Here is a 131550-nt window from a genome sequence, read left to right on the forward strand (position 1 = left end):
TTCATTGGTGTAGAGTATACTTGTGGTATATATGGTATACATCTTCATATATATATGTATGTTGTGTGTGTAGATATATGATATGTGATATACTTACATGCAACTTATATGACAAATGTTAAGTTGAAAATAAAAATATTTTACTTGGAAGATACAAGCATGTAGGAAAGTTTTTGGGACATATGTATTTGACATAGAGGATGAAGGAGGGCCTTGAGAAAATAAGGGGAGGAAGAATTGGGTAACAGTTAATCGGAAGACAGACCATTTTTTTTTTTAACATTATTTTATTTGACAGCTTATACATGTAGGCAATGTATTTTGATCAGGAACACTCTTATCTCCCAGTCCCTCTAGAAGACTCTCCCAGCATCCCCTTCCTACCTTCATGCCTTAAAAAACAACAAACAAAAAACCCTGAGTTTAATTAGGGTTGCTTGTATGTGCATATGTGAGGGATTATTTACTGAATCATGGGTAGTTTACTAGTGGAAACATCATTGAAAAAGAATAACTCCGTTTCCTAACAGGCATTAATTGCAAATAGCTAGTTAGCTAGGAGTGGAGTCTCATGTGCCCCCTCTCCACCCATGCTGGAATATGGACAGGCTTCATCTTGTGCAGTTTTATGCAAGTTACCAAAGCTACTGGTTAATTCATGAGAGTAACAGCCATGCCATGTCCAGAAGACAGCATTTCAAAGAACTCTACCCCATCATCCAGTTTTTAAGTTCTTTCTGCCTCTTCTGTCATGTTCTCTAAGCCATGGGTGTGGGGAGTGAAACAGATGTCCTTTTCAAAGCCGAGTTCTTGATGGTCCCTTATTTTTAGGCCCTTGACTAGTTATAAGTTTCTGTATTCACCTTTGTTCACTGCAAAAAAAAGCATCACTAATCAGTGAGTATGCACATATTTAGAAAGCAATGTGAAAATATGTCCATTCAGCAGAACAACAGTAAGAAGTTCCTGCTTAGTGTCTACAACCTTCCCAACTAAGGGCTTTTGGACAGACTTGCCAGATATGAATTCCCTTTTCTAGAGCATGCCTTAAATCCAACCAGAAAGGAGTTGGTAACCCCTCCGCGAAACGTTCATTCCATTATTGTGTGGCAGGCTAATATTGTAGAATGCAGCGTCCACTGTGGGCTAAGACCAATGATAACTTTTCTGTCCCAGCAGCCAAATCATATGTCTAGCATTATGAAGCTAAATGGTTTTGAGGTCAGTCCCAATTTCAGTTCTCCATGTCTTGTAATGAAAGTGTAATGATCTACAATATGGTTTTACCATCTAGTTCTGGTGGACAACCAAGAGCAATTAGAGTAGCTTCTATCTTCTGGGTTGCTGGGCCCTTCTTGACTAATAACTCATAGGGAGATATCACATACTAGCACTGGCAATTTATTGAATAACCCATGGGTATGGAAACAGCATTATCCACCCATGTAAAGTACCTCAGCTCGAACTACATTTTAGAAACTTGTTTTATTTTAAAACTAGCTTAGAAAGTAGTAGGTTTCTGTAAGGCTTCCCATAAATCCCTAGTTTTTGTTAGCTGTCCTCTTAACCTTTCCTAACATCTCCAGTCCCATACCCTTTCCACTCAGACTCTTCTGCACTATTCTCCACGTGCATCTCTAACCTTGAACCTAAAGCTTTCCCATCCCCAATATTCCTTCTCTACCTTAATATTGCATGTGTGCTGCAAGATAAAACTTTTCCACCCTCAACTTTTCCTTGTTATACTTTTAATTGGGTAAATGATCATTCTTTTTAAAATAGGTATTATCACTGTGTGAGTATGGTTTGCATATATGACTTCCATGGCACATGTAGGGGTCAGAGGACAACTTTAGTTTGTCTCTTTCCTTTCGCCTTCACATAGATTCCGGGGTTGGTTCAAACTTGGATCATCACGTTTGTATGGGAAAAGGTTTACCTATGAAACCATTTCATGGGCCCATCTCAGTGTCACTTTCCCAAGAGATGCCTGAGTGGTGCAGACTTCTGTAGCTTCAGCACAATATCCAAATATCTTTGCATAAAATGCAATTTTATATAGACAACACGCTTTTTGCCTATAGGTTCATATCACCCTTGTCAGTTATCTCAGTCAGTCCACAAATGATGCTCAATTCTCTTTACTCTCATTTTCTGTGTCCATTCCTTACTTACTTGCTTTTGAGAGTGACACAGAGACAGCCTGACTCACTCAGCAGGTCTGGCTGGCCTGGAATGGCCATGTATAGACCAAACTGGTCTCAAACTCAGAGATCTGCCTGCCTCTGTCTCCCAAGTGTTGGGATTAAAGGCTTGTTGGGGTTAAAGTAATATGCCACCATATCTGGATCATTCCTAAATTACCTTTTACTCTCTCAACCTCTCAGAGCCAATGTGCTGCTTTTGTTGTTTTGCATTTTAAATCATCGCTAGTACACTGATTTTTTAAGGGACCTTTAAAGAGCTCAGCTCAGCTCCAGTCTCTCCATATTTCCCTTGTGTTCACTGCAATTTTTTTTTTTTTGTAAATAATCAGTTTAGACCACCCAAGATAAGGTGGGGCCACACCCACTAGATAATTTTCTAACATCTTCTGTAAGGAGATATAATTATTGCTTCAAGGGACATTGAGTGCCCTCCTGCATACTGTTCTGGGAGCTGGAGATACAACTGATATCAAATGAGACAAAAATCTCATGATGTCTAATAACTAATAAACTAATGATAAATCAAATAGTTACATTAGGTGGCAAAAGATATAGTAAATGTAGGATCTACAATTTTAAATGAGCAGTTCGGAGGCGCCTTACTGAGCTACTATTTCAGCCTTAAAAAGTTATGTGGCCATTAGGATGAAATTACAAATAGAGTGTGGGCTCAATGCTTGGTGTACCATGAGGTTCAATAATCCATATTAACATTCTTTTGAAGACTGTCTGAATCATTAGGGTTTCTGCCCTACTCCAACCCCCACCCCGACCCCCATCCCTTAGGTAGTCTATGTCTCTTGTTGGAGCTCCTCACTGACTCATCACAGAGCCTGAGCCCTTAAATCTCAGTTTGCATATCCCAGCTGCAGGGCCACTTCCTAAGGGGCACTTTCCAACTCTTCACTACAAGTCTCTTACAGTCACATACTGAGTGATACCTTGTGACGGCAGGTTGTAGTCTAAATTGCTTTAAAAAAAAAAGTTACTAAATTGCTGTTTGTCTTTGGCTAGCCATATCTCTGGTTCTGATTTCCTTCTTCTTCTTTTCTTTTTTCTTTTTCATCACAACGTTAAAATGCCGTACTAAAACAAATTTCAGGCTCTCCCACAGGTTAGTTCTCACACATATCCCAATACAAGCAGCTAGTGCCCCAAGTGCAAAATCTCCTCAGAAATCCAGGCTACAGTCGCTAACAGGAGCAGCGCTAAGTGAAAAACTAGGGAAAACCGGAACTTCCAATCCATACAGCAAACAGCTGATCTTTGTAGCGTACCCACCCTCTCAGCGTTCCCAGGCCTTCTTGGATCTTCTTCCGGGTCACACCCCACCATCTGATTCCGCCCTGCTACTTCTTCTTAGACTCCATTGGCTCCGTGTTGGAGGAAGTGGATGCTTGAGGAAATTTGGTTGGTTTCTGTCCTTGTTGACGTGGTTAGTTACAAACAAGGCGTGCCTGGTCTCCATGGTAACGCCCGGTGCGCCGCTCCGATAGGTCGACGCCTCGATCCCGTCTTCCGTCCCACTGCGAGTGGTTGGAGTCCCAGGGGTGCGTCCGTAGTGGCGCCGCGCTAGGGATACCCGAGCTGACGTGGCTTAGGCTGGGCGTGGGGGCGGCCGGAGTTGTCGGCGACGGCCACCTGCAGGTGAGTGGAGTCGGCGGGCTCCGCGGGCAGCTCCCCAACCGCCCTGCCGCGGGACACGGGCCAAGGGACACGGGGACGCGGCGCTCGGCCGGCCGCCCCGCCCCCTCACCTGCCCGGGCCTTGGCGGTCGCCCGGTGCCCGCCGGCGTACACGGCCTCCCGGGCGGGCGCTAGACACACAGTCAGACTGTGGGCGGGCAGGGTCGTTTCTGTCCCCGGGAGCCCAGGAGGCAGGCGAGCTGGTCAGCCCTGCGTGCACGGCCCTGTGTCCGAGCGGCCTGTGGAAGCCAGCCTGGGCACGCCGCCCAGGACGCGGGAGGCAGCCTGCCCCTGCCCTGCTGGACAAACTTAGTGTCCCGCGGGGAGGCGGGACCCGAGCCTAGGCAAAGGGCAACGCTGTTACCGCAATCGGAGGCCCACGCGTGACCCTGGTGATGGGTTGGGAAAATGATGAGAGAGACAAAGACAGACAGAGACAGAAAGATGATCCAGGAGTCAGAGGGTGTTTGGAGGAAAGGGGGGTGGGGGTGGGGGAACCCTGGGTTTGGTTGTGTGGCATGTGTTGATGCGCAGCAGGAATGCGAATAGGAGGGTGAGTCCCATGGCGATTGGAGAAAATATTTGCCAGGTTTATTTAAAGCCCTGCAGTTGGTCTGTGGGGAGAGGACAGTTTTGAGAGTGGGAGAGATATTTAAAACCATACATCAACGCGTTGCATTTTGGAGATAGTTGGCAGCTCTCCAAGCACTTAAGGGTCGAATTTCCAGATATGAGCAAGATGACAATGGAAGCGTTCGTAACAAGGTGCGGAAGCCTTTCTAGAAACGCGAGTTGACAAGGTTTGGGTGGTCCGCATGACTGAAGAGGGTCAGATTCAGGAACTGTTCTGTTAGAAAAATGAGACGATTTGGAGTAGACACGGGCGACAAAACTGAAGATAAACTGAACATTTTCAGGAGTTGAAAGTATAGCCAAGTGGCAGAGTGCTTGCCTTCAGGAGGCTCTGGCTTGGAGCGTTGTGTTGACTACACTGCGTTTACTTCCTTGATCCTGGAAGGACCGTTGGATGCTTCCTTCTTCGCTACATTTGTTTGACTACATTAGTAGGTTCTGAACATTTTCAATCGCATAACAGTTTGAGCCAATTCCTCCTAAGTGTATTTATTTTGTTTTATGTTTATGAAGTATATTTTGTGTTAATTTGGGTAGTATACGGATACTTCTGAAAATACACCACATTATAAAATATACAACAATACAAGTTAAGAGAATTAAATGAAAAGAGGTCTGGCCCACAAGGTAAGACAGTCCACAGAATTTGAAGATGGCATACAAGGTGCTTCCTTGGTTTCTCAAGACTATTGTGGACATCTCTGAGGATTCCCATGCTTTGGGGAAGTGGGGTTGCCATTCCACTGCCACAGAGCCCTTCCTAAAAGCAATCATCTTCAAAAGGTTTTCTTTTTAACCTTCTGATTGACGTTTAAAGTTCACCTCTCTTTCCCCACCACTGCAACCCACTTAGATTAAAGAGATGCTGATACCACGCTTGTTTATAAACTATATCCTTAACTTCTCTTGTTACCTATTAGGAATAAGTTATTTGAGAGACATCTCACCAATGCTCATTACATACGACCTGTTATTCACACCCCGTGTAAAGCAAACTGGGCTGCATGGTACCCACCACCCACTCCTCTTCCTCCCCCCTCCCCTGCCCTCCCCCAGGGCTGGGAATCAAACCCAGAACCTAATTCATGCTAGGCAAGCACTCCATTACTAAGCTATGACCCCCCCCTCCCCCAGCTCTATAACACTCTTTCTTATTTTGGGTATTTTCGGATCAGTTATATGTGCTTTGTTGTTTGGTTGTTTTTTATTTGACTTGTTTGGTTTTGGTTTTTTTTTTTTTTGAGACAGGGTTTCTCTGTAGCCCTGGCTTTCCTGGAACTTGCTCTGTAGACCAGGCTGGCCTCAAACTCCCAGAGATCCTCCTGCCTCGGCCTCCCTGAGCGATGGAAATAAAGGCGTGTGTGCAGCACCACCACCCTGCTCAGGTATCTGTGCTTTTGATCAAAGGAAACCCAGAGCTAAAGGGCATAACGTAAAGCACAGATCTGCCTTGCCCTGCCTCCATTCCCCTCTCCAGAAATAAGCACTGTAAATAATTTGCCCCTAAGAAGCATTCTGCCTGCCAGAGCACATGTGTACTGCATACTGCCCCCACGGGAGTCACGACACATCTCTTTGCCAATTAATATTATACAGCGTCTCTGATCTTAATGTCTGAAACATGAAGACTCAAAAATAAAGCTTTGTGAGTGTTTAAATATTAACAGTAGAAAGCTCAATGTCATGAAACTTCACTTTGTGAACAAATTATTGAAATTCTATGTAAAATTGCCTTTAGTCTGTGTCTAAAATATATATGGAATATAAATGATTTTTGTGTTTAAACTTAGTTCCTGTTCCCAAGATGGCTCTTTATATGTGCACAAATATTTCAAAACCCAATATATTTCAAAATATGCAACCATGAATTTTGACACAGCACATTGAGTTTACATTAAGCATTTTCAGTCAACATGAGTGTAAGTCCCTACCCTGCGTTTTCAGGTAGCGATGCAGCATTCCCTTGTAGGAACACAAGCGTACAGTTGGCAGTCTTCCCGTGGTGGGCATTTAGGTTGTTTCCAGTCAGGAGCAATCAAACAGTGCTGTGATAACATCGTTGTGTCTGAGTGCGCTTATGTCTGTGTGAGCCCCTATGGAAAAATAATAAATTACTTGAGGGCATAATACTATGAATCATCATTTTAGCTTATGCACTAAGAAAAGTATGGTCACCTACATCACTGTTAACATGGTGCCCTCCCCCACACGCATCCCTGTTTTCATCCCGGATGAAGAGTGTGGCATGAGGAAGTCGTTCAGAAAACAGGACGCCTTTTGTGTGTCTCCACCAGCCAAGAAGCTTTGTAGAATCGTGTCACTGGACAAATTACCTAAATTCCCCGTGTCTTAGTTTATTCATCTTACAATTAGAGCTATTGAGTGTTTTTGGAGAAAAGGAATTAAATTTAATGAGGACAAATAGGTTCTATGTAAAGGCCTAGTGCTTTCCTTGATAGGCAGTGCTGCATATATATACTGCAGTTCCATTTATTTCTAAATTAACAAAAATTCTTTTGTATTATAAAATGTTATTTTTACCTTTCTAATTGAAAATGTTATTTTTACCTTCCTAATTGAAAAGGTATAGCAAATATGATTTTTCTAGCTATTGTAGCAATACTGTCCTATTAACTCTTCAGCCTGGTTGTGGATCATTTTGAAAATTAAGAAATTAGCTGGGCAGTGGTGGCGCATGCCTTTAATCCCAACACTTGGGAGGCGGAGGCAGGCGGATCTCCATGAGCTCAGTCCTGGACAGCCAAGGCTACACAGAGAAACTTTGTCTTGAAAAACCAAATAAATAAATAAATAAAACCACTGAGATGCAATAAAAAATGCATGACATGAACTTGAGGAGTGGCTCAGTGATGTTCTGTAGTGATGTGATTCAGATTTCAAAGCAAGCGATGTGAGAATATGTACGCAGGGGCACACACATCTGCTCTCCGATTATTTTGCTTCTATTCCTGCGGATGTTGTACTATGTTCTCTATGGTTCGGGATGCACCATCTATTTATTCTTATAATTCCTAGTGAAACACTACACACCAAATGCATTATTTTAAAAAATCCATAAATAGTAAAGGCCTTGAGAAAATAAGCCTTTTTATTTTTTGTTTCTATTTTATTTTAAATTTTATTTTATTTTTGTATGGATTTTATTACCAATATGTATGTCTGTGCCTGGTGCCTCTGGAGTCTAAAAGAGGGTGGAGTTAAAGATGGTTGTGAGCCCCTTTGTGGGTGCTAGGAATCAAAATTAACCACTGAGCCATCTCAGGTCTCATGGCAGGCAAGGTGTGGCGCGCATGGACTTTGAGAGTCTGTTTGTATTCGCCTGTTTTATAGAAGCCTGCCCTTCACAAGGAACTCTGATGTAGTTTTCTATCCAGTTGCTGTTTATGATTCTGGCTTTACAAGGAGACTGCAATCACATTTTCCTTGCGTGAATTTATTCCCACAATGTTCTACTGATTGCTGGTCTTACAAGCATATTTGCCAGTTGTTTTGCAATGAGCCTTATAGCGAGGGATGGCCATCTCGCTCCACTTAGCTTTCGAGGCCTTGCATTCCTGGCCTCTGCGCTATACAAAGCTCTCAGCTCAGATACAGAACCCACTCTCAGGTTCTTGGGTCATGGAATCACATTGGCTGTCTTTAGCTTGTCCTTGTTATTTTTCCTCCTAAGGTGAGGGAACGGACGAGGTGAGATGACTTAGGAGCCTAATGTGATACCGCTGCTGCTTGCTGAGCCAGAAAGCTTTACTCAGCTCTGGATTGGTGCTTTCTCTGCCATGCCGTCCCCTTCAAATCAACCTCTAGATTTTTTTTTTAATGGCAATGTGTAAAGTATTTAAAGTATAGTGCTTGCACTATTCTTACAGTTCTCTAAAGACGTTACAACGTAAAAACCATTGAGCCTGAGACTTCACCATTTTTCTCCTTGAGCTGAAAAGTAGTACCACCATAATTCAGGCTGCGTAGAATTAAGTACAGGTGGAGACAAGCAGGGCTGCGGCACAGAAGGCGTTGGGGAATCCGAGCTAAAAGTGATGGGAAGCAGCTCCCTAGTTAAGTGTTTATATATAGGGTGTGTAACAAAGCCTGGCTTTACATCTAGAGACTCCCCTATGAATATGCCAATTACCCTGAGTTGATTACTACCATTGTATGCCTTAATCCCACCATCATGCACTGTGGATTGTATAAATATCAATAAAAACTTCTTTATAGATGTCTCTAAACATAATTGTTTAACAATTTCCATTAAGTTTTCTTTTTTAAAATACCCACTTATAAAACAAACCACAGATAAAGAAAACCATACTATAAAATATAGTTTCATAAGTTAATGAAACAAATATAAGTTGGTTGATCATTCTAGAAGCCTTCCATGTGTCCTGTGCCATTCCCAGCCCTCTCTTTCTGTCTAAAACAACCACTTCCTTGCGGTTTCCATCAAGTGTTATAATCCAGATGGGAATTTTGCCCTTTTAAAACTTGATACCAAAAAAACAAACAAACAAACAAACAAAAAAACCCACAAACACCAAAAAAACAAAAAACTTGATACATCTCCTGTCTTTTTCCTTACAATTATCTACCGAGAAACATGGGGCCTGTGGCCTGTGGGGTTGGATACGGTTGGGCCATCTAGTGTGTTCTCTGTTCCCTGCCCTCTGCAGCTGGTAGCAGGATGGGTGCCTTGATCTGAGTTCGCATCCTTTGGCGACACTGTAGGAGGTGGTTACAGAAGGAGCCTCATGTCTGGGCGTTGCTCTTTTATTCTCGGCGGTTGACTGATGAGTATCAAGATGGGTATGCTCAGTAGGGCTCGCAAAATGTTAGAGAAGATGTCTTTTTGGAATAAATTTGTTGGGGCCCTTGAGGTGGTGTGCACTTGTGTGTGTACGTGTGTGTGTGTGTGTGTGTGTGTGTGTGTGTGTGTGTGTGCGCGCGCGCGCAGAGGCCAGAGGTCAACCTTGGGTGACCTCAGGAGCCCTCCACCCCTGTTTTATTGAGACAAGGCCTCTCACTGGGACCTGTGCTCATTAGATTCAGTAGGATGCCCAGTGTGTCTCAGGACCCCCTCCACCTTCTCAGTGCTAGGATTGCACATGTGCTGCCAGGCCTGGCGTTTTGTGTGCCATTCCCTCTTCTACTGTGCTCTTTTAGAAGATAAAAGTTCAAGTGGGCAAGGCAAGATAAATGTTCACATTTTTCTGCTTTCCACAGTCATTGGTTCAGATGAGATAACTAGCTAGTTAGATTTGGAGTTAAGTTTACTTATAAGTTTCGCTCTATTGTATTTTCTTTTTTCTTCTGTTAATTCAGACCTTCAGTTTAGCCAGTGGGAACTTGTTCCTGGGTCCTCACGACATGATTGTAGTCGACTTTGCTAGCTTATTGCTAGCTTATTGCTAGCTTGCAGGTTAAGATGCTTCCTGTGTGATTTTGTATTTCCTACTTTATGGGCTGAAATCAGCCACTTCCCTAGGAAGCATACTCATTAGACATTTGTTTTTGTAGCAAGACCCATTGTAGGCACAGGGAGAGTCAGCACTTCTCAATTTGTCACTGTTACTAAACTCATTTTTATTTTATTTTATTTTTAGCAGACTGGGGGTCGGGGGGTGGGGAAGATAAAGCATAATGTAAATACCTCACAAATTCATACTAGTATTCCCGAGTCAGATTAAGATCTGCAGTGTGTCGCTGTCTTGTTTTCTTGTACTGAAAGTTTGATAGATTGCTAATTACTAATGTGCATTAATTCTGCATTCCACATACAATAGCCTAGGAATAACAATGTTCATGCTACCACTTCTGGTTGTTAAAAACTAATTTATATATTTTTTTTGTCATTTTTGTGTATACTGTTTACATTCTCCCTAATAGCCATAGTTGCTTTACATGTTGTTAATACACAGTTGCCGCGTCCTGCTTCCTACCCTGGGCTTGGTTGTACTAAATGTATGATTAATATTCACCACCAGTCTTCATGAAGATGTCTTCCCACACATGCTTTCCTTAAATTTTATCCTGTAAAGCCGGGTGCAGTGGGACATGCCTGTAGTTCCAGCACTCGGGGAGGCGGAGGCAGGTGGATCTCTGTGAGTTCGAGGCCAGCCTGGTCTACAAAGCAAGTCCAGGACAGCCAAGGCGACACAGAGAAACCCTGACTGGAAAAACAAAAACGAAAACAAACAAGTTTTCTCCCGTAGAGCCTTTGGGAGGTGCATCATGGAAGACGCTCCATGAGTTTTCTTGTCTCTGTGTAGCATTTTGTCTCTGCTCCTTATATGTGGTGTCATTTTACTAGAAATAAAATCTTTGGCTCACTTTTTCTTGAGTATTTTAAATCTATAACTTTTCTGATGCAAAACAGTTTTACAGTCATTCTTATTTCCTTGGCTTACTAGTCATATGACCTTTTGTTATAGACCCTAATGGAGTATTTTTTAAAATCTAATAATTTTACTAAGCAGTATGATTAGTTATTCTGGGTTGGTATTCTCAGGTACATGGTGGGCTTTTTCAATACCTTGTTTCAAGTTTGTATTTAAATGTCAGATGAGCGTTCTTGGGTTACATTTTCCCACATCTCTGCTTTTCCTTCAGAGACTCCAGTCTAGATTGCTTTCTAAATATATCCCCTCTTTCATTCTGTTTGGCTCTTTTTGTTTCTTTGAAAACAAATAAAGTTATTATAAATAATTATAGATATAAACAGAAAGGTTTCGAAGACTATACATAGTTCCTAGTTTTCACCCAGTGTTCCCTGATATTAACATGCTATATTAGCAATATGCCAAAGAAGCTAACATTGCAGGCCTGTAATCATAGCATTTGGGAGACCAAGGAAGCAGTATTGTGCATTCAAACTGTCCTGGGCTATAGAATATACACTATCCAAAACAAATAAATAGAAACACTATTTGAGTGTGTGTGTGTGTGTGTGTGTTGTGTGTGTTACTATTTCTAGTGAGCTCATGAGCATGCTCATGTGAGTGTGTGCACATACACACACATCAAACTCTACCATGCACATATGATTCGGTCCTCTTTGTACCACTGGGGTCATGGCACGCATCCCCAAAGATAAGAGAGGTCCCTATCCCTGTTGCTTGAGTAGGACGGCCCTCTTCATCTCTGCGGCTCTTTTCTAGTTGGCCTGACACATAGATTAGTGAACAGATGCCAACGCTCTGGTGCTTCTCGTGGTTTGTTGCACTCCTGTGGCTGTCATCTGTTTCTTCTGAAAGGACGCTACTAAAACCAGATTCCATGGTGGTTGTTGATTTTGGCTGTTGCTGCATTAACTTGGGGTTGATAACCTCCAGTAGTACATGATAAGCAAGGGCTCTTTGTTGTTTTGGTCAGGTTGCCAACAGGCTTTTAGTGTTCATCTGCTTGTTCTTATCTGGGCTCCAGGAATCGCACAGATATTTGTGCTTCCCTGCCTGGAACCACCTTCTCAGTCCATAAGTCAGTTATTTTCTTTTGTTTGCTTATTCCTAAAGGCGGCATGTAAATTCCAGAGATCGAATGGTTCTGTCTGATATGTTACATTCTAGTAAGCTTTTCTTTAGAAGACATATGTAAACTTTTATGTCTATGAATGATTCATTAATGATTTTAATTTCCCTTATTAAAATTTATCATAGAGGTCAGGGAATGTGGATTAGTGGTAGAGTGCACAGGCCCTGACTCCTCAGATAGCACCACAATATAAAATTAAATAAATTAGTCTAGGCGCCTGGGAGTATAGCTTAATGGTGGGTGGAATAGATATATACCATTTGTTGTATAGGGTCTTAGGTTCAATCCCAATACAAAACAAAAGCAGCACACAAAACTATAGAAAATAGGACTTAGAAAGTTGAAAATAACCCCTCCCCCACCCTCCATTCCCTTATCCTCAGAGAAGGGGGCCCCCCATGGATACCAACCCACCTGGTGCATCTAGTTGCAGCAACAGAGCAGAGACAGCTGCCCCCCCTCCTCCGTGTGCTCTAATTGTTAAGGGAGCCACATGAAGAACAAGCTGTGCATCTACTACATACATGCAAGGGGCCTAGGTCCAGCCCATGCATGCTCTTTGGTTGGTGGTTCAGTCTCTGTGAACCCCCATGGGCCCAGATTAGTTTACTCTGTAGATCTTCTTATGGTGTCCTTGATCCCTCTGGCTCCCTCAATCCTTCCCCCGCCCGCCCCCCCCCCACTCTTTAACAAGACTCCCCAAGTTCCACATATTGTTTGGCTGTGGATCTCTGCATCTGTTTTCATCAGCTGCTGGATGAAGCCTCTCAGAAGATAGTTACGCTAGGCTCCTGTCATGTGTATCTTTGTGGGTTTAGATTACCTCACTCAGAATATTTTCTAATTCCATTTTGCCTGTAAATTTCATGATGTCCTTGTTTTTAATAGCTGAGTAGTATTGTATTGTGTAAATAAACTCCATTATCTTTATCCATTCTTCCGTTGAGGGACATCTACGTTGTTTCCAGTTTCTGGCTGTTACTAATAAAGCTGCTATGAACACAAGTTGAGCAAATGTCCTTGTAGTGTGGTGGAGCATCTTTCTGGTATATGCCCAGGAGTGGTATGGTTGGGTCTTGAGGTAGAACTATTCCCAATTTTTTGAGAAACCACTAGATTGATTTCCAAAGTGGTTGTATAAGTTTGCCCTCCCACCAACAATGGAGGAGTGTTCCCCTTTCTCCACATCCTTGCCACCATGTGTTGTCGCTTGAGTTTTTGATCATAGCCATTCTGATGGGTATAAGATGGAATCTCAGAGTCACCTTGATTTGCATTTCCCTGATGACTAAGGATGTTGAACATTTCTTTAAGTGTTTCTTGGCCATTAGAGAGACCCCTGTTGAAAATTCTCTGTTTAGCTCTGTGCCCTATTTTTAAATTGGGTTATTTGGTTTGTTGGTGTTTAATTTCTTGAGTTCTTTATATATTTTGGATATTAGCCCTCTGTCAGATATAGTGTTGGTGATGATCTTTTCCCAGTCTTTAGGCTGCATTTTGGTCTGTTGACAGTGTCTTCTGCCTTACAGAAGCTTTTCAGTTTCAGCTGTTCCATTTATTAATTGTTGATCTTAGAGCCTGAGCTGTTTGTGTTCTGTTCAGGAAGTTGCCTCCTGTGCCAGTGAGTTCAAGGCTCTTCCCCAGCTTCTCTTCTATTAGATTTAGTGTATCTGGTGTTATGTTGAGGCCTTTGATCCACTTGGACTTGAGTTTTCTTCAAGGTGATAGATATGGATCTATTTGCATTCTTCTATATGCAGATATCTAGCACCATTTGTTGTGAGGGTGGGACTTGGGGGAGAGGAAGGAGTCATTTCTGGTATATATATTGGGGGGGGGGGAGTTAAGGAATAGCTTTATTTTCTCAAGGCTCATAAATTGTTCCAAACAGATTGTCATTCAAAAGAAAGAAAGAAAGTTGAAAATAAAGTATAGAATCTGTGTAGTGATAAATTGAGATCTATTTTCAAGTTAACAAGTGGTTGTATCAGGCCCTTTGGGCTACCATCTGGCCCTATGTTACCCTTCTACTAGTCAGATCTGCTGCTACTCTCGTTGTAGATAATATATAGGGGCCCGTGTTGCCCTTCTCACCTCTCACATTGTTTGCCTGATCAGTACTGATGTTGTATTTTCATCTGTGACATCAGTTATATATAAAAAAAAATACTTTATCGCTTTTATTGATCTCTCTTAAGAACTGCCTTTGTTTTTATAGGTTTTAATTTTTTTTTATTTACTGAATCTGTTTCCTTTTCCTAACTCCTTTCAGAACAAGCATAGGATGCTGATTTCATTCATTTACCAACATAGAGAATTATAGTCTATTTCGAACAGTACCCTTCACTGAAATCACATGGTTTGTCAGGAAAGCTACATGAAAAAATGAGATTCCGGGGACACAGGAAAAGAGAAATTTTGCTGAATCGTGGTGTTTAATTGAAAATCAGGAAAGGATATATCGGGAGAAGTAAAACTTAAGATTTTTTCTTATAAATAGAACTATGATAAAAGGGTATTAAAGACAGTCTTTAAGCAGGGTGGTGGTGGTGCACACTTTAATCCCAGCACCCGGGGAGGCAGAGGCAGGTGGATCTCTGTGAGTTTGAGGCCAATCTGGTCTACGAAGGGAGAGCCAGGATACCCAGGGCTTCGCAGAGAAAACCCTGTCTTAAAAACAAGGGGACAGGGACAACCTTTAAGATGTACTTGACAATTATGTCCTTGCATTTATTTCTCAAATTGATCCTAGTGACCATGCTTATAATATGGCACCTGAGCAGGACAGGGTGTAGCTACACTGCACACACCACACTGTGACTGCAGTCACAGTCTCCTCGTTTCTCATAGATGATATGGGTACCAGTGTCTAGCAGCACCTGTCTGTTTGCTCACTCTCCAGCAGCCTGTGTCTGTTTTTACTGATCCACTGCATTTTCTTTTCTGTCTCACCCACAGAGATGCTGAGCCGATTATCTGGATTAGCAAATGTTGTTTTGCATGAATTGTCAGGAGATGACACTGACCGGAACTTGTCAGCTCCCTCAGAAGCCGTGAGTACCTCTGTTGCGTCCAAACCAACGAGACTTAGGTTCTGTGCTCTTCTGTGGACAATAACTTTGGCTGGAAGGATGTGAGCAGCTGTCCCGCTGCGAAGCAGAAGTGATGACATTTTAGAAAAAAAGTTACGACTCTTTAAACGAAACTGTGCTGAGATTGTCAGCCCGAGAGCTGCGTGGATGGAAACCAAGTCTAGATGAGCTTGGGAGGCTCTGCTGTCTGCGTGGTTTGTTTAAGAGCCCACTGTCTAAAGTTAAAGTGATTGTCCTCCCCTTGCCCCTCCCCTTCCTCTTCCCACTCCTTCCCTTTCTCCTCTTACTCCTCCCCTTGCTCCTCCCACTTCTTTTTAAGACTATACCATGGGAAAGGTCAAAGAGTAAATGGGGGAACTGGAGCACCATTTGTGCCTGAAAACATGTTCTATATGTTCACCCTCCACTTTCCCTTACTTTGCATTGTGACTTCCCACCCTTAGGAGTCAAAAGAAGCCCCATAGCTTTGTGAAAGGCAAGCAACAAGCCAAATGGTTAAGGAAGGTGTTTTTTTTGTTTTTGTTTTTGTTTTTGTTTTTTTTTTTCAACTTTCAAGTGATGTCTTTTACTTTTGTTTTGCTTATTTTGTCTGAAACAAGGTCGCACATATCCCAGGCTGGCCTCGAACTTGCTGTGAAGCTGGTCAGAGATGACCATGGACTCCTGATCTCCTAGCCTCTGTCTTCTGAGTGTTGGAATCTGAGTTGTGTGGCGCCTGCCAGTTGATGCGGTGCTGGGCACTGACACTAGGCCTTTAGTGACGTGAGGCATTCGCTCTGCCAGCTGAGCCACATTCCCAGCCCTCAGCTCACCTTTGCTTTTAAATGTTGGGTTCTTCCATGTAATAGCATGTGACCCTTGCCTCCCTTTCTTTACTTTCCTCTTGGAAAAAATTAGAATAGTAAAACTTTAAGTTAAACAAAATTCTTACTACATTGGAATGGTGAGGATAACTGTTATTAGATTGGTTAGGACTCTGTCTCTAAAGAGAGGAGTCGAGCAAAGGGTGTGGTGAGGTTGTGGGAATTCCCGATGGTAGTTGATGATTTTCCCTATGCCTTTCCCCCGTAAATACCAGGAATTACCCCAGGCATCTGACATGGAGTTCAATGACAGCACACAGGAGGATGCTCTGGAGCGCCTGGCCGATGCCGAGAAGTTAGTGGTGGAGCTAAAAGATATTATTAGACAGAAGGATGTTCAACTCCAGGAGAAGGAGGAGGCTCTGCAGGTACCACTGTCCGGGCCATTTGCTGAGCATGTGGCTGCCTGGCGGAAGAAGTGAGTTGTGTGTGTGCTAGGAGGATGGAGAATTCACAGTTATTGTCTTCCTTGCTCTGTGGCAGGAGGAAAGAAAATCTGCTGAAAACAAAATTAAGAAAATAAAACTTCACGCAAAGGCCAAGCTCACGTCCTTGAACAAACACATAGAAGAGATGAAGGCACAAGGAGGGTCCTCCTCTCCCACAGAACCCCAGGCAGAGGAGCTGCTCCCCAAGGTATGAGGTCTGGGTTTAGACTTGGTGGGTCCTGAGCCAGGAGCCTTCGAACACAGGGCATCTGCACTGAGCACAAGCGCAGGACTGCTGCCCTTCCCTGAGGCCTGTGCTTTGCATGTGCTCAAGGACACATGGGGCAAGCGAAAGGCCCACAGGAAACGTGGGCTTGGGTTGGCAGCTGCTGCCCAGGCTGCCAGAATTGTAAAGAGCTGACAGGAAGAAATAAGCGCTGAAGTGAGGCAGAGAGGAGAAACGCATACCTTGTGGGTGAGATTGATTATTGGTTAGACAGTAAAGACTGTGATCGCTAAGATTTTGCCCCTGCTCTGAGATCCTGCCATTCCCTCAACTGATACAGAATATTCTCTATTTCTGTAAGCAAATAATGGTGGATTAATGCTTCATGAACTATGGGCTGAGTAGCCTGGATCACCCTGGTGTCCTGTAAAGAGACTCCGTCCATGTATGGCTGCCACCACAAAGCAGTGTCTAGGCAGGGTGCAGAGGGAGCAGAGCTGTCTGTAGGGAGTATGGTGGTGTCCCAGCACACATTCTTTTCAGCTTTCTGTTCAGAGTCACAGTTGGGGATCTGTTTAGAGAACAGAAAATGTCGGAGGTTTTGAGCATTTGTGCAGATAACTCGGAGGCAGGTGTGCCACTACACACCATGGTTACAACTCAGTCTAGACTTCACTCAGCAGGGACATCTTTTAATTTTCTTAACTGGTCTGTTGCATTCTTTGACTTACTGTATTATTATTCTTCTCAGAAATGTTAGTTCATGGGGAGGGGCGGGGCGCGGGTCAGGGTCAGGGTCAGAGCCACAGCCTTGAAGGCCCTTGTTACCTCCCAGTGCCCTGCCTAGTTTTGCCCTTCCGGGAGGATGGCTCAGAGGACGTCACTTTTCCTTGTTTGCTCTGGGGCTATAGCTCAGTGGAAGAGCACCTATAGAGAGAGATAGGAGGTAAGAGGAAGGTGTCAGGTCCCTTGCGGCTGAAATAACACATGTTTTGTGGATCTGGCATCCAAACCTCAGGCCTCATGGTTGTAGAGCAAGCTTTCGTAAACTCAGCTATCTTTCCAGTCCAGAATTCATGGCCTTATGTTATTTATTTTTTCTTGCTCCTGTCATTTCAGTTTTGTTGCTGTTTGTTTTAGGTAGGTGTCTGTGTACGTAGTTCTGTCCTTTTTGGCACTCTAGACCAGGCTGGCTTCTAACCCAGAGAGACCCTCCTGCTTCTGCCTCCTGGGCTCCTGCACCTGTAATGAAGCAGTAATTAAATGTCTGCAAAGGGCAACAGTGTAAAAGATGCAATATGTATTAATTGTAACTTTAAGTAGTGGGAATTCCCGAGGGTAGTTGATGCTTTTTCCTGTGCATTCCTCCCCTAAATACCAGGAATTACCCCAGGCATCTGACATGGAGTTCAATGACAGCACACAGGAGGATGCTCTGGAGCGCCTGGCCGATGCCGAGAAGTTAGTGGTGGAGCTAAAAGATATTATTAGACAGAAGGATGTTCAACTCCAGGAGAAGGAGGAGGCTCTGCAGGTACCACTGTTCGGGCCATTTGCTGAGCGTGTGGTTAGGACGGGTCATCAGCTCCGAGTGTGAGAGGATCTGGTTCTTAAATAGCGCGCTGCCTGGCAGAAGAAGTGAGTTGTGTGTGTGCTAGGAGGATGGAGAATTCACAGTTATTGTCTTCCTTGCTCTGTGGCAGGAGGAAAGAAAATCTGCTGAAAACAAAATTAAGAAAATAAAACTTCACGCAAAGGCCAAGCTCACGTCCTTGAACAAACACATAGAAGAGATGAAGGCACAAGGAGGGTCCTCCTCTCCCACAGAACTCCAGGCAGAGGAGCTGCTCCCCAAGGTATGAGGTCTGGGTTTAGACTTGGTGGGTCCTGAGCCGGGAGCCTTCGAACACAGGGCATCTGCACTGAGCACAAGTGCAGGACTGCTGCCTTCCCTGAGGCCTGTGCTTTGCATGTGCTCAAGGCCACACGGGGCGAGCGAAAGGCCCACAGGAAACGTGGGCTTGGGTTGGCAGCTGCTGCCCAGGCTGCCAGAATTGTAAAGAGCTGACAGGAAGAAATAAGCGCTGAAGTGAGACAGAGAAGAGAAACGCATACCTTGTGGGTGAGATTGATTATTGGTTAGACAGTAAAGACTGTGATCGCTAAGATTTTGCCCCTGCTCTGAGATCCTGCCATTCCCTCAACTGATACAGAATATTCTCTATTTCTGTAAGCAAATAATGGTGGATTAATGCTTCATGGACTATGGGCTGAGTAGCCTGGATCACCCTGGTGTCTCGTAAAGAGACTCCATCCATGTATGGCTGCCACCACAAAGCAGTGTCTAGGCAGGGTGCAGAGGGAGCAGAGCTGTCTGTAGGGAGTATGGTGGTGTCCCAGCACACATTCTTTTCAGCTTTCTGTTCAGAGTCACAGTTGGGGATCTGTTTAGAGAACAGAAAATGTCGGAGGTTTTGAGCATTTGTGCAGATAACTCGGAGGCAGGTGTGCCACTACACACCATGGTTACAACTCAGTCTAGACTTCACTCAGCAGGGACATCTTTTAATTTTCTTAACTGGTCTGTTGCATTCTTTGTCTTACTGTATTATTATTCTTCTCAGAAATGTTAGTTCATGGGGAGGGGCGGGGCGCGGGTCAGGGTCAGGGTCAGAGCCACAGCCTTGAAGGCCCTTGTTACCTCCCAGTGCCCTGCCTAGTTTTGCCCTTCCGGGAGGATGGCTCAAAGGACATCACTTTTCCTTGTTTGCTCTGGGGCTATAGCTCAATGGAAGAGCACCTATAGAGAGAGATAGGAGGTAAGAGGAAGGTGTCAGATCCCTTGCGGCTGAAATAACACGTGTTTTGTGGATCTGGCATCCAAACCTCAGGCCTCATGGTTGTAGAGCAAGCTTTCGTAAACTCAGCTATCTTTCCAGTCCAGAATTCATGGCCTTATGTTATTTATTTTTTTCTTGCTCCTGTCATTTCAGTTTTGTTGCTGTTTGTTTTAGGTAGGTGTCTGTGTACGTAGTTCTGTCCTTTTTGGCACTCTAGACCAGGCTGGCTTCTAACCCAGAGAGACCCTCCTGCTTCTGCCTCCTGGGCTCCTGCACGTGTAATGAAGCAGTAATTAAATGTCTGCAAAGGGCAACAGTGTAAAAATTACAATACGTGTTAATTGTAACTTTTAAGTAAGTGACTTGATTCTATTGCATTTTTCAGCAGGATAAGAGTTCTACAGAAGAGGAGATGAACTTAGAGGAAATAAAACATGAACTCCAGGAGAAGGAGAAATTAATTAGCAATTTGCAAGCCCAGCTGGAGCAGGCACAGTCAGAACAAGCCTTACAGGTAGGGGTGAGTCACCTCATTGTTACTCAGCGGAGGTAGGTGGCAAAGGCCTTCTTTTAGACAGGCAGCGGCTGGCTCCCTCAGTCAGCCCGCCCCTCCTTCCCCTCCCTCTCCTCCTCACTTCCATGTCTAGTAATTGATTTAGAATTTGCACTGGTGTGTGGCGTTTGTGGTGGATGTTTGCACATACTCAGTATATTCTTTCTACATGTGATTCACATGTTTTCAGAAACTCTTAATTACAGGATTTACAGTGTTTAATCTGTGCCATTGCTTTTGTTTTCTTTGCAGACTTCAATTTCTGTTAACTTCTATGTTCCCTTTATCTTCAGTATTTATTATTTTTACTGATTCTGTTTTTGATTGATTTTTTAAGATTTTTTTTTCTTAATTTAAGGCATTCTGTCGAGTGTTTTCTATCAGTTTCTTCATGACTTCATGACTTCTTTTTTGAACTGTTCTAATTCTGATTTTCCTTTCATGTCCTGTATACTTTTTTTTAACATTTTCAACTCTGAAATAAGTTATGATTTCTTTCATTCATATTGTCCTATCTTTGTGATGTTGTTGTTGTTGTTGTTGTTGAGACAAGGTCTCGCACTGTAGCCCAGTCTTTTCTTGAACTTTTAGCAGTCCTTGTGTCTTAGCCTCCTCAGTGCTGGGATTGTAGGTATGAGCCACCATACCTGGCCTTGTAAGAATATTATATCATTATTCATTCATTATTACAGTTTTTGTTGTTGTTGTTGTTTTGAGACAGGGTTTCTCTGTGTAACAGCCCTGGCTGTCCTGGACTCCCTTTGTAGACCAGGCTGGCCTCAAACTCAAAACGATCTGCCTGCCTCTGCCTCCTGAGTGCTGGGATTAAGGTGTGCGCCACCACACCCGGCCTCATTTCTTCTTATGTGTGAATGTTTTTGTCTGCATGTATGCACTACATGCATGCTTAGTGCCCATGGAGGTCAGGAGAGGACATCAGATACCCTGGAACTGGACTTACAGATGGTTGTGGGTGCTGGAAGCCAAACCTGAGTCCTCTGTAAGAGCAGCAAGTGCTCATAACCACTGAGCCACTGCTAACCCTTTATATATATATTTCATAGGGTATTTTGACTGGATCCTCTATTCATATTTTTGTGTGAAATTAGTTTCTCTAAACATTTAGATTTGTTTAAGGAAAAAAGTTCATAGACTTTTGTTTTGTGTGGTTTTTGTTTGTTTGTTTTGCTGTTGTACTCAAATATATGGGAGCTAGATTTCTCAGATTTGCAGGTTGCCTCTTCCACCCTTCACTTTGATGTGCACCAGCATGGTCCATCAGTAATAGGCAAACCCTGGAGCCAGCTCACTCTCCATCAACAGGCGCATAAGCTGCAGAATGTCTGCATAGTGACATGCCTCTTGAAGTAAAAAAGGAACTAGTCTGCCTTCCTTTGAACTTCAAACTGTATACTCACTTTTGAATTAGAAATATTATTTAGTTATAATTTAAATAATTAACTTTAATAAACACATTACAGTATTACATGCAAGTTCAGTAAGAAATTCAGTTTGAATAAACTGAATCAACTTGTTGGCGATACTCTGGTCATTACATACCACCTTAGCAAAATCTCACTCAAGGGGCTGGAGAGATGGCTTGGTGGTTAAGAGCACTTGCTGCTCTTGCAGGAACCCAGGTTAGGTCCTCAGCATCTGCATCAGGCCGCCTGTAACTCCAGTTCCTGAGATCTGATGCTCTCTGACTTCCACAGGCATCTGTATACATGTGGTGCACATAACTCATGCAGGTCGCGCATGCACACATACATAGATTTTTTTTTTAATTTATTTATTTATTTTTAGTTTTTCGAGACAGGGTTATCTTGGCTATCCTGGACTCACTTTGTAGACCAGGCTGCCCTTGAACTCACAGTGATCTGTCTGCCGAGTGCTGGGATTACAGGTGTGTACCACCACGCCCGGTGCTTTACATAGACATTTTTTAAATCTTTAAAAAAAAATCTCATTAGATATAACATAAAGTCATGTAGTCAGACCAAAACAAAACTGTATAGAATAAAAAATAATTTTAGTTCAACTTTAAATTTTAGTTAGATAATATTAAAATGAACTCCTTTGGAGGTGTCCCATTTTATGACTTTGTCTACACGGTGTGGTTAGTTGATACCAAATTATGCAGCATATTCATAGAGCCCTTTCTCTGTGTGGTCTCTGTTCTGCTCTTTGTTTGGAGCTGGGCCTCAGTCTTCTGTCTTCACCTTCTGTGTTGAGATCAAAGGCATGTGCACTGTCCTCAACTGTTTTCCATAGTGCTGTAGTTAGAACCCAAGGCCTTGAACATGGAAGGCAGATACTTGCTACCTCCTCTCTGTTATACAGTCTCTAACGCCAAACAAGTCCAGATTTTTGTGGTTTCCCCTTAATTTGTTTGTAGGCAATCCTCCTTTTTATATTGTCAACATTGCCCATGTTTTTCTGCTTACTGTCTAGTCTGTCTCTTTGCCATGTGAGCATTCAAAGAAACTGAAAACAGTGTTGCTATTCCTTCTGTCTTCTCCTGACAAACTTTGGCAATTCAATAATTCTTTAAAATTAGTATACGGAATTCTTTTCGTGTTAAACTAGAAATTAGAATGAAATTCGGTAGGTACTCAAAACAAATGAGAAAATGAAGGAACTGAGAGTGCCAACCCCCTTTGTTTAAGTGAGTATTTCCCCCACAGTTGGAGAAGAGTTCTGCAAAGATGGAGGACTTGGTCCTGATGAAGCAGCAGCTCCAGGAAAAGGAAGAACTCATTAGCACTTTGCAAGCCCAGCTCAGCCAGACACAGGCAGAGCAAGCTGCCCAGGTAGGACGATGGCACCTGTATTATAGTCATGGTATCCAGAGAGTCGTCGTGTGGCAAGTCAGTCCCAGAAGTCATTTTTAAAAGCTTGATGGATAAAAACCTGGTAGCTAGGATGTTGAAGTCAATCTTAGGAGGATGTGGTAGAAGAAATTAAAAGTATTGTAAGTACGGTGAGTGATGCACATCTTACTAGGAAACAGTGGAACACGGTACAAAACCAGAGATTCTGTCTCTTAGGAGTGGGCTTGTGCTGAGTTCAAAGGAGACTGGTAGCTAAACCAAAAGAAATACAAGTTATTAGCTCTATTCTTTCCATAAATTAAAATCTTGCTGGGAAGACACAGTCTTCAAGTTACTTAATGAACATAAAATAAAGAGGTGGTAAACGGTATGACATTGCTTGCTAATGGCTCTAGTAAGTACCGTTCTTCTTCATGCTCATTTCTGAAGCCAGAGTCAGCAGTTTGCACTGTTTATCTGTTTCTTGTCTGACAACCACATAGTTCTCCTTGGAGAACTTTTGGATCGTGACACATTTTTATCCCTGCAGGTCTTTGCACATGGCACACAGCTTATCTTACCTACCAGATATATTAATAATGGAGTTGTCTTCTATCTAGGAATGGCCAACAGTTGTATACACAGAATTATATATCCAGAAATTGGTAATTGTATCCTATTAGCTTCTGTTGAGTCTTTAATGTGTAGCACTCAAAAAAAAAAAAAAAAAAATCAACAACAAAAAACAAAGGCCAGCCAGATGTGGTGGCACATGCCTTTAATCCCAGCACTTGGGAGGCAGAGGCAGGTGGATCTCTGTGAGTTCGAGGCCAGCCTGGTCTACAAAGTGAGTCCAGGACAGCCAAGGCTACACAGAGAAACCCAAAAGAAAAAACAACAACAACAACAAAAACAAAACAAACCCAAAGGCCAAGTGTGGTAAAGGCTAAAGTAAACAGATCACAAGTTTGAGACCAGTGTTGGCTACACAGCAAGTTCCAGACTAGCCCAGGATATACAGTGAGACCCTGTCTCAAAAAATAAAAACAATAAAAGTAACATTAGCATCAAAGTATTTTAGAGAGAAAGTGAACATTGCAGTCGTAGTAGCTTACAGGGAAAATATGGGATTTAAACAAAACCTGAGAGATAGCTAGCACTCTAGACTAAAGTGTTATTCTCATTGGGGAGAAGAGCTGGGACAGGCCGAGAAGAATGAATATATTAAAGGGCAGGCCTGCAGGAAATGACAGCAGGACACAGCTTTCTGGGATGGGGCAGTGGTGTGCCCTTGCCAGAACACCCAGTTCTTTAGTCAAAGCAAATCTTTGAAAACTGTACCAAAAAGAATAGGTTTCTATTTGTAGAGTATCTTGAATAAGTACATGAGTTTTAGTTACTCTTTAGTGGACATGAGGTTCCAGACCTGTGTTTGAGCATGTCTAATACTGAAAGAAGTACCAGGGCTTACAGAAGGTGAACTTCACTTGTATGTTTAATTTTCCAGTCTTTTCAGAATGAAAAACAAAAATAAAAACAAAAAACCTCTTGCATATTTAAATCATTTTAGTATCTATGAAAAATTTTAACTAAAATTATATATGAGTTGATTCTGAGTTTGATAATAGGCTTTTTCTTGTGTGTGGCAATTACTGCTGGGCCTCTTGCTCTTTCAGTGTTCTCGCCCTTGACAGTCAGAGCCAGGGCTTAGGGATCAGCTCCCTGTCACTGCTGAGTGCCCATCTTTGGAGAGTAGGCTGGATGAGTTGCCTGTCAAATCCCCCTGGAGTGTAACTTGTACAGTTTCTCTGGTGTATGTCTTCAGTTGAGTTCCATGCAGCAGGTGGTCCGAGAGAAAGACGCCCGCTTTGAAACACAGGTCCGTCTCCACGAAGATGAGCTGCGTCAGTTAGTAACCCAGTCAGAGGTGGAGACAGAGATGCAGCAGGTGTGTGGCTCAAGCACAGCACAACGACTGTCGTTTTGCTTGATGTTTAATCAAGACCTCACAACCACCCTCCCACCACTGCCCTTCCCCGCTGCCCTCCATGCTGCCTCCATGCGTTCCTTGGCTGCTTCTTGGCGCCCTGTCTTTTGTTGCCTATCTTTTTTTTTTTTGTCTTGTCCTCACTTTCCCTTCTTCCTTATTGCATCAGGTTGGAAGCTGGAACTTTAACGCTTCGTTTACTTGGGAATTCATGTGGAAGTGAGCCGTGGGCTGGCTTCCCTGTCTTCTGCTGACTTACAGCTTACCACTCTTGTTCCAAACCTGATTCAAAACTTCAAATTCATGAAGTCAGTTTTATATTAAAAAAAAAAAAAGGAGATAAAAGATTTTGAAGCCACAAATGCTTTTTTAAATCAGTATTTTTAAAGTTTATTGAGTAGATACTGAAAATTGACTTCATTGTATTGGAGTTTACCATGTACTAACTCACATTGTTTGTACTTAGAATGTAGAACCGGGGAGTAATGAACTGCCTTTTAGTGGTACTTTGTTTGATCTGTGCTTGATGTATGTTTGTATATGTGCAGATGCATGTTTGTGCACACAAGTGTGCATACACACATGTACATGTGTGTGGAGGCCAGAGGACAACTTTGGATGTCATCCTTCCAAGGGAGCCATTGGCATTGTTTTTTTGTTTTTTGTTTTTCACTCCCCTCTCTGAGATGGGGCCTCCCTTCAGCCTAGCTCACCATTTAGGCTAGGCTAGGCTGGTTGGCCAACAAGCTGCAGGAATGCACTCCTCAGATCCCAGATTACATGCTCTCTCCACCTGTCCTGGGTTTTTAACATGGATTCCGGGGGTTGATCTCAGGTCCTCACAAGCCCTTTGCCAACTGTGCCATCTTTTCCAGCCCCTCATCTGTTTGTACTTGAGTGAAAACTTGTACCAAGTGCTAAGCAGTCTTTCAGAATGTACTACCACGTGGAGCTTCAGAGTACACTACTTTGAAAAATAGAATATTGACCGTATATATTGATTTATTTATTCAATGGGTATTTTTCAAGTGCCTGCCCTGTGATTGAAAACAGAAGAGAAATGGGTTTTGCCTATACAGATTGCTCTCTTTTGTAGGTAAGAAATGCATGTTACCTATGCTATTTAGGGACAGGAGAGGAACTATATAGCTTTGAAAGTGAGTGTGTGTCATTTTACCTTACGTGTGGTAGGCTCCCTGATTCAAGGCCTTGCTTGCGTTTGGGTTTGGTTGTTGTCACACTCTAGAGAAGGCATTTTGGAGATTCTCTCGCTGCTGGATGGGCCATGGCATGCTGGTGTCCACTCTTTAATCTTTTATCTTCCATGCTCCGAAACGCAGCCATACAGGTGCACATGACATGTTGGAAGGTAGGCAACCAGTCATCGTATTTACCTGTAATTGTGCCTGAAATGTTTTCTCTCTAGAAGTTGAGGGTGATGCAGAGGAAGTTGGATGAGCACGAAGAATCCTTGCTGGGCCGAGCTCAGGTTGTGGACCTGCTGCAGCGTGAGCTGACGACGGCTGAACAGAGGAGCCAGGTATTGTCTGTGTGCGTGCTGCCCACCAGGGGAGGCCTTGTCTCCATGGTAGGCTGTTGGCCAGCAGGCCTGAACGCCTATATGCTTTCAGAGGGTTGGTGCCATCGAGTCAGTCTTTCCAGCAAACACTCTGTGCTTAACTGGTGGTGACACATGGTAAAACAAACATCGTTCCTTGCCCAAGGCTCTGCCTATTTCTGCTGCTCAGTTTTCTGCTCAATTGAAGTGAACCTGTAGTGCAGTGGTTCCTTCCTGTGTCTTGCGATACTGTATGGTCCCCTGCTTCCCGCTTGGGCCCTCTTACCTGCCTTTGGCTTCTCTGTGCCCTTGTCCCACCATCATCTCCAGGTAGCCAAATCCTAATGCAGAGTTGGTTCCATAGCAACACAGCCTTGGTTTGTTCACCTGGGTGCTATCTGCTGCCCAGCAAAGTCAGCCACACCCTTCCTCCTCAGTGTTCAGCATGCCCTCTTAAGGCAGCTTTCTCTGTAGTGTGGAAGAATGTTTCCCTTCCCTTCATCCACATAAATCCTGTACCTGGCTCTAGGTGACCTCCCTGGGTGTCCTGGGTCCTTTGTGGCACTTACCAGACCATTGCTGCACAGATGGCGGATCTGTGTAACCTTCATCACATTATGTCTTAGTTAATGCACTGTGGATCGTCACAGCTCCCTTATGCAGGGACTGTCAGCGTTCCTTCATCACAGACAAAGACGCAGGCATGGAGAGCTCCTGCACACCCCTGGTTGATTTGGTAGACTTTGGGTTTTCCGCCAGTAAACTAAGGGTAGACCATTTATAGAAAGGAGCTATTGTAGAATTGCATGGAATGGCATATAAAGGGACCTAGGGCTTGGCACACACGGACCATTATGATACCTCAAATTGCTCCCACACCACTGAAGCCATTCTAGAGAACCATGAAGCACCTGTAAGCGCCAAATCTAATCAGTGTCTCTAAGCCTTACTTTATAGACCTTTCTGCAATATTTATTCTTTGATTGTTGGTTACTTTTATTCATTTTTTTAAAAAATAATTTTTTATACATAATCCAAGCTTCCTTGAAATTGTGATTCTCCCATGTGTTGGGATTCTGGGGATATGGTACTTGTCATGTTGTGGTTAATTTAAAGGTGTGACCTAATAAATGTTTATTATTAGGCTATTTTCTAAGCTGCTATCAATCAATAAAAACACACTTGTTAAATTTTAAAATAGCCTTGGTTCACCTGAGACAGGGCAGATATTTCCCCTAAACTACCCTCCATATCTCCCCGCCCCAATCCCATGCCATCTGCTTCTAATAATTTCTTGTTGTTTTTGTTGTTGTTGTTGTTGTTGTTTTGGTTTTTCTACACAGGTTTTCTCTGTGTGCCACCATGCCTGTCTAATTTTTTTTTTTAAGATTTATTTATTATGTATATAGTGCTCAGCCTGCATGGACACCTGCAGGCCAGAAGAGGGCATCCGATCACATTATAGATGGTTGTGAGCTACCATGTGGTTGCTGGGAATTGAACTCAGAACTTCTGGAAGAGTAGACAGTGCTCTTAACCTCTGAGCCATCTCTCCAGCCACCCCACCCCCACCGCCGGCTAACTTCTAATAATTTCTATCAAGCTACCTCCCATCCATAATTCCAAATACTCACTAATGTTCTTCCTCTAAGCCTAATCTTCCATCCACGCCAGCCATATACTTCTTACTTCACCTAACCTGTGGCGGCTGCCTTCCATCTCCTCTTCCTCTCTCATCCCCTTCCAGGATCCTCCTCTGGTCTCTCACTGCTTCCTTTCCCAAGAACCTCTCTGTCTTCCAAATCCCGTGAACCTTAGCCACACCTGTCCCGTTTGCCTGCCCAGGTGTATCATCTCTTTATTGGTCAAACAAGAATACGTTTTTTAGGCAAGGTTACACAGGAATATTTGGGATACATTGAAAGACAGCAAGCAGTAGTTAGCATCAAAATGAACAAATACTGATGCAAGGTAGATATGAGCACAAATGGTCCAAAATGCCTAGGGACAATGGTGGAGGGTGTTGGTCCGTGGGCTCCGTGCCCTGGTGTGGCCCCTAGGAGCGCATCAGTGTTCTCCCTGAATGGAAGAGTGTAGAAGTTGTGAATGGTGGAACTTGATGTTTTGCTTTTGTTTTGTTTTAGGCTCTTTCACAACAATTACAGCTGTTGGAAGCTGAGCATAGTACTTTAAGGAGCAACATGGAAACGGAAAGACAGGAGTCCAAGGTCCTGATTGACAAGTTAGAACTGGAAGTGGCAGAGAGGAAGCTATCCTTCCATAAGCTGCAGGAAGAGATGCACCAGCTCGAGAGAGAGCTGCAGCAAGCCGGCCAAGCCCAGGCTGACCTGGAAGCCCAGTACAACGCTCTGGAGCAAAGGCATAAAGCAGAAATGGAAGAGAAGACGGCTTACATTTTGACTCTTGAGAAGACCGAGCAAGAGCTGCAGTCGGCCTGTGACGCTCTGAAGGAGGACAAGTCGAAGCTGCTGCAGGAAAAGAACGAGCAGGCTGCCGAGTCAGCCCAGGCCGTGCAGCAGCTGCAAGGTCGGTGCTGGGTGCTCTCTGAAGCTCCATCTCTAGCCCGAGTGGGTGTTCTACTCCGGGGCTGTTAGTCACAAGGTCAGAAGGATACGCCTCCTCAGCCCGGTCTGTTCCTTCTGCCTCTCAAGCCATAGTGTTCTTAACATTATCATCTTGATACTAAAAACTGGTCAGCTATGTCTGGGTGCTGAGTGGTTGTGTGTGAGACGCGACTGACCTAAGGAGTGCAGTGACTGACATCGGAGTGGGGTTGCTTGCTGGAGATCTCAGGCCAGATTTAGCTACGCAGAGTAAATTGCAGAAAGTCATTCATAAGCCTAAAGGTAGATCTTCTTGCTTTTATTATAGAAGAAAATTTTCTTTTGAGAAAATTTGTCCTCTAAACAGATTTTATGAAACATTTAAAAATATGTTATTAAAATTGAAAATGACTCTAGAAGTTTGGCATTTTAGAAGTTTATTAAAAAAATTCAGCTCTCTGAACACCAATACTCCCGTCTTACCAGTCTTCTTCAAAATATTAGTGCAGGACAGTAGATAGAGCTATGCATGCCCATGGAAAGAGCTTAGGAGGAATACCTCACAAACAAGTAGCACAAAATTGATTTTCAGGCATAAAGTCTAGAGGGTACAGGGAAATACCTGAGCACATCATCCCCTTCCCTGGACCATGTTCGCTAAATCCTGCTGGGACTTTTCATGACCCACAATCCTTACGTGGAGCATGGAGAACAGAAATATAAATCAATAAAGCCTTTTTTTCTTAGTTTTTTGGTGGATTGTTTGGTTGGTTGGTTGGTTGGCTTTTTTGTGTTTGTTTTTTCAAGACAGGGTTTCTCTGTGTAGCCATGGCTGTCCTGGAACTCGCTCTGTAGACCAGGCTGGCCCTGAACTCAGAGATCTGCCTGCCTCTGCCACCTCAGTGCTGAAATTGAAGAAATGTACCAGCATGCCTGGCTCCACCAAGGCCATTTTTAAGGGGGAAAGGAAAAGGAATATTTTAAATGTCTAGGCCTGTCATTATTAACATGTTAGCAGTTGTGCGTGTTAATGGCGTTCAGTGTGAGAACTCTATACAAACAGTGTGTGTTCACACCCTTCAGCCACCCTCCCTCAAACTTCTTCCCATGCACCTCGCCCTTCCAAGTTCCTAGTGGTCACTATGCTTTCTGAGGCTTTTTTCACTTTAGTTCCTGAAGAGAGGAAGAAAATGTGCAGCCGGCTGGCTTCCGGCATTGAATGTGATGCCCCCGCCCCTTTCAATCCATTTTGATGCAAATGGCAGGATTTCGATTTTTCTTTGTGACTCTACCATTCCATGTGCTTATTTTTCCTTTGAAGGAAATAGTTTACTAAGATGGCCTTTGGTCCAAGCAGGAAGAGATGTCATTGGCACCAGAATCTTAATTAAGGCAGCTGAACTAGTAAAGTTCAAAGGGGTTTCTCCTTCGAGGTTCAGACTGGAAGCAGACTTCACTTCTGTGTAGCTGTTTTGTTTTCCACATATATCACATCTGTTTGTTTTCTTTTCCTTAGATCAACTCCAGCAAAAATCTGAAGAACTTAGCCAATTTGTAAATCAGCCAAACTTGCAACAGCATGAGACAGCATCTCAGACTTCTTTACCAGATGTTGATAATGAGGGCATACAGGTAATTAAATGTGAATTTCTGTACGATCTGTTTCTATGCGCCGCATTGAAGGGTCTGATGAGTGTTATAGACTGTAAATGTGCATTTTCTACCTATGACGTGCTCTTAGGGGTGAGTCTACCTAAATGGAATCCTGGAAGGTGTTAAAGCAACTTTCATACAAGAAGGAGAAGTAACATTTGGGCTTACTAGGACATTTTCCAGAATAGTTTCATACTGAGCGCTCACATCTCTCCTCCAGATCGTGTCCTGACATTGCACTGATGTGTTTGCTTCACTAGTTTTCCCTTTGTCCATCTCTGTCCATCAGTCCATCTTAATGACTCACATATATCACCATAGTCTATTGACACAGGACCTTTTTTCTCCAGATAGTTCAGCATGTGTATTATTGAGTAGATTTCAGTATTTGTTGGTAATTGAGGGATTCTTCTTTCCTCTTGAGGTAAGGTTTTCAGACCATTGAATGCATCAATCCTCAGTTCACCATGAGTACGTTTTGTCAGATGTACTCAGTTGTGGTACCCAAACCTCAGTAAGGTGTAATGTGCTGTCCTCATCCTACAAAGTATCTTCTGTAGCGTGAGCTGTGGTTCCATTTCTCACCATAATTTTGCATGGTTTACTTATAAACATAACTGTGGAGTCTGTGCCCCTTTTTTCTTGTTTTGTGGTGTTTGTATCTATTATTGTATTTATTTTAAATTGTAGAGCAAAAGCAGAGTAAAAGTAAACAAATGGTCATGTTCTAGTAAAATTGTATTAATAAAAGCAAGTGAAAGCCACCTCCCCTCCAGTTTTCTGACCCTTAGTTTCCCATTTCCATCTGGTGCCATTCTGTGTAGAGGACTGCCTTTAACTTTCCTGTGGGTGTAGATGGGATGTGCTGTGCTCACGTGTATGTGTTCACAGGCATGGACACACATCTGGTGATGGGGTCTTAGAACTTGTAGCTAATTATGTTGTTACAACAGCTTTGTAGTTTTTGCCAACTGTAGAACTCTGCGTCGACAGGGTTGTGTTTTGGTTTTGCTTTCATTACTTTAAAGAGTACTTCTCAGCTATTGTGCCATGTTTTGTCTTAGATAGGAAATCTCCCTTTAAAGTTTCTTTTGCTTTTAGCATCTCAGCATTGGCTTTGAACACTGGGCTATTGATGGGCATTGGCCTCGTTTTCACTGTATTTCCTATGCTTTGAGCTCATCGACTCTGGCGGACCTCTGGGTTTCAGTTTGTTTTATTTTGGAAGCTGTTTTGTCATTATCTTTCTAAGTCCCACCCCGTTTGCATGTGTGGTAGGCCAGCTGCAGTTGTTCCAGCACTTACTGGTGCTGTTTCAATGGTTAACTTGTGCATATAGAAGAATGTTAATTTAATAACTGTCTTGATGCATCTGTTTTAATTCTAGCGTGTGTATCAGCACTGGATCTATTTATTGTGGCTTATATTTTTCTGACTTCCTTACATACCAGATAATCTTTGGTTGCCAGATACAGATTTTGAGTAGTAGGTTTATATTCTCATAAATATTTTGAAACTTTTTTTTAATGGGATTCAGCTGTTACTTGAGAAAACCTTGATCCTGCCAGGGCTCAGCGCTTCTACTGGTTGGAAGCATTTGAATCAGTGCTTGTTCATCCTGTACCACAACGTAAGATGCTTGACCGGGCACTCCACTCGATGCCCTGGGCAAAATTAGCATCCCCACATTTGCCTGTTGGGATTGGCCATACAGGAGCACAACATGCTATTCTCAAATCTGGTCAAGGAGGCAGTTTGGGTAGTTGAGTCATATTCCTGTGCTGCTGTGCAGTCTGCTGAGTCCACATGGAGAGACCCTTTGCTAATCTCCTATGTTGCATTCTATTCTGTCATCTCCCTTGAGTCTTAGCTGAGTCTGGCTAACTCAATGGACAGCCAGGCTCTGCCTATGTTACCTACTCTGGGGGTACATGGTCTGAAAACTCGTTTAAGGCATTAAGTTTATAGAACTCTCTCTCTCTCTCTCTCTCTCAACTGTGCAATCTTTTTAGTGTTAAAACTGTATCATTTAAAATGACTTGTAATGACATAGTGACATAGTGTCACCCTGTTGTTTGTGCTATATGTACTTTTATGTTAAAGTTTTAAATCTTAGCGTACACTGTATGCATTCAAAAGGTACGTGTACTTAAAACACAGTAAAGAGAAGATGCTGAGTTACTATTCACCCGCATACTTAGCATGTGCCCTGATCTTTCCTCTCTGAGGCGTGCTTTCTGTGTGATAGTGTTTTCTAGAATAACCACCAATTCTTGTAGCCAAGACTACTAGAGAAAATCCTCTTGATGCTAGCTAATATGTGCGTTTTGTTTTGTCCTTGAATGGATTTGTTCTTCTGTATTGACACTTTTCATTCAGGACATTAAAAACATATCTGCAGTCATCTGTCTTCCGTCTCCCCATAGGTTCTTCAGTAATTATTCAGATGATTGTCCCTATAGATGGAAGGGTCAGTCTCTCTTTTTGTGATGCAATCAGCTGTGGTTTTCTTTGCAGTTTTCTTGCTTTTGTTGAGTCTTTTTTCTTTTTTTCTTTCTTTCTCTTTCTCTTACATATATAAGCTTCTATGTGAGAAAAGTTTGGCCATCTTAAAATACTTTTCCTGTGTTTCTGTCCTTCCTGTCCTCTGAGGCTCCAGTTAAAGTATATTTTGGTGTTGTCCTGCGTGTCCTTGAGGCTATGGTCATTTTTCTTCCACAGTTAGACTGATTCATTTCTGTTGATCTGTCTTCAAGGTCACAGTGCATTTCTTTTACCTGTATTATTCTATCAAACCTGTCCATTGGATTTTTCATTTCATGTTTGTGATTTTCTATTCTAGATTTTCAAGCTTTTGCATTCTATAGAGTTGTTTATACGAAAAGTTCCTCTCTTTCCATACATTGCTAACATGTTATGTCTTATCACAGTTGTAACATCTTCTTTTAAAATCCTGGCGTGCAGCCGGGCATAGTAGCATAGCTTTGTAAGCCCAGAACTTAGGAGGTAGAAACAGGACATCTCAGGTTCAGGGCCATCTTGCTGAGCTATATTGTGAGGCTCTGACTAAAATAAATAAATAAATTAATTAATTTAATTTAATTTAAAAATCATGTCAAATCTGCAAAAGACGCTGGTTTTGATCATCTTTACTACAATAAATAAATAAGTCCTTGTTTGCTAATCCAAAGTTTGCATCATTTTGCAATTACTCTCTGTTGGTTATGGTTTTCCTTGAGACGGAATCACAGCATCCCATTTCTCTCTGTCATGGATGATTTTTGTATTACATACTAGATGCTATAAACGTTTTGTGTGGGAGGTTCTGTTTTATTGTTTCTAAAATTCTGAAGCATTTTGATTACTTTTTATCAGCCAGTAGCATGGACCCACACTTTACACTCTGGCCTGTGGTAGACAGCCCCTTAGGTCAGTGGGTTTGAGGCAGCCCAGTAGTTATATCACTTATTGGTCATCTGGAGTTTAGGCCGAGTTTACACAGACAGCTAGCTTCTGCTGACTGATGTTCTGACGTTCTTCCTCTGTTTGGTCACCTCACACTATAGCTTTCTTCCTCCCCAAGGCTTTCTTGTTGTTCAAGATAGAATGCCTATAGCTATTTTATTGGAGTTTTGTTTGCTTTACACATTGGAAACTAGAAACTTTTCTCTAGATAGAGGTCCCAAACCCTAAACATATCTCCTGTAATTTCTGTGAGAACTCTATAGCCTAACATAGAAATTTCCATGGAATTGCATGGAAAATTGTATAAAGTAAGCCCCACCAGGATAAAAATATGTAAAAAGACAAAATAAAGATTTAATATAGATACTTGCTTGTCATTAAGAGAGACAAGCATTCTGGATACATAAATTAAACAGAAGAACATTTTATTGTAAATGGAAAAAAATCCAACTGTGCAGAAATCGCCACTCTTCCTCCTCTTCAGTCCCTCTTTGTGCCCATTTCCTCCAGGCCTTGCTGCTTGCTGGCCTTAATCAAACCTCATCTGCCGTGCTGCGTGTGAACTGCTGAGATGTTCTGTCTTAGGCAATTGAGTTGGGATTTCTATCTTTGTAATCCAGGCTTCTGTCTTGGATTCAAAATCCAATGAACAGGAAGCTTATGGGATCTATTTTATTCTATTTTTTTTTTTTTTTTCTGTCTTCAGAATTTTAAAAGTCTCCAAAGATTCACCGAGGAGTAGATGCTGCTTTGAAAGTGTCCTCGGGGCTAGAGAACATTCGGATGGTACCAGAGGCCCCCGGGTCGTCAGTGTGGACTCACCTGTTGTCTCTCTGCACTGCAGGTGGTCACGGCGGAGGACATCACCTCCTTGCAGAGGAGAGTGGGAGAGCTCGAGAACGAGAAGGCAGCCTTGCTCCTTGGTTCTGTAGAGCTGGAGGGGCTGAAAGCTGAGAACGGTATGTAGAAATGAAAACAGTAATTCTGTCATCTTATGCCGTATGCGCCTCTGCCCTTAGCACTGTGCGTGTACACAGGGAGCTGCCTCTGTGCTCTCAGGATCTCAGGGAGCCGAGCTGGGAGTACCAAGATAAAACTAGAGCACCCTAATATCCGAGTGTAGTGCTGGTGCCTACGTCAGTGCCACGTTTTCTGGTATTCTCTGTGAGTGCTGCAGGATTTCTGAGTGGCTCGTGTTCTTTTGGGAGCATGGCCCAAATTGGACTTTGCTAAGATGTTGAATTTTTCAATAGGCAAAATGAGGAAAGAGAAATTGGCATGAGCCGGAGTGGACCCGTTGGCTTTTCCCATCTCAGCGCCCTGCTTAGACTCTTACTCTTACCTAAACTTATTAACACCTGGCAAAAAATAGCTGCTGAATAAAACCTTGCTGGGTTAAGCTGAGTGCATTAGCATTCATTCTCCTGGACTGCGGGAACAGTCAACAAGAATGAAGGTGTATCTTAGACAGTCTTCTGCTCATCATGTGCTTCGTGCGAAACCTCCTCAGCTCAGGAGCATTCGCATGTGGTGATGATGTTTCGCTGTGCTCATTTGTCCAGAGCCATGGTTCTCAACCTTCCTAACACTGCAGTCCTTTAATACAGCTTCTCATGCTGGGGTGATCCCCAACCATAACATTATTTTTGTTGCTACATTATAATTTTAATTTTGCTACTGTCATGAATGATAGTGTGAATATCTGATATGTGACCCCCATGAAAGGGTCACTAGACCTCCAGGGGGTCACAACCCACAGCTTGAGAACCACTGCTCTAGAGCACCTGACCACTGGGCTGGGCTGGGCTGTGTGAGAGTCAGAGGGGACACCATGTAAACTTCACAAAACTAGATCCAATACCTGGAAATTATGCATCATTAAAGGCATAATTGTTGAAAATACTCCCACCATTGCCAAGAAAGCCACAAATTGAGCTCATTATTTAACCCACTTATAGTACTTTTTTGGTACTTTATACATGATCCTTATTTTACCATTTTGCAAGCAGTTTCTGTCATGTTCATGTGACTTTCTCATGCTTCGTCAGTCTGTGACTTCCATTGTCTGTCCCTCCAGGGTCATTGGCCTTAAGACTTTGCTGTACCGGCTTTTGTGTCTGCTATCACAGATTACCTTTGAGTTTGTGCATGTTTGTTTCATCTTGGTTTTTTCATGTTCCTTTTTCCCTGCCATTTCTGTAGCTGTACACCTCTCTCAGGGGTTTGAAATGTCTGAGCGTAGCATATGTAACTGTTTTGAATTCATGCGTTTCATGAATATTCGTCCTCTCCTATGAGCCAGGTGCTATTCCTTACAGAGGTCAGGACAGGCCTGCCTGGGAACTTGACATTCCAGTGACTGCAATGAGGCAGCCATGTAAGGAACACTTTAATCAGGGAAAGGAGCAGAACAAATGTCAGGTGTGAGCGAACTTGATGTTTGCAGAACAGAAAGAAGCTCTGAGTTTTTGTTGTAGGGGCAATACAAGAGGAGGTTGGAGGATAAGGTAGGATGCAAAACATGCGAGCCCCACTAGGTCATGCTAAGGCATTGAGTTGTTGTATTAAAACTGTTCTCTTTCTTTAGTGTATTTAGTTTTTCAGGAAGATGACGCTGCCTGGAGTATCTCTGGGATCAGTGTTGACTAGCTTATCTTCCAGGGCGCTGAGGCCCTACGTTAGAGCTGTATGTTAAGACGTGGATTCTGATTCCAGCTGTCCGTCTAGCTCTTCACATCATGCCCCTTGTTTCCTCATTGGTCACTGGAATTACATAGCTGCCTTCTAGTGCTCAAATTTAATGTCTGAACATTAATCGAGAACGTTGTAAGTACAATTGTGCAAAAGTGCACAGCTCAAACAGTAGGGGTGTGGATAAACAAAGACAGTAGGATTCCAGATTATACCATAAAATAGCTGTCCCAGGTCACATGTCTTTGCATAGGTGGCCGTTCTACCACTGTCAGAGTATTTCTTTCACGGTCATTATCATACCGAGTTCGCCTGTGTCTGATAGCTCGTATTCTCTTGGTGTCATCAGTCTGTCATCTCCCTCAAAGTACTTTGCTGACTTCTTTCCTCTTCATTATTTTATGCATCTCAAGTAGCTTTGGCACAACTATGTCTCTGTTTTTTCAAGTGTTCCACATATACTGTCCTAAAGATACTACTTTTTGATTTTCAGAAAAACTCTCTTCTCGGATTACTCTTCTGGAGGCTCAGAATAGAGCAGGGGAGGCTGATAGCACAGTCTGTGAGGTAAGTGGCCACTTAGTACAGCACAGTGCGACCTAGACTAAGGGGACTAACTCCAACAGTTACTAGTGTTGACAGAGATTATGTTACCTGTGGAGTGAAATGACATTTAGGAGAGTCATAATTATTAGACTTTTTCATTTACTTGTTTCCAAATATTTGGATTTTTTTCCTTAGATTTATTTATTTATTATTATGTATACAATGCTCTGCCTGCATGTGCACCTACAGGCAGAAGAGGGCATCAGGTCACCTTATAGATGGTTGTAAGCCACCATGTGGTTGCTGGGAATTGAACTCAGGACCTCTGGAAGAGCAGTCAGTTCTCTTAACCTCTGAGCCATCTCTCCAGCCCCAATATTTGGAATTCTTTGTCTTGTGTATTAGTTACTTTTCTGTTGCTGTAATAAAACACTATGACCAAAACAACTTAAGGAGGAAAGAGTTTATTTTGGCTTACAGCTCCAGAGGGTCCAATTCCATCCTGGTCAGCAAGCGAGCAGTAGGCATGGCTGCAGGAGTAGAAAAGAAAGTGGTCACGTCCATCATATGCTTGGAGCATAGAGAGTGGACTAGAAATGGCTCCAGTCTTCAGACTCTCAGAGCCTGTCCCCAGTGACATACTTCCTCCACTAGCCACACCTCCTCAACCTCGCCAAATAGCACCCACCAACTGGGGACCGAGTGTTCAAATGCCTGAGCCTGTGGAGACCAGTGCCATTCAAACCACCACAGCTTGCCTCTTGTGAAGATGAACTGAAAGCTCTTGAGTGTCTCATGTCTCCCAGTTGGCAGTTCTTACTCAGGATTTTATTTCAAAGGGACCATTACAAAATTGTGGCTTTTGGGGGGCTGGAGAGATGGCTCAGTGGTTAAGAGCACTGACTGCTCTTCCATAGGACCCAGGTTCAATCCCCAGCACCCACATGACAGCTCACAACTGTCTGTAACTCCAGGATCTGACACCCTCGCACAGACATACATGCAGACAAAACAATGCACATGAAATAAAAAGATAAATTAATTAAAAACAAACAAACCAAAAAAACAAAAGTGTGGCTTTTGTAACCTGAAATTTATTCTACTTTTTAGTTCTGATTTTCCTGTATTTGTAAGTTCATCCACATACATACATGTATAAATATGATTACAGCTGCCTCTAGAATGTGTCCCTCCCAATTTCATATCTTTTTTTTATAACCCACTAAGTCACTATTACTGGTACATGCATGGGCATGGGGCCATCCATTGTGGCACAGGAAACCTACCAGTGGGGACACTCTGAAAAAAGAATGAATCTCCCTCCCGAAGCAGCCATCAAGTGCTAATAGCTTCTCAAGTTACTATCTTTTGTACTTCATATTAATCTTATCAGTAGTTAAATTGTAAACGTTGAGTTGTGTGCTTTAAAATCATATTTTCTTTTTTTTAATTTAAATAATTTTATTCAGATTACATCTCAGTTGTTATCCCCTCACTTATATCTTCCTGTTCCCTGCTCCCTCCCTCTTTCATCCTCTTACCCTCTTCTAGGTTTGTGACAGAAGGAGACCTCCTCCCCAACCAGAGCCTGTCAGGTCTCACCCTGGTAGCCTGCTTCCCCTTCCTCTGAGTGCCACCAGGCGTCCCCACCAAGGGGAAGTGATCAAATATGGGACACCAGAGTTCATGTCAGAGTCAGTCCCTGCTTTCTACACAACTGTGGAGAATGTGCTGTCCATTGGCTAGATCTGAGTAGGGTGTCTAGGTTTACTGCAACTGACACTGTAATCTTCAAGATCAGAGACACTGAAATTCTTTGTGTCCCTTACAGTGTAATACATTTAATTTGCATACTTATAACCCAAACATCACCACTTAATTATATATTACCCTATATATACATAGTCCTTCCATGAGTATTAAAATAGGTAATGATTTATTGTCAAAGTGTCCTATAACTTTCACACATTCAAGTGATATATGATTTACTAACAATTATAGGGTATTCTTTCCTGTTTTTTTTTTTTTTTTTTTTTTTTTTTTTAAGTGCTAATAGCTCCTTGATAAGAGCTCCTGCCCATCTATGCAGGAATTTTCTCTGGCTTGATCTTGTTCACGTACACACAGCTGCTGTGAGTTCATGGGTGCGGTAGCCATGAGGTGTGCAGGAGACAGCATTTCACGGCTCTCCCCATCCTCCAGCGTTTCCGTTCTTCCCATGTCTTCTGTGACAGCTCCCTCATAGCAGGGACCAGAGGCTGGTAGATAAGGACGTCCTCTTCAGCGTCTCTTCTTGGCCCTTGGAGCAACCGCAATTCTTTATAATGGAGGCATCACTGCTGGACTCAGTGTCATTGTCGGCTGCGTCGTGTTTAACCAGCCATGCTCTCACTTGATTCCTTAAGAGGTGTTGGGGAGGAGTGTAGCTTCTTAACGGGAGTGTTGCTCCACAGGCACAGAGTGAACACCCAGTGTAGACCCAAAGACACAGTTTTAGAGATTGGCAAATGCGGAGTCTTCCAGTTGAGCCAGAGGCTGCCTGTCATGGAGAATTATCAAAACTTGAGTCCAGAGCTAGTCTGCCAGGAGAATTGACTCACTCTCAGGAATAGGAAAGATTTTCTTTTTTAAAAACCCTGCCAAGGTCTCAACTGATGGAAAAAGTTCACCTGAATTAGGAAGGGTAATCTGCCTTATCCAGATTCAGGTATTTGGTGTGCAGTGTCAGGTCCTAAGTTAGAGCCCAGCAGATCTAGAACCTGGGCGTGATGGTGCAGGCTTGTAATCTCACTGAGACACAGAGGTAGATCCCTGGGCCTTGGTGGCCAGCCAGGCTACCCACTTGTGGAGAGCTCCAAGCCTTTCTCAGAAAACAAGGTGATGGCTTCTGAGGAATGACACTGAAAGTAGACCTGTGGCTTCTACATGTGGGTGTACATATATGTGGCCCCACCACATGCACACACATAAATTCATACACAAGTCTCCAACTAAAATACCTTGATAGAAAAGCGTGCAGTAGTATTTGGCTAAAGATCTAGGTACCATGATCTAAACCAAGTTACCACATAAAATTAATCATCAAACTTATATTCAGTGCCTTTTTATGGAGCCACTGAAGGCTTGTTCTCAAAATTGCCAAAGGAGACTTAATTTAGAAAATTGAAGTATTATATAGTTACAAACGGTAAGACTCTGACCAAAAAAATAAAAAATAAAAAAAATGCATCTTATGTGTCTATTACTTCTTTGTCCAATACTTCTAAGTGTTCCCTTACAAGCTTGCTGATGATTTCAGTGAAAATAAGCTATCGTGGCTTAAAAAAACATCAACACAGTTAAGAAAGATTGGAATCTGGTAAGATAATGAAAAACAAAAGAAGCAGAAAATAAATAGCAAACAATAGGAAAGAAAGGTGATTTTTGGTTTTTCAAGACAGGATTTCTTTGTGTCACAGCCAAGGCCAAAGAAAGGAGATCTTAAAACATAGAAATTGCACAGAAAAGCTGACTGGAGATCACAGAGATTAAATAGAAAAGACTGCTAAAAGAAGAAAGTTCAGGGAAAGAGGAAGAAAGACTAAGGGGAATGTCCAAAGAGAGCAGAGTTCTCTGGTTCTCTGCCCTCCTGGTGCAGATGACTTGAGTCTTTAGTCAAAAAATGACCTGAACCCTGAACCCTGAACCCTGAACCCTGAACCCTGAACCCTGTAGATATTGTAGGGAATGAGGGAAGAGAATGAAAGAATGATATGTTGTTTGTTTTGTTTTGTTTTGTTTGTTTTACTGTATCAGACTTTCCTATCTGTAGGGCTGGGAACATGATGTGACATAAAGAACTTACAGAGGAGCTTCCCCTGTGCCTGGTACTGAGCTCTATGAAGTATGGTCTCCATAATGCAGGGAACAAAGAAACATAAACCATTAAGACAGCACTTATGAAAAATGATGAGATTAGAGACATGTACTACTATACTATGCCTGGCATTTACATGGGTGTGGAGGATCTAAACTCAGGTCCTCATGCCTGCTCAGCAAGCGCATTTTCCAGTGAGCCACGCCCACATTTCCCCCTTGGGCATCTGTATATGACGTGTGTGTGTGTGTGTGTGTGTGTGTGTGTGTGTGTGTGTGTGTGTGTTTGCTTGTACCTGTGGAGACCAGAGCTCCCTGTCAGCTTTCTTCCTTGATTGCTCAACATTGTATTTTTTGAGACAAAGTTTCTTACTGAACCTTAACTAATTAAATACATTGTAAGACTTACTCATTTTCTTTCCCAAGCAAACAACTGTAGAGATGACATGGATTGAGTAGCCAACATAGATATCGGTAACATTCTGTCTCATATTTGCCACATGGGTCCATAATATCACGCCCACATCGCAGCACAGCTCGCCTTGAACTTTCTGACCCTGCTAACTTGTCTGCATCTGCTTGTGTGGTGATCTACTTGTCAGTGCTAGTGCCTGTTGTTTAATTTTACAGCTTTCTTATTTCAGTAAATTGCTTAGGAAAACCTCCTTATTTTTTGGTGTGGGATGAGAGACTTAACTCATTTTGTGCTTTTTTTTTTTTTTTTTAAAGCAGAAATAACCAGGTGTTTTAACCTAAAAGAAGAGTTTTGTTTTGTTTTTTGTTTGTTTTTTGGAATGGGAACTATCTAAAAAAAATGGATTCCAAGCTTCCTTGGGCCCTTTTGACTAGAAAGAGACCTCAGTGGGGCAGTCTGAATCTTGAACATTCAGTTTGGGAGTTACAGAGCTTGACAAATTTTAACAGTTTTGTGGCATAAAAGAAGTTTGGACCAAAAGGTTGCAAGTTGTAGAAAATTCATGAGATGCTAGTTAGCATTGTACTGTTTTTAATCCTGTGTGACATATTTGACTAAGACTTTCCTTGGTGTTTCTTTGCTTCTTTTTTAAAAGGTCAGCACTGCTGGTGTTACTCTGCTCAACCAGACTGATTCTGGTACTGAAGAAAGAGGGCAGGATGTCCTAGAGAACACATTTTCTCAGAAGCACAAAGAACTATCAGTTTTATTAGTGGAAATGAAAGAAGCCCAGGAGGAAATCGCATTTCTTAAGTCCCAGCTGCAGGGCAAGAGGCCTGAGAGGTACTATGAGGTCCTCGACCAGAAAGAAGGGGAGCTGATGGGGAGTGAAGGACTGCCCTCCGTGGCAGCAGGAGAGGCGAGTGAGGAGAGCTGCGTCCCAACAGTTGGAAAAGAGGAACAGGTGAGCCCTGAAGATCGGCTGCAAACATCTGAGGCAGGATCTCCAAATAGCTCTGGAATGTCCCCAAAGCTGGACAGTGTGGACAGATACCCTGTACCAGATATCTGTCAGTGTCACCAGGGTGAATTGGAAACGCTTAAAACTCAAGTCGTGGAGCTTGAGAGAAGCCTTCATAAGGCAGAAGAAATGTACGAGAAAAATTTAGATGAGAAAGCTCAGGAAATTAGCAGCCTGACCCAGCTTATCGAAGACCTTAAGAAGAGTGCTGAGGCTTCCCATAGCACTCTCACTGCTTTGTCTGAAGAAAGAGACCAGCTGCTTTCCCGCCTGGAGGAGCTTGACGTCTTAGTAGAGCTGAGGGCTCAGGTCCAAGCCCTGGAGACCAGCCTCGCTGACGCAGAGAAGCAAAGAGCTCTGGACTATGAAAGCCAGAGGACTCAGCAGCACGTGCTCACGGAGCAGATCCACAGCCTGAGCATAGAAGCCAGGTCTAAGGAGGTGAAGATCGAAGCTCTGCAGAGGGAGCTGGATGCTGTGCAGCTGCGGTTCTCCGAGCAGGGCGCCCAGGTCAAGAGCCTGCAGAGCCAGCTGCAGAAGAAGGAAGGCGAGGTGTCGGCAGGGGCAGAGCGCGTGAAGGACATCTCCAACGAGATGGAAGGACTGTCGCAAGCTCTGTCACAGAAGGAACTAGAAATAGCCAGGATGAACCAGCTCTTGCTGGAGAAAAGGAGAGACGTGGAGACACTCCAGCAAACCATCCAGGAGAAGGACCAGCAAGTGACAGAGCTTAGCTTCAGCATGACAGAGAAGGTAGTTCAGCTTAACGAAGAGAAGTTCTCCCTTGGCGTTGAGATTAAGACTCTGAAGGAGCAGCTCAACTTACTGTCCAGAGCTGAGGAGGCAAAGAAAGAGCAGGTAGAGGATCAGGAAGCTGTCTCCAGCCTTAAACACAGCCAGGACGAGTCGAGCCCCGAGGGGCTGCTGAGCAAAGAGGGCCTGCAGCAGGAGCTGGAGCGCCTGAGGAGAGAGAGTGAGCAGACCAAGCGGAAACTCCAGGCAGCGCTGATTAACAGAAAGCAGCTGCTCCAGAGAGTTAGCGCACTGGAGGAAGAGTTAGCCCAGGCGAGAGAGGAGCCTAGCAGGGAGACTCCACCTGCGGAGAGTGAGAGGAGAAAGCTGGAGGAAGACAGAGAGAACAAAGATGACCCAGAAAAGTGTGGGGCTTCTAAGTGGCAAGAAATAGAAGTTTCTTTAAAGCAGACAATATCTGAGAAAGAAGTGGAACTAGAGCATGTAAGGAGAGATTTGAAAGAAAAGACGGCAGTGGAAGAAGAATTACAGGCTCTGGTCCAGCAGATGAAGCAGAACTTGCAGGATAAGGCAAAGCAAATAGATTTGCTTCAGTCAGAGATCACTGAAAACCAAGCAACTATTGAGAAATTAACCACAGGTGCCAAGGATGCTGGGGATGGAGGCTCTGCAGCGCCTGTGGTGAGCAGCCCGCCCAGTGCAGGCGGCGGGGAACACGGGAAGCCAGAGTTGGAGGGAAAGATACTAGACCTTGAAAAAGAAAAGGAACAACTTCAAAAGAAGCTTCAAGAAGCCTTAACTTCCCGAAAGGCGATTTTAAAAAAGACACAAGAGAAAGAGAAACATCTCAAGGATGCGCTCGAGGGGCAGAAGGCTGCTTGCCGTCGCCTCCAGGAGCAGCTTGATGAGCAGAGGAAGGAAAACGAGAACACTGGGGACCAGCTACGGCAGTGCCAGATGCACACCCAGGAGTCTGCAGACAGACAGCTCCCCAGCGCTGACCAGCAGGAACCTGCTCTTCCCACTCAAGGTTTAGGAGTTTCTCTGGAAGATGCAGAACAGCAGCTCACCCAGCCTACTTCAGAGCCCGGCTTACACGCAGCTCGTCCTCCTCACCCCAGAGAGACAGACCCTCTGCAGGCTCCTGTTTCTGTTGCCCAGCTTGAGGCCCAGCTGAAAGAAATGGAGGTTGAGAAAGAGGAGCTGGAATTGAAAGTTAGTTCTATAGCAAGTGAGCTGACTAAAAAGTCAGAGGAAGTATTCCTGTTACAAGAGCAGACAAGTAAACAGGCTCTGGAAATCGAGAATTTAACGGCAGCATCCCACGAAGCTGAGGCCCACGCAGAAAGGCTGAAGCAGGAATTGGAAAGCAGCCAGTTGGAAATTGCTGGCCTGGAACACCTGAAAACGTTACAGTCTGAGCTGGGTGACCTGCAAAAGCGCATGAGCCAGAAGGAAGACGAGGTCAGCCATCTCGCTGGACAGCTTAGTGAGAAAGAGCAGACCCTCTGCACAGTACAGTCGGAGATGGCGGAGCAGGAGCGCTTAATCAAGGCTCTGTACACACAGCTGGAAGTGCAGGCCAAGGAGCACGAGGAGAGGCTGCAGCAGGCCCAGCTGGAGCTGTGTGAACTGAAGCAGAAGCCGGAAGAGACTGAGGAGGAGACTAAAGCCAAGCTCCAGATGCAGAGGAAACTGCAGGCCGCCCTCATCTCCCGGAAAGAGGCGCTCAGAGAAAACAAGAATCTGCAGGAGGAGTTGTCTGCAGCCAGGGATGCTGTTGAACGCCTGACCCAGTCGCTGGCCGCGGGGGAAAGCCAGGTCTCTGCTCAGAGTAAAGAGAAAGATGCACTCCTAGGGAAGTTAGCCCTCCTTCGGGAAGAAAGAGACAAACTCATTGTGGAAATGGACAGGTCTTTGCTGGAAAATCAGAGCCTTGGTGGCTCCTGTGAAAGCCTGAAGCTGGCCCTGGAGGGTCTCACTGAGGACAAGGAAAAGCTGGTGAAGGAGCTTGAATCCCTGAGGAGTTCCAGGGCTGCCGAGAGCGCCGATTGGCAAGGGAAGCACGAGGAGCTGCAGAAGGAGTACGAAGTTCTTCTGCAGTCCTATGAGAACGTGAGCGACGAGGCGCAGAGGGTGCAGCAGGTGCTGGAAAGCGTGAGGCAGAGCAAGCAAGAGCTCTATGGAAAGTTAAGAAGCGCCGAGACAGCCAAGAGGGGCACAGAGCAGCGGCTGCTGGATGCGGAGCAGGAGATGGAGGAGATGAAGGAAAAGATGAGGAAGTTTGCCAAGTCTAAGCAACAGAAGATCCTTGAGCTGGAGGAGGAGAACGAGCGGCTTAGAGCAGAGGCCCAGCCTGGAGGAGCAGCCAAAGAAAGCACGGAAGCCCTTCTTTCTTCCAACTCCAGCCTGAAAGAGGAGCTAGAAAGGGTCAGACTGGAGTATCAAGCCCTTTCTCAGCAGTCCAAGGCTTTAATGGCGGAGAAAGACATTCTGAGCGAAGAGATCCGAGACCTAAAGCGTCAGGTAGAAGACCGCGTACTGAAACCAGCTAGCCCAGAGGCCACGGAGAACCCGGATGAGCGAAAGAATGCCATTGAGGATGCACCACAAGCTGTGGTGAGCAAGTCTCCAGAGCAGGATTCTCTGTGTGTGAGCACTAAGCTTGAAGATGCGGAGGCCATCCCGTCAGCTCCCAGCCCCAGGTCTGGCACCAGTGGGCCGTTGAGCTCACAGGATGACCTCTGTAACCACCTGCAACAGCTCGATCAGCTTAAGGGAAGAATTGCTGACTTAGAGCTAGAGACACAGAAAGACAAGGAGCTTCACCAGACTTTAGAAAGTGAGAAAAATGCCCTACTTGGTCAGCTGTCTGCAAAGGATAGGGAACTAAAGGTGCTCGAAGAAGAAGTCGCCAAAGTAAACCTGTTAAACCAGCAAATCCAAGACGAACTCTCCAGAGTTACCAAGCTCAAAGAGACAGCAGAGGAGGAGAAGGATGACTTGGAGGAGAGGCTGATGAATCAGCTGGCGGAACTTAATGGGAGCATCGGCAACTATTACCAGGATGTTACGGATGCCCAGATAAAAAACGAGCAACTAGAATCTGAAATGCAGAACCTTAAAAAGTGTGTGAGTGATTTGGAAGAGGAAAAACAGCGGCTGGTCAAGGAAAAAAGCCAGGTGGAGTCTGAAATCCGAAAGGAGTGTATGGAGAAGATGCAGGGAGCACAGAAAGGGCCTGGCAGCAAGAGCCACGCCAAGGAGCTCCAGGAGCTGTTGAAGGAAAAACAGCAAGAGGTGCGGCAGCTGCAGCAGGACTGCATCCGGTACCAAGAGAGGATCAGCGCTCTGGAGAAGACTATCAAGGCCTTAGAGTTTGTTCAGACCGAATCCCAAAAAGATCTGGACGTAACGAAAGGCGATCTGGAGCAGGCGGTAGAACACCGCAAAAAGGCGCAAGCGGAATTATCCAGCTTCAAAGTACTGCTCGATGACACCCAGAGTGAAGCCGCGAGGGTGCTAGCGGACAACCTGAAGTTGAAAAGGGAACTTCAGGCCAACAACGAGTCCATCAAGAGCCAGATGAGACAGAAAGACGAAGATCTCCTTCGAAGGCTGGAGCAGGCAGAAGAGAAGCGGCTGAAAGAGCAGAAGGGCATGCAGGAGGAGCTGGAGGCTCTGCACAGAGAAAAGGCCCGCGTGGAGGAGGCGCTGGCAGACACGCGGGCCACGCTGAGCCGCAAAGACAAGGACACGAAGCAGCTGCGGGACACCTTGGACAGCACTGTGGCCCAGCTGGCCGCCTTCACCAAGAGCATGTCGTCCCTCCAGGATGACCGCGACAGGGTCATCGATGAAGCTAAGAAATGGGAGCAGAAGTTTGGTGATGCCATTCAAACCAAAGAGGAAGAAATCAGACTCAAGGAGGAAAACTGCGTGGTTCTGAAGGACCAGCTTCGACAAATGACCATCCACGTAGAGGAATTGAAGATTAACATCTCCAGGTAAGCACGAAACCCTTTTTCCCCCTCCAGAGATAAGGGTGAAAGCAAAAAAGTTTTTAAACTGCCTTTATTTGTTTTATTATTTTACTTATTATTTCTTTATTACAGAACCAATTTTTGTTTTAAATTCCCTTAGAACGTATATCCTTTCCCTTCTGACCCTTTTGCCGTTTTTTGTAACTTCTTGTTATGTGTTAGCATAAAATCATTAACATAAAATTGCTGACATCTTTTCCCCATATCTCTGTTATGAGTTGGCACAGGATTCTCGTCCTTTCCATTTTCACTCTGGATATCTTGACAGCCTGACTGCCTTTGTCTAGGTTCCTCCCGCTTACTCCCAATGGATTGCTTTCGTGTCCTCAGTGGCCTTCTCCTCCCTTCGCCACAGTTGGCGTCAGCAGTTCTCCATATGCCAAGCTCCGGAGCCGACAGAGCCTCCACCCTGAGTGCCCCTCCCCTTCTGTTTCCTTACTGTTTCTTTTGCCACGATTCTAGCTTTAAAGAAACCCGATGTTAGCTTGTCTGGAGCAAAGTAGAACCAGACAGTGGGGGTTGGGAGCTGATTTACTTTTCAGTGTCTCCAACAGGATCACTAAAAGAAGGAACACAGCTTCATGATTCAGATCTCTGTGATGTCTCTTTAATATGTTATTTTTTTTCTGTGTGGTAGGTCTTGTCAGTACACGTGTATACGTACATGTATCAAAGAACTGAGAGCTCTATTAAAACCTTTAATCATGAATATTGACTGACCCATAGATTAGTCTGGTGTGTGTCATACAGTTAATGTCATTTCTTTGCCCTCTCCCGTCTTCTCTCTCACTCCTCCTCCCCCTGTTCCTCTCCCTTTAGGCTTGAGCATGACAAGGAAATGTGGGAGTCCAAGGCCCAGACAGAGCTCCAGCATCAACAGAAGGTTTGCGAGAACCTGCAGGGGAAAAACAAAGAACTGATGGCCCAGTTAGAGGAAACCCGACACCTATACCACAGTTCTACAGAGGAGTTAACTAAGTTGGAATCAGAACTGAAGAGTCTCAAAGAGCAGTCAGCTGACTTAAGTGACTCTTTAGAAGAATGTAAATCACATAAAGAAACCCTGGAAGAGATCATAAAGCAACGAGAAGCTGCCATCCAGGACTGTAAGTTCAGTTCTGAGCAACTGGAGAGTGATCTGAGGGCCTCCAGGGAGCTGACCAGTAGGCTGCACGATGAAGTCAACGAGAAGGAGCAGAAGATTCTAAGCCTGCTCTCTGGCAAGGAAGAGGCCGTCCAGGTAGCTGTTGCCGAACTGCAGCAGCAACACAGGAAAGAGATCAAGGAACTAGAAAATCTCTTGTCCCAGGAGGAAGAGGAGAACGCTGCCTTAGAAGATGAAAACAAAAAGGCTGTTGAGAAGACCAACCAGCTCACGGAAGCGCTCGAAAACGTCAGAAAGGAGAGCCTCGAGCAGAAGGCTCAGTTGGATTCCTTCGTTAAGTCTATGTCCTCCCTCCAGAGTGACCGAGAGCGCGTACTGAGTGACTACCAGCAGCTGGAAGCGCGGCATCTCTCTGTCATCTTGGAAAAAGACCAGCTCATCCAAGATGCAGCCGCAGAGATCAATAAACTGAGGGAAGAGATCCGAGGGCTGCGGGGCCACATGGATGACCTCAACTCCGAGAACGCCAAGCTGGATGCCGAACTGCTCCAGTACAGGCAAGACCTGAAGGAGGTGATCGCCATCAAGGACTGCCAGCAGAAGCAACTCCTGGAGGCTCAACTACAGCAAAACCAGGAGTTGAGAGATGAGTGTGCAGACTTAGAAGAAAAGCTGAAGGGGGCAGAAGCAGCAAAGCAGAGCCTGCAGAGGTGCTCTGATGCCCTCCACGCAGAGAAGCAGGGTCTGTCTAAAGAGGTGGAGTACTTGAAGAGACAGTTGACAGCCTTGCAGGAAGAAGGTCCCCTAGGTGTCTGCCATGCCCAACTGACAGTAAAGGAAGAGGAGGTTCAGAGGTTAAATATGGCGCTCTCCTCTCAGGAGAAGAGAAGGGCAGCTCTGGAAGAGGAGTTAGCGTGTGTTCAGAAGGACGCTGCCAGGAAGGTCAGTGAGATTGAGGACAAGCTGAGGAAGGAGCTGAAGCACCTCCATCATGACGCAGGGATCCTGCGAAACGAAACAGAAACAGCAGAGGAGAGGGTGGCCGAGCTGGCGAGAGACCTGGTCGAGATGGAGCAGAAGCTGCTTGTGGTAACCAAAGAGAAGAAAGAGCTCACGGCGCAGATTCAGTCTTTCGGAAGGGCAATGAGCTCCTTGCAGGACAGCAGAGACCGCGCCACCGAGGAGCTCGGGGGCCTGAAGAAGAAGTACGAAGCCAGCCTGAAGGAGCTGGCCCAGCTGAAAGGGCAGGAGGACGTAAGCAGCGAGAGGGGCGTCCTCTCCCAGGCTGCCTTGCCCCAGGCCGCTGCCGAGAACGGTGTGTCCCACCTCGGCAAACTGAACCAGCAGCTCATGTCCAATGATGAGCAGTTGCTTCACTTATCGTCACAGCCAGGAGAGCCTCACGACCAAATGCAGTCCTTTGCCAAGGCCATGGCCAGGCTACAGGAGGAGCGAGATCACCTGTGGAGTGAGCTGGAGAAAGTCCGCAAGTCCGAGGAAGGGAAGCAGAGGGCTACAGCCCCTTCACCTGCCTCCAGCCCCGCGGAAGTACAGAGCTTGAAAAAAGCCATGTCCTCACTCCAGAACGACAGGGATCGACTAGTGAGTGTGTACTCCAGATCTGTGCTTGTGAGGCTGGGGCCAGTCTTTACATTCGTTTTCATTCCCATAGAAGAGGATAAATGATTCTGTCCCTAGAATCTTTGTATAAAATCACCCACAATGCCGCACATTCCACAGATCGCCTGGGTCTTACGGGGAGCAGTATGTGTGCTTTTACCATTTCAAACTTGAGGACTCTTCCTTGCATAGAATCTGCATTGGTTATGAAGGATTAAAAGATAGCGTGCTGCTTTGCACATCCTGTAAGTGGTTCCAGAATTTCAAGCAGGTTCACTGGAGTAAAGCACGGAGTTGGTCGCTCCGCGTCTTTTCACGGCGGCAGTTGAGCCCTTGATCATGCACTAGATCAGGATAGTAAAGACTTAGCGTGTCAGGAAAGGCGTTAAGTGCGAAAGGATTTCTTATAAGCATCACTAGGCATGGCTTGCGCTTAGGAGGCTGGTGTGAGTTCAAGACTATGTAGTGAGGCTGTCGCAAAAACAGTGTAAAACCACTAGTCAGCCAAGGACGGTTTGCAAGTGAGCTATTGCCCATGTCCGTCCTTCCTTCCTTCCTTCCTTCCTTCCTTCCTTCCTTCCTTCCTTCCTTCCTTTGCCGCTACTGGAATTGATCCCAAGGCTCATGCATGCTAGGCAAGCCCTGTCCCACTGAGCTACATCCCTAGCCCTTTTCACTTATTTTGAGACAGACTTGCTAAGCTCCTCATGCCAATGGTGTGAGTCAGGGTCCTCCCTCCTCAGTGCCTAAGCAGATCCAATTGCAGATACACAGCACTGTTTCTGTTTCCGCTCAGTTTCTGTAAACTAACTTTTTTCAAAAATGGAGAAAGTTGGTTGGAGAGTGAGCTTGTCTTGTACTGGAGTTTGAGTCACAGAACCCTTGTTTAAAAAGCCATCTTTGAGGGTCGATGTGCTGGCTTTTTTTTTTTTTTTAAGGCCATTTCCCTATTTCTATAACTTGCAGTGATATTCTGTTTCTTAAAACTGTCACTCTGGTTTTATTCCATTTAACCATCAAGGTATTTTAATCTGTTCAAATATCCCTTCTTTCACCTTCAACATCCCATGGTAAGGTTCTTGACGTTCATCGGTTGCTGACAACACTGCTTCCGGCATGTAACCTCTCCAGTAGGTGGCAAGTAGACTTCTGGATAAGTCACTGTGAAGCTCTTCCTCTTGTGACTGCCCTGCTCGGGCGCCTTTAAAGGTACATGATGGGCTAGAAGAAGCGTAGGGTCCCTCCCTTGGTCGGCCAGTCAAGACTCGGTGATTCGTCCTCATCCTTTCAGCCTTTTCCTTGTTCCTCAGCATGCAGACCGCGTCAGCACACAGCCATCCCAGCCAGCACGTCCTACCCACATCGCCATCCTGTTGGCTGGAATGTCCTCCTCACCGCTTCCTTTTGAGGGTCATTCCAGAGCTCAGGTCCTCTCGCCACACTCCCCAAGTTCTTGATTCTGTTCTGCCTTCCTGCTTCCAAGTGCTCGTCCTGCCATTTGCCTCATGTTGGCCGTGCACAAGTGCCTGGGCCACGGGGCCTCTCCCCAGCCCTCAGCTCGATTTCCTGACCCCATTTGATGGTTTTGGTTTTGCCATCATGTTCTTTTAGTTGTTGTTAGCTATTTTGTATGTATAGATATTTTGTCTGCATGTGTGTCTGTGCATGACATGCCAGTGTGTCTATCGTCCTTGCACGTATAGTTGTAAGCACCGTGTAGGTACTGGGAATTGAACTCTTCCTCTGGAAGAGTAGACAATGCTCATAACCACTGAGCCATCCTATTATTATGTTATTAATTTGTAAGAAATTACATTTTTTCTTGTTTTTTTTTTAAATGTATTTTTTCCTTGTTTCATGGGTGCATTATCCAGTTTGTGGTGTTTTGCTTTGTTGGTATTTTTGTGTGTATGTGTCTATGAGTGTCTGGCATGTGCAGGTAAAGGCATCAGAATTATAGGCAATTAGTTGTGAGCTGCTCAACATGAGAATTGAACTGGGGTCCTCTGGAATTGCAGCAAGAGCTTGTAACTGCTAAGCCATCTCTCCACCCCATCCTGTTTTTGAAACAGGCTTGTTATACAGCTGAGGCTGGCCCAGAAAGTTCAATAATAGTGCGAGCTGACCCCAAACTCAGTCTTTTCTGCACCAGCCTCTCAAAGGCCAGGATTACAGGTGTGTGCTTCCACACCCAGCTGTGACTTCTTCTTTTAGTGAGTTTTGTTGTTTTGGGTTTTTTGTTTGTTTGTTTGTTTTTGTTTTTGTTTGTTTGCTGCCATAATGTTTCTGGTCGCCAGCATTCTCCCTCAAGTCTTTCATCGCACGAGGTTTTCCTCTGCTATTGTGTTAACTCACCCTCTTTGAGCAGTTGCTTTTCATCCCTCATGTTAGCCTTCCTTTAGACAAAGAGCAATCATTGCTTCATCTTCACATGAAGAGCCAGAATCTAAAATCCTTATGGAGGTACTTGGTGTGAGTTCACTGTGGTGTGATCTTGTTGAGTTTATTAATTGTGGTCCCCAAGTTTGCGTCTTTAGTTCCTCAGCATCTGATCAGATCTTTGAGAGATCTTTCATCTCCTGTATAGAAGGAAACCCGCATCTCCAAGCTGATTAGGGACAGGTGGGTGGCGCTCACAGCATACGCCACCAGTCTCTGTTGTTGTAGAGCCGTGCTGTGCTTGCTACTGGGCCTGGTAGTGTCCTGCTCCAGGCGCACGTCCTTTCCCTTTCCCAGAGAGTAAGCTAGCCGTTCAGCGAGGTACCAAGAAGTCAGAACCAAGAGGGGTTTAGAACGCTATTCCTTCTGAAGCAGCTCTGCTCTCACCCTCCTCCTCCCGGCTCCCGCCTCCCTCCAACCTCATCACCGTTTTTTCCAGTGCTGTCTGGCACTGTTAACTCCTGAGAGCTTTCAGGATGCTGCAGAGTAAGCTCTGGTGGTCCTTGGCTTCTCGACCACCCACTGGAGGTCCAGCTATCTCCGAGGTGTTAAGTCAGTCACCACCGTTCATCTGCCTTTCAGCCTCCAGAGTGTGTTGCTGCTGACATGACCTTTGTTGTCTTCTGTTCTTGTGTTTGGTGCTTTTAAAAAAAGCTACCAGTGTGGTAGCAGTAGTGTTTCCGAGTGGGTGAAAGGTATGTGTGTTTAAGGCTGTTGTCTTTCCCAGATGTCCCAACATTATTTCCTCATCAAACTTTGAGTGTTAGGAAAGAGTTTTAAAATAGAATGCAGTTTTGCTAAAGGCGAGTCCATCATAATAGCCACAAACTTAGTGTGTGAGACATATTAATTTTCTTATTTAATTCCCGTATGCTTATGAAGAAAAGTGCTGTAATTATCTTCATTTAATAGGTGAGGGAAATAAAGACTTAGGTGGCCTCACATCCAAGAAACAATAGGGTATCTAATTCTAGAGCCAAGCGTCCTTAACCACCAGGGTGAACACCTTCTTCACAGTGGGCATCAGCTGAGCTACTGAAGGGTGTGGCTTAGGGATACATGCAGGGATGCTTCCCTCTATGCCTGAGTTTGATCCCAAGAATTGGGAAGCAAAGACAAACCAACAAACTAACAGGAAACAGTGCAACAAAGAAAGCGTTGCTAGTGTTCGTGGAGCTATTTACTTGTCAGTATGGAGTGAGAGGTGAGTCACCCGTTGCTCTCCCTCTGCTTAAAGCTGAAGGAGTTGAAGAATCTGCAGCAGCAGTATCTACAGATGAACCAAGAGGTCACAGAGCTACGGCCACTGAGAGCTCAGCTTCAGGAGTGTCAGGATCAGACGAAAGCACTGCAGATGATGAAGGAGGAGCTGAGGCAGGAGAGCCTCTCCTGGCAGCGGGAGCTGCATCAGCTCAGGTAGAACTCATCCTGCAGTCTGACCCTTTTTATTGTCTCTTTTCACTTGCTTTTGAAGTACTTAATAGAACACTGCAGAAATAGTAAGAGAGCACTATGGACGCTCCGCCTCGCTTCCTCCAGTGAAAGCATCCAGTTACATATCACATATCACACCCAGCTGCTTGTATGTATAACAAAGAAACAGCTGGCGTTCGGTGGAAGTCCCAATCCTTACCAAATTTTGGGAAGTGAGTTAATAAAATAACAACAACTAATGTTTAATATTTAATGTTTAATATGTACCAGGCTCGGTATTTGATATATGCTATCTCATTTAGTCCTTACTATAGTCTTAAGGAATATCTAATTTATTTCTACTTTATTGAAAAAACTTGGTGACAGTAACATTTGCTCTGGCCTCATACCTAATATGCACAAGAACCAGAATTCTAAGTCCTTCTGCATCAACACTGATGTTACTTGCATCATGGGCATGACTGGCTGAAGGGCTGTGCTGTTTTCCCATGCCCTGCCTGGTCTCGCCATCCTCATCCCATACACATCTGCTCCACACACTCATTCTTACAATTCTGAACTTCACTCTCTGCACTCATACTGGTAGCCCTGTGCTGAGTTTTCACGCTGATTTTGAATAGCTTTTTGTATTTGGAAACCCAGCTGTTTGCTCAGGTTCCAAGTCCAATGCCAGCCTTTCTGTGAAGACACTCTAGTCCTGCCAGTAGGAGCTCCTCCCTTTAGTCCTTGTTCTCAGCATGCTACTAGGTGTTTTTACTTGTAGAATAAATTTCACTCTGATGTATATTTTGCTACATTGCTAATAGCTCTGAGAGTGTTTTGAATATGGAATTATTCTTCTTTGTGTCATGAGTATATTTGATCATCTTTTCTTTTGTGGTATAGAATGGAGAAGAATTCCTGGGAAGCGCATGAGAGGAGGATGAAGGAGCAGTACCTCATGGCCATCTCAGATAAAGATCAGCAGCTCGGGCATCTCCAGAGTGTCCTGAGGGAGCTGAGGTCTTCCCCTCAGACTCAGCTTCTCCCAGCACAGTACCAGCGACAGGTGAGGAGAGCTGTGCGGTCTCCACTCGGGTGCCGCTCCCCAAAGGCATCAGCCTCCTCTGCCTGCTCACCTGCTACCATTAGGCAAGCTGCCTCCTGACTTTCTTGGGGCGGCACGGCCTTCTAGAGGGGAGGATTCAAGTCTGCGGAATCTTAGGAGACTGTTGTGGTGATGTTTTGTGTCCCAGCAGGCATCCCCAGAGACATCAGCGTCCCTCGATGGGTCCCAAAACCTAGTTTATGAGACAGAACTTCTCAGGATCCAGCTCAACGACAGCTTAAAGGAAATTCACCAGAAGGAACTAAGAATTCAGCAGCTGAACAGCAAGGTGCATATTTCCTGCTAGGCTAAAATTGTGTTTCTTTTCTCTCTTCCTGGAGGTAAGATTTGGCAGAGGAGCCCAGCTTCAGCAGAACTTAGGAGCAGAAGTTTATAAGGGCTGGCTGCTTACTCCAGAGCAGAAGACAGCCCACTTCCTCCTGGCCCTTGGCAGGGCTTTGTGAGTGGCTGGGAGAAACCCATACAATAAGACTATAAAAGCTCCCCACCTTACCCATGCTAGTAATGTGTAAGCATCTCCCCCCCCATCTCCCATCAGTCATTGTCTTCCTGCTGCTCTCTGACTGGTCAGCGTCATCTCAGAAGCTCCTCCCCAGCCCTGCCCTCTTCAGGGAAGCCTAGGTGTGTGGTCTCTGCCAGAATCAAGTGTCCTAGTAGGTCAGTAAGACTTGAATCCAAAGGTCTACTTGGAAGAGAGTGGTGTGAATGCCCTGGATGTATGCACAGTTCCAGGTGGAGGTGTACACGTCTTATCATAGGAATCCATGTAACATGGGCCAGTGAAGCTGCTCATGTGTGAAAGTGCTCGCCTTGCAACCCTGATGACTAAAGTTTGATCTCTGGATCCCCAGGAGAAAGATAGAATCAATGTCTGAAGGCTGTTCTCTGTTTCCATACGTGTTCTGTAGAATGAACATGTATCACATGCACACACACACACAAACTAATATTGTGATTCAAAATCATAAAAATCCAGGAGATGGTTTTCCCAGATGAGGAGAAAAGCCCACAGATACTAAGTAACTTCTCAAGGTGCAGGCAGAGGTCGTTCATTAACAGATCATTGGTATAGCATGGCACATTTTCACAAAGACATATGTGTAACAGACACTCCAGATTAAAACAAAACAGGATGTTCTACATCCCCACAAGTCCCCCATTGCCTCTGATTACAGCCACTCACCTTAGGACTAAGGTAAGTAAAACCACATTAAGTATGTATGGGTCAGAAATAGTTCTCTTTAGAGCTTAGCTGTGAGAAAGGCGCCTCCTCCCTAGCCCCACTCATCCACTAGTTAAAGTTAAAGAGGTAGCTACTGTTTGTCTGCTGAGAGTCTGCCATATATTAGGCACTGGAGATACACAGGGGACTTCTCTTGACACCTCCATGTATTTGAGCTTAGTCTCACTCTCTGTGGGTCCCAGTCAACTAGAATTGCTTCTAGGAACTTGAGTGAGATACAGTTGATGGGCTGTCACAAAGTGGTTTCTCTCTAATCCTCTGCCTGGATGCTCGGGCTTTCTTATACACAGTTCTCCTGGCTTAGCTAAATGTTTCTGTGCAATGTAGAGATGTGTTAGAACTTCAGATCGTGAGAGGATGAGTGGCGGTGTAATGTTAGTGTAACTTTGGTGGAATAATTCAGTTAGCCTGTGAGGTAGAGCAGAGGTCAGCAACTTATCTAAACAGTGTGTGCACTGCACAGCTCTGTAGTTGCAGCTACCAAGCAGCCATGCATAAATGAGCAGTGGTGTGCTGTAGTGGAACTGCGTTTACACGGCGAGGGAAGAAGTAGTCCCTGGACCATATGCCTGCTGCTAAGCTCCAGAAACCCAGAAAGGAAGCAGGCATCAAAGCAGATCATGAGGGCAGCTTATTAGTGAATGGCTATTTGTCTTATGCAGTTTGGAAGCCTTTGCTTCTAATGAATTTCATGGGTCTGCCCTATGTAGATTTACTAGAGACAAAATGTGAAGTTTTTTTAAGCACTGAGGAATTTTGTTTATGTTCACATGTGCTAGTGTGCCTTGGGCTGTTCATTATGACCAGGGAAGTCTACTTCCTCCTATGTTAGGAAAGCACTGTGTTATTCCTTTCCCTGGGTTCCCATTGTATTCAGCCCTCTGCCCTCAAATTAATAATGCTTGTCAAACATTTACACCCTTTCCCCCAACACCCATGACTTTCCTAGTGGCCCCTGCTGTATTTTAGACTGGGCAGCATCATGTAGCAGGTGGAACTCAAGACTTGAGACACACACCTGTGAGCCTTGCTCTGGGAGCAACTGGTGCCATGGCCTTGAGTAGTCTAAACTTACTTGTTTTTTCATTTGTGAACAAGGATGGGAACAACTATTTTCTGGCTTAAAAAGCAATGGCTTTAGCTCTTGGAACAGCAGGCCCCACAGCTCACCAGGGCACCACCATAGAGCTAGTCCTGGTGGCTTGGGCACATGAGAGCAGCCAAGAGTGGGAGTGTGGGAAAGCTGTCCCTGCCCCTCACCTGGGCAAAGCAGGAGAGCTGACCCTGCTGGAGAGGCAGCAGACTGACCAGATCAGCTTCCACCCAGGCCCACATCCAGGGCCTGCAAATTCAAAGCTGCAGGATCTCCATGACAGAGGCAACAACAGGATATCCGAGAGGAGTCTAATGAGGACCCAGTGCTGACAGTGTAGCAGAAGCCAGAGGCCTTGAGCCAGACCAGTGACTCATTGCAATGAATATTTGCAAGAAAAGCTATCCGGGCAAAATATATGTGAACACTGCATGTTGAGGCTTTTGTTTGGTTTTGGTTTCTTTTTATTTTTTGTTTTCCTTGTCGGGAGGAGGTTGCAAGGACACGGGGCAGATATGGAGGGACAGGGAGATGAGTGGGATCGGGGTGCATGGCGTGAAACTCACAATGAATCAATCAAAAAATCAAAAAATAAATAAGTAAACAAATAAAAACAGTGGCTTTTCCCAGTAGCAGTGATCATGTAGCAAGTCCAGCACTTGGGAGGCAGAGGCATACAGATCTCCAAGTTGCAGGCCAGCCTTGTCTACATAGGAACTTGTAGGACTGCCAGGGCTACATAAGGAAACCCTGTCTCAAAGACAGACTTGGGGTGGAGGTTGGAGAGAGGAGAGAGAGGGGAGGAGGAGAGAGGGGGAGAGAGGAGAGAGAATGGAGAGAGAGAAGAGAAGAGAAAAAGAAAAACCATAAGCCAGTGGCTTAGGTTGCTTTGCCAGGTAGTGAGCACCGTGACACTGAACTTCTGCAGGGACATCAGACCACTGCCTGTCATTCAGGAACTAGAGGAAAGCTTGGCTTTGAGTGACTACTGTTCTCACCATGTGAGGATCTTCTCCCACTCCAATTTCTCAGGAACATGTAGACATGTGATGACTTCTTTCTGCTCTCTTGGAAACAAATCTGCCCAGTGACACTCTGACACATTTTAAGTGCAAGCTTGCTCGGGTTACATTGAGCTCTGGGGCTTGTTACTTATTAGCAAGTTAAGCACAGAGCCAACTTGAAGCCCTAGGCTTGCATTCTGGAATAGCCTGTCCCACTGGAGTTCATTAGCGGTTTCTGCTTTACCATCGTTCACTTCATAGACCTTGGCACCATTAAAAATAAGTTTCCTGCTACTCTTCTAGAATTCTTTCCCTTTCATGGTTGGAACATTTAGGTGTTCTTCACTTTGAGGAAACATACGGTGGTATGATTCTAAGGTGGGGCTTGCATTACAGATCAGGTCCTGAAAGCTCAGGCTAGTTACCCGTGCACTGCTGTAGTCCCGGGGTTGCACTTACCCTCTCCCCTCCCCCAGTTCTCTCAGTTGCTGGAGGAGAAGAATACCCTGTCAATCCAGCTGAGCGATGCGAGCCAGAGTCTCCGTGAGAACCAGCACCACTACAGTAGCCTCTTGAAGCACTGCGCTGTCCTGGAGAAGCAGGCGCAGGAGCTGCAGGCGGTAAGGGGCAGAGATGTTGGGGAGAAAAGTGCTCAGTGATATGGGGTGGGGGTAACTGGGGACTGTCCCTTCCCTCTGCTATGGAACAGGGTTTCAGTGTGCAGACTCGAGATATCTGAAGAGCTGCCATCACAACTACTAAGCTGCTGGCTTTTCTAGGGGCCGCAAAATGCAAACGTTGCTCCAGGAGCACCCCAGGAAAAGAATGGAATTCACAGAAAGAGTGATCCTGAGGCCACAAGGGAGCAACAAACAAGGTAGAGGAGCAGGACCCACCCTCCAGCATGCACTGTGGGCGAAGGAACCGAGTGGTGGACGAGAGGGCGATGGGCGTGAGTGTGCTCACATGCATTATCTGCATGTATGGAGGTGTCGCAGTGAAATCTGCTGTGTATGACCAGCGTGCTGTGTTAAGGAACGTGGGCTGTAATCTTGGTGGAAGTAGAGGTCACCGTGTGCACTTAATGTGTCCTGTTGTCTGACTAGTGCCACAGCGCTGATGCAAGCGCCAAGTGTAACAGGAACTAACATTTTGTTTGTAAGAAGTGAGCGACAGTTGTAGCACAAGTGCATGCATGCAGCGCCACAAACACTGGAATTAACACTGCTGTGTTTGCGCAGGGCTCAGCGGTTAAGCGCACTGGCTGCTCTTCCCGAGGTCCTGAGTTCAATTCCCAGAAACCACATGGTGGCTCACAACCACCTATAATGGGATCTGATGCCCTCTTCTGGTGTGCAGGCATACATGCAGATAGATCACATATACACTAAAAAACAAAAAACAACAACAACAAAAACACCATCTCCGACAGTCTCACGTATCCCCGTAGGTGTTTTCTGCTTTGCTTGCCCTCCGTACCATGCCTCTGTGTTCGTTTTCATGTTTGGAGAAGTGCTTTCAGCCTTGCGAAGATGTCTTAGAGATCGGTTCTCCATCTAGTGATGCCCTGTGTTTGCCTTTTACCCTCAAGTTTTTCTGAAGCCCAGCAGCAGCTGTGCAGCACTAAACAAGAAGTGAGTGAGTTAAAGAAGCTGCTGGATGAAGAAAGAGACCAAAGACTGAGTGCAGAGAACGCGCTCTCCCTGGCTAAGGAGCAGATCAGACGGTAAGGTGTGGGGAGGCGGCTGTTCGCACCTCACCCTCCTGACCTTGGCTCCTGCACGTTTCTGTGGTCAGGCTCGGGGCGAGGTAAGACCTTACTCTCCCCTTCACATGGTCTAACCATGATTTCATTGTCGTCACCGAGAAGCAGGGTACTTCTGGATTCTTGGGGCCTGTGCCTTCCAGGGCAGTAGCTCATAGGGGTTAGGAATACACTTACCCTTCATATTACACAGTGAGATGTGAACGGTGTCTCACCTTATCCCAGCAATGACCATATGAGGCACATATATGGGTTCTTGTGCGTCTGCATCTGTGTGGGGGGCAGGAAGGCAAGGTCAGGGGACGATGTCAGATGTCTTGTTCTGTCACCCTCTGCCTACTCCCTAGAGATGGTCTCTCACTGAACCTGGTGCTTGCCGTTCCTCAGTGACCAGCAGGCCTTTAGCCATCCTCCTGCCTCTGTAGCACTGAGGTTACGGGTGTGCACAGTCAGGCCAGTTTCTACACCGGTGCTGGAGATCTGAATGCAGACTGTCATGTTTGCAAAACAAGCACTCTTACCTACTCAGCCATCTCCACAGCCCCAGGGTCAGGTTCTCCAGAGGGCCAGATAGATGTGTTCTCATCACCCATCTGGTACCCAGACCTTTACTTGTTATCTTGTTTGTTTTTGACACATGGTCTCTCTTTGTAACTCCGGCTGACCTGAAACTCCATTTGTAACCAGACTGGCCTTTAACTTACACAGATCCACGTGTCTCTGCCTCTGCCTCCCAACTGATTACAGGAGTGTGCCACCACACCTAGCTAGCAATTGAAATTTTAAAGATTATAACCTAGGGGAGAGTAAAAGGCCACTTAAGAAAGACGGTGACGATGTAGTGGCAAATGCACTGCCTAACTCTGTTCTTTCTCTGCTAGTCACAGGCTCTGCTGGGCAGCGTCTTTTGATGATGTGAAAGACAGCTTTTGCCCAGCTGGGTGGGTGGGTGGGTGGGTGTGTGTTTGTGTGTGTGTGTGTGTGTTTTACTGTGGGCAGTGAATGGAAGGACACAGCCGTGTCCCCCTTATTACTTATTCCACATCAAGAAACTTACTGTCTGTGAGAAGGTGGTGCGGGTAGAAGTGTTTTGTTGCTAGAATGCTCTTTTATATAGAAAGAAGCCTCATTGCAGTTGCCTCCATTATGTCTGCAAGGGCAAGCCACCATGTCTGATGCCTCTTCCCTCAGAGTAAATGGCACTTGGGGTGTGACTTCCTTCTGCAGTGCCTTCCCCAGGGAGCAGGTCTTACCTGAGATTTCTTTCTTTTCCATCCAACATAGTCACAGCTTTTCTGTTTTCAGCACCTGTCTAGGTAGCTTTGAGGGTGAGCACAGTGCAGCATGGTGTAGTGGCCTACTTGTTCCTGGCCGTTTCTCTGTCACTTAGGAATTATTTAAGTCTATGAAACCTGGTCCATGGAGAGGTTAATCCCCCTCCTGTGCCATTCATCTGGACAACTTGAGACAGCTCAGTCACCCTGGAGCCTATGTCTGGACCACATTAGTTAGGGTTGGCCCCGCCCACTTGCCTTCTGGAGGAGGGCAGCATGGAGAGTAGGAGGACAGGTGACCACGTGTGGCCACCTAGACTGGGTTCAGATTAAGGCACTGTTTTCTCTGCTGAAGAAGAGCATGGCCCACAAAGAGAAGCAGTGTTCAGCGGGTGGAGAAGAAACATGAGGAGGAAAGAGGAGGTGCTGCCTGCCCGCCCCAGTTAAATTGTGTGCCCTGGTAGGCAAATGAGTGATGAGTCATGGCCTTGCTCTGTTGTTTTCAGAGGCCACTGAGGAATGGCAGCTTCTCCTTAAATGGAGAATTTCCAAAATGCAGTAATAAGCAAATCAACATAAAGCCATGGGCTGCCAGTTCAGCTTTGTTCTAAGAGCCCTAAAGAATTTCTTGAGTGCTTCTGCCTAATATATATATGTAATTTTTTTAGATGTGCCAACTGTGATGGCACATGTCCATAATCCCAGCCCTGGGAAGCAGAGCCAGGAAAATTGTAAATTCAAAGCTAGTTTGGGCTGTATAGTAAAAATGGGGGTGGGGGAAGAGAGAAGAAAGGGCAAAGAGAAATGAGGGTCTTGGATTCTGGTTTCATTGATTTCTGGTCATGCCTCCGTGGACAAGACACGAGCCAGCCTTGCCTCGGAGGCACCGAAGCCAGCGTCCTAAATAGGCACTTCCTTTACTACTGTGAGGACCGAGACCATAGGATGAGCCTTTGCTGCCAGTCCCCTAGGCCACCCGCCTGGGCTGACTGGAAAGGTCCTCATGCAGGGAACCCACGTTGTATCTTTTTCCTCAACACAGGTTAGAGCAGAGTGAGTGGGATTCGGCCCGGACTCCTATCATTGGCGCCTGTGGGTCTCAGGAGCAAGCACTGCTGATAGACCTCCCAGGCAACAGCTGCCGAAGGGTAAGAGGCAGAGGGCACTGTGCAGGTTCTGTGCTGTGGGGATGGGCTACAGGAATAGAGGTGGGCAACAGTGTCCACCTCTAAGTGTCCAGCCACTAAGGAGACTTTCTCCCAAGATGCCTCTCTTCTGCAAGGATGGGACCAGTTTGGCTTAAATGCAGGATTACTGGTAAAGGGAAAGAGTCTCCAGGAGGAGCTCTGATTTCCCTTTTTTTTTTTTTTTTTTTTGTTTGTTTGTTTGTTTGTTTCAGACCCGGAGTGGTGCTGGATGGAAGCGGGTTCTGCGTTCACTTTGCCATTCCCGGACCCGAGTGCCACTGCTCGCAGCCATCTACTTCCTTATGGTTCATGTTCTACTTGTTCTGTGTTTCACGGGTCACCTATAAACTTGTCTCAGAATCTGTCATCCTTCATCTCTAACGTCAGAATTGTCAGTTCCAGAACAGCCCTTCCCACTTTTGGCCAATCCACCTGTCCTTGGAAAGTGCCTGTGAAAACAGAGGTGGCCACGGAGACAGGTTGGACCAGGAAGGTCGGCAGCATCCGCTCTCATTAAACACCTCTGCCTGGTCTGAGCAGCTTCACAGATGTGCTGTGCACAGGGCTTCATCACATGTCACCTGCATCTGTATGGTCCCCTAGGATGCTGAGAGAGGCCTTCTCCAAGCCAAGCCAACAAGATGATTCCACACAGTAATCTGGAATCCAGTATCATTTTTCTTGGTAACTGGCTTTGTCCTATTGCCTGTATTTTCTCTGCCTCAGGAAGAAGACAAAGTGTGGGCAGTGAACACATTGCCCCATAGGGCATGTGAGCAAGCCTTGGAGACTCAGGGCTCCCAGGCTTCAGTTGTTGGATCACAGGGAGGAAGGCATTTTCTTCCTGGCTGTCCTATCACCATTGGACGAAGGTTTGCTGCTGTGGAATATAAGGACAAGACCCTGTCACTTATGGCTGCGGTGGTTAAGTAGCCAGTACCTTTCCTCACGCTGAGAGGCAGGAAGAACTGACGATGGATAGTGAGGGTCACATTATAGTCCTGTTTTCTGGATGTCCCTCCATAGGGGTACTAAGATGGTGGCCAGGGGCCAGCAGGAGCCATGCCAAGGTGAGCTAGGGTCAGATCTGAGTACTGCATCGCAACTTCTCGCCTCAAAAACCCTCTGAGCTGCTGCACTGTTGTGTGGGTGATGGCTTCTTCTGTGTCTTCAATGCCGCTGTCGCCAGCTCTGGGAGAGGAGGACTGTGGCAATGAGAAGAGAAGGCGAAGTGGCCAGGAGTGGGTCCCACTGTGCCTATCTTTCCCTTTCCAGCTGGTGTCTTCTCACTGTGGACATATGTCCCCTTCCTGTCCTCACCACCTAGAGAAGAGAGTGGGCTCACTGGTGGCTCACTGCTCAGCTCTTTGTCCTGTGGTGATTAAATTTCAGTCACAGTATCCCAAGAACTTCCCTCAACTCAACTCCTGTAAAATAATAAAATTATTTTCAGAATGAGAAATTGTGTGAGACTGTTGGCACAGAGGCTGTGTACCTGTGTTTGCACATTCTGGGAGGGAGGGAAGGAGGACTGGCTGCTGGAGTAGAAAGTTCTGAAACGCCTCCCTTCTCACTCCCCAGCCTCAGGTGGCTGTGAGCCGACGGAGATGAGGCGTGGCAAGGAGACCGCTTCCTGAGAGTGAGCTAAAGGAGCAGAATTGTAGGCTGTGAAGTTCATGAAGCCTTGTGTACAGTTCTGAGAGAACTCTGGAGACTATTAGGCCACCAAGGATGGTGTCACTTGCCTGTAATTCCAGCACTCAGGAGGCTGGCTGATGCAGGAGGATCATAAGTTCAAGGTTAATCTTGCCTATATAGTAAGTTTAGGCCATCCTATGCTACATAGCAAGACTGTCTCAAAGAAAACAAATAAAAACCAGGCTCCTAGGATACTTAGACACACACACATGAATGCACACACATGAACGCACACACACAGTACAGGAGGGGGCATTTCATTGCTCATGCAGGTTTGGTATATATCATGTTTTTATATGAAGTTGCTGCTTGGGAAAAGGTGGCCCACTATCTCAAGGTAGAAGTGGATTAATTGAACCTGATCTCTTAGATTTCAGAGACTTGCTACTCCTGTATGTTACACTTCACTCGGGATGACCGGGAGGTTTGTAAAGGGGAAATGCATTGTCTGGGTGTCATTGCTGAAGGTCTATGGTCTCTCCAGAACTTCATTGTTGTATGGTGTGTTACAATGTCTGGTCCTAATACTCCTAAATTTGACATTGGATTAGAAGTCCAAAATAGCTAAAAAGATTGCCCCTTTCTATGTATTTCTCTACTTGAAAATAGCTTTATCAGAACAAATAAAATCTAGCATCCATTGGGAAGTGACCTTAGAAGCTTTCTGTTTCTGCAGAAATGCTTTCTTCTGTTATGGACTAGTTTCACCACAACTTCTGGGACCCTTTGGGGGATTCATTTTCTGCAGGCCAATCAGGTCAGGACTCCACAGATGACCAAGAGGAGAAGAGTCTGGGTCAGATTCAATAGCAAATTCTTAGTAGGATTATTAGCCAGAGAGCCTTGGAACTTTTATTTGCATTGTCTTTATTGTCTGTCAGTGCCCCAGGCTGCCAGAGGAGCCATGCTGCGGGTGGGGTATAAGAGGCCGTAGGGATGGGTGGGAGATGGGAATTTGTAAGGCAGCCAGTAAAAGCAGAGCCTTTGGCCCAACAAGTCACCTGAGCACATCTGACTGGAAGAAAGAAGGGAAAGGCGCAGATGTTATCAAGGTAGAGTATGTCAGAGGTCACTCCTGCTTCTTGGAAAAGGCTGGCTAGAGTCAGACCTCTGTCGGTGCCCTCGGGCTCCACACAGCTTCCCGGGGAGCTAGGGCATCTTGCCTTTTTCATGAGTTATTCTTTGGCTATCAGTTACATGGTACCTCATTTTAGCTGCTGTACATAAGAGGATTTGTTTTTAAGGCTTGCCTTGCAAAATTCACATACAGATTGTTTTCTCACTAAGCTTTTTTTTTTTTTTTTCTATAGCCTATATCAAAGTGTTAGATTTCTGTTTTCCTCTCTCAGACCAGGCCTCTACAACAGTGTTGTAGCCCAGGCCTCTACAACAGTGTTGTAGCCCAGGCTACACGTGAGTGCTAGGATCACAGATGCTTGCTACCACACCCACCTGCCTTGTGTTGATTTGTTGTTGTTTTTTACTGTCTTAGGGGCAGCTGTCCTGTGTAAGACACAAAGTGGTCCAACAGCATTCCTCAATGTGTCTTAATTAGTTAGGATGCGTCTCCATGGTTTTTTATAATTTTCCCCGTGACCTGAAAAAACTTTGCAAATTACTAGACACAAAAAAAAACACTTAACCCTTTTAAGTACCCAAAGCATAAGGAACTGACTCAAGCTTCAGGAAGTAGCTATGAGGACAGTGTGGCAGGAAATGACAGAAAACCTGAAAACGGAACTGAAGCAGCTGCTCGGTTTCTTGACCTGAAGTGGCAGCTGCTGGTGGGGCCGCCGGGTGTGGACGTGAAGAGCGGGAGCTCAAGCAAGCAGTAAAGGTGGGTACTCTGAGCTTTGGGAGACTTGGGGAGCACAGGGGAAGTAGGCGAGAGACGTCTACATCACACGGCACTTCTTGTTGAGGGAGGTCGTTTGCTAATAGGTGTTGAACCTTTGATGGTCATAAGGCCTGTGTGCTTGACAAGGAACGAACGTCTGAGGATGGCAACAAGGAAATGGCCTGCACTCGGGCAACTTGATTGATCAGCCAGCTAGGACCACGGGCCCAGCCGAGGATGCCCTGGGTTCTGTTGATGACTGGCACAGCCCATTCTAAAGGGCTGGCTACCCCTGTGCACTAGGCTGAAGGAGACTGGCGGAAGACGAAGACAAAGTGTCTAGCAATGACACAAAAGGCACATGGACAGTGTAAGGGGACAGGAATTAGCCATAAGTGAACACTGGTGCTGAGCCAAGTGCTTTTCGGGGCCAAATGCAAACATGATTGTTCAGCTGTAAAAGTACCTTTCTGTTTGTGGGAATCCCAGAGGGTTAGAGAGGGGAGGCTTTAGATCAGCTGGGTTAACCCCTTCGATACTTAACACTGGGGAACAAATGCATCATAATGACTTGCCAAAAGAAGTTAGTATGGGTGGATCGCTTAGTCCAGCCACTGGCTAAGCAGTATGTACTGTGTTGTATGACTGGCAGTGGTCCCACAGGGGCTGTCCTCTGACTGGGAGTGTCCCTGGATCTCTTGGCTACTGGTGCCATAAGCCAGCCCTGCCATGGGGCATTGGGGTATACCTGGCATTCACTGTCCTTTCCCGGATTATTCTCCAGCCTCCTACTTCAAGTTAACAGCCTTCTTGATCAGCGATCAGTACAAGCATATTGTTATTTTGCTCTTAGAATTGAGTGTTAGAGGTTGGTGGGAAAGATGGGCTGAGGCCACTGTGGGGCACAGAGGACAAGATGGGACTGCCAGACCTCACTGCTGCCTTAACTGCTCATGAATATATTTGACTTCTCCTTTCTAGTTTCCTTATGTTGCAGAACAGCCTGAGGGCGAGAACATGTCAGACAAGCATAAGGATGTGGGTCACAGGTCCTCTTTACCTGTCCTAACCTCTATCAGGAGCTGTGGCCAGGAGGGGAAGGCAGAGTATTTCTTAGTAAGTCATGGTGACAGCCATGTTGACTCGCCATTTCTCCAGTTGCTCCTCAGCACCTCTTTAACCCATTTACCTTGGATTTCTCTGGGGCTGACCTTCCAGAAGTTATCAGAAAACATGGGCAGGCATGGAGGTTTCCAGGTGGGTACAGAAAGGGCAGACTTGCAGCCTAGATGGACAGATCTCTGGGGGTGGGTGGTTGAAGAAGGTCTCCTTTGGGAGAGAGTCATGAGCACCAGGAAGGTCTCCAGGGGTGGCAGCATCTTGACAAAGAAGGATGGACAGAGTCCTTGATCCAGGAAATCCCAAAGGCTGCCTGGGCAGATGGGTATTAGCCCTCATTGCCTCTCCTCACCACCACTCAGAAGCCCGAGGGTGACTGGACAGGCCTTCCTCACACTGCTTGGGCAAGACTATAAAACACAGGTGTCCAGTGGAAGAGTGATTGACACCCCATCAAACTAGTGTTCTGAATCCCACATAGTGTTTCAAAAAGGGGACCTGTCACATACTATACTTGAATAGTTATGTTTTTAAAAATAATTGAATGGCATGTTTAACTGAGTGATAAAAAATAATATAAAGCCTTGGTAATTTTCCTTCTTAGAAAATTGAGAATTCCTTTCACTTAAGGTTTCCCCAGGCATCAACTAATGTGGGTATTTCAACCATTTGTCCCGACTGATAACCTACCTTAAAGTGTAGTGAGTGGCCAGCCTTAGAGTGAATGTGGGACAGTGTTCCACAGACAGGTTTAAAAAAAAAAATGTCAGTGTAGCTAAGCAGATTATACACAGGAGGGACACTGGACTCGCTTATGTCCTGACAGCTAGAAAGGAAACCAGGGAGAAATATGAGTGAGCTGCCACCACCATCCCCTGGAGAGTGTTGTATGACCACTGTTGATGACCCCTGCTAGCTATGGACATAGCGAGCAAGCCCTGCACTTGGACAGAGGTTATTTTGTGTTGCCGACACCATATTGACTTGTGCAGACTTGGGTGTGCTCAGACCATACTGATCTATCACTAAGTAAATCCCACCGCTTTCTCTTCTAATTGAGCTGCTGTCTGCTTTGCTTCAGCTCTTGTTTTCTCCTGAGAAAGAATGGCAAGAGCGCTCCATTGCTCACAGAGTTGACCAGCATTCTTTTCACCCTTCCGCTCGGCTCTTATTTTATTCCTAATTATTTCCATCAACTGTCACCCTCAGATGTGGAAGTCTGTAGTGGGGCATGATGTGTCTGTTTCCGTGGAGACCCAGGGTGATGACTGGGACACAGACCCTGACTTTGTGGTGAGTAGGAAAGTAGCTTTGCATGGGCAGTGAAGGGGAGGGAGCATCTCAGCCACTATGGCTTGTGAGGGGCCTTAGAAAGGACTGTCTGCGCTGGGCGTGATGGTGCACGCCTTTAATCCCAGCACTGGGGAGGCAGAGGCAGGCGGATCACTGTGAGTTGGAGGTTAGCCTGGTCTACAAAGCGAGTCCAGGACAGCCAAGGCTACAGAGAGAAACCCTGTCTTGAAAAAAAGAAAGAAAAAAAAAAAAAAAAAAAAAAGGAAAAAAAAAAGAAAGAAAAAAAGAAAGAAAGAAAGAAAGAAAGAAAGAAAGAAAGAAAGAAAGGACTGTCTGCAATTAAGACAGCCTTCGTGCTGGGATAGACTGGCAAAGCCACTGGCTTTCATTAGTAAGGAAGCATGGTGTTGGCCATGAAAGGGGCTAAGCATGGGTGCATTTGATAGTGACATTAAGGTACTAGGTGACTTTATCCTGAAGTTGAGGACCAGTTGAACCCAGAACTCCTCTGGCCCATGATCCATGATTTCAGATGTCATGGGAGACCAAAAGTGGAAAAGATGGGTGATTGAGCATAAGTGAGAACAGAGCAGGGCCTTGGTGACGCACGCCTTTAATTCCAGCACTCGGGAGGCAGAAGCAGGAGGATCTCTGTGAGTTTGAGGCCAGCCTGGTCTACACAGCTAGTTCCAGGACAGCTAAGACTACACAGAGAAACCCTGTCTTGAAAAACCAAAGAAAGAAAGAAAGAAAGGAAAGAAAGCAAAGCAAAGAGAGTAAGCAAGAGCGTGTTAAGGATCGCTAGTTTAATTTTACTTTTCATGTGGGGTTGAGGTGGGATAAATGCAGCTATGAGTGAGAGTAAAGACCCTGACTGAAGAAGCATCAAGTGCAGGGGACAGGGAGGGGGCGTGTCGGTTGCCAGGGTCCCTGCAGCCTAGCGCATTTCTTGCCAACACTGTTTCATGCTGTCTTCTGTAGAATGACATCTCTGAGAAGGAGCAGCGGTGGGGAGCCAAGACCATCGAGGGCTCTGGACGTGCAGAGCACATCAAGTAGGTACCAGGAGGACCGGGGGGAGGGGGGAGCGTGTTCCATGAAGAACTGTTGGAAAACCTGCAGCTTCCCAGAGTGTGCAGGAAGGATCAGAAGTTCAAAGTCAAGGCTAAGGGGTCACAGTGCGTGGACTATAATGTGTTAGTGATTAACCTGGGCGACTGGTAATGCATCCGTGTCCTGTCAGGGAAAGAAAGAGAAGCACGTTCCCCTGTCTAACCAAGAGAGAGTCTAGATTTGACTTCTCTGCCTCATGCTCTCTGTGTCTTTCTTCCTCCATTGGTCTGTCTGCTGTATGTGTCTACGTCTGTTAGACCAATTGAAGGCTGAATTGTGGATCTGTTTGTCCCTGTGTCTTGTGTGTGAGTGCTGTGAGCCTGGTGTCTGTCCCTCCCTAACAACAGGCTCTGCTCTGGGGAAGGAATGAGAGATACTTAACTAAAATCCTTAAAGAGTTTTTTTTAACAAGGGATGAAGTCCCTGGCTCCAACTGACCCAGATAACAAGCATCATTGTCTATATCCATAAATGGTTGCTTTCAGCCTTTATGGTAGATTTTAGGAAGTTGCTTTCAACTTCTGTATTTGCTACTTTCAGCAAGTGGTACACGTGCATCGGTCTGGGTCAGGGGCGTGGGAGAGAATGACTTAAGACTGTGGCCAAGCATTCACTTAGGTTATAAGAATTGACCGCGTGGCAACTAAGTTTGGTTGTTACACTGTTCTTGTAAAGGTGCTTTTAGCAGGCTAGCCATCGTAAGTGTTAAGTGATTTCACGGCGTGTGATTAGCATTGGCTGTGAGGTCCAGCAACATTCAATATCTTAGGATTTAGGAGATGTTTTTAGAATGTTGCATCACGGCAATACACGAGACTGTCTCACGGGATACACCCCTCTCATCTCCACGGACTGGTCAGGATCCTCTAACCGGGACTGTTGCCATGTTGTGGTGGCAAGGTAAACACAATGAGTGCTTTCATTAATATGAGTGAAAGTTGTAAAGTAATGAATTTTCAGCTCAATTCTCAACTCTTCTTCCTCCCACACACTAACAATATTTTAGCCTCATTTCTCCCTAGATTTTTTTAAAAAGTATGAGTAATTTCCATTTTGCAGCTGCTGTAGACTTAGGAAACATGGCACATGTTTATGTAGATCTGGAATGTTGGTTTGACTTGTAGCTATACTAAATATTTACATTTTATTTTATTTTCTCATTTTTTATATGTATGGGTCTTTCATCAGTATACCACATGTGGCTCTGTTGCCCATTGGAGGCCAGAAGAGGATGTTGGAGGCGATGGAACTGGAGCGTCAGGTAGCTGTGAGCTGCCAATCTGGGTGCTGGGAATTAAACCCAGGTCCTCTGGAAGGGCAGCCAGTGCTTGTAACCCCTCATGCATCTCTCTGGCCTCAGCTGAATATTATTCTTCAACATATCAATTCTGGAAAGTGTGTACAGTGACAAAGAAAAGGCACAGGGCCAGGGAGGTTTGCAGAGCCTGCTTTAGTGCTCATCCCCTCCTACCCACCCCCTACCCCACCCCCACCCTGTGAGCTCACAGATCCAAGATCAAAGGTCTTTCCTCTTCTGAGTGAAGGCCACAGGCACTGGTGTTCTGGGGACTGCTGAGATGCGGTACATTCTCGCGGTGCCTGCATCTTGCTTGTTAGGTAGTAGTAGATTCTAAGGACAAGTTCTAAAATCCTGCCGTGAGCCTATGGGAAGTGCTTGAGTTTGGGCAATTTTGATTCAGTTCACAGCTCTGTAGAGGTGTGAACTTAGTCACAGCCAATGTCTTAGTAGGTCATTTTAATAATTCATGGGGGATAGTAACAGCTACCCCGAAGGACTGTGTTTAGAACTCAGTGGCTAGCCAATGTTAATGTCTGCGGGCATGGGTACTTAGCGCTTTGCTGATGTTACTTCTATACTCTGTTATATTATCAGATTTCCATCCCCAAAACCTAACATGCGTGTGCAGCAGCTGATACCTTCCTTCTTCCTAAAGGGTGTTTACTCAAATGGCTGTATTGCTACCGCTGTCCACATCACTTTGACGTGTGTTCCCTGTAGTAGTACCGTGTAGTGACTGCGCATACGTCCTTATTAAGCTAACCGGATCTATGTTCACTACAGTAAGTGTTGGAGATATTCCCACAAAGGCTGACTTGATCCCTCTTTGGTAAAGCCTGCAAGGTGCTGGGTGACCTTGAACCCTGCTGGGTGACCTTGGACAAAGTTTTTATCCTCTCTGATCTTCAGTTTCCCCACCTAGATCAAATAGCACTCCAGGGGACATTTCAACGTAATGTTTATAATCTTCTTTGGATGGTGCCCACTGAGCTACTCTTCGTGGTCAAGTGGAAATCACCAAGACCCTGAGAGTGCAGGGGAAATTGGAGAGAGAGTTCTTACCAGACTGAGCTGACTCAAAACAGGAAAAGGAAGTGACAGAGGTTCTTAGTAGGCGTGCTACCTGCCGCCTCACTGCTGTGCTTCTTTTAGGTCAGCCTTGAATACATTTAGTCTGGCGATGGCTTTCTAGTTCACGAACTAGCTTAAGTGATTTTTTTGCCATCTCTCTTCAGTTGTGTAGAGAAATGGTCCCACTGTTAGGGCTATCTATCACCCCGTGTCCTTTGCGTGTTTGTCTAGCCTTCTTCCTGTCTTTCCCCTTGACTAGTAAAGGGTTCTTACTACCCCCGAGCAGTGATTGTTAAACTCTCTGTGGGAGAGGACAAATATTTTTGTGTGCTGTTTTTCTATTATCAAATTTGTTACAGATTAATACTTTTGTAAAATAAAATACATGGCTGAAAAACAATGAGGTCAAAGACATAAGCACAGTTTTTATTTTTATATCCAACAGATACAAGGTCACCATGTAAAACTCTTGCTCACGTTTGTAAAAATCATACTCTTGATTTTTCTCTTATTGCATTGTGAAAAAGAAGCAGGTCAGCTCCCAGACTCCCCTGGGAACAGTACTGTGGGTAGCGCCTGAGTCCTTAGGTTAGGTCTCACTGAGGAATATTTGGAAGTGCCTGCCTCAGTGGCTTAGCCGACATCTGTGTCCTGCCATTTTGCACAGAGTGGATATGAAGAGTAACACAGTACTGCACGTCCTGAAACAGAACCCTGGAGGCCCAGGGACCGGTGCCAGCTCTGCTGTGCCAGCACCCAGGGCATTAAAGCGAACAGTTTCACCACTCTGCCTCTACTTACCCATGTGACTGGAGATGATAGTATTGGTCCTCCTTCCCTCCCAGGGGTACTGTGAAGAGCCATGGCTATCACATGAGAATAAAGGGCAACATGGATTGAGTTGCGACGTGCCATGCAGTCATGCATGTCGGTCATGGAGGATGATCTCATTGTGATAGCACAGAAAAGTAAGCTAGTCATTCTTGATTTTAACAAATTGTCTAAGCACATACACATAATAGGGATGAGTAATGATCTCAGTTCAGCTCAGTCTGAATCTATGGGCTGCATACTTAGCCACTCTGTCATATTGTCTCTGATAAAGGTGACTTGTCACATCCACCATTCTCTTTTTGAAATGTGAATCCCCGTGATCAACTGTCCCCCTTCCCTTTAAGAGCAGTCCAGCATATTACAGTTTGGCTCTAACAGCGTGCCATACTCACTGCATACATGTGGACCACCATTCCTTACGTTCTTATTTTAAAACTCAATGCTGCCAACGTATATCATTATAAACAAGTGATTTGGTGAATTTCGATAATATTACAATGAATCACCAGTACAGTGTGGACATAGAAGATTCAGTCACCACTAAAAGTCCTCCATATCTCTGTAGTCAGGGCTCCTCCTCGCCCAGGCCACACGTAAAAGCTGACTTACTTTTTGTTAACACGGGGTAGGCAGTTTGGTCTCTCTAGAGTTTCAGTAAATGAATAACTAAGATGGTACTCTTGTGTGTTCGTTTTCTTTTACACAGCATGTTTTGAAATATTCTAGCCAGAATATTGTATATATTGGTCTTTAATTTCTTGTTATTGTCAAATAGTAGCCACTGTGTAGCTACATTACAGCTTGGTTTATTCATTGTATTGCTAAACATCTACGTCTATTAAAAACATAGCATGAGCATTTGAGCATTTGAGCACACCTCTCTTTGTTGACATATATTTTTATTTTTCCCAAGGTACACTTAAAAAAATCTAATTGTTTATTTATAAAGTCAGTGTTTGCTTACCTTTTGAGAAACTGCCGGTGTGCTTTTGAAAAGGACTTTACCATAGTTCATTTCTGCCAGAAATGTTTCACTTGCCCCATGTCCTTGTCAACACTTGTTATTGTTGGTAGTTTGAATTTTCACCACTCTGTGGGTATGTGTTGGTGTTAATTTCTATTTCTTGGGTGAGTAAATTTTATTAAACATTTTTCATGTGCCATCTGTGGCTCTTCATCTATCTTCTTTCTGAAACATCTGTTCAAATATTTCCTCACCCTTGAAGTGGACTGCCTTTTTAACTGAGTTCTCTATATATTTTAGAAACAACTTTTGTAAGATGTGTATTTTATGCATATATTATCCAAGAGTAGTGATTGCTCTTTTAATTTTCTTGTATTATTTCATAGGTACCAGATTTGAATTCTGATGAAGTCTGATTTATTTTAAAAGATTTTTTTTATCATTAGTTGTGTTTTATTTTGTTTTTTTTTTTAATGTGTCTAAGAAAAAAAATTTTTACCTCGAAGTTGTGAAGATCCTCTCTAACATTTGGCTCAATTTAAAATTTTGTCTTTTAATATGTATGCGCAGCATGAGGTTGAGGTCAAGGGTCATCTTCTCTGTGGCTATTCAGTTGCCAGGCACAGTCCAGACTCTCCCCCTTTCCCGCTGACTCAGCAGGCTTCCTGGGCCTTCCGTGTGGTTGACTTCTGTATTCTATTCTGCCTCATTGGGCAATGTGTTAGCCCTGACAGCATTCCTACCACACTGCAGTAGGCATTGTGTGCTAGGTCATTGAAACCAAACAGGCCTCCAACCGTGCACTCCTTCAAAGTTTTTCTTCTTACTATCCCAGGGTTTTATAATTTCATACATTTAGAATTAGCTAGTCAGCTCCTGAAAAAAAAAAAAAAAATGCCTGTTGGGATTTTGACTGGGATTCCACTGGAGAGTTTTCCATTCTGTAAGCCTGGGGCATTCTTTCACTTGTTTAGATCTTCTTTGAGTGTTTTTTCATAAGTATTGTTCAGAGTTCAAGTCCTATGCATATTTTGTTAAATTCATCCTAAAATGTTCGATGTTGTGTCATGTGTACAGCTTACTTTTAACTTTCAGTTTTCAGCTGTCTGCAGCTGGTAGATAGAAATGCAGTCAACCCTGAGATAGTGACTTTGTACCCTGTCGTCTTGCCCCGAGTGCTCAATAGTTCTGGCAGCTTCTTTGTGGACTATTCAGGCTTCTCCAAACATGTGATCATTATTTGCGAATACAGCCCTCATATTCAGAACCGCTCAGCTTTATGCCCTGTATCATTATTTGTTAATAAAACCCCAAAGTGCTGCCTTTCTCCTATCTCACATATGAAGTCCTGGATCTGCGCAGGTTCTCTTGCTCCGTCAATAGAAGCCATTTGGTCAAATATGGGGCACCAGAGTTCGTGTGAAAGTCGGACCCCACTCTCCACTCAGCTGTGGAGAATGTCCTGTCCATTGGGTAGATCTGGGCAGGGGTTCAAAGTTTACTGCACGTATTGTCCTTGCCTGGTGCCATAATTTGAGCAGGACCCCTAGGCCCAGATCTGCCTGTCATAATGTTCTTCTTGTAGGTTTCTAGGACCCTCTGGATCCTTCTATTTCCCCATTCTCCCCTGGGGAGGCCTGGTGGCACTCAGAGGAAGGATAGCAGGCTACCAAGAAGAGACTTGATACCCTATGAGCATATACCAGGGGAGGAGGTCCTCCTCAGTCACAGTCATACGGGAGGGGAGTAAGGGGAAAATGGGAGGGAGGGAATAATGGGAGGATACAAGGGATGGAACAACAATTGAGATATAATATGAATAAATTAATAAAATATATTTAAAAAATAGAAGCCATTTGAAAACCTGGAGCAAAGACAGTGTGTCACAAGCCTCCTAGGTATGACACTTACCACTTGAATGTAACATGTTGCTTTCCTGTGATTCTTCTATCTGTCCACTGTCTCTGTACATGAGATCTTTTGTGTACTCGAAGCCTAGCAAGGCTTCGAATTCAAAGTTGTTTGATGGATATTTATCAAATAAAATGATTATATATTAAGAGCTACTCAGGATGGATTCAACAATATGGTAAAGAAATTTAACAAAGTTGCATTTTCAGTTGAATGTGGCTACAGATGCCTGTAATCCTGGCCCTTGGAGGTGGTAGCCAAAGATGACCTTGAACTCCTCATCTTCCTACCTTTGTGTGTGTGTGTGTCTGCAACATTTTCATTCAAATAATGCCATCTGCTGGTACAATCCTCTGACCAGCCTGCCATTCAGTTGGTGGATCTGCGTATTTTCTCAGTTGAAAACACTATTTGTCCCCATCCCTCAGGTCTCACTTTAATACCTCAGTCGGGAACCCCAGTCATTCACAAGCTCTTAGAGCCGGATTCTTTCCAGACACAGGCAGCTAGCTCCAAGGCTGCTGAGCCGACTCCCCCACTCCCGGCTCTTTGCTTTCACGGCTGCCAGAAGGGTCAGGTGAGGCATGGGAACACTGGGTGCCTCCAGCGCTGGGACTGGTTTTGTCTGAGTCATTGCCAGTTCTCTAAAATTAACCGTGGCTAAAGCCGAGAAGCCTTTTAAACGCCTTCACTCAGATTATCCCACTAGACCAGCAGATGGATCTAATTCTTCCATGCGCCAGAACAACCCACTGAGATGGCAGCTCTGCCAGTAACCGGTTTCTGCTGGCCTGAGCTAGTGGACTCCCAGGAACTGTAGCTTCCCCAGACCTTTGCTTACTGCAGAAAGTCAGGCTCTACAATTTAGAGTTCTCTCACCCAGATATTTCTGCATTGTCCCAGGGGCCCTTGCGTGTTTTCAGATTTATGAATCCTTGCTGTCATTTGTTGATGCAGCCGCTGAGCTGTCAACTCATGTCTTCCGGCTAAAGGGATTGCGACTCTCTACCCTCTGTGGCGCTGCAGCCTCCATGGTAGTAACGACGTAAATGATGTAAACGAGCATAAAACAAGCGAGAGAAATGAGCGCCTTTTGCCCCTTCTGCCCCTTCAGTGTCATCTGCTCTCAGAGGTAGAACCCCAGTCTAAACTATGGGAGCTTTAAACTGTTCTAACAGACATCGAGTGTATTTTGTGGCTTCGTTTCTCTTTGTTGTTCCCAGAAATTACTGGGCTTAGGTTGAAGAATGTTAGTGCTTGACACCCGCCCCCCAAATAAAAATAAAAATAAAATAAAATAAAATAGGGGCTGGAGAGATGGCTCAGAGGTTAAGAGCATTGCCTGTTCTTACAGAGGCCCTGAGTTCAATTCCCAGCAACCACATGGTGGCTCACAACCATCTATAATGTGATCTGGTGCCCTCTTCTGGTGTGCAGGTGTATATGCAGGCAGAGCACTGTATACATAATAAATAAATCTTTAAAAAAAAAAAAAAATAAATAAGATAAAATTTACCCAAAACTCCACTTTCATAAAAGCATTAGTTTGAATGACTTCCATTGTGTTACTGAAAGGTAACATTTCAATTTTCCAATCTATTTTCCAATTACTAGGCACACAGATTGGTTGTTTTTTCTATTATCTGTAATGTTTCAATCATTAGACATTAAGCTTTTCCCTATTTAAAATTATCTTGGGGGGGAGGGCAGACTCTTGGAAGAGGAATGTGTAGGTTTGAAGGCATTTGCACATCTTCATGCGTCTTGAGATAGAGCGCTTCATTGGTTGGAGGCAGGTCCTTTTGGAGAGGCAGCAGTAACCTCCAGGTTGTTGGTAGGTAGGTATCACTTGTCCTCTGGTACCCAAGGACATGGAAATGGCTCTAAAGATCACAGGGCTGTGGTAGTGAGAAGGGTAACAGAGCACAGGATCTTGCCTTCTAGAGAGTTTAAATCAGGCTATGATGGTTGAACCAACCTCTTACTTCAAGCACTCAGAGTCTTACTACAAAGTATGCCCCTTGTCTGCGAAGGAGTCTGTTAACCTCCCTTATTGAGGCGAGTCCCGGGGGTGTGGTTACTTGCAGCATCCACCAGCTGAGGAACAAAGTGTCCGAGGAGCATGACATTCTCAAGAAGAAAGAGCTGGAGTCGGCGCCTAAAGCATCCCATGGCTATGGAGGTCGGTTTGGAGTGGAAAGGGACCGGATGGACAAGGTGAGCAGAAAAGCAGAGCTCTGCCTTGAAGGGGGGAAAAAAAAAAGGAAAACAAATTGACTCGCTTCTTGGTGCTTTGGTTTACAACTTGTTCCATTTGGGCTTTCATGTGGAATGTCTATGTGTTGTTTGTATCTTTTTTTTTTTTTTTTTCCTTATCTCAACACACAAGGTATAGAAAAGAGAGTCGGGACATTAGAACAGCTGGGCTGTCTCAGGCCCTGGTACACTGTAACCCTTTGGAGAGGTTAGTTCTAGTTTGCAGCTTGACACACTCTGGAACCACCTGAGAAAAGAGCATCAGTGAAGCATTTTCTAGATCAGTTTGACCTGTGGGCATGTCTGTTGGGGAAATTGTCTTAATTACCTTAATTGACGTTTGGAAGGCCCAGCGCACTGTGGGCGGCACCATTCTCTAGGCTTGGGTTCAATATCCTGTAAGTATAGAGACGGTGAGCTGAGCCTTCAGCACACATGCGCTCATTCTCTCTCTGCTCTTGGGTGTGGATGTGCCTGGTTCCTTCAAGTCCCTGCCTTGACTTACCCACAGGGAAGAAACCTAACCTGGAATTGTAGCAAAATAAAACCTTTCTCCTTTAAAGCTTCTTTTGGCAGGGCGTTTTAATCACAGCAGCAGAACCAAACCAGGCCACACTTAGACTGAGGAAGCAGCAAGCATTAGTGGAGAAGGAAAAACAGGATATAGAGTTATTTGTTGCCTTGAAATGCTTTGTATTCTGTCTATATTACAACTTCTCTTATAGCCCTTTGAGGCTTGCATATCTGATATCCAGCAATCAGATACCTACATTACAATTCATAACAGTGACAGAATTACAGCTATGAAGTAGTAACAAAGTAATGTTATGATTCCTTGACACCCAACATGAGGCGCTATATTAAAGGGCTGCAGCATTAGGAAGGTTGAGAGCCACTGCTTTACTGTATTATGTGATTACGTGTGTATGCATGGTACGTGCATATATCATATATGGTGCATGCATATGTATATTTGTGTGTGGGTCACAGCAGGATGTCAGATGTCCTCCTCTGCAGCTCTGGAGGCCTTAGTGCCTTGAGACAGGATCCCCCACCGAGTGTGAAGGTCATCATTTCCCCTAGCCTGGTTGGGAAGGGAGTTCCCAGAGTCCAGCAGTGTCTCCCCTCCAATGCTGGAGTTCTAGGCACATATAGCTATGCCTGGTTTCTTTGTGGGTGCTGGAGATTTGATCTTAGGTCCTCCTCACATTTGCAGAGCAAGGACTTGTGCCTACAGAGCCTCTCCTCTGCTCCTTAGTAGTCTCCTGTATACACACTAAACAGTTCAGAATTCATTTCTGAATGATTGATTGTCCACAAGTAAAGTAGGACAAAGATACCTGGTTGATGGAGTGAAAACCTTGGTCAGGGTATCTAGTCAGTGTCTTCTGATGTGCTCAGGTCTTGCTTTTTTGTTTTGCTCTGCGATTCCCCATTTGAGCTGTCCTCTCCCTTCTTCTTTGGCTATCTCGTCTCTATCGTCTGCCTTCTAGTACATTCCTGGAGATTTCTGAGCAATGCTATCCGCCATCATAGGTTCCTTGGCACCACTGACTGAGAATGGAATTTCTTGTATCCTGACATCCATTTGCCATCTCTGTCCATTTCTTAAGGTCGTTGTGAACTTTTCGCTCACTCCATCCCTGATTTTCCTTAGAGTGCTGTGGGCCACGAGTATGTTGCTGACGTGGAGAAGCACTCATCTCAGACTGATGCCGCCAGAGGCTTCGGGGGCAAATACGGAGTTGAGAGGGACCGAGCAGACAAGGTATGCAACAGCTCTGCCCCTCTACCGTACTCCTTAAATTATGTGGGCTTTACCAACACTCAGCCCTAGGTGTAGGACCATGCTTCTCAGGTGAAAGACAGGCCAGCTGAGGCCATTGGTGTCTGGCCCTGAGGTAGGACAGCCCTCATGACCTCTCTCTCTAGGCAGGTTTGTTGGTGCTAACGCTGGGGGCTGCACGCTGAGCATCAAATCCAGCATTTACATCCCCAGTGGGGCTGGGCTTGTAGTGCAGCTCCCACCCAGCTCAGGAGAGGCCCAGGGGTCATCAGCAAAGCATCCTTTGATCAGTCATAGGCAATGATTCTTAAACTCCTAATAGGAATTCCTCAAACCAGCCGGGTGTGGTGGCGCACACCTTTAATCCCAGCACTTGGGGCCAGCCTGGTCTACAAAGTGGGTCCAGGACAATCAAGGCTAATACAGAAAAACCCTGCCTCAAAAAACCAAAAAAAAAAAAAAAAAAAAAAAAAAAAAAAAAAAGAAAAGAAAAGAATCCCTCAAGCCCCTCAAGCCATTAGCAGAGAGAAGAGAGAATCTCCCAAATAAGTAAATAGTTATTTAGGATCACAATGCTTTGAGAAGGTGAAGGTCTAAACAATAATCTGTGAAGCTGGAATGTTGACAGAGACTTTTTTTGTACACAAGAGTAAACTTAAAGAGGAAACACACTACTAAGCAAGGACAGTGTGATGCAGTGGGAAGAGCAAGGCTGCTGGCTTTTTGTTGTTTTAAATTCCACCTTATATGAGACTCCAAATCCTCTTTCATGGTGTAGATTGGAGTCTCATCTGGAAGGGGAAGGAAGATGCTGAGGGGAAGGGAGATAAAGAAGAGAGAGGAATAGGGGTGGGGAATCTTCACACCTGGATATGAAGTGGTGGTGATGGTGATGATGATGATGATGCTTGGCAGCAGTTGTTAATTAGGTAGGCCTGAATCCAAGCTGCTAATGTTTGCACTGTTGGAGCAAATACACCCAAAACAAAACCAAGAAAGGTCAAAACATGCTGTAAAAGAAAGAAAAAGTACAGACAACATGTTTAAAGACAATAATGTCATAAGGAGCATGTAAAACTCTAGAAAAAAGAGAGAATTCCCTGCTAAGTCTCAGCCTCTCCTTGTTGTCTTTGCCCAATCCCTTATTGTTAGTTGTTATTTTACAAGCACAAATTGCATCACCTAAGCAATCCATGTGTCCTGTAAATCAAGGATCAAAGACTAGAGACTAGGAATAGCTCAGTGTGGAGTGTGCCTGCCTGGCTTACAGGTACCACCCCAGGTGTGCAGGTAGAAGCAGAGGTCAGACACCTTTGCCTGCTAGCTCTCCTTCCACAGGTCCATTTGTCCATCAAGAATCACAGGGTGGTAAGTGTGCATGTGGCAACCACATGTAAGATGCATTGCGGCAGAACTAGCAGGGACACAGAGAGCCAGCACCCCCTGCCTAGTGAACGGGCTTGAGTCTGGAGAGGGAACAGGGTTATGATTAATAAGAAGAAAATAAGATGATAAGATAATAAGATGCCAGGCAGCAGATATTAGATTATATGAGGTTTATTAAGTGAGCATGGGGAGGAGGAGAAGGAAAGGGAGGAGGGGTACCCCAGATAGAGAAAAGAAGAGGGAGACAGAGAAAGTAAGGGGGCAGAGCAGGTAGAGGGGGGAAGAGAGGTAAGAGAGAGCCACGTGGAGGTTTGTCCTTTTATATGGCGCTGGGTGGGGCCACGCATCCCCCCCCCCACACTGTGGCAGGTAAGCGATAACATCACAAGTAGGCAGACTGAAGCAGATGCTAACAAACAGCACTTGCTCCTCCAGGAGTCTGGCTTTAGACACTCCCTAGCGGGGTGTGGAACAAAGCTTGCCTCCATTTCCCCTTCTTGAATTGGGCTGGGCAGGATGCACTTATCCGTTGTGTCATTTTAAATGATAGCCAGGACCTGACTGAGTGAGACGCTGGTGGGGGCCTTTGAGATTGCAGAGAAGGAAACCCGCAGACTCCACAGAGCCTCATCTTCAGCAGCTCACAGTGGAGTGGAAGGGAGAGGAGTTAGCCCCCTGGCATGGAGTTTGCCCAGCCAAACCTACCTGGTGGGTTGTCTGTGGCCACAGTGGGTTGAAGAAGAAGTTGGCCTGCTGGCTGGGAGTTAGCCCAGTACCCTGCCAGAGAGTGAGGGAAAAAAACCCTCAGCAATAATGGGATTTCTTCCAGGCTAGAGTCCTGGAATAAGCTCCCTTTGATCTAAAGAGGAAGCATTCAGGGATTAGCTTTGTTGGGTCCAGGACCTCTCTCCCTAGCTATCTACTTATGGAAGAATTAACTCTCTTCTCTCTTTCAAGTTCAAAGCCGTCCTTGCCTACCAAGAGCATTTGAGGCCAGCCTCAGATATAGGGGAGCCAGAGAAAGAGGAGGGGAGGGAAAAGGAGAGGGAGAGGGAGGCAGGGAGAGAGACTACTTAGCTCTTAAAATACAAACCTGACCCTTACTTAGAAACCAATAGTTACCGAGCAAAGGGGGGGCACAGCTCCCAGGATATATTAGGCCTTAGAACAACTTGTATCTCACCTCACCAAAGGTGTGTCTTGCATCCCTGAGAGGCCATGCTGAGACCAGCACAGCTATGGCCATACACACACAAAGCTTTCAACTTGCAGAGCCTTTACTAGAATTGGTCTCATTTTAGTTTGTGTGGCTGACTTGAGGGTGGGGAGGAGGGTGCTCTGTTTAGTTGTTATAATATTGCAAATGAAAAGAAGTCATCTCTCTCAATTTACTGATGTGGGTAAGACACTTTTTAAACATTCTCGAAGAGACCAGTGCTAAGCAACTACAAGTGGGGAGAGTGGGGTTTGGACATAGAACGGTCTGACGTCCAGAGCCCATGCTGACTGCTTTGTGACTCCATTTCTACTTCAAACTTCCAAACCTAGCCCCCAGTTACTAAAACGCCTCTGGGACTGAGATGAATGTAAGGGTAACTCAAAGAGGGAGGAAGCAAAGAGCAGTGACTATACTAATTTCTCATTCCCTTCTCTGCAGTCAGCTGTGGGCTTTGATTACAAAGGAGAAGTGGAGAAGCACGCATCTCAGAAAGGCAAGCACCCCGCTCCTTGGCCACCTGGCCAGCCAGCTGCCTCTGCCCACACCTGCCTTCCAGCAGCTTCTCTTGGCTCCCTGCCTCTGGCTCTTCACTTGTTTTGGCCACTTTTCAGTTCCAATTATGGGCTGGCTTCTTCTCAAATTCTCAAATTCATTCCAGAAGATTTTCTAAAAATTTATTCAGGCTACATTCCGATTATTAATTATCCCCTCTCCTGTATCTTCTCCTTTCCCCCCTCCCTCCCTCTTTCATTTTTTTCCTCTCCCCTAGACCTCTGACAGAAGGGGACCTCCTCCTCCACCATATGACCTCAACCTATCAGGTCTCATCAGGATAGCTTGCTTCCCCTTCCTCTGTGTGTCCTCCAGGACCCCCCACCAAGAGGAAGTGATCAAATCAGGGCCACCAGAGTTCATGTCAGAGGCAGCTCCTGCTCTTCCCACAACCGTGGAGAATGAGCTGTCCATTGGCTACATCTGCACAGGAACTCTAGGTTTACTGCATGCATTGTCCTTGGTTGGCGTGAAATTCATCATTCCAGGAGCGTGATCAAGTCTGTCTAATCCTTTCTTTCCCTGGTTGAAGGGTCGAAGGTATAATATTCTCCTTTGTTATAGAATATGTTATCTTTAAAACTTAACACACACCTTTGACATGAATTTCAAATAATCAGTCTTTGTGAAATAATATAGAAAAAATATTTTAGCTATACTCTTTCTACCATCTATATTATCATTGTCCAGTATGTTGTTTATATCTTAGTTTTAAACCTAAAACTAGAATATAATGGTGCTGGGCATGGTGGCACATGTCTTTACTCCTAGCACTTGGGAGAGAGAGGCAGATGGATCTTTATAGTTCAAGGCCAGCCTGCTCCACATAACCAGTTCCAGGACAGCGAGTCTGCATAGAGAGACTCAGTCTCAAAAACCACAACATAGATATATTATACATATAGCCAATGATGCTTAAATTGAGTAACAGTGGCCAGCTTCCTAGCTATTTGTCATATTTCATTCTTTCTGCCGGTTCTGTTTCCTTCTTGCTGAAGTGTGTTTCCTGATTATCCTTGTGGTGAGTCTATGACAGAGCCCCTGGTCTGGCCCTGGTCCTTGGGCTACATGTTTTTCCCTTCATTATTTTGAAAACATTATTTCATTGTTTGGAGTCTCTCTCACGCCAGGCCAGTTATCATTCTTTATAGATAATATATCTTTCTCTTAAGAAAAATAAAAATAAAAGTTAAGCCAGGCCTGCTGGCATTGCTCTTTATTAATCTTGGCTCCTTGGAAGACTGAGGCAAGAAAAATGCAAGTTCAAGGCCTGACTGGGCTATATAATGGGTTCCAGGCAATGAACAATTCAAAGAGATTCTCCCTCAAAATTAAAAGATGGTGGTGGGATGTAGGTCAGACACAGAGCGCTTGCCTGGCACGGTGAGGCTTCAGTACTATGAAAGCAAGGTATTATTCAAGGAAGGTGGGTCCTTCTTGTTTGTTTTTGTTTTCTCTGACACTGGATTCCAGTTGTTTTTATTATCCCATCTGAGACTTTCAACATCTCCTCTGCAGTCACGGCCTCCATTCTGGAGGTTGCTAGGCTTTTCTCTTCTGCTATGGCTTTCTCTCTCATTCTCCTGGAACTCCGTTTCTATGTCTTTGTCTCCTTGTGCTGCATTCTGGGTAATTCTCTTGGATCCTTATGGAGTCCCCTAAGTCTCCTTTTAGCTCTAGTTAATTATGCTTTAAACATCCAGTTAAACTTGTAACTTTAAGAGCTTCTCTTCCCTGGAGGTTCCCCTCCATCCTGTTGCAGTGCTGTTGTTTTCTTCTTCCCGGTGTCTTACTGTTTTCACCACACCCCCCTCTCCTTTAAGAAAGGAACTAACTTTAAACATAGTTGCTTTTGCAGTGTTCTCAATCTGTGGGTCACGACCCAGCCCTAGCGACCCTTTCACCAGGGTTGCCTAAGACCAGAAAGCACAGATAATTGTGCTACGATTTATAACAATAGCAAGATCCCAGTTATGAAGTAGCAAAGGAAATAATTTTATTGTTGGGAGTCACTACAGCATGAGGAACTGTATTAAAGGGTCACAGCATCAGGAAGGTTGAGGACCACTGCTTTAGAGTCTCATGTTTTATGATATTATAGTTCTTAGGTACACAAATTGATGTGTTTGGTCAGTTTGCTTTCCTTCATGGTTATTTGTTTCCTTTATGGTTTGTAATTTTTTTTTTGTGAACAGATTTCAGTGAGAAAGGGGGTTATTTTCTTCCTAGGAATTTCTTATGGCCTGAGTTGAGCACAGAGAAATCTCATCCACTTCTGGCTGAGTAAGACAGGTGTTCATAGTAATGGACCATTAAAAATTTTTTTTTTCATTGAGTTCACTATATCTAGGTCTATCCTATCATTCCATGTTTTCTTAGGTTGGTTAAAAGATAATTCTCATTTTTAAGAAGTTATCCAATTTTGTCTAAATAGCCCAATAAGTTATAGTATCTCCTTATTCCTCATGGATGGTGGCTTCTCCTTACAGCGTGTTGCCGTGTCCTTACAGCGTGTTGCCGTTCCCTCTTGCCCTTCAGAATGCATTCTTTCTTTGAGTCCACTTTGCATTGTGTTCATTCTTATGCTTTCCTTTCCACATACATGTTTTCTTTTCCACATACATGTTTTCTTTTTGTGTACTTGCTCATGTGTGTGAATGTACAAGCATATATGTGTTCATGCGTGTGTAAGCCAGAGGTCAGTGTTGGGTGTTTTCTTGAGTGAGACAGGGTCTTTCCCTAACCCTGGAGATCACAGATTGACAAGACCAGCAGCTCAGCAAGCTCCAGGGATCCTGTCCTTGTCTGTCCAGCTTCAGAATCACAGGCATGCGCTGTCAATCACACTTAGCTTTGAATCTGGGTGCTTGGGACCCAAACTCGGCTCCTCATGTTTGCGTGGCGCTTTACTGATTCATCTCCCAGCACCTGCCATGTATATATGTTCTGAGATCAGCATTTAAGGTGATTTCTTAGCTTAGAATCCCCGAATCCTATAATTGAAAAAAATAATAAAGTTTCATTCCATAATTGGATAGAGGATTAGAGTTCCAAATGTTACTGGTTAAGTTTCCCCATGTCAAACACTGAACAGAATACAAGACCCCTTGACGTTCCCTTTACAAGTGAGCCGCATTTTTTCCTACATTTTTTTTTTTTTTTTTTTAGAGGACTGGGAAGAACCTCCTTTTCAGCTCCCATACCCTCTCCCTCCTATTCTTATTTAGATTTTAGAACCACAGATCTTAGGTCCTGATCCCTGTTCGTTACCTTTTTATTTTAAAGCATTTGAGGTCTCTGTGACTCTCTGCTCACGGTCGCCCGCCGGCCCTCTTCGTTAAGCCCTGACTCTTGTATTCCTGTTTTCCTTCACCCCTTACTCTCCTGCTCTTACTCCTCCTTCTCTCGTTCCTCTTCCTTTCCTTCCTTTCCTTCTTCCTCTTCCTCCTTCTCTCTGAGTTTCACTACTTAAAATTTTTACTAGATTTGGCTGAGATTTCTGTTTCTCTCGGGTTGGGGAAACAGCACACGCCTCACACGTTTGCCTTTTATTGCAGAGATCTCCTCTCATGTTCTCTATACATAGCCTTTCCTTGTACAAATGAAATATCGAGGTGATCTTCTTGGGATGGAAGTGAGGGCGCTGTATGCATTAAAGTCGCTCACCTGTACCTGAGGCCTGTGCCCTTCCCTGCCCCATCACTCTGCACTCATTCCTTCAGACTTCTCTCTCTAGCATTTTCCGGTGGGCTGAGGCTGGCCTCCCGAGCCTTCCCTGTGTATTGCAGATTACTCTCGGGGCTTTGGTGGCCGCTACGGGGTAGAGAAGGATAAACGGGACAAAGCGGCTCTAGGATATGACTACAAGGGAGAGACGGAGAAGCACGAGTCCCAGCGAGGTAAGTGGGATTGGAGGAGGGAGGTCACTCGGTAACTCAGCGCCCTCCCTTTCTTTCCTTTGCGGAAGCTGGCCCAGGGAACAGAGGTGGATGAGCAGAGGAGGGGCGTGAGGGGAATCACCAGGGGTGAAATGGACAGCGGGATTGAGAGCCCGGCAGACAAGGGGCAAGGAGAAAAGGGATTGGGGAAGGAGTGGAGCCAGGCTGGGTGGGTTGGTGTGAGTCTCACAGGCCAGTCAGCTTCAGGGAAGGCCAGCACTCTTTTCTGGGTCAAAGCAAAAATGGCTGGGGGGCTTGCCTTGTTTTCCTATTTACTTCCTTTTGTTTTGCGTTGGCAGCCATTTCTCTTGTGTTTGCTTCTTTCCACCACTTTGTTCCTTCTCTCCTGCCCTCTCCCTTTTTTCTTTTCTTCCCACCATCCACGTCTCTCTCTGACCTCTGACACTTCTTCACCTTTCTCTGCGCCGCCTTCCACATTCTTGCCTTCTAACCCCGCTGCCCCCTCTCCCCACCTATTCCCAGCATTCCCATCTCCTGGTTTCATTCACAGAATTTTCTTTCCCACAGATTATGCCAAGGGCTTTGGTGGCCAATATGGAATCCAGAAAGACCGAGTGGATAAGGTAAACACAGGACGTGGTGTCAAGAGTGTCTCTCTGGTAAAGGAGATACACAGAGGCAGGGCAAGGAAAAGGAGAAGCCAGTGGGAAAATGGAACTCCGGAGCTGGGTCCTCAGCTTGGCATGCTGGGCTCTGACACCGAAGGAGCATGCGCTCCACAGCCTGAGGTTAAACTGAGGAGAGTGGAGGCTGGCAAAGAGACAGAAAGGAAAGGCATACACCATGGAAATTGGATATGGCATTTCAGGCATTTATTATTTGTTTTTGTTTTGTTTTGTTTTTTGTTTATTTGTTTTCAAGACAGGGTTTCCCTGTATAGCCTTGACTGTCCTGGACTCACATTGTAGACCAGGCTGGCCTCGAACTCACAGCTATCCGCCTGCCTCTGCCTCTCTAAGTGCTGGAATTAAAGGCATGTGCCACCACATCCGGCTGTTTCAGGCATTTCTTAATCCTGTCTTAGGTCTCTCCCTGCTCCACATCACTGTCCAGGGTGTTCAGCAGTCCCTCTTCCTGCATAAGCAAGGGCCTTGCTTCTTTCTAGGTAACTGGGCTCAGAGAGATGAGATTCTATGTATGCTTACCTTTCAACACGGGGAGCTGAGCCCACCAGTTGAGTTGTTTACCCTTCTCTCTTCCACGGGACAACACTAGAGAACCCAGTCCACCTGTTGCGTGTTACATGGCTATAGATCCCCCCGCCACAGGGTAGCCCTACACTCTGGTACTGCCGTATGGCTCACTACCCTCTTGCTTCCGCATGCTATAAACACTGTTCTTCTGCCTGCAGAGTGCTGTTGGCTTCAATGACATGGAGGCCCCAACCACGGCCTATAAGAAGACAACACCCGTAGAAGCTGGTTAGTCTTTCCGGGTCTCGTCAGTCTCTGTGCCCTTCAGCCTCTTTTCTTTTCCGGCTTTCTGTCCTCCCAGACTATCCCCTGCACACCCTGACCTACGGAGATCAACCAAGGGGGATGAGATACCTACTCTCATAGTTCCAGAGTCTGTCTCCTAGAAAATGCAGACCACCTGGGGGCACAGAGACACACAGACAGAGGCGCCCGGGAAAGACGAGAGAGAGGGCTTCTGGGATGGGGAATAGGATGGTGCTGCTGGGTACAGGCACGTGGATCTAAACAGCATTGGCAGAGAGAGATGGCGGTTCAGGGACTCATAGGCTTGAAAGGACAAATGGTCCTTTGTCAAACGGAATGTGGGCTTCCGTGCCATAGGATCTCCAGGCCTTATTGCTCTCTCACTACCTCGGTACCTTCCCCTCCGTGAGTCTCCACCTCTTCTGCTCTCATCCTGTGTGTTTAACAGATTTCTCTCCTTTCAATAAGTACCACCTTCCCCCCCTCACAATCCAGGACACCCTTAGTTTTTCTCATCTGTGTCTGCAGCTTCCAGTGGTGCCCGTGGACTGAAAGCAAAATTTGAGTCCATGGCTGAGGAGAAGAAGAAGCAAGAGGAGAAAGAGAAGGCCCAGCAGATGGCCAGGCAGCAACAGGAGCGAAAGGCTGTGGTAAAGATGAGCCGGGAAGCTCAGCAGCCAGCTGTGCCTGTGGAAGAGCCTGCAGTGCCAGCCCCGTTGCCCAAGAAGATCTCCTCAGAGGTGAGTGCCTGGTGATCGAGAGTCTGGGATCTCTTTCCCAGAGACATCTCAGGGTCCCAAGTGATAGGCATAAATAAAATAATAAATAAGGAGATAAAAGGGCAGATGGTTCCCTTGTTGAGCAGAGTCTGTTGTACTTGCCTTTGTGAAGATTCCGTGTGTGCTGTTGGCCCCATGTACCCGAAAGCTGTTGTTTTTAATTTATCCAGTACGGCCTAATAATGTTTGATATTGGGCCTATATCTATTATTATTACATCAGTAAAACTGCTAGCAATCAATCAAGACACAGAAATCTGTTATATTTTAAAATAGCCTTAGTTAACCTGGGGCAGGGCAGATATCAATCCCCTAAACTACTTCCCATTGTGGGGCAGGAGCCATCTGCTCCTAATAATTTCTATCAAGCTACCTCCCTCCCATCCATAATCCCCTATACTTGCTATGTTCTTCATCTGGGATGAATCCTTCATCCACACTGGCCATGTGCTTCTCCTCCATCTAACCCATGGTGGCCTTCCTCTCTTCTCCCCTCTCCCCCAGCCTTTCTCCTTCTTCCCAAGACTCTCTCTGCCCCAAGCCTGGGAACCTTAGCCACACCTGTCTCATCTGTCCTGCCCAGCTGATGGCCTTTTATTGGTCAAAAGGTGGGTCACAGGGACAGCAAGCAGTAATTAGCATCAAAATACATCAGACCATCTCCCAACAGAAAGTCCAGAAAAAAATAAAAATAAAAATAGAAACAAAGCTTTACCTGCTAGGGTCTCTATAATAGAGGCTAAAATGGCAGGTCGCCAGCTGCAAATGGTAGTCATTGCTGTGGCAACCAAAGATGAAGGTGCCAGCACCTCCAGTGTGGGACCCATCTCCAGGGCTGTGTGGTACTGGACTAGCACAATGGGAAGGCAGCTAAGTTGAAGAGAGAACATGGTAGGTGGGTGTGGTTAGTGCAGAAACGCAGCCTCCTCGCCTCGCCCTTCAGGTCTGGCCTCCAGCGGGGACTCACCCACCCCCAGAACCTGAGCCTGTGAGGGCCAGAAGAGAACAGCCTGTGCCCTCCTTGCCGGTGAGACAGACTCCAGCACAGGTTCCCCTGGAGGTAAGCAGAGCCCCTGAGTTTCTCTGTCCACTCATCTTCTCCTGTCTTAGGAAGGAGGGCTGTGTAGGGGCGGCCAACCACCCTGCTTTGCCTGCTCTGGTTTTGGCACTCATACATTCTGGAAACTTCCCTTGCCCTGAGTGGATGTGGGCAGCTGGTTTCTCCTAGCTGCAGCATCCCAACAGTGTGCTTTCGCGTTGACGGTCTCCTGGTTTTCCAAAGACTCTGCCTTGCTTTCCGCACCCCTCCTCTCACACCTCGTGCATCCCCTCCTGTCATTTCTGGGTGAACGTTTGAGGAGGCTGGGCAATGAGGAGCAGACTACTCCTGATGAGAAGCAAGGAAGAGGTTGCTGCTGAGGGTGCTAGCAACCTCACTAAACCATCACTGAATCCCCCTGGTCCACATGTCTTTCCTCAGGACAATGACGAGCCCCCAGCACTGCCCCCTAGGACCCCAGAGGGCCTCCAGGTGGTGGAAGAGCCCATATATGAAGCAGAGCCTGAGCCTGAGCCTGAGCCTGAGCCTGAGCCTGAGCCTGAGCCTGAGCCTGAGCCTGAGCCTGAGAATGACTATGAGGATGTTGGGGAGTTAGTTCATCAGGATGAGGAAGCAGAGGGGGACTATGAGGATGTGCTGGACCCTGTGGACACCTCTTCTCTGTCCTACCAGGCTGGTGAGTGGGGTGAATGGGAGGGGAATTTGGTCCCAAATCTGGTCAGTTTTCGGGGGCAGCAGAGAAGGAGGGGCAGTCTCCCCTCTGCCCGACAGGATCTGCTGGTTTCCTTTCTCCATGTCAGTTGTTTGTATTTCTCATTATTCAGGATCGTCAGGTGGGGCTGGTGGTGTGGGCACCTCTGCTGTTGCCCTATATGATTACCAAGGAGGTACGTTTGAAGCCACCCGAAGCTCCTGGAATACCTGGTGGCCCCCTGATACGTAGGAAAAGGGGTGGGTTCTGAGGGTCAAGAAAGGGCCTAGAAGACCAGGCCTGTTTCCTTCCTTGAGGCTTAGAATGGGCACAGGGAGGCACAGAGGGGTTTCCTGTATGACCATCCTAATGTCTCCCCAACTTCCTCCCCAGAGGGAAGCGATGAACTTTCCTTTGATCCAGATGACATCATCACTGACATTGAGATGGTGGATGAAGGCTGGTGGCGGGGCCGTTGCCATGGCCACTTTGGACTCTTTCCTGCAAACTATGTCAAGCTCCTCTAGGGCCAGGCCCCACCGTCTTTTGCTACTGTGCCTCCCTCTGTCCACTCCACAGTACTACTGCGAGGACCCAATAGGACGTCAAGGGAACCCTGAGGCTCTGCCAGCCCTCCCTTTCCTGCTTCATTAAGAGCTTTAGGAAGAACCAACGTAGGCACGGGGCCTTCCCTCTGTGTCCACTCTCCCCTGAGCAGCTCATGGAATCTTCTTGTAGTCCTGCCTCCTTCAACAATGCCCCAGTTCTGCTCTCCTCCCTCTTGAGTGCTGGGAGTCCCCATGTGCTAGCCTAGAGGGAAGCTCTCACTAGACTGTCTCATTCGTCTGGTTGTGGGTTTGCTCATTTTTCTTCCCTTAAGAGACCAATTGGAAGTGCCCCTCTGTTCAGTCCTAACACTGAAAATAAAGTGAAACTGTGGCTTAGCTTTCTGCTGGGGTAAGCAGTGCTTTTAACACAGGCCTCCCTGGCCCTGACTCGCTATCTCTCTTTCAGGTGCACCCAGAAGACCCCTCTAGTCTATCCCTTAGGATGTGGTGCTCGTACCACTGTCCAAAACCTGTGCCTTTTTTATTTGGCTGTAACTTTTAGTCCCAGTACAAACCAGACATACCTGTTGTCTTAGTCAAGGTTTCTTGACATCGTGATAAAGTACATGGCCAAAGGCAGTTTGGCAAGGAAAGGGTTTATTTCAGCTTACAGCTCTCAGGTCATACTCCATCACTGAGGGAAGCCAGGGCAGGAACTCAGAGCAGGAACCTAGAGGCAGGAACTGAAGCAGAGGCCAGGGAGGAGAGTTGCTTACTAGCTTGCTCTCTGTGGCTTGTTCAGCATCCTTTCTTATACCATCCAGAACTGCCTGCCTAGGGATGGTGTGGCCCTCAGTGGCTGGTGGCCTCCATGCATCAACCATCAATTAAGAAAAATGCCCTATACTTGCATATGGGGGGAAGCTTATGTTGGCATTTTCTCAACTAAGATTTTTCTTTCTTTCCATATGTCTAGGTTTGTGTCACATTGACAAAACCAACCAGCACACTTGTGAGTATCAGCACTGTGGATTAACAGGGTCAGGTGGCCTCCAGATTAGGGTAGTATAGCCTCTGCTGGCTTTAGCAGTTGCGTGAGGTTAGCGTCCTACCTGGGAAAACAAACAACCAGACTTTTTCCACACTTGATGATCTATATGTGTGTATGTGTGTCTGCATGCATGAATGTGCAGGCACACCTGTGTGTTCAGGTGTACATATGTTGGCTAGAGGGCCAGTTAGCTGTCATTCCTCAGGAATATAATCTACCTCTTCTCAAACAGGATTTCTCTTTGATCTGGAGCTCACCGATTAGGCTTTGCTGGCCAGAAAGCCCCAGGACGCTCTTGTCTCTGCTTTTTCAGGACCAAGATTATCCCCAACTGCATTTTACGTGGGTTCTGGAGGTCAACATCAGCTCCTCATGCCTGGTAGGAAAGCACTGAGCCATCGCCCCCACGTCCTGACACATGGAAATTCTTGAAGAAGAAGCGCAGATTAGGTGGTTGGAAGTAGGAAAAGAAGGTTGCTCAAGAGAAAAGACTAAAACCAAAGGAGAGCAAATTCAGGTGTGGTCAGGGTATCTAGGGCCTCAGCAAGGCCCAGGCTTCCTGTTACCAGCACAGCTGGTACACATATCCAGGAAAGGGTAGATGAACAAAGTTCATGAGGCTTCTGGATGGCCCAGTGCTGGAACAGACAGGAAGAGGCGCAGACATCCAGGTAGCCATGATGCGTAAAATGTGGCTCCCCACACACAATGCAGGGATGAGGGAGGCAACGTGGACTCAACCAGCTCCAGCAAAGACAGTTGGGAGATTCTGGAGTGCAATCCAAATGACAGTCATTGGTTGACAAGACATAGAAGTCAAAGCTCTTAGCAGGATGGACATTGGTTTCAGCTCCCAGAAATGGAAAGGCGTTGTGAGGGAAGTGCCATAGTTCATGGCTGAGATCACAGTAGGCCCAGAGCCTCTTAGAGGTGGCCCCGGCCTTTCTAGAGCTCTACACAGTCTGGACTTGCCATTGGCCTTCCCTCAAGATAAACACTGCTGGGTTTCAGTGATGATTTTTTTATGCCAGTGAATCACAAGTCTGTCTCCAGGCTTAATTCACAAGCCTTAGCCCTTAGTCTCCCACTGTGCAAAGCAGCTTTTATTTCCTGTTAGAAGGACATTGGGATTACTGGTCTACAGAGATAAGTCACCGTAGATACAGAAAACTGTGTTCTCCATTTCAGTCTGATTTGTCATGACACATATGTTAGAGTTGTACAGTGTTGTCGTTGTCTCTTTAAACCTATCTCTAATTCTCACCTTGCTTCCCATCTGACCTTTTCTTGTAAGACAAGCTTCCTTCTCAAGTCCCTAATGCTGCTGAGGCCACAGGTCATCTGGGGCTCAGGTCTACAGCCTTCCGCCTCCACATTCAGCTGTTTCCCACATGTAGGTTGCCTTTCTTGAGGGTGATATCCACCAAGGGGCTCCGCTCATGCGAGTCCTCCTGTTCAAGTTCTATGCTTGCAATACGTCCCTCGTTGCCCTCCTCAGCTGCTGCTTAAACCGAAGCCTCATGGAGCTGTCTTGCTTCTGTCATGGGCACCCGCTGCTCATGCTCCCTTTTGCAGCCTCAGTTCCTCAGGCCAATCATTCATCAAACCTGATGTCTCTGAAATGGTTTCTTTTGCTACGTCTGCCCTCTTCACACAGTCAGTTTATTTCTAGGGATCAAGGAATGCCTGGGTTGTCTTGATTTTCTTCAGCAAAGATAACACATTCCCTTACAAAAATGTTTGAAGATGTTAACCATCTAGATACTGCCCCGAGGTAGGAATTGGGGGAGGGAAGCGTGGCTGGAAGTATCCACACCCCAGTGAAGTATTGGGGTCCTGACTGCTCTCCATGGCCAGCTTGCCTCCAGCAGTACAGCTTATGATGGCAGAGCCCTGTGCCCTTCTTGTGTGTCTGCAGTTCCTGCCTCATGTATCTTGAGTCTTGGGTTTGTTCCCATGGTCTGAACATCTCTCTTTCTCTAATAAACCCTGAGAGGCTTGGAGAACCTCATTCCACCATGTGCGAAGAAGCAGATTCCAAACGCACAGAGCTGGTGCCTGGAGAACTTGCTTCCCTTTTGCCCAGGTCACTGTGTAGCTGTTTCCAGTTACTTACCTTCCCTGGACAACATCTTAGAGAACCATCTAGATACAGTTTTAGGAAATGGTGGCTCACAAAAAAAGTGGTAAAGTACAAAGCCAACTGTAAAGATTAGGAATAAATAATAGCATCATGTTAGCAATAGCACGGGAACCGTATAGAAGAGTGAGCATTCCTTCAGTGAGGACTTCCTCACTCTTTGCAGAAGCATCAGCTTCTTCATCTATGTCAGCTTCTTAATCAGCTCCATCTTCATCTGCACCAGCTTCTTCATCTGTATCAGCTTCTTCATCTGCATCAGCTTCTTCATGTGCACCAGCTTCTTCATCTACATCAGCTTCTTCATGTGCACCAGCTTCTTCATCTGTACCAACTTCTTCATCTGCATCAGTTTTTTCATCTGCATGAGCTCTGAACCATACATGGTCAGAGAGATGGATGCCCAGACAACAAGCTCACAGCTTGGCAATACTCGTTCATTATTTGAATTCTTGGCTGGCTGGTTCCCTATGGTGGCCGCCTTCCCTTTTCTCTGTTTTTCTTTAGCTTGAGAACTTCTAGGACCGCTGGAAAATGGTACGTACCAATTGAGGGAAGGGGAACTTAACCTCAGATAAGTTACTTTCCTGGTTTCAGGTTTCGCTAAAGAGCACAGGGAGGATATATTTACATTGTGACCCAAGGACGCAAAGCCATCTTGGGTGCATCAGCTTCACTTGGTTCTCAATTTAGCATCGTCACATGTTTAAAACGTACTTAGTAAACAAGCAAGAGTTGCGTTGAATTATGGCCACCTGGTGGCTATGTGAGATCAGATTGGTCACACTACAAAGTGAGCACACCCTAACTTACCATTGCCAGTAGGACAGTGGCTCCCAGCCAGGAGCTACTCTGCTCCGGGAGACCTTTCCTTCATTTTAAAGACTTTCTTTCTTTGTGTTGCCAAAACTCTTTTTCTTTGGCCTACGGTGTCCTTGAAACTGCTGTGCCTACCCAGTGTGGTCCGTTCTGTTGGGTTACACTGGAACCATCTGGGCTTTGATGCAGTAGAGTGACTAAAAAGCCCTCAAGTGTCAAGTGTCAAGACAGACCAGTTGGGTCCCCTCCACTTAAAGACACCCTGCGAGATTACAGCACCTCAACCCTGTCCCCCTATTGCCTGCTCCAAGAACTTGAAGGTGGTTTATAAACTGAACAGCTCAATGTAGAATTAGCAGTCTATGTTTTACAGAATTTCTTTAAGGGAAAAAAAAAAAAGCGTGGCTACAAGCCATAGCTCAGAAAGCTAGTATCCTAGTGTAGTTGCTAAGGCCTAAAGGACTTCACTTTCTTTAGACCAAGTGAAGCAGATACGCAGGTTTCAGAGTGGCGTCCTCAACCCATACTGTCCTACTTTCACGAGCTCTGAGAAGCCAGGAGCCGCGGTGTGCAAATCTTTAGGTATGTCTGCCCCGTGGTCGGGCCCTAAACGTGGACACTAAGCTCTCCCGGGCCTGCGTTTGGGGCTGGCACATGCTGGTCAAACGAATCGGCTCAGTCTTGTGCTCCACAATGTTGAAAGGACAGGCTTTCAGGTGTTCAGACATGGAGGTTACTTCGTTAAACTCCCAGCTCTTGATTCTGGAGAAGAGGCTGCTGAACTGCCAGATCTACCGGGAAAGAAAAGTTCAAAGGTGGACATGCGCAGTGAGCACTGAGTGGTTAGAGGCTGAGTCTGGACCATGTGTGAGCCGGCTCTGTGCCTCTGTTGCTCAGCTTCCCGAATGCCCCGTGACTGCTGGGATATTCGCGATTTCCTACATCTAATGCCTAGAACCTTGCTGATTAATATTCTTCCCAGACAGTTTAGTAGTTGTTTGTGACGTCTGATACCAAACAATTGACACATGCCTTCCCCAGCACCCCTATGAGCAACAGAAATTAGTTCTAGACACGCAGTTCAAATCGTGTGGGGCTCTGCTCTGGATCTTTTGAGTGAGACATCAAAAGCCAATTCTCCTTTCTTTCTGTCCTTGGACTAGGAGGAAGCTGGGGTCCAATGAACCCTGCAGCTGCCAGGGACACTGAGAAAGAACTGCCTTAGAATGTATCCAAGAGAGAGGACTTGGGATTGTTTTGGGGGGGGGGACGTATCTAGTATTGCAGAAATGAGAAGAGGAACATGGGTCACTTTTGGGCTGCTAGATTAAGCCTTACCTGAAGCTGTTGCCTTTGGACTTGGACTTTTTTATTATATAGGTTAATACATTTCTTTTTATCATTTATGCCCCCTTTAAACTTAAAATTAAAATATCCTAACAAAAAGGGGCTTATTAAAATTAAGACCCCCAAAGAAGATTTTGGTGAATATGGCATTCAGTCTAACATTGACTCTTTTTTCCATTTGGGTAGCAAAATCACAAGTTTTGAGGTTCTGGGGTTGGACACACAACTGCCCTTTCGGCCTGACTGCTCCACCGTCCCATTTGATCATTGTTCCTCGGCAAGAAAAGTGTTCTGAACATCTTACCCATCTTAATTAAAAAGCCACTTTCACATGAGCGTCCTTTGGCCTCATGTAAACTCGTTCTCCCTTTCTGCAAGGACGTTAGCCAAGTGACGTCCAAAAGTGGCCAGAAATATTTGAATTTGGGGAAAATATGAACTAAAAAATTTTTAATTTGTAAATTAAATCATTGACATCTGATTGCGCCGAGAAAGATAAGTGCTGGTCTTAGACATACTCCTAGAGGCAGTTTATTGTTCTCACTAATATTTATCACTAATGTGGTTGGCAACAGCTAGTCTGTAACTCATGAATGCAGGCATTGATACATAAGAGAATCTTATAATTATTTTTTCTTAAGTAATAATTAAGGGAAAATGTACAGGATTCTTTGGACTAATCAATAAAAATAGATACAAATTCTAATTCCTCCATACCAATTTGAGAACATCCATGTATTAGGGACAAACACAACGGTGGCATTAGTGGCCTAAATAGACATCATGTATTCAGGGTTCATATTACCAACACATTTGTTATGAGAAAAGATATCGCAAACACCTTGACTATAGTGAATTAGAAGTCTAACAGACTTCACTGTGATTCGGTGAAGATGACTCAACTGAGAGAAGATCATGGTTAACAGAAGGAAAAGATTATTATTTGATTTATGTACTACAGTGTTTTATGTTTTTTGTTTGGTTTTTTGAGACAAGATTTCTCTGTGTAGCCTCGGCTGTCCTGGACTCCTTTTATAGACCAGGCTGGCCTCAAACTCACAGAGATCCGCCTGCCTCTGCCTCCCTGAGTGCTGGGATTACAGACATGCATCACCGCACTTGGCTTACTACAGTGTTTTATATTAAATAAACAATTTGGCTATGGGAAATCAATAGACAAAATTCATATTCAATTTTAAAATAAAATCTGTGTCTAAAAGTCTGTTGGCATGAGACAGAGATGAATTTGTTTATTACACAGTTGGAGTCTAAGCAAGGAGTATGTTTGGTGTTTTTTTGTTTTCTGGAGGGAGGGTTGGGTGGTGGTGGTGGTACAGGGAGGGGATGACTTACCAATCTGGAGATAATGTTCAGAGCTAATTGCCTATCATTGCATGGAAAGAGGGAAGCTGTTTGTAGACCTGGAACAAGTAGCTGTGTGGAACAAGTCACCTGCTATAGCCACTTTCAGTAGAGGGACACAGCCACATCATGGTGTCTTGGAGGGGAGGGGTGGACATGCTGAAGAGAGTGGACCCTTCAGCACCCCTCCCCCGTTCTCTGGAAACATTCACACTGGAGCCTAGTGAGAAGTTGTTGGGCAGGGGAGACAGCTGGAGCAAGCTGCAGAGACAGACCAGGGTGAGGAAGATGGAGAATAGAGCCAGGATGGAAGGAGCGAGCAAATGAAAGACAATCAAGGCATATGAGCCAGCATTGGCATCTATACTGTCGAACATGTGTTTATATATTACCTTTCCTGCTAGACTGAGCTCCTTGAGATAAGTCTTATTTTCAGCATCCTTCCCAATGCCTGGCACAGCACTTGTCCTCGAGAGAGAGCTCTTAATAAGTATTGAATGAATGAATGAATGAATGAACAAAAATGTTTACTTGCCTGACTGTGGACTTTCCAGGAGGTGCCTCCATGAGAATACCTCTTCTTCTTCCACTGCAAGAGGACCATCCCTCTCTCTTGCAACAAAGTGGCACAGATGTTCCTCATCAGTACTGACACCTGCGACAGCTGGGACAGGCTGATGCTATCCAGAAAACCAGCAATGTATTGCAAAACCTCCAGGGGCAGGCTGGTTAGAGAATTCAGGTTTTTCCCACCGTGGCCTGAGAGATGGCTTCTCTTCCATCCCTCACTGAGCTCCGGGGCAACCTCTGGCTTGATGGCAAAGGTCTTCAACTCCTGACTATAGATCACTTTTGCTTTTTGTCCAGGGGGGCGGAAGTGGTTTTGAACAAATGTACATCCTAAGTAGGCCAGCGGGCATCGATGCTGGAACCAGCCATTGAGACAGGACTGAATGTCTGTGTGCACATTCTTGAAGTGCAGGGGAAATTCATCTCGCCTGAAGAATTTGTTGCAGGTGAAAGTAAAAGCTGAGCTACTTTTATTGTGTCTCCTGGTCACACACTCACTGTGGAGCTCCACGTGCAGGCCCCCGGGTTGGGTAGAGCCTAGGAGGTCGGCCAACACGGTCTCTGAGGAAAACTGCTCTGGCTCAAAGTTGTATGTTTGGGTAGCAAGGTCCATAAACAGTCCATCGATGCTCCTGGATTCAGAGATGACGTGGCCTTTGAGTTCCCTTTCCAAAGCACACTGGAGAGTGGTTTTGATGAGATCCGATTTGGGCAGGTCCTCCACAGAGATGCCCAAATCGGAAGTGTCCACAGCTTTGTGTTCACTTGGTCTGCACCTCAGCATGGCATCTCCGAGGCGAGCTCGCTTCCCGCAGTAGCTCACGGGAATTTTGAAGGTGTAAACCGTCTTCACTTCTTGAGCCTCGAGATTGCCGTAAACGAAGTCTCTCTCCTTGGGGGTACAAGCAGGCATTTGCCCGAAGTGGATGAGCATCCTCCCATTGTGTACCAGATACATGTTATAGTCTTTGGCATCCACGGCTGTTTTTAGTCTTTCCAGAACACCGTCTTGCCAGGGGGCAAGCCCTGTCATCTCTATGACAGCAGGAAGATCCTGGGGCTTCTGACTTTCCTGTGGTCCTCTCCCTTCCGCAGAGCTCTCTGTGTCACCTGTGCTACCATCACCGGAGCACTGCTCTTTCCGAGCTACATTCCCGCTCTTGTCTTCGCTCTTCCCCAAGGAACCTGTTAAAACAGAGGCCGCGTGCTCCTTGCTGAACATACTTTCCCATTTGCCAAACTTGTCCAGGTCCATCCCTTCTTTGGTTTTCGCCAATGCATCTCGTTCCTCCTGACTGAGCTCCATCGTTTGCCCATTGGTTGCTGGCCAACAACCATGTTCTGGTACTGACCTGAGATCCGCTCCTCCCACAGCGCCCCCAGTCTCCTCCCAATTGGCGTCACCGTTCATGGCTGGCTCCTCCTCCGTGGCATCTCTGGTTTCTGGGAAAAGCTCTACCATTTTCAAGGATCTGAAGAGAACCTTCTGGTCCTGGAGGGCCAGGGCTGTGTCCAAACACTCTTCGCTGGGGGGCTCTTTCATGATGTTTTCATGAAGGATTGTTTCAGAGTCCACGTTTGGCCAGCGGTTCCATTCCATGGAGCAGCAGACCACACTGGCTGGACACACCTGCAGGTGCTTGGCCAGCTTATGGCGCGCCATGGAGAGCGGGCAGCCATACTCGGAGTTAAGGCACGGAACCTGCTCCAGAGGGCAGAGGAGCGCATGCTCAGCCTCCTTGCACATGTGAAAGGTAGCACCACAGAGCAGGTGGCAGCTTATCACCAGGCAGGAGACGCTGGGCTCTACTGGAACACAGCAGTGGCGGTTGATACATCCTTCACAGTGCCTGTGCTGCGCAGGTGGAGGCCTGCGTGCTCGGCCCTGGGTACAGTGGTGACAGAGGCAGAGAAGACAGGTGAGTGAGGCGAGGGGAGCAGAACGCACGCCTGCAGTGGGTTCTAATGTACTTACCTTCTGTCTTTATAACACTGCTGTAGCAACCTCAATGCAGAGATAACTGGGAACATAGAAACTTGGAATAGTCTTTTTAGTAGCTTATGCTATATAAGTAGTGTGTATGTTTAAAACAGAACCCACAGATCTGACTATAATAGACTATACATGACAACTGTTATTTTCAAACTATGCATGATGGGTGATTTGTAACACATGGATTTACCATTGATGTAATGAAACATCATATCCAAACGCAAGTTGGGAGAGGAAAGGGTTTATTTCAACTTACACGTCTACATCACTCTTTGCCATCAAAGGAAGTCAGGACAGGAACTCAAACAGGACAGGAACCTGGAGGCAGGAGCTGATACAGAGGCCATGGAAGGAGGGGTGCTCCTTACTGGCTTGCTACCCATGGCTTGCTCAGCCTAGTGTCTTATAAAAACCTAGGACCACCAGCCCAGGGATGGCACCACCCACAATTAAGAAAATGCCTTACAGCTGGATCTTATGGAGGCATTTTCTCAATAGAGGCTTTCTCAGGTAAGCCTAGCTCAGTGGTTCTCAACCTTCCTAACACTGCAACCTGTTATAGCCCCTTGCGTTGTGGTGACCCCCAACCATAAAAGTGTTTCATCGCTACTTCATAACTGTAATTTTGCCATTGTTGTGAGCTGTCATGTAAATATCTAATATGCATAGCAGCTGATACGCTACCACTGTGAAAGGGCTGTGTGCCTCCAAAGGGGTTGTGGCCCACAGGCTGAGAACCACTTCTCTAGCTTGTGTCTGGTTAACATCAGACCAGCCAGCACAACTCTCAATATGATTTTGTACTTTGCTTTTTATACAGGAGACTAGATTTTTTTTTTAAAAAAATTTTTTTTCTTAACACTTCTTAATCCTATTGGATTCCAATTTACCTATATTTCTCACTGTATATCACTTTTTGTGATATAATCTCTGCTAAAGGTATAAAAATAGGACATGAAAAGTAGAAAGGATGGATGTAGGAGAAGATGGGGGATGAGTGAATAGGATCATGATATGTTGTATAAAATTCTTTAAGAATTAATAAAAAGGGGGCTAGAGAGGTGGCTCAGAGGTTAAGAGCACTGGCTGCTCTTCCAAAGGTCCTGGGTTCAATTCCCAGCAACCACGTGGTGGCTCACAACCATCTATAGTGAGATCTGGTGCCCTCTTCTGGTGTGCAGGTATGCATGCAAACAAAACACTATATACTTCATAAATAAATAAATCTTTTTTAAAAATTAATAAAAATATTGCTTAAAAATTTCTGCCTAATGTCATGAAAATATACATTTATATAGCTTCTGGAGTCTTTTAAAAAGATTTTATTTATTATTTATACAGTATTCTGTCTGTGTGTGAGTTAGCACACTAGCAGAGGGCACCAGATCTCATTATAGATGGTTGTGAGCCACCATGTGGTTGCCGGGAGTTGGAAGAGCAGCCAGTGCTCTTAACCTCTGAGCTATCTCTCCAACCTGATTCTAGAGTCTTTATTTTTTTTTCTTTTCTTTTTTTATTTCCCACTTTGAGCTACAATGTGTTGAGATTATATTTTTTTGTATGTAACTTAGTTCAACAGCAAAATAACATTTATTCTTTGCAAACTTTCTTCATAAGAGTGGTGTATGTAGCACTCCTGACTATGAATGTGCTGTCTCTCATCTGGCCGACTCCCCTGGGGGGCACTCTGGGAAGACAAGGGCAAGCCTGGCTTTGTTCACACTTTCCTGCCTTGCATCTAGCATGGGTCATAAGCCACTGTAGGTGTTCAGTAATACTTCCTAAATGAAGGAACCGCCGGCCACTTAGATTATTGTTGGCATTTTTTTTTATATTTTATTTTTGCTTTAAAATTTTTATTGACATTGCGTAATAATTCAGCATATATATTACAGTGGTTAATGACTACATCAGAATAATTAACATTTCTATCTTTTCATTTATTGTGTCTGTATGTTTAGAAATTTATTTTCAATTTTTCACTAAAAATCTTTGCTCGCAAATGTTTCTCGTCTTTCACCGTGGTGTCTGTTCCGGGATAACAAATGTCATTAACCCATGCAGTCACATCTATAGCCATTTGCTTGGGCTCAGGGATAAATAGAGTTAGGCCTGGACCTCTACACAGTGCAGCTCCAACAAAATCCTGATACTTACCATGTCTTCCCAACTTCCGGCTTCTTAACTCTAGGGGAAATATGAAAATATGAATTGTCAGTAAAGGAAAGTGTTTAGTTATTTACATGACCAAGGGGCCAACGACACTTCACATAATCTTTCGTTTAATTCTGCTCACCACCTTGGAGAGTTGCCCCCATTGGACAGCCAAGAAAATGGAGACTTGAAAAGCCAAGTAATTTATCCAAGGTCACTCCTCTGCTGAGTATGGAGTTGGGTTTCCATGTCAGGCCATGCTGGCCCAGGCTGTTTGCCTTGGCTCACTGTCTACCTTCAGTTAGCCATTCAGCCCCAACCTCCTCTGCCTCCCCATGGGGCTTCATATCTACTGAGGAGCCAGCTTGATGCCCAGCTGGACCTGGGCATACCTATCCTGTGCCACTCACCTAGTGTCTTCTTCCGGAACAGAAGCTGTCCTGCCTTTGAGTTGATTGACGTTACCCAGCTCCGCTTGCTGGGTTCTATGAAAGAATGGTTTTCCACAAAAGGTGGGAGACAGATTTCAGTGAGTGTAGTTCAGTGGGGTGGCTAGGAGGCCGACTGCGTAGATCTCTCCCCTAGCTCATTGGCCAGTAGCTATGAGGCTTTGGGGCATGTGTCTTAGCATCTTTTAAATCCATTTCCCCTCTATGAAGGAGAAAGATGGCAGTACCTACCCTATAGTACTATTGAGAGGGATAAATGATGCATAAAAAATTTTAGGACAGTGTTTGTGTAACCTACACATTTGCTCTTATAAAAATAAGTATTATTTATTTCATCATAGTACAAAATATAATTTATATTATATACCTCAGAATATTATATACCTCAGAATAATATATAAAATCCTCAGAATTTTAAGTGTTTCCAAATAATCAATTTAAAAATTTTTATAATTTATTTATCTTTATTTTATGTGCATTGGTGTTTCATCTCCGTGTATGTCTGTGTGAGGGTGTGAGTTGGAGTTACAAACAGTTGGCTGCCATGTTGGTGCTGGAAATTGAACCTGAGTCCTCTGGAAGAACAGTAAGTGCTCTTAACTGCTGAGCCATCTCTCCAGCCCCACTAATTCAATTTTAAATAACAAGGCTCTATTTGGGCAAAGCCAAAGCATCCAGACTAGATGAGGCATGCAGGCTGAGTTTGTAACAACTAGCCTAGAGAGTCAGCTAGGCAGCTCATTTGGGCAGTGCTGGGAAGTTCATGCTCCAAAGTCAGAAGGTGCAGAATTTGGGACTCGAGACATGGCTCAGTGGTTAAGAGCACTGTCTGCTCTTCCAGAGGTCCTGAGTTCAATTCTCAGCAACCACATGGTGGCTCACTACCATCTATCATGAGATCTGGTGCCCATTTCTGGTGTGTAGGCACACATACAGGCAGAGCACTGTATACATAATAAATAAGTCTTTAAAAAAAAAGAAGGTACAGAATTTTACATTTTTTATTTGTTTAGAATTTGGCAATTTGTTGTGAATAATGTCTCTCAAAATATTTTTTCAAATATATTCAAAAGGTGATTTAACATATACAACAGGCAACTCACTACACGCCAGTACAACAATTGTTAGCATCTTGCTATTTCTGTGCCTCCTCCTCTGGAACGGTCAGTGCCACCAGATGTGATAATGAGATGATAATGACACTTCAGCAGGGACCATTTCCTCTGGAATTCATGGCACCATCATGTCATCCGAGAAAACTAAAACAACTTCCTAACATCATGGATATACACAGAAGACAGGGTCTCACTATGTAACCCTGGCCCTCGCGGTCCTGGAACTCTCTATGTAGATCAGGCTGGCCTGAAAAATCACAGAAATCACAAGTCTCTGCCTCCTGAGTGCTGAGATTAAAAGCATGCACCACCAGGCCTAGCTTGATAGCTTGAAATAAAATTCTTTCAGTACCAGGGTATTGAAGCTAATGAAATCTTATCTTTGGTTTGCAATAACCCCTCACATCTTCAAGGAAGTTTTACTCTGGCTCTCTCTTCATGTATTTGCTCATCTGTCTGCCCATTCCACAAGCATTTGTCAACTGTACTCTATGTGCCAGTAATGCCATGAGTCACACAGGCTGCTTTCAAAGTGAGTCTTAGACACTTGTGGACCTGTGAGTCTGCGCTGTTCTATATGGTAGCCAGCCACATGTGGCTGTTTCAGTCTAACCCAAAGAAAATAAAACAAGTAATTCCTTCTTCATGCTGCATTTCAAGTGTTCAGTAGCCAACATCTGCAAGTGGCTACTCTGTTGGATGACACAGAAGGGAACATTTCCATTTTCACGGAGACTTCTCTTGCACTGTGCTGCTATAGAATCTGGCTGCAACCCTTGTTTATGTATGGGATACATACTGGAATTATATCCTCAATATATGTCCTGGGTTTTGTTTGTTTGTTTTGTCAGCTTGACACAAGCTATAGTTATCTGGGCAGAGGCACTGTAATGGAGAATATGCCACCATCAAATTGCCTATACAGAAGACTACAGGGCATTTTCTTGGTTGACGACATAGGTAGGAGGGTCCAGCTCATTATGGATGGTGTCACCTCTGGCAGCTAGTCTTGGGTTGTGTAAGAAAGCAGGCTGAGCAAGCCATGACGAGCAAGCCAGTAAGCAGCACCCCTCCATGGTTTCTGTTTCAGTTCTTGCCTCCAGTTTCCTGTCTTGAGTTCCTGTCCTGAGGTCTCTTTATAATGGACTACAAACTATAAGCTTAAACAAACCCTTTCCTCCACAGGTTGCATTTAGCCATGCTGTTCATCACAGCACTAGAAACCCAACTAAGACAACATATTCCACTCTGATTATCCTACATCTTCGTTATGGACCCCATCAGGCGCACCAGGTAATCATGGAGCATCCCAGAGTGTTCTGTTATCCTGCCATCCTGAACCAGGAAACAAGTAAAAAGCTGTACCTCAGAGCATCTTATAGGCTTGGGGCCCAGGAGCAGAAAAACAGGATATGAGCGCCAGGGAGAAGCTGGAAAGTCAGAAGGCTGGAAGGGTTAGGCTGTAATATGGGCTCCATTTTATGTCCACCAAAGTTTCTAACGTTGCAATCCCACCACCGATGTGATCCTATTTGGAGGTGGAATCTTTGGGAAGTGATTGGGTCTTTAGAGCAGATCCTTCATGAAAGGGGTAGGAGAGAGAGGACCCCCATCACTTCTATTATATCAACACATTAAAAACAAGACAGCTGCGAGCCAGCCTGCAGACCCTCAAAAAACTGCAAATCTGCCATAGTCCCGACCTTGGACTTCCAAGCGAGAAATAAGTTGCTGTATTGCTGTTTATAAGTTACCTTGCCTCTGGTGTTCTGTTATAGTAACCAAAATAAAATATGATAGATGGAGAACATGCCCTTTTTATGGTTGTTTAATGTGTAGGGTGACTTTGCCATATTTGAGATCATTTCTCGGGGGAGGTCCATGGTGGACTTGGTGTGGAAATACTTAAATATTTGACTCAGGAATCTGGAACTATTTGGTACACAACAAGGAGACGTGTTTATATTGTGGTTAGAGAGCTAACTGGGATGGAGTTATAGCATCTGGATACTGTGGCAAATATGATGTAGTTCTACAGGTGAGACTAAAGACAGTAGAGAGAGAAAGATGAAGCAGATGGGAGACATTACATAGGACAGAATCTGGTTAGTTTCTGACTGGAGACAAGGACATGAGTTAACATTGATGCCAAAGTTTTATGCCAAGAGAAAGAGAGATTGGCTACAGTTCTTGAGAAAAATGGAAGATTATGAGGGGACTGTTTGAGGAGCCAAGATGAGTCCAACAGGCTTGATATAAATAGTTCAAGGTGGGGCTGGAGAGATGGCTCAGTGGGTTGAGAGCACTGTTGGCTCTTCCAGAGGTCCTGAGTTCAATTCCCAGCAACTACATGGTGGCTCACAACCATCTATAATGAGATCTGGTGCCCTCTTCTGGCCTGCAGGCATACATGTGGGCAGAATACTGTATGTAATAAATAAATAAATCTTTTAAAAAATTGTTCAAGGTGATGGCAGTCTTGCAATGAGGAAGAGGAACTTGGATGCAAAGTTGAGGTTGTGGAGAACATCCAAGTGAGAGAGAAAGCTCTAAGTAGGAAATGAGAATGCAGAAAGATATCTGAGACATGAAGTATTAATTCCAAGCCATGTGTGACCACTTTGGGGACATTAGGAAGAAGGGCAGCCAGAGGAGAGACCAGAAGGCTAAGCAAATTGGGACTATGTTGTCACAGATATAAAGGAAAAAGTGAGTAATGCCACCTACATCACCTCAAAGAAGGATGATAGTCATGGCTCCATGGCTTGTGAGCAATCCCCAAGCAGCACTTGTGGCATTTCAGCCATGGGATACTTGCCCATTTGATAGAAGTGGAGAGACACGTACTTGCATGCTGACAGGATTGTGGCCTGTCAGAAGGGATGATGTTATCTGCTTCTCATTCAGAGAAGCGGCTAACCAAAAAAGATGGAGTGTGGAAGATGCTGGATCCCTTCTGACTTTCAGGGAGAAAAGATCACAAAGGCTGTGATGGCATGAAGAAAAACTACCAACACCAGGAATGTCCAGCTTCATGTTGGTAGTGTCCTTAGTCACAATGCTGAGCTCAACTTCTGGGGGCTAGTTTAGTGAGCTCAACTTCTGGGGGCTGGTTTAGTGAGCTCAACTTCTGGGGGCTGGTTTAGTGGACTCCCAGCATGAGGACTCTGCTCACCATCAGGGACATGCTTGGCTACAGGCACTGTGATATGCTCTGAGCCCAAGCTTCCCCTTAAGTGGTTCTTAGGGATCATCAGTGAAGGCGGGACTATACTATAGCTCTGTTGGTTCTCCATCCCTGTGAGGTTATTTGGAAATGTCTCTTTAAGAGAAAGCAGAGCATGCTGTCAACAAAGATGCTCCCCTCCTCCTTTTTAGATGTTGCTATTTAAAGATCTCATTGCAAACTCTAAAGTGACACCAGCTGAGTGACCTTGAGATAGGTCTAGTGTTGAGAAAAGATCACCCCCAAAGAAGTCTGGCAGTAAAAGAAAGGAAAAGGACAGACATAACCCAAGGACATTAAAAAAAAAATCACATCTCAACCTTTCATTATATACTGGGGAAAATTCTTTTCATTGACATGAGGGGTAACCCAGAACTTTTGATAGTCTAAAGTATCATCTGGGACTCTCCTGGTTTAGTATTGAAAGTCACATGTTTCAGGAAACCGCAAGGTCCAGGAAGATTTGCATCAATGATTAATTAAGAAAATTTCCTACAGCCATATGTTATGGAGGCATTTCCCTGGTGACTCTGGGTTGTATAAAAATGTCATAAAACTAGCCAGCACCAGAAGGAAAGTTTTGGTGTTTCTATAACATCTTATTTAGTCTTCACAAACAACCATGTGAGGTGGCTGTTGCCATCTTCCATTTACAGGCAAGGACACTGAGGCATGAAGAGATCTACATTTCAGGCTTCAAACCCAACACTCTCATATTTCTCAGAGATGTGCATGGTCCGTCTCCATCATCTGCGGAGGACACAAAGCCATGGCTGGAGTGGGGGCAGTGCAATGTTCACGTGTGTAACCCTTCTGGAGTGGAAAGGAGCTAGATGATTCTTATCAGGAAACACCTCTGTCTCCATGGAGATATTTTGCATGCCTTTCAGTCAGGTCCTACTATGTGTTCTCTTTGAGTAGAACAAACAAGAGAAAGCTCTACATCTGGTGGCATTGTGTTTCAGAAAATAAAAATGTGAGAAAGTTTCAGGGTTACAATGCTATCTTACCATATTGGTTCTGATACTTGAAGTGAAACGCCAACTATATTAAATATACATATTGCAGAAACTCTTCATGGTGGGATGGTTGATAAAGAGACCTACCTGAGTCAGAGTATGACTTCCAGGTGTCCCTGGCCTCTTCGCTTTCTGTGCCCTTGTGTTCACCCTTAAACTCTCTATTCCCACCCTAGCCACTTAAACTCAGTCAAGCATGTGCCCAATGTGCTTTCATCGAAATATGAAATTTCTCATCTCCAAAAGAGGCAATAATCAACATGGCTTTGACTTTATTAGCTTAACAGTATACATGCTCTCAGTTTTATTGGATGTATAGATATAGTCTGAAGTTGGTGGCTACGGGTGTGTGTTTAAAAAGTGAGTATCTCTATGAAGAAACTGAGTGTTTAGAACCTGGAAGGAGCCATGTATGGTGGCACATACCTTTAATCCCAGAATTTGGGAGGCAGAGGCAGGTGTCTGTGAGTTTGAGGCCAGCCTGGTCTACATGGTGAGTTCTAGGACAGCGAGAGCTTACAGAGAGAGACCCTGTCTACAATAGATAGATGGGTAGATAGAATAGAATAGACTAGGATAGATAGAGAGAGAGATAGAGAGATAGAGAGAGAGAGAGAGAGATAGAGAGAGAGAGAGAGAGAGAGAGAGAGAGAGAGAGAGAGAGAGGAGAGAGAGAGAGAGAGAGAGAGAGAGAGAGAGAGAGAGAGAGAGAGAGAGAGAGAGAGAGAGAGAGAACCTGGCAAGTTTGGGACAGCAGATTAACTAAATGCTGGTGGTGGCACTCTGCAGACCATGTAGAAAGTGGTAAAGTTGCTACGCCAAGGCAAGGCAGGTAGAGCAGCGGCTCCTAAGGCTTTTAAAGAGAGGTTTCCACAGCAGGAGCAATTTTATCTGAAAACTGGTTAAAAGTCTAGTTTGTTTTCTGATCCCAGATCTACAGAATCGTATCCACTGAGTCTCACCAACTTTATGGAAGTTCAGATTTACTTATCAGTGGATTACAGAAAGCTTGTTACAGTGCTTAAAAGATGATAGAGGTGCACTGCCAGACAGGTGGAAATAAGCAGAAAGGCTTTTATGTTTCTCCTTGAGACAGCCTTGCTACGTAGCCTAGGCTGGCCTGGGAGGTGGAGGATCTTCATGAAAGACCTAGAAGGGCACTGGGTGACTCTGACTTTGCTCATACCTATATTTAGCAGCACTGCCAGAGGCGAGGCTCTGCGGTCCTCTCATCTGCTCTAGTATCTCAGCTTTGTAATCAGGTTCGCTTCCCTCTACTGCATCCCACAATCCACTCTACCCAGAAGAAAAAGATAACTTGTAACAACTTACACAATGACGCCATCACTCCCTGCTGAGTGCCTCCAGCCATCTCCAAGACAAGGAAGAAACTGTGAAGTCATCCCCGTGGCAGACAGACCCCTGCATGAACTCTCTGTCTGTCCTTTCCATCACCTGTGGCTCTGTGCCCTTATCCTACCATGGGTGGGTCCCACCCTTGCTCTTTCTACTGGCACGGCGCTCCCCTCATCCCCACTTGCATCACTTCCAGTTAATATGTTACCTCTGCAGAGAAGCTTCTGTGACAACTCGAGTATGCAACAAGCTGATTAGTGCTCCCTCCAATTACTTAAAATTTTTTTTTAAATTTATTAAATGTTATTACTCACGTTACAGCCTGATTGTCATCCCCTCACTTGTATCTTCCTGGTCCCCCTCCCTGCCTCCCTCTTCCACCCTATTCCACTCCCCTAGGCCTGTGACAGAAGGGGACCTCTTCCCCCACAATATGATCACAGCCTATCAGCTCTCATCCAGGAAGCCTGCTTCCCCTTCCTCTGAGTGCCACCAGGCCTCCTCACCAAGGGGAAGTGGTCAAGTACCCTCCAATTACTTAAGTACTTGTCTGATGTCCCAAAGGCTAATCTATTCATCCATCAAATGGGGCTTAGCATGTGACCGAATCCCCTGAGGCAAAATAAGAAAAGTATAACATAAAATCATTCCATTAAAAAAAAAAATCCTTCTTGTATGCGAAGGATAGTTCGGGACCACCTCCCTAGCTCATCTTTTAATTTGCAGTTTCTCCTTACATGTCTTACAGACCATGAGTGGCTTAATAATCTTTAAACCCTATCTTTAAAAATCTTACCTAACTTTTTAAAGAATAGGAATTCTCATCCTCTCTCCAACAAGTCACCTCAAATATTCTTAAGTGCTGTCGGACTGCAAATCGTACTTCAGGCCTCCGATGTACTGTGCCTGGGGACTCCTGTTGTCACCAGAAGGTCTGGGACTTCCTAAGAAGGCACAGAGATAACTCAGGAAACCTCTTTCTTTCCTAGACTGAAGTTTATAACTTTTAGTGAGTATCCATGTAGCCCTGTTCATTAAGAAAATGCTTATCATCCCTAACAAGATAGGAGATGTAAATCAAAACAACTTTGAGATATCACCTAACCCGAGACACCGGCAAAGACCAACAAAATAACTGACAATGAATGGTGGGGAGGGCGTAGGGAAAGGAGCACCCCGTTCATTGTCGGTGGGACTGCAGCCACTCTGAAAACCAATATGGAGACCCCTCAAAAAGCTTGTAAATCAGTCATATGATCCAGCTATACTGCACCTTGGCATATGTTCGAGGAACTCATATCCTGCTCCAAAACACTGGATAACTTTTATTCATTGCTACCGTATTTACAGTAGCTAAGAATTGGAAACAACCTAAATAGCCTGCAACTGACAAAATGGACAATGCAAGTGTGGTGCTTTTACACTGTGGACTACTATGTAGCTCGAGAGAAAAACAAAATTATGAACCTTGCAGGTAAACAGATGGAACTAAAAAAGGTCATATTGAGTGAGGTAACTCAGACCCAGAAGGACAGAAAGCTCATGTTCTCGCTCTTGCTCCCTCTCCTCTGAGGTTCCTAGCTCCAAATCTTCAGATGTGAGTAAGTGCAGAAAGCAAGAAAGTGAAAGGAGGTCGTGCTGGGGTGAAGAGTGGGCCGGCAGTAGAGATGGGAATAGCACACACATGTGATCTGAAGGGAGGAATGTGAAAAATGGCACGGGGGAGGGGGTAAAGTAACAATAGGGGTGTGTAAGAAAGTTAAAAGGAGCCACATTATTAAGGGTTTACTTAGAAATACCTATAATGCATGTAATCTGTGGTGTGTGTGTGTGTGTGTGTGTGTGTGTGTGTGTGTGTGTGTGTAGTTTAAGTGAAAAATTCCCATCCACGTTAACAATACTGCTCTCAAGAGCCATAGACTATCTAAAACCTAACAAACAAAAAAACCTGAGCCCAGGCATAAGAAGACCTCTTTTGAATTGTTGGTCAGGATTGTCCGAGAGACTCCCAAAACATTATAGGCTATTGCTGATGACATCGTGCATTTCAGACACAAGTCCCAAAGGACTCAAGCTGGGTCTGACCCAAAAGCTTCCTCCCTAGGAGGAGGCATGGCCTTGTTGGAGGAGGTGTGTCACTGGGCTTTGAGATTTCAAAAGCCCATGCCAGACCCATTCTCTGGCAACTTGTGGCACTCTCAGTCACTGCTCCAGTGCCATGCCTACCTGCTTGCCACCATGCTTCCTGCCATGATGGCCCTGGACTAACCTTCTGAAAGCATATGCAAGCCCCTAATTAAATGCTGTCTTTGAAAAGATGCCTTGGCCATGGTGTCTCCTTCCACCAACAAACCATTGATAGAACAGAATGTAGGACAGGTGGAGACCATCACACACAACCACACACAATCACAACTAGTTAAAATGCAGAGTTGGGGAGCCCAGTCCCAAATAGTACACCTATACCCCAACTTCTGTGCCCAAGGCTGGGGGGTTTTTGTGGAAGAGGGAGTGGAAAGATTAAGAGGAATAGGAAGTGTGCTGTAGGGTTGTGTCTTCTAGAAAGTTGAGAGAAGTTGCACCCATAAGGTCTCACCAACGTGGCTGCTTAACCAAGACCTGGAGAAGGAGAAAGGCAACAGACATGCTAATGGGGAAGGGCAGAAAGCTAGGAAGCCTTAACCCTAGACAAAGAACTACAAGCAACTAAACAATACTGTGAGTAAGAGAGACAGTCTTCCCAAGAGAAGGGCACACTGGTTGGTTGTGCAATACCAATAGTCAGCCCTGAAAGCGCGTGCGCGCGCACACACACACACACACACACACACACACACACACGTAACATTATTACATGGACCGAGAAGGTTGTATTTTTATATTTGGGAGTACACACACACACACACACACACACACAAACACACGAGATAGAGAGATAGAGGGGACAGAGGAGGGGGGAGGGAGGGTAGGAGGGTAGGGGAGGGGGAGAAGGAGAAGGAGAGAGACCACAAAAATTAAACAAGATGCCATGGATTTGAATGAAAACACGGAATGTGTATGTGGGAGGCTTGGAAGGAGGAAAGGAAAGGGGAAAATGATGTCATTGTATTACACTCTCTGAACTACTTAAGAAAATAGAAAACTTTTCTTTGCCACTAGGAATGGTGAGAGAAGTTTAGATGAGCATCCTGGAGCAGGTGTCACCACTGGCAGGTACACCCAGGCAGTGGAAGGACCTCTGGAGGGCACAGATATCTCAAGGAATGTACTAGAAAAGGAGCTGGTGAGTAAGGGTCCCTAACATAGGACCTTCAGATATATAAGAATACAAATACATAAAGAATAAAATATTAGGAATAAGTGTTGGGAACATAGATAGGGATTAATGGTGATTTACAAAGTGGTGGGTGTAGGTTCTCCTCAATTGCTGTTTGTGGAATAGGACTGAATCATACTACACTAAAAATCTTAAACTAAGGGACATTAAAAAAAAAAAAAGCCAGAGGACAATTCAAAGCAAATATGGTGAGAAACTGTAGTGAGGTTGGATGTGTGTCACTTCCAGGCCTTTTATTAAAGAAAGCGAGGAGGCAGGAGGAGAAAGCCTTTCAGCTTAGGTACATGAAGCCTGCACTGAGTGGGAGTCATTAACTGGGTCTGCCTTAGAACGTACCCCTCAGTTCTGCCAGAATCACCCCAGGCCTTGGTCTTGGATGCCTGCAGCTGTATAACCGAGATCTCTGGACCAGGCAGAAAGCCAGAAACCCGCCTCTTCCGGGCCTTCTCCGACAGCCCGACCCTTTGCAGGGATGGGGTAGGGGGTGGGGAGTCTCTGTCCTAGAGTTCAGTGGACCAGAGGAAGGCCTTAGATTTGCCCCCACAGTCTCCGGGGCAATGTCGGCGGTCCAGGCTTTACCTCTCTGATTTTCAGAGGAGAAGCTAGCGCTCTGAGGTGCAGCAGGACCATGTCTGACTGAGCTCTGACGCTCTCCGCTTCTCCTCACATGCTCTGCTTTCACTGCTCCCAGATGGTCTGTTAAGTCTGTGGAAATTCCAGCACCACACAGCCACTATCTGAGTGGAGGTGGCCAAGGACATGTTAAAGCTTCCATGGTGTCAGGGGGACAGAGCCTGGGAGGTTGGAGAAGGTGGTGGCTGAGCGTCATTGTCCAACAACAGGTTTAGCAGGTGTGTATTTAAATCAATCAAGAGGGAATGGGATTTACACATGATTTTAACACATTTTACTCTGATTTTAAAGTTAGTGACAAGTGAGTTTGATGTCAGGGAGGGATTTTTAGGTAAATGCCCCTTTCAGCACTCATCATATGGTGTGTGACTATTCTGACTCCTCATGTGGCCAGCCCTCACAATAATGGTTGGTTTCTGTTCAGCTTCACTGAAAGTGGCAAGGCTAAAGGGTAAAGAGCAAAGGGCAAAGGGCAAAGATATTCTTTAACTCCTAACCTAACCCTCTCAGCAGCCGGTTAGTCTTTTAATCAGTCGTTGATCACTGACTTCCCTGCTGTGGAGATATTGGACTGTAGAGAAGGGACATGTGTAAAGTTTAACCGTTCCATCCAGCTCTCTGCCCTCGAGATTTTAACTCACCCAGGCGTCTGCGAACAAATCCCATGTACGGTTGTCAGGCTTCTGTGCTATGATTCCAGCAACCTCACCATACCCTAAAATGCAATGAGCTTCCCCCAGATCCTGCCAGCTCTGCAATCTGCGGGCCTTCCGCCTGTAGAAGTCACTCTACCTTTGCAGCTTTTCACTTATTAGCATTTACTCCACCCAGTCGGTACTTATATGCTGTTATAACTCTCTGTGGTGCTGGCTCATAGAGTACTTAACTGGGTGTGGGGAACCTATTACGGTCTCCCAGACAACTTCTAAGCTAACATACCCGAGTCTCCTGAGGATGGCAGCCCAGCATACATTTCTGGCTCAGAGCCATGGAAACCCTGGCAACATGAAATGCCATTAAACAAGGCCACAGGGAAACGGATTGTGACTAAGCAATAGGTACCATACTAACTTGGACTCTGGTACAGACTTGGGGTTACTCTTGTGCATTGGAGGTTACAGAGGGTGACGAGGAGCCAGAAGTAAGGGCATCCGAGTAGGCGCTTTGGTTATCCTTTGCCTCAGCATTGGTGGCTTGAACCCAAACACCTCAGATCCTTTTCTGATCAGGCTACTTCCCAGGGTGACCTTAGCTGAACTCTGAACCAGAGAAATATAAGAGAATAAACAGGGTCCTTTGCTGTTGCTCATTTTTTTTTTTTATGCACACACAGTATATGGCAGCGATTCTTAACCCGTGGGTCATGACCCCTTTTGGGTTGCATATTAGATATCCTGCAGGCATATCAGATATTTACATTATAATATATAGTGGTATCAAAATTACAGTTACAAAGTAGCAATGAAATAATTTTATGGCTGAGGTCACCACAACATGAGGCACCGAATTAAAGGTTCCCAACATTAGGAAAGTTGAGAATACAACTATTCCAGGAGCTGGAAGTAATCTATCTGCCTTCCTAGCTTTTAAGACCATGAGCGTCTTTCATCACCTCACTTCTGCTGCTTTGGGTGCCCGCACCTCACAGGTCTGTCCCAGTTTCGAGTTTGGGTGTGTTGGGTCTGTGTATGGTTCTCAGCTTGTAGAATGCTTTCACTTTGATGGATGCATTTTGGATTCAAGGAAAGAGCTGCGTGTAGGCAGGTTTGTTAGGCAGAAAAACGAGTTTCAAATCGCAGGCAGAGTGTGAACAGTGAGCAGCCAGTGGGGTGAAGTACAGCTGTGGCACGTTAGCCCGAGGTGTGGCACAGTAGATGGAATTTAAGCCTCGGGACGATGACTTGCAATTAGAGCAGCAAAGGAGAGCACATTGCCGCATTTGGACTCTAGTCTAGGTCTCCACTTCTTTCCTCACTACCTACTGCTCTCCCCTGTCGCCACTGTGTGACCGAGACAACACCGAACTGCCCTAGTTGACTGTAGAAGAAAGACCCTAGGCAGGCAGAAGGCTGCTGACACTGTAAGCTGCTGGAGGATTTTTAAGTCCAAAACAGTTTACACATGGCCAGGGCCGTCCGGTACCAACTCCCCCTCCCTCACCCCGTCCCCAAAAGTTTGTTTAGCAACCCACCCTCATGACACAAAAGTAATGCACAGTAAGCCTCGATCTGACCCACAAGTTTCTCATCTGAACGACCTGGGTCGAACCTGCCCCTGTTTGGAAAATCTTACCTAAATGGAACACGCTGACTCAGCATCTGCAGCTACCCAGCTCATTGAGGGTGAGCAAGCAGGTCTCAGGGAGGTGGCTGCCGGTGCAGTGCGTCTGCTGCAGCAAAGGACCCGAGGGCTGCTGGAAAGGCGAGCGAACGGGAGAAAACGTCAACTGACATAGTTCAAGTGTTTCAAAGTTAAAAATAAAACTATATCACAAGGGCAATGTGACCAGGCTCAGCTTACGACTTCCTTGGTCTGTAGGTTATCAACAGTCGGTGTCTAAGTGCTGGCGTGGCAGAGGAGAGCCCGTGGAAAGCAGGGCTTTACACCAACGGGCTTTCTTTCACCGGAGGAAGGAAGGGAGCCTTTGAAAGAAGGGTCAGGGCAAGGCCAGCACAGAGGCCAGTGTGTGCCGTGGGCAGGTCCAGCTGTGCCCAGGAGCTGGAGGAGAGGCAGCTGGCCTCCTGCTCTAACTATAATCCTGCTTTCCGCCCAAGCCCCTCGCTAGCCGAGGCAGCAGCGTGTGCCAGTGACATGGTGTCATGCTCCTGTTTCTCCCATTTCCCCTCATGACAGCTCAGCATCTGCCCTCCTCCGGCCCTTGCCCTTCCCAGGTGGCTGGGAAAGGCAGAGTTGGTCATTCAGAAACCAGGCAGAGAGTAAGTCCAAAGGAAAGAGTGAGAGATGGTAGGAGCCTTGGCTAACATTTAGTACAAGTCCCTCCTTACACATGAAATGACATAGGATCGGGGAAGGCAAGCTACTCGTCCATATCACAAGGCTCAGAGCTGATATTCTTTGTCTTACTCTCCTCAAAACAGCTTCTTCTTCTCCTCCTCCTCCTTCTCCCTCCTTTTCCTCCTCCTCCTCTTCCTCCTCCTCCTTCTTCTTCAAGAGGTATAAAAGACTCCCTTTTAGGCAAAATGTGAATAGCAGCCATAAAGGACTTGGATCTGAAATGTAAACTTGTGGTGATTAATTGGTTGTCACCTTGACACCTGGGAAGAGGGACTGCAACTGAGGGATTGCTTCCATCACACTGTCCATTGGACAAGTCTGTGGGGAGGCTAACTGATGTAGGAGGAGCCCGACCACTGTGGGTGGTGCCATCCCTGGACAGGTGGGCCTGGGTTTTATAAGAAAGGTAGCTGAGCTTTTCCCAAGATGGCACCACAAGAAGGAAGCTCCTGCCCCTCTCAGAACCAAAGCCAAAGCAAAGGCATTGAAAGCCAAAAAGGCGGTATTTAAAGTTGTACATAGACACAAACGGAGGACTCAGTTGGTACCCACCTTCCTGCGACCCCAGCCCCTGCTGTTCCGGAGGCAAATACCCTGATGGTAGTTGGCTCGGGAGAAAGAGCTTGAGGACCATTACACCATCAGCTCCCTCCAAGCACTGAGTCAGCCATTGTGGATGTCATGGCCACCAAGCCACCAGACCAAACAGGCTATGAAGAAACTTCGTGACACTGGCATGGCCAGAGTCAATAACCTGATGAGACCTGGTGGAGAGCAGGCGGCATGTGCTCCGGCTGCCTCCAGATCATGATACCCTTGGATGCTGCCAACAAGATTGGAATCATCCCTACTGAGCGCAGCTGGCTAATTCTAAGTACACATGTGTTCACTGTTAAGGAGAAGGAAAAAAAAAAAAATCTAGCAGAACAAGCCAGAGGAAAAAGCCAGTAAGCGGCATTCCTCCATGCCTTCTTCCTCAGTTCCCAGCCTGGCTTTCCTGATGGTGGATGACAGCCCGTATGCTAACACAAACCCTCACCTAAGTCACTTTAGGTCAGTGTTTTATCAAAGCAACAGAAAAGCAAACTAGAACAGTATCAGACTACTACAACTCAAAAGTAACAATCCTGACATCTCAGTTTAAAAAAATGAACAAAAGAGCCTCTCACGAGGTAGAGGCAGTCAGATCTCTGAGTTCAAGGCCAGTGTGGTCTGTATATCGAGTTCAAGGACAGCCAGGGATACACAGAGAAACTTTGAAAACTACCACCACCACCACCACCAACAACAACAACAACAAAATGAACAAAAGATTTGAAAAATATTTCCATGAAGGATATTAAAGGACATGTGATTGGTGATTGGGAATTTGAGACCTCATAAGCCGGGGCAGGGATATAAAATGTTTGGGGGGAGACACTCAGATAAGTTTTCAAAGTTTAACATGAACTTGCCTTGTGACTCAGCAGTTCCATTCCTTGAAATCTACCCAAAAGATATGAGAGCATGAACCCACAAAAAGATGTGTACACGACTATTCATAGTAGCAATGTTTGTGAGAGCCAAACAGTGAGGACAGTCCATCTGTCCTTGTGCAATGACTGTACGAAATGTGGTATGTCCGCACAACAGATGCTACTCAGCAAATAAAGAGGAGCCAATTACTGACTGATTGGTAGGTGTGAAAATGATTCCCTAAACCATAACTTATCAAGGAGAGCCTGAGATGTTGGCATTTTTAGATAATTTATTTCTAACTTCTTTATAATAGTATTAAAAATAAGATAAGGAATGGAGTTGGAGGTGGGGATAGGCCAAATCAATTACACATCACTTTGAAAGGTGAAGTCTATGAAATGGTTGGGGAGGTGCAGCTTGAGGCCCAAAAGGCCAGCCTGGACACTCAGATCCAAAGGAAGCAGCATAGGGGACTGAGACGCTGAGAGGCCAAGAACTTAGCGTGCGCCGTCTGGCCGTCCCACCACACCGATTTCCTTCCGGGAAAACCAGACAAATCAATACTCGTATTTAGAACCGTCTAAGTCTGCTTTTACTTGAACTTGGCAATTGCTCTTATTTGAGAGGCTGGACAGGGCACTTCCAAGAGAAGATGGACACACTAGAGAGGATGTGGTGACTGGGGAGCAGGCCCCAGGGGAACTGCTTTGATCCTGTGGTGTCAGGTGCCTGCAGGGGCTGCATGGGTTGCCTGTGGTGTGATGGTGAGGAGCCACAGGAGGCTTTCTTCTCATCGGGCTTCTGTGTGACTAGAAACGGGAAGGCCAAAGCCACCTTATGTCAGCTTTAGTCCAAATGAAAATTAAAGAAAGAAACTGTAAGCTGGGCAACGGTGACTTGGTACAGAATGCTCACACTTGCCATGTAGGAGGCTTTGGGTTAGATACCCAGGCTAGAGGACGGAAGGAAAGAAAGGATGGAGGGAAGGTGCAGAGAAGGGAGAAACCATAGGTCAATCAGACATGAAATAAGGAAAAGTGAAAAGCTTAGAGACAGGGTAGACCTTCAGTTACACATGAATTCTAAGCAAGAGCCAAGTTACTTCTCAAGGCAATGTGACAAGGAGGATCAATACCCTGATGTATTTAGCAATCTACGTGTATTTGGCACATGTGTATGTGTTTTGATATCTCTATATACAGCTCCAATTATATCCTAGGAAAACTCACTCGACGTGAAACCTAAGACGTTTGCTGTGCATCATCCCAAAACCGAAACCTCATTTTCAATAAGCAAAGTCTATGGCGCGCCAGTTGCACACCAGACAAGAAGATAGGCCAAAACAAAGTGGAATTTGGCTCTGGACCTGCAACATTCCAACCCACCTACAATCATTGCAGGTCTAATCTGGTCATCAGCCTTGCAGAAGGTCCAGTGGAAGGTGTGGCCCTTTCCAGGAACTTCTGTTCACAGAGGCTTGGCTTTAACCCAAACCAAGATTTGAGTCGTAAGCGTAAGTAATGAAGAAACACTGAAAGCACGTTACACTCCCACCAATGTAAATAAATGGGGAAATGTGCCGCCATAGGCACCTATGTGCTGCACCTGTGTTGTGCTGGTGTGCCTAGCAGAGGCAAAGAAAACATCAGTAAAGAACAAGCAATGAACAAGGAGGAAGGGTTGTTATTGGTGAGGAAGAGGGTGGGGCTAGTCTTTGATTGTTTTCTTTCTTTTTTTTTTTTTTTCAAAATAGCTCAACTTGTTGGAAGGTGTTGGGGGATAGTCTGATGTATTTTGATGCTAATTAGTGCTTACTGTCTCTGACCAACTTTTTGCTTAATAAAAAGCCATCCCACCTGGGCAGGACAAAGGAGATAGATGAGGCTAGGAGAGAGAGGAATTCTGGGAAGAAGAAGGACTGCCACCAGGAGAAGGAGACCTAAAGTGAAGAGAGGAAGGCCACCACTGGTTAGCTGGAGGAGAAGCACATGGCCCACGGCGTGGATGGAGAATCCAGCCCGGATGAAAAACATGAACAAGTATTTGCGATTATAGGTGAGAGGTAACTTGATAAAAGTTATTAGAAAAAGATGGCATGGGATTGAGACAAGGATCCCATGCCTGAGGCCCCACTATGGCAGGTAGTTTAGAGGATAGATATCTGCCCTGCCCCAGGTTAACTAAGGCTAGTTTAAAATATCACAAGTGTCTATGTCTTGATTAATCGTTAGCCGGGCCTACAGATAATACAGATAATTTTTAAAAACAATAGGAAGGATAGAAGATTAAGAAGTAACCATTAATAGCTGATATGAAACAATCAAGAGGCTGTGCAACCGTAACGCCGACAGGGCTTTCTGAACAATCTCACGCACAATTACCTCAAAATAAAGCTAATACTTAAGAAAGCCTCTGAAGCCAGGTGTGGAGGCTCATGCCTTCAACCCCAGCACTCAGGAGTGTCCTGGACTACAACAGCAACAATAACAACAACGAAAGCTATCTAGGTGAAACACGTAAGTTACATGTGAAATAAACTCTAAAACAGTGCAAACAGAGCTGGTGTGAGAACTTATTCCCCAAATCCCAGATAGCTGGGAAATGGAAGAAGAGCAAAGCATACTTAGGTTGCAGAGTAACTTCAAGGCCTGGGCAACTTAGTGAGACCCCCGTCTCTAACAGGAGGTGGGAGGAGTGAGGGGCAGCTGGGAATCGAGGTCAGTGATAAAGACTTGCCGAGCATATGGGAGGACCTGGCCTCGGTCCCCAGTACGAGGCAGGTGTCAGCCCTCAGTACCTTTAGGATACATTTGACTCTGGTCAATATCTCAACAGATGCTTTGTGAAGTTTGACAAGCTGATTACTACAATTGGCAAGGGAGATGATCAAAACATGCGATAGATGTCTTTCCCCCTTTTTTACCACCACCACCACTAAACCTCACTTTAACACTCGGGAGGCCGGGACAGGATCATGAGGTCAAGATGAGACTGGACCCCCCCTTGGCCCCCAATTTTTATGTTCCATTAAAATTTCTTCCTCTTCTTCTCCTCCTTCTCCTCCTCCTCTTTCTCCTCCTCCTCTTCCTTCTCCTCCTCCTTCTCCTCCTCCTCTTGCTTCTCCTCCTCCTCCTCTCCCTTCTCCTCCTCCTCTTCCTTCTCCTCCTCCTCCTCTCCCTTCTCCTCCGCCTCTTCCTTCTCCTCCTCCTCTTCCTTCTCCTCCTCCTCCTTCTTTTTTTAGGGCTTTTCTGAGTAGCCTTGGCTGTCTTGGAACTTTCTCTATAGACCAGGCTGTCCTTTAACTCAGAGATCCGCCTGCCTCCCAAGTGCAGGGATTTAAGGTGTGCACCACCATGCCTAACAAAAGTGCTTTCTTATCTAATTAAACCTCATGTAGGATGGTGTGTTTTTATTAATGCATAAAGTGAGACATAGTACAGGCCACTGTGACTTTTATTCTACAAGCTGGAAGGGGGGTGGAAATGTAAATTTAACTGTGCAAACATAACACACTTTATTACTAGACCACCCAGATGGCTTTAATTTCAGGGAGCACATATTTCACTTTATTAGAAAATTTGGTAAAATGTAAAAAAGAATGGCTTTATCTTGCTGAGTGGTTTTGTAGGTTTTATTCTGTGTGACTGTCTCTCTGACTTTTCTGTTTTCTTGTCTTGCTTTCACTGAGCTGAAGGGAATCATGATCTAAGGGGAGGCATGCCTGTGTGCCAGTTTCAAGAGGCAGTGCAGACAGCCCTCCCCCTGAAGAGTGGCTCACATTCCCCAAGCTAGGCTATTTTAAATGAGTTTAGAGGCAGCCAACCCTCAAACATTCAAGAGAACCCAGCTCAGCCAGAACCACCCAGCTGCCTGGTAGACCCACGAACTATAACAAATGCTTATTATTTTAAGCCAGTGAATTTGTTAGTTAAAAATTCGCAGAGATCTGGTGCATAATTTAATATCCACCATTATTCAGATCTTCAGGTCTTTTTTTGTTTTTTGTATTTGTTTGTTTGTTTTAGTTCACTCAGTTCTCAGCATGTTCCCCAGACCTGTCAACACCCACAATACATTGCGCTGGGGTTCCCACAAAATTCTTAGTCATGTAGAATGTAAGGTGTAGTGATAGCAACTGTCCATTTGACCCATTACGTGTTCTGCCACATCCTCTGAGCCCTCTGGAGAGGCCCTTGCTTTCTGCCCATCTCCCACAGAGAGGTCTGAGAGATGGAGAGAGCATCTAGAGGACCCCAGTTCTGCTTGGACAGGCTTTACAAGGGGGAGGTGGGGAAAGACGGGGTACTGCTGTGGAAATTTGGATGGGCGCTGGAGACATAGCTCAGTGGTAGATCACTTGCCTGACTTGTGCAAGGGGCTAGGTTAGATTCCCCTAGTCCTGAAAAAAAAAAAAAAAAAATCAAAACCCAAACCCAACCCCTCCCTCCCCACACACACCAAAACAACTAGACCAGGGGTAGTGGCACGCAACCTGCTGAGGCGGGAAGATTTGAAGTTCAGGCCCAGGCTGTGCTATATAGCAAGACCTTGTCAAAAGAGAAGGGCAGGAAAGAGGAGGGGGGGAGGAGGAGGAGGAGGAGGAAGAGGAGGAGGAAGAGGAGGTGAAGGACATAAGTTTAGAGGGCCAAGGTAAATGTTCTTAAAGTAAATCTCAGAGGCTTAATAGATGCAGAAAAGGCATTAGAGAAAGTTAAGCATGACCTCAAGATAAAGTTCTGGAGACACTTGGGGTAGATGGGCCATACCTGAGATGTAGGAAAGGTGATACACAGCAGCTCCATCGAACACCTACTAAACAAGGGAAACTCAAGAGAATTTCCTCTAACGTCATCTTTCAAGTTCAGTACAATGCTTGACGCCTTAGCTAGAGCAACAAGACAGGTGGAAGACAAAACGGTAAAAACGGGCAAGGAGGAAGTCTGATTATCTCTGTTTACAGAAGACAGATTTATACTTAAGGCCTCACAGAGTCTTCTAGAATACTCTCAGATCTAATGAATTCTTCAAAGTTGAAGGATACAAGGTCAATACACAAAAGCCAGTAGCCTCCTTATGTACCCAAATTGAACTTGAAGGGAAGAAAGTTAGAAGAAAAACAGTCATAATAACATCAGAAAGTAGAATTTCTAGGAACAAACAGACAATTATGTAAAAGACCTCTACAATGAAAATGGGAAAAGGAAAGCCAGGCAGTGGGGGTGCACGTCTTTAATCCCAGCACTTGGGAGGCAGAGGCAGGTGGATCTCTGAGTTCAAGGCCAGCCTGGTCTACAGAGTAAATTCTAGGATAGCCAGAGAGCTACACAGAGAAATCCTGTCTTAAAAAAAGATAATAATAAGAAAGAAAGGAAGGAAGGGAGGATGGAAGGAATGAAGGGAAAGGAAAAAAGAAATCAAGAGTTATATTAGATTTTTCATTCTCCTAGATTGGGAGATTTTTCATTCTCCTAGATTGGGAGATTTTTCATTCTCCTAGATTGGGAGATTTTTCATTCTCCTAGATTGGGAGATTTTTCATTCTCCTAGATTCTCCTAATATTGTGAAAGTGGATACATTAAAAGGAATCTAGGGATTCAATGCAATTCTTTAAAAAATGATTGTGACATAGCTCTTCACAAAACTGGGGGGAAATCCAAGAATTTGTACGGCACTGTAAAAGACCATGAATAGCTCAGAATCCTAAGGACAAATGACAGAAGGAGGCGTTCAATCAATACCTGATCCAAATTGCACTGCAGAGCTATAATGACAAACACAGTCTGGTGCTGGCATAAAAACAAGATAGGTAGACAGGGGATCAGGGAACAAACCAACAAAGCTTTGGCCACTCCCTTTTTGTTTTATGGAAGTGTCAAAAAACATGCAGTGGTGGGGGGTGGGGGGGGGGAGAAAGTTTATTTAACAAACGCATAGCAAGACTGAGTATTTACCTGCAGCAGAATAGAATTAGATCTGTAATTTCCACCCTAAAAAAAAAAAAAAAAATGACTAGACCATAACACCCAGATGGCGTGGTATACATGATCTATCTGCTCCTCAGACAATCATGGCTGGGGACACACACAGTCTGGCCAGTTCCAGCAGTTGCACATGGGCTGCAGTATGTACACTCCTCCCCCACTCACTGTCCCAGGAAGGACTTTGGGCGTCTGCAGCTAACACCAGCAGATTCAACAGAGAAGCCGATGAACCAAGTGGGCCAGGGTGTGTTCCCCGCCAGGGCTATGATGAGCAAACCCAAGATAGAGTTGCCAAGCAGGAATACTGTGTTTACTCAGAAAACAGTTATTGCTTGTCTCCCATAGGTGGGTGTCCACTCTGAAATGTATATAATACAGTGAACGGGTAAGTACTTTGAGGCAGGGGAACACAACCTTACATCACAGCGGGCCAAACTCACTACCAGACACTTCTCATTTGCTCCCCTGTGTTGACCACCCAGTGAGGTCTTCGGAACCATCCCAGAGTCCTGTCCTCTCTTAGTCCCATAATTGTGAAGCGAACCTGGTGACTGGTATCCTTTAAGTCTTTTTAGCCATCTTGGGCCCCACATTGATGCGCGTTTCTGTCCTGCCTCTCTCTGTCTCCCGGTTTAGCTATAATTAATCCCTTGGAATTCCCATTTCTACCTTGCATTTAAATGTAATTTCTTTTCTCCATCCCCTGCTCCCTCAAGACAGGGTTTCTCTGTGTAGCCCTGGCTGTCCTAGACTCACTTTGTAGACCAGGCTGGCCTCGAACTCACTGTGATCCACCTGTCTCTGCCTCCCGAGTGCTGGGATTAAAGGTGTCTGCCAGGCTAAGTGTAATTTCTTAATCTAATTATGTAACCAGACAGCACACCCAGGAGGAATAGAGACCAGTTGGAGATATTTGTGCCCTCACTCTGGCTATCCAGGCTTTTAAAACAAGACTTCCCAGGGAATTTGAACCTTATCCCACCCCTACCACCCCCCGCCCCAGAAATCTCACGCTGAAAGGAAAAAGTTGAAGCCTGGTAGCAGCCAGAGGACCTGTCTATCCGCGGAGTCCACTCTGTGTGGACCACTAGTTAGACCACTTGGCTGGGGCGACAGCAGGGTTCAGAGGCAGGCAGACCACATGTGGTCCAGCACTGCTTACATGTCAAGACCATTGTCCTCCATTTGTACTTTCAGAACCCTGAAGATGGACCCAAGGCAAGCCATTGATTATCTTTATAGCTCTTCTCAATAATGCCATGCTGAGTAACTCTCCCCTTTTCTGCTTTTAACGATTACTTGTTGGATTAATTGACAATTTTAAATTGTTTTTATTTTTTTTAATGACGGATTGGCTATACCTGATTTATTAAGGATAACATGGTGCAGGTTCTGACCCTCAATAACTAGTAACACCTACCATCGCCATCCAAACACACAAACTGATGTTCTTCCCTCCTTCCCTCCCTCCCTCCCCCTCCCTCCCTCCCTCCCTCCTCTCCTCTCTCCCTTTCTTCCTTTTATCCATAAAAGTATGCTTACAGTCTTGTACAACTGTGATGGACTGCACTCATTTTCTTTCCTCAAGTTTCCTACCTTAGGTAAACCCTCCAAGCTGCCTCCTAAGGTTTTAAAAAATATTTTGAGCTGGGCATGGTGGCACATAACTTTAATCCCAGCACTGGGAGCTAGAGGCAGGCGGATCACTATGAGTTCAAGGCCAGCCTGGTCTACAAAGGGAGTCTAGTAGAGCCAAGGATACATAGAGAAACCCTGTCTCGAAAACCAAAAACAAACAAAAATATTTTATTATTTTTTAATTTTTAGCATTTAAAAGTTTCCCTATTTCTCTATATTCCTCCCCCAAAATAAAATATTCATCTTTTTACATTGAACATTGAAACATTAAACTCATGTTTAAAATTAATCTTTTATGCTATTTTGCCTTCTATTTTAGATTAAGCTTGCTTTCATGCTTCTAATGCTAGTTTTATTATTATTGTTATTATTATTTGTTGGGGTGTGGTCTGATGTATTTTGATGCTAATTACTGCTTGCTGTCTGTGTGACCCAACTTTTGCTTAATAAAAAGCCATCCCACCTGGGCAGGACAAAGGAGATAGGTGGGGCTAGGAGAGAGAGGAATTCTGGGAAGAAGAAGGACTGCCAAGAGGAGGAGAGACACCTCAAGGGAAGAGAGGAAGGCCGCCATAGGTTAGATGGAGGAGAAGCACATGGCCGGCATGGATGGAGAATCCGGCCCAGATGAAGAACATGAACAAGTATTTGGGTTTATGGATGGGAGGTAGTTTGATAGAAGTTATTGGAAGCAGATGACATGGGATTGAGACAGGGATCCCATGCCTGAGGCCCTACTGTGGAAAGTATTTAATGGCTGGCTTCTGTCCAGGTTCAAGATGGTGCAGGTCCTACTATGGAAAGTAGTTTAGAGGATTGATATCTGCCCTGCCCCAGGTTAACTTAGGCTATTTTAAAATATAACAAGTGTCTGTGTCTTAATTGATCGCTAGCCGGGCCTACTGATAATACAGATAATAAATGTAAATTTAAAAACAACAACAATAATTATTACTATTATTATTGCCACAAATAGTTATTTAGGCTTAGTCACATCTGAGTTCTTTGATCATTGTCCCTTTCATCTCTTTTCTGCTGTGACAGCTTTATTCTTTCTGATGTACTCATAAGAGGCCTATTTAGTGAGGGATTGTTAATTATAATTTCAGACATCTTTATTATATTTTTATTCTTGAATAATAGGTTAGGCAGTATAGAATCTATTTATTTATTTGAAAAGTTTTAGTGGTTAAAGTTTTATTAATTTGGAGGTAATTTTAATGTGTAGTTGATTTTGCTTGTTTGTTTTTTTCAAGACAGGGTTTCTCTGTGCAGCCTTGGCTGTCCTGAACTCGCTTTGTAGACCAGGCTGGCCTTGAACTCACAGAGATCCACCTGCTTCTGCCTCCTGAGTGCTGGAATTAAAGGCGTGCGCCACCACACCCAGCGTGTAGTTGATTTTTAATGTATTTATACTTTACCCACACTTTATATTTTTATATCTAAAAGTGTCTAAGCCAGACTTATTTGTATTTATCTTATTTCTATTTCATTTTATGTCTTTGATCCGAATGCACTCAGATTTCAAAATTCTGGACAATTCTAAACTTGGTTCTTCTGGAATTCCTGTTAGGACTTTTTGCTCTAATTTTCTATTGCTGTCCTCTCTCTGGCTTCCGGAGCTTCACCCCGTTTAGGCACGACGTCAGAAGTCTGACATGTGGATTTGGTTTGATAGCTTTTGCTGACCTTTAAATTTGTTTTCTCTGTTGTTCTCTCCCCACCATTTGCAGTCTTAGCAGCAAGTAATCTAGTTGTTGTGGGCTAACTCTGTCTGCAGTCTGCTTCTCTGTCAAGTAAAGAATTACAGGACATTTGTAGTCCACTGCACATAAGATTTAGCTCAGCACATAGCATATGAACACATATGGCACACAAAGCCACAGTGAGCCCACTGCATAACACAGGACTGGGGTCCAGCCTGGTAACACTGGCTCCTCCAGGGGAGCCTGGGCTATATACTTACTAATAGGGTGCGGAGAAAAGCTGGTTGGGTCATTTTATTTTATTATTTTATTTTATTTGTTCTTCGAGGCAGGGTTTCTCCTATAAGTCCTGGCTATCCTGGACTCACTTTGTAGACCAGGCTGGCCTTGAAGGCAGAAGGATACACCTGTCTCTGCCTCCTGAGTGCTGGGATTTAAGACGCACACCACCTCACCCAGCACGTTGGGTCATTTTAAACGACAGCATGGGCCGGACTGAGTGTAGATCTTTGAAATTCTCCTGAAGAAAGCTCTCCTAGCCCACCCAGCCTTGTTATTAATGGTCCATAGCAAAGCTGGCAGGGAGTTAGCCCAGGCAAATCCACTTTGAGGGTCATCTGTGGCTAGCAACAGGAGTGAGTTGGCCTCCTGATTAGGAATTAGCCCACTGGCCTGCCAGAGAGAGAGAGAAAAAAAGTCTCATCAGTGAGTTTGTCTGTTTTTTGGGGGGTGGGTGGGTGGGGTAAGAATCTAGGAGTAAATCTGTTAAATTAGAGGTCCTTGGAGGCCAGTTTGCCCCCATTCCTGGATGTCACCTAAGCCCTGATAGGGTTGATCTAGGTACACCCCTCCCCATATCTACCAACTTAAGAATTAACTCTTTCCTGACTTCCATCATAGTCAACAAGTACATGAAAGAGCAATTAAAAAGACATGTTATTAAAGGCAAGAATTTAATCCCTTATTTCCTTTTGCTAGTTTTCTTTCTTTCTTTTCTTTTCTTTTCTTTTTTTCTTTTTTTTGAGACAAGGTCTCTCATTGTACCTAAAGCTCACCCAGAACTGGCTGTCTAGCAAGCCCCCAAAATCCTTCTGCCTCCAGCTCCCCAGTGACGGGGCTAGAGGTGCTTATTGCTGCCTGGCTTATTTGTGGGTTCCGGGGGGGGGGGCGCACTCAAGTCTTTGCTTCTACTGAGTTTAGTTAGTGATGCCTGTTGGAGTGTTGACTGATCTTGTGGGTTTGATCATGTGTGGGTGCCCACAGCTGAGGTGAGTTCATGAATGCAACAGCCATGTCAAGCCTAGGAGACAGCGTTTCACACCCCCATCTTCTTTGTCATCCTCCTTACATACTTTAGGCCCTTTCATCCTAAATGTTCTCTGAGCCTTGGGAGGGTATACATAGATGTCCCTCTTAGGGCGGAACACTCAACAGTTAATTTATTTTCAGCACTGTGACCAGCTGTGAGTCTGTACATTAACTACAGAAAGATGTTTCTCTGCCACTGTTGAGAATAAGGTCAATCTATGGGTGTAGGGATAAATGTTTGATGGCACTTTGAAATGTCCATTTAGCAAATTAACACTAGTAGGTTCCCTTCTAGGGCCTACAACCACCCTATTCACGGGCTTATGGCCAGGTTTAGGGTACTAATATATTTTAAAAAGACTTTATTTATTTGTCTTATGTATATGAGTGCTCTATTTGCATGTACACCTGCATGCCAGGGGAAGGCATCTGATGACATTATAGATGGTTGTAAACCACCAACCATGTGGTTGCTGGGAATTGAACTCAAGACCTCTGGAGGATCAGACAGTGTTCTTAACCACTGAGCCAACTCTCCAGCCCGGTATTGACATTCTTCAGAAGTAGCTTTGGTTTTAGGTTTGAAGACTTAAAAAAAAATAATGGGAATAGAAAATGAAGATTTGAAAGAAAGCTATAAAATCTAAAGCTTATTTTAGGCTTATAGTAGGATGCCAGCTTTCAATGTTTTCCTCATTTGGTCATGGCTCACTTAATGAATTTGGTGGGTTAACCATAAGAGATTTCTCTGGCTTATTCTTTTCTCATCACAATGGTGAATTACTATTGATGCTTATTAGAGTATTTAAATGTAATTTTCGCTGAGCAGTACTTATGTGGCAGCCCTGGTCGCAGCACCTTGTGTATACACACTCATCCACGTGTCTTATTCCTCCCATCACAGGATGTGGACCTAAGCACTGAGGGGTTATGTAAGCTGCCCAACATAGCACAGTTATTACATAGCTATTATATTTTTAAGCCCAGACTGTGTAGGTCTACAGCTGGACTCTTAGTTCCTGCCACGACTGTAAGTCAGATTCCATTGATAGTCCTCTAGTTCCGTTCATTTCTCCCAGAGCAGTAGTCACAATTTAAATTTATAATTTATTCAGTGTTTGCATCGGTATCTCTCAGAGCGGGGACCATTCCACCGTGTCACTGCTACACAGAGTCTAGTATGTAGTTGATGCCCAATCATTTCTGAGTGAATAAATGCATAAAAGAAAGAAGTGTTTCTTTCACGGAGTAATGCCTCCCTCTGGTGGGATTTTAGAATATTGTCATTTAACCGTTTCCTAAATTCCTCTCCTTTGCTTTCCTTCCCACTAAAGTAAGGGCCATAGTTTCTGCAGGGTAGGCTTGTTGCCCTCTGCTTGGTTTGGCAATAGGAACTGTGGAACCAGGTAATTAACAGCCCCAGTTTATGTCTGGAAGTCGGTCAGAGCGCATCTACTAATGAATTCGTTGCCTAGAATGAGCCCTCATGCACTTTCAGAGCCTCTTCTTTCAGCACCAATGCGATCTGTTTAACATCGCCAGTTCTGATCATAAGATCCTCAGGAGATAAGGCTTGAAATAGCATCTGAGTGCAGAAATAGCCCCTCCCCTATCAACCGTCAACACAAAACAGCAGCGCCTCACATCAAAGGGACTAAGAGATTATTCTGGAACCAAATATGAGTTACCATGGCCCCAGGAGCACAGATTTAAACTGCTCTATATACATACTGTTCTGTGGTAGCAGTTTCACGGAGTTTTTTATATTTACAAAGCAAAGAGGGTTATACATTAAGACATTTTAAGATACATTGGTTGAAACATCAGGTAGGTTGGATAAAGCAAATCAAAGTTAGCCTCTGCTGAGGGGCTCAGATGTGGAGGACAGCGTACCTAGCTTTTGGGTTGGTGGAAACTAAGAGTCTGTTCATACATTCCAAAAAGACTTACTTAATACTCACAAGAATGTGACAGAGTTGTGTGACCAAACAAGTGGCTATTTAAGGGGCTGAGATAGCCCAAAATAATTGGGCAGGAACCCGTCTACAGCCTGTAATGTTTAACCCTGAGGTGGCTCCTCTGCTTCACCCCGCCCACCTTACTTCATGTATTCTACAAGAGGAAAGCAGCACAAATTACATTCTACCAGAAACCCTTATAATTTTCATTTTACACACTCTGGAACAATTTTCGAAAAACCAAAACGAAACAAACACATAGTAAAGAAGAAATTTTTTCCTAATCTATTTACATAAGGGCAGCTCATTAGCTCACTTTATTGCCAGCACAGCTTTCTTATTCAAACCAGAAGTGGATAAAAACAGAAGGAATGTTTTTAAGACAATCTACG

At 45.2% G+C, this 131550-nt stretch overlaps 3 protein-coding genes across 4 annotated transcripts; 2 read left to right on the forward strand and 1 right to left on the reverse strand.

The window, feature by feature from the left end:
• The first annotated feature begins 15030 nt into the window (after positions 1 to 15030).
• On the forward strand, positions 15031 to 63283 carry Golgb1 (golgin B1). Of its 2 annotated transcripts, none has more exons than XM_051149884.1 (21): positions 15031 to 15135; positions 16241 to 16393; positions 16509 to 16661; positions 19908 to 20033; positions 22760 to 22885; positions 24711 to 24833; positions 26299 to 26412; positions 28575 to 28977; positions 30511 to 30626; positions 34957 to 35071; positions 37297 to 37370; positions 42275 to 47400; positions 48256 to 50143; positions 53838 to 54016; positions 54920 to 55082; positions 55273 to 55410; positions 58959 to 59102; positions 59262 to 59359; positions 60074 to 60208; positions 62564 to 62669; positions 62921 to 63283. In XM_051149884.1, the coding sequence occupies exons 1-21, from the start codon at positions 15031 to 15033 to the stop codon at positions 63053 to 63055; spliced, it is 9720 nt and encodes a 3239-aa protein (XP_051005841.1). In that variant the 3' UTR covers positions 63056 to 63283. The 2 variants fall into 2 exon arrangements, with proteins under 2 accessions (XP_051005841.1, XP_051005842.1); XM_051149885.1 differs by having other exon boundaries at positions 15031 to 15123; positions 19905 to 20039.
• Positions 63284 to 66122: 2839 nt separating this feature from the next.
• On the forward strand, positions 66123 to 92016 carry Hcls1 (hematopoietic cell-specific Lyn substrate 1). The gene is made up of 14 exons (XM_051149886.1): positions 66123 to 66243; positions 68572 to 68655; positions 69637 to 69710; positions 77936 to 78065; positions 79762 to 79872; positions 82934 to 82988; positions 86836 to 86946; positions 87514 to 87569; positions 88358 to 88427; positions 88974 to 89185; positions 90167 to 90283; positions 90704 to 90959; positions 91108 to 91170; positions 91368 to 92016. The coding sequence occupies exons 2-14, from the start codon at positions 68572 to 68574 to the stop codon at positions 91499 to 91501; spliced, it is 1473 nt and encodes a 490-aa protein (XP_051005843.1). The 5' UTR covers positions 66123 to 66243; the 3' UTR covers positions 91502 to 92016.
• Positions 92017 to 95770: 3754 nt separating this feature from the next.
• Fbxo40 (F-box protein 40) lies at positions 95771 to 114090 on the reverse strand. The gene is made up of 5 exons (XM_051150548.1): positions 114040 to 114090; positions 113797 to 113960; positions 103369 to 103443; positions 98777 to 100793; positions 95771 to 96323 (listed from the first exon to the last, which is right to left on the reverse strand). Exons 1-5 carry the CDS (start codon positions 114088 to 114090, stop codon positions 96111 to 96113), a joined length of 2520 nt encoding a protein of 839 aa, XP_051006505.1. The 3' UTR covers positions 95771 to 96110.
• Positions 114091 to 131550: the final 17460 nt, after the last annotated feature.

The sequence above is a fragment of the Acomys russatus genome, chromosome 8 (assembly GCF_903995435.1).
Source record: "Acomys russatus chromosome 8, mAcoRus1.1, whole genome shotgun sequence".
Taxonomy (NCBI): Eukaryota; Metazoa; Chordata; class Mammalia; order Rodentia; family Muridae; genus Acomys; species Acomys russatus.

Excerpts from the sequence above, each read along its gene's own strand:
- Golgb1 (XM_051149884.1), top strand. The coding sequence starts at position 15,031 with ATGCTGAGCCGATTATCTGGATTAGCAAATGTTGTTTTGCATGAATTG. Across the intron at positions 15,136-16,240 it reads CAGAAGCCGTGAGTACCTCT|GAATTACCCCAGGCATCTGA; the intron begins GTTGCGTCCAAA and ends CGTAAATACCAG. Across the intron at positions 54,017-54,919 it reads CGGGAGCTGCATCAGCTCAG|AATGGAGAAGAATTCCTGGG; the intron begins GTAGAACTCATC and ends TTTGTGGTATAG.
- Hcls1 (XM_051149886.1), top strand. The coding sequence starts at position 68,572 with ATGTGGAAGTCTGTAGTGGGGCATGATGTGTCTGTTTCCGTGGAGACC. Across the intron at positions 68,656-69,636 it reads ACACAGACCCTGACTTTGTG|AATGACATCTCTGAGAAGGA; the intron begins GTGAGTAGGAAA and ends TGTCTTCTGTAG. Across the intron at positions 89,186-90,166 it reads CCAAGAAGATCTCCTCAGAG|GTCTGGCCTCCAGCGGGGAC; the intron begins GTGAGTGCCTGG and ends CTCGCCCTTCAG.
- Fbxo40 (XM_051150548.1), bottom strand. The coding sequence starts at position 114,090 with ATGGTCCTGCTGCACCTCAGAGCGCTAGCTTCTCCTCTGAAAATCAGA. Across the intron at positions 103,444-113,796 it reads GATTCTGGCAGAACTGAGGG|AACCCAGCAAGCGGAGCTGG; the intron begins GTACGTTCTAAG and ends ATTCTTTCATAG. Across the intron at positions 96,324-98,776 it reads CCTGGAAAGTCCACAGTCAG|ATCTGGCAGTTCAGCAGCCT; the intron begins GCAAGTAAACAT and ends CTTTCCCGGTAG.